The 141,729-nt window shown below is 47.5% G+C and overlaps 3 protein-coding genes across 4 annotated transcripts; 2 read left to right on the top strand and 1 right to left on the bottom strand.

Annotated features, from left to right (window-relative positions):
* The first annotated feature begins 6,669 nt into the window (after window positions 1-6,669).
* On the top strand, window positions 6,670-43,366 carry FAH (fumarylacetoacetate hydrolase). The gene is made up of 14 exons (XM_003921684.4): window positions 6,670-6,884; window positions 10,501-10,611; window positions 13,830-13,951; window positions 14,690-14,739; window positions 16,628-16,718; window positions 24,095-24,192; window positions 24,279-24,331; window positions 26,205-26,304; window positions 27,097-27,227; window positions 29,054-29,129; window positions 31,182-31,228; window positions 33,738-33,839; window positions 34,646-34,763; window positions 43,156-43,366. Exons 1-14 carry the CDS (start codon window positions 6,804-6,806, stop codon window positions 43,233-43,235), a joined length of 1,260 nt encoding a protein of 419 aa, XP_003921733.1. The 5' UTR covers window positions 6,670-6,803; the 3' UTR covers window positions 43,236-43,366.
* Window positions 43,367-55,071: 11,705 nt separating this feature from the next.
* Window positions 55,072-55,956, top strand: LOC120368075 (phosphatidylglycerophosphatase and protein-tyrosine phosphatase 1-like). Its single transcript, XM_039479915.2, has 2 exons — window positions 55,072-55,272; window positions 55,382-55,956. The coding sequence occupies exons 1-2, from the start codon at window positions 55,096-55,098 to the stop codon at window positions 55,805-55,807; spliced, it is 603 nt and encodes a 200-aa protein (XP_039335849.2). The 5' UTR covers window positions 55,072-55,095; the 3' UTR covers window positions 55,808-55,956.
* A 243-nt stretch (window positions 55,957-56,199) lies between these two features.
* CTXND1 (cortexin domain containing 1) lies at window positions 56,200-98,006 on the bottom strand. Of its 2 annotated transcripts, XM_074399925.1 has the most exons (4): window positions 97,733-98,006; window positions 61,527-61,610; window positions 61,205-61,356; window positions 56,200-59,699 (listed from the first exon to the last, which is right to left on the bottom strand). In XM_074399925.1, the coding sequence occupies exon 4, from the start codon at window positions 59,632-59,634 to the stop codon at window positions 59,455-59,457; it is 180 nt and encodes a 59-aa protein (XP_074256026.1). In that variant the 5' UTR covers window positions 59,635-59,699; window positions 61,205-61,356; window positions 61,527-61,610; window positions 97,733-98,006; the 3' UTR covers window positions 56,200-59,454. The 2 variants fall into 2 exon arrangements, with proteins under 2 accessions (XP_074256026.1, XP_039336039.1); XM_039480105.2 differs by lacking the exon at window positions 61,527-61,610.
* Between the last annotated feature and the right edge of the window lie 43,723 nt (window positions 98,007-141,729).

The raw sequence follows: 141,729 nt of genomic DNA on the forward strand, positions 1-141,729 counted from the left end.
AGCACTCATTATTTGCACATTGTTTTTATAGAAACATCATAAAATTACTAAACAGGGTTGTTAGGTAGCTAGATACAGTATTAGGTTTTAGAAGAGAGTTGGCTTTTCTTTACACCAGTTGCCTAGAAAACCAGAAAACAGTTTGACGATAATATCAGAATATTGATTACCCAGGAAATTGACAATACATGTTGATGGCCTCATCGAGAAAGAATTCTAAAACATGAAGGGATAGTAAATAAGACCTCAGTAAATGGATGTTCGTGGATAGGAAAACAGTATCATTAAAAATGCCTTTTGTCCTTCAGTAGACAGAGATTCAAAGTAATCCCAATCAGAATTCCACTAGGTTTTTTTTTCGTGGAGCTTGTTTAGTTGTTTCTAAAAGTAAAAGTTAAAAAGACCAAAAGGCTAGACCATTTCAGAAAAGAGCAGGGAGACTGACTTGTGCTGCTAAATGTCAGGACTCGCTGTGAAGCCTTGTTAATTAAAATAGCATGTTATTAGCTGATGGGGTCAGACAAGATACCACAGTTGAATAGATTGCCCAGAAAAAGACCTATGCAGGGACTGAACTTTGGTATAAGAGAGAAGTGGCACATTACATTGAGGAAAGGAGACTGTTCGATGATTAGAGCTAGAATAATTGGTTTTCTGTATGGAAAAAACCGTAACTTATGCCATGGAAAAAAGTTAAGGACTTCAATGTAAAACAAAACTTTAAAACAGAAAGATGGCTACCTGTTAGACCTTAGGATAGAGAGACTTCTTGGCCAGGCACAGTGGCTAATGCCTGTAATCTCATCAGTTTTGGAGGCCGAGGTGGGCGGATCAATAGTTCAAGACCAGCTGGCCAACATGAAGAAACCTTGTCTCTACCAAAAAATACAAAAATTAGCCAGGTTCCATGGCCCATGCCTGTAAATCCCTGCTACTCGGGAGGCTGAGGCAGGAGAATTGCTTGAATCTGGGAGGCGGAGGTTGCACTAAGCCAACATCTCGCCACTGCACTCCAGCCTGGGCAACAGAGCAAGACTCTCTCTGAAAAAAAAAGCTGCTTAAAACACAAAGCATTAACTATAAAGGCATTATTATTATTATTTTGGGACGTAGTCTTGCCCTTGTTGCCCAGACTGGACTGCAATGGCATGATCTTGGCTCACTGCAACCTCCACCTCCTGGGTTCAAGCAATTCTCCTGCCTCGGTCTTAGCCTCTCGAGTAGCTGGGATGAGGCACCCACCGCCACACCCAGCTAATTTTTGTATTTTTAGTAGACCACAGGGTTTAACCATGTTGGCCAGGCTGGTCTCGAACTCCTGACCTCCGGTGATCTGCCTGCCTCAGCCTCCCAAAGTGCTGGGATTACAGGCATGAGGCACCATGCCTGGCCTATAAAGGCATTATTAATGAATTTGTCTATTAAAAGGATATTTTATTCTCTGAAACACATTAAAATATCTTTCTTCAAAGAACGTGAAAAGACATTACAGCGTGGGAGAAATTACACTGCAAATGACTACAATGAGATAACCACTTTATACCTATTCATCAAAAATTTAAAAGTCTGAATTATCTCGTGTTGGCAGATTTCTGCGTGTTCTCATGCATTGCTGGTGTTAGTGGAAAATGGTTCATTCTTGGAGAAAGTTTGATAATACCTTTTAAAGTGGAACTTTTACACACCCAGTAATCCAGAAATTGCACTCTCAAGTGCATACCCAAGAAAAACTTGCATAGATAAATGGGGGACCAGTACAGGAAGTTTTTTAATACTGTTTATAAAAGCAAAAACCCGGAAACAGCTGAAGTCTTCAAATCCCCACTGAAGAAGAGTGGATGAATATAATGTGACATATTCACATACTGGAATAATACACAGTAACCAAAACTGATCCATAGTGACACAACAAAATGGAAGCATAGTATGCAAAATAGTCTTCAAGTATAGCTTTAGAAATACAGGAAGTAGGGCCAGGCGCGGTGGCTCACGCCTGTAATCCCAGCACTTTGGGAGGCCGAGGCGGGTGGATCACGAGGTCAAGAGATCGAGACCATCCTGGTCAACATGGTGAAACCCCATCTCTACTAAAAATACAAAAAATTAGCTGGGCATGGTGGCGCGTGCCTGTCATCCCAGCTACTCAGGAGGCTGAGGCAGGAGAATCGCCTGAACCCAGGAGGCGGAGGTTGCGGTGAGCCGAGATCGTGCCATTGCAATCCAGCCTGGGTAACAAGAGCGAAACTCCGTCTCAAAAAAAAAAAAAAGAAATGAAGATTTGATGATATACGGTAACCTAAACCCAAACTCAATATGAACGTTCTAGAGAGAGAATTCAAATGTTTCTTATTTGAAATCTTAACATATATATTCCTTTACTACATATAGTTTTCTTTTGTTCAACATCTAGGAAAGGGGTCGCAAGGAAAAATCATGCCTAACCAACCTTAGAGAGAAAGAGCGAGAGAGATTTTAGTGTGCATTTAGTATTGACAAACTAAACAATGTTTGCAGAGAGAAGCACCAAGAATGATCTATTCGGCTATGCCAAACAGGTTGGACACGGAGGTTGTAACCTACGTGTCAACATTCCTCTGCATTCCTGGAAGCAGGGTGGGATCCATACCTACAGTTCAAAAAGGCGCTAAACATTTGGCTGAGAAAAAAAGGAACAATTCAGATGGGAAAGCTATTAAATATGTATTTAGTTACAAGAAAATCAGAAGTGTTTTGTTGAAATCACCGTGAAGGGGAATCTGAAAAGCGGCTCCCGCTTTGATAACAGTTAACTGAGAACTCATTATATGGTACACGTAATTAAGTCAGATGTCAATGACATGTTTTTTATTTAAGGTGAGCTTATTATTTGGGAGTCTTTCAAATCCAGCTTAAATCCAAAATGGATTTGAGGTAGTATTCCATCAGAACTTAGATACAATAGTATCTGAAACAAAGCAGACTAAAGACAGAATTGAAGAGGGTGGGCAGAAGAAAATTTATGTTACAGAAACCCCGGCCCTGAGTTAGGACTTTATTCAGTCCTCTTCTACCCCGTTACAACATTGACTTGCAGTTGAATTACTTAACTTCACTTCCAAGATCCTCTAAACTTTCATCTCCTTTGACAGAACAGAATGTCACATATATTTGCACATCACATAGATCTTTGGTACTAAAATGTACTGGACACATGCCAAACCCATGATGTCCACTACACAATGTGTACCATAAACATGATTGAGCTCAGACATGAAAAAGAGGACATTTACTTGGCTAAAATGCTTGGTCTTTGACAAAGTTTCCTCTTTTCCTCCATGACCATGCAGCAGAGCTGAATGTTGCAGAAAAGGCCACCCCATCCTGCCTCCCAGGGCAGGCAGCGTTCACTTATCTGAATGGCAACTGTCAGCTTCTCAGAGCCCTTGCAAGACATCAGTGTCCTGGATCCAGAAAGTTCTCTCTCAGCTCTCTTTGTGAAGGGGCGAGGGGCCTGCTTTGCGTGAGTGAGACCAGCAGCGCAGTGTGCTTTTTAGTATCAGAGGGAGGCAGTAAATACGGTGCTACAGAGGCTCAAACCAGCCTTCATTGCTGGAGGTGCTGAAACTCTCTGCCCGTCCTGAGAGTGTTCATACCCTTTGACTGAGGAATCTACCCTTAGACAATTGTCAAGGAAAGAAAACATTCTGTGCGTGTACATCATCACCGAACCGTTATTATTACCATCTAAAACACTGCGACTTCCTTAGCCAATGGCAGTGACAATAATGAAGCTTATTGAGTCTCAAGGAAAAATATTCAAGAGACTAAGGTAGAGAAAGACTGAAAAATTGCATCCATGTAAATTTTTTTTTTTTTTTTTTTTTTTTTTAGTCGGAGTTTCACTCTTGTTACCCAGGCTGGAGTGCAATGGCACGATCTCGGCTCACCACAACCTCCGTCTCCTGGGGTTTAAGCAATTCTTTGCCTCAGCCTCCCTAGTAGCTGGGACTACAGGCGTGCGCCACCATGCCCAGCTAGTTTTTGCATTTTTAGTAGAGATGGGGTTTCACCATGTTGACCAGGATGGTCTCAATCTCTTGACCTCGTCATCCACCCGTCTCAGCCTCCGCGTGAGCCACCGCGACCGGCCAGTTTTTTTTTTTGAGATGGAGCCTCACTCTGCTGCCAGGCTGGAGTGCAGTGGCACAATGTCTGGCTCACTGCAACCTCCACTTCCTGGGTTCAAGTGATTCTCCTGCCTCAGCCTCCTGAGTAGCTGGAACTACAGGCACGTGCCACCATGCCCAGCTAAGTTTTGTATTTTTTAGTAGATACAGGGTTTTACCATGTTGGCCAGGCTGGTCTCCAAACTCCTGATCTCAGGTGATCCACCCACCTCGGCCTCCCAAAGTGCTGGGATTGCAGGCGTGAGCCACCGCGCCTGCCTATAAACTATGTAAAGTTTATAAGGATGGAAAAGTCATGTGTATTCAAATGGCATGGGGGAAAAAAAACATGAAAATGTGAAGACTACGTTGGTGGGATTATAGGCAATATGTTTCTTTTAAAATTATTTTTAAATAACTGTTGTGATGCACATGCCCAACACATTCATTTCCAAAAAATGAAAACGAAAAAATATAGTATACTTGCAGTTATTTCAAATGCTGTTTCCCAAACAGAGAACATCTTTGGCGTTTTCAGACACTATGTATAATTAGTGGGTTGGTTAAGTCTATTTTAAAACTATGAAATCTTACTCCATCTTCAGCCGTCTCATCCCCACACCCTTTACCACACATACATCTGCCTCACCTCCTTTCCCTAAAAGATGTTGGTTTTCTGTCTCCAAGAGTTTTATCATTTAGGCTTTTGTTAACTCGTGTGTATTCAGTAGAAGCTCCTGGCCTCACATCCCCCACACGACACATACTCCATAAAGAAGGAATTAAAGATGTGAGTTGCAGGCATTTCCCCACGGCCTGGCGTAGAGGACGGGCTTATTAGTTATTGCCTCATTTCCTTTTGGTCAACAGCTTTATATCAACGACTTATGTATTTATGGAGCACCTGTTTTGCGATGGGTGTTTTGCTCGGTGTTGACAGAGTTGCGCATGGAGTGAGAAAGCTCCTGCTTTTGGTGGGAAAGGGCAGGGCGACTACAGATCGTGGAAATAATTCAGTGCCTTGCAGTGGACGAGTAGCTTGAATTAGGCAGACGTCAAGTGCTGCCTGGAATGCCTCAGGGCAGGAGGTGACAGCCAGGAGGCTGTGCCCAGACCGAGCTCCTCACTGGGTGATCGCTGGTCACGCCTGGTGGACAGGCACCAGAGTGATCTCAGGGGCTAGGAAGGGGGCTCAACAGCGGGCCCCGCTTGCCTGCCATACCCACTCGTCTCAAGCCTTCTGGTTTCAGGCCCATTTAGCTCACATTATCCTGCCATTTTGCAGCCTCTTCTCCCCAAGCCCAACTGCACAGCAGCCCCCTAACGCCGTAGTCACTGTACCGTTCCTCAAGGATCTTCCGGGAACCCTTGTCCAGACTACCGTCTACTTTTCTAGCTTGCAGCCAGTGTCCTGGCTGTTTTAAAGTGTGGCTGACTCATTCACACCACCACCAACACAACACTCAGTCTGGCGTGTTCCCAGTGTCCTGGCTATGACATGGTCTCAAAAACTGCAGCTGACTGCACATGAGTGATTAGACAACGCCTTGAACCCACCCTAAGATAGTCTGCCTTTCCCTTCTTTCCTTCCTTCCTCCTTTTTTTCTCTCTTTTCCTGTTTTTCTTTTTTCTTTCCTTTCCTTTATCCCCCTCCCTTCCTTTCCTCTTCTTCCCTCCCTTCTCTCTCTCCACACACAGATGATCTCTGTATGCCAGGCGCTATTCTAAGTGCTCACAAACATTAATTCATTCCATTCTCATATCAACTTTGTGAAGTAGGAACTATTATCAACATTATACAGGGAAGGAAGCTGAGGTAGAGAGAGGTTAAGTACCTTGTCCAAGGTTGAGCAGCTTGTCAACGTCATTTGACCACTGGCATGTGAAACAGGTGAGTTATATTTTTTAGAATATTAGTTATCATTAATTGAAGCCTTCCTAATAGGCATAACTGTCCCCTTCTCTGACACACAAGCGGAAGTGTCATAGCTGGAAGGAGCAGCATGGTTTACGAAGGGAGAAAGGACCTGACTGGGTGGTGGTCCGAAGCCCAGGAAGCAGCTTCTGGGGAAACAGCAGCAGTGTCTGGGGTTCCAGGAAGCGCACGAGAGTCCTGCTGAGCTGAAAAGCAGGGAAGCAGCTGCGGGGAGCAAGGCTGGAGTCACGCAGGCCAGAGCCTTAAATGTCTCGGTAGGACCAGCTGCCCTGAGCGGGAGCTAGAACCGGATCTCCTCGAGGTGGGCTTGCGGACTGGACAGAGACCAGGGAGGCGGCGGGGCTCGGGGAGGGAGGAGAGACTATGGGTCACCCGGGGCTCACGGGGCCGGGCCAAGGAAGGGGCGGGGCTCGGGGAGGGAGGAGAGACTGTGAGTGACCTGGGGCTCGCGGGGCAGGGCCAAGGGAGGGGCGGGGTTCTGGAAGGCAGGGCGCGACTGTGGAGGACCCGGGGCTCGCGGGGCAGGGCTAGGGGAAGGGCAGGGTTCGGGGTTCGGGGTTCGGGGGCGGGGTGTTCACGGCGACACCAAAAGGCAGGCAGGGTCTCCGGGATCCCTGCTGTGTCCTCTGGAGAGGCCGCGGGGGCGGGCCGGGGGCGGGGCCGGCCGGCGGCGGCCAAGTTCAGTCCCGCTCTCCGCACGCCAGGGTCGGGTGCTCGCCAGCATGTCCTTCGTCCCGGTGGCCGCGGATTCCGACTTCCCCGTCCACAACCTGCCCTACGGCGTCTTCTCCACCGGAGGCGACGTGAGCAGAGGGGCTTCGGCTTCCGAGCGCGGGGAGGGAGTGGAGTGGAGTGGGGTGGGGGGCGGGGTGGAGGCGTGGGCCGTTTTTCTCCTAAGATCCGTTCCCCGAGCGTGCCTGTGGGCTCCAGTCCCGCCCCGTAACCTTCTAGCTGTGCACGTGATGTAACTTTTCAGCCTCAGTGTCCGCAGCTTTGCTGAGAATTAAATGCAAAATGAAATGAAGCGTGCCTCTCTCCCAGACGAGCAGAGCCAGCAGGATTCTGCCACCCGAAGCTGCCGCACAAAGGCGTGCAGCCTGCGCCAAGAGACCAGATCAGGGCCGGTGGTTCATCTCGCTGGGTAGCCTCTAACCCTAGAACGCGGGAAATGTTAACCGGTATGCGTAGCAGCCCAGAGGGGCGTGCGTATTTCCTGGCTTAGAGCTCTGAGATCTAAGATGGCAAGTGTCTTTGCCTTTAGCTGGAATTCTTTCACCTCCTGGTGAGGGCCCCCTGGCATTTCTCTACTGATCAGAAGAAACAGGGCAGGGAAACAAACTTTTTAAGTCAGTGTAGTCTGACTGGTAGAAAGAAGTATTTGAAAACTGGGGGTATCAGCAAATAGATAATAAGAGGGTCCCTAGGTTGGAAAAGCAGATTCCCTTGGCTTTGTTGATGGTATTTTGGGCTTAGATTTCTGCCCCCAGCTTTAAAGGTAAACTCCTGATTCAGCTCTGTAAGCCATAGAACCCTAGAAACAGGAAATGCTTGCTAAATCAGTGGTCTGGCAGCTGGCTTCTTCCTGGGAAGTGGGGTCCCTTCCCTCCCCCATGGCTTATCATTGGACGCAACTGGCTTGCCTTTGTGGGCCTGTCTGCGGGGAGTGCCTTGGTCTAGAAGAGTCAGTTTGTGGTTTCACAACTGGCTGGGCTGACCAGATGTTGCAAGGACACAGAAAGTGGACACTCAGTCCCCTGGAGGACACAATCTGAGGCATGTGATGGGTTGTTTACCCTTTCTGGAGACAGAGCCCTCCCTCTGCCCGCCTCGAACACCTTGCCCTCAGCAGATGTGTCCTCCCACACCTTTCCTGGGAGCACAAATCCATGAGACAGAAACATTTGTGAGAGGCAGGCACACCCCAGTAGGGAGCTCTGACTTGCTTTCTCAGATCGAATTAATGTCCCTTAGAGTGTGGCTCGGCCCTTTCAGACACCATGTCCTGCCATTTCAACATCAGAATGTGCAGGGCAGCTGCTACTGATGTCTGGGAGAGAGAGCCCCATCCCGCTCTCATCTCAGAGAGTGCTGGTGGGGGACAGTTGGCCCCTTTGGCATTCCAGCTGAACAGGCTTCATCTAGAGCTTTCTCTGCAGGCATGTGGATATTCCATCGGTGATGGCTGCCTTGCCCGGTTAGACTAGTTGCCAAGGCAAAACCTCCCTTCCCCCATGTCAGCAGCCAGCCCTTCCTAATTTGAGTGGAACAACAGTGAATCCAGCCATCACTTTTTCATTTTTTTATTCAGCGAATGCTTACGGACCCCAACTCTTGTCCAGACCTTGCCTGGGCTGGGAGTTGGGGATCAAAGACACAGAAGACATCTTCCCTCCATTTCTGGTTGCTCATTGACTCGTAAGATGTATAGGGGTGCTCTCTGTGAAGGCAGGGCTGGTGGCCTTCCCCTGGATTTTCTGAGGACGGGATTGTAGTAGAGTGGAGCTGCTCTGCTGAGTGCCTTGTTAAATAAAGTCCCTGGGGTCTGGCCCTGCCACTGCCTCCTGGCTGCCGCTCTCTTTAGCCTGGTACCGAGAAGATGCTCTGTAAATATTTGCGGCATGAATAGTGTTGATCCTGTGTCTGTTCTTGTGGGGAGAGATTCACAGATATTAATTGAATTCTCGCAATAAACCCACTGTGAAGTTATTATTCCCATTCTACAGATGAGGAAACGGAGGCCCAGACAGGCAAAGCATCATGCTCCAGAGCTCACAGCCAGTAGGAGGCAGATACGGGGTTGATCCCCACATCCGTCAGCCTCCCACTCCCATACTTCCCCCTGTATGTCAGGCTGAGAGTTGGGTAATGCTTTCCTTTGGACAACTTTATATCAGATATAACCAACTGTTATACAACAGAGGCAATACGCATTCATTCTCTGGAAGTCAGGCACATGGAGTCTCTCTCCTTAGTTTGTCGCCCTCAAGTTGCACATGGGAAACTGACACATAGAGAGGACCAGGGACTTGTCCAAGACCATAAGATGGTGAATGAGGGAGCAGACTTGGAGCCCGGGAATCCTGGATCTGACCCACGAGCCCCCTCTAGTTTCGTGCTGAAGAAAATAACTCCCAAGGTTGAAAGTAGAGGGAATCACTCTCTCAGACTTTTCCGGGGTCCTCAGGTCATAGTTTGAAGCACAAGGGCGGTAACTCACTACCCGGTGCTTCTGGGCTTGTTTGCATTTGAGGTAGCAGGCAGCCGCGCTTGTGACCCCATTTTGGAGGTTGCTCAGCGGAAGTGGCTCCTTCTTGCCTTCAGCTGGGTGCGGGGACCAGGGTCAGAGATGTGGCCCAAGTGTCTGTCCTGCACATTCCCTGAGTGGAAAGCCACTCGGATCCGGGTGGTTCAGCTCTTTGCCTACTGCAGATTTGCCATTTTCAGGAGGGGAGACTGAGGCCCAGGGAGCTGGCAGTGGGGCTGAGCATGGGTAGCTAAGCTCTCCAGGCAGCCCTCTCTAGGATAGGCTCTGCTGGGACCTCAGATGAGTGCGGCTCTGGTTTACCCCTCATCCCAAGAGCTGACATGCATGGAGGAATGGCCGTCTTTTCTCGGCCCATCCAAATAAGCAGCCAGTGGAGATAAGGCGAGCCAGTAATCCCACCACTAAGCTCACCGGCACTGAAATGGCCAAGCTGGTCGTTCGGGAGAGCTGGAAGCCTGGCTCAGGACAGAGCCCCAGGAAGCTTGCAGACATGCCCTCTGGTTGTTTGTTGACCAGCAAAGCTCAGGGTTGTGGGGACAAAGACCAGACCTTACAAATATTTAAGACATCTTTGCTGATGCTTGGATTTTACGGTGCAGAAAGGAACTTCCCCTGGATTTTCTGAGCAGTCTGGCTTCCTGCAGCTCCCTTTTTGACTTCTCCTCCATTTGAGCCACAACAGAGCTGATTAATCCAAGCCACTTGGCCCTCAGCACTGTGCGCTGGACACTCACTCTTCACTGCACAGCCGAATTACCCTGAGCCAAGGCCCAGGTTAAACCTGGAAAAGAATCCAACCTCCTGGTGAGGTGGTGAGCTCCTCATCACCGGAGGCATTTATGTAATGCCTGGGGAACTTTGCAGGGGACTTTGTCCAGCAGGGACCAGGCTGGCTGCTCTTCCTCAAGTCCAAGGGCTATTTGATTTATTTCCCATTCAGGGAACACAGATTCTTTTTCCTTTTGAGTCCTGGCAGCAGAGATGGCACAAGGGAGCTGGGACAGGTTGCTGAGGATGTGGTTCCTCCGTCCACTGTGCATACAGGGACATCTAAAGGGGGACCCTGGGGTCATCAATAGACAGGCTTTCGGAGTAAATGAACCAAGCCCCGCCAGGGGCTTTTTCTGATGCTGACTATGTCGTCATCCTCCCAGCCAAGACCGAGGATAGGCGTGGCTATTGGCGAGCAGATCCTGGACCTCAGCGTCATCAAGCACCTCTTCACTGGACCTGTCCTCTCCAAACACCAGGATGTCTTCAGTGAGGTAAGACATTGTGAAACAGGCCAGGCGTGGTGACTCACACCTGTACTCCCAGCACTTTGGAGGCCGAGGTGGGTCAGGAGTTCGACACCAGCCTGACCAATATTGTGAAACCCTGTCTCTACTAAAAATATAAAAGTTAGCCAGGCGTGGTGGCGGGTGCCTGTAATCTCAGCTACTCAGGAGGCTGAGTCAGGAGAATCACTTGAACCTGGGAGGCGGAGGTTGCAGGGAGCTGAGGTATCACGCCCCTGCAATCTAGCCTGGGTGACAGAGCGAGACTGCATCTCATTAAAAAATAAATAAATAGCCGGGCGCGGTGGCTCAAGCCTGTAATCCCAGCACTTTGGGAGGCCGAGGTGGGTGGATCACGAGGTCAAGAGATCGAGACCAACCTGGTCAACATGGTGAAACCCCGTCTCTACTAAAAATACAAAAAATTAGCTGGGCATGGTGGCGCGTGCCTGTAATCCCAGCTACTCAGGAGGCTGAGGCAGGAGAATTGCCTGAACCCAGGAGGCGGAGGTTGTGGTGAGCCGAGATCGCGCCATTGCACTCCAGCCTGGGTAACAAGAGCAAAACTCCGTCTCAAAATAAGTAAGTAAGTAAGTAAGCAAATAAATAAATAAATAAATAAAACAAAACAGCTTGTTCCCGACCTCAGTGGCACTTACTGTGGATGCCAACAGGAAAATGCTCCTTATATTCCATTTTCTTTTTTTCTTTTTTTTTTTTTTTGAGGCGGAGTTTCGCTCTTGTTACCCAGGCTGGAGTGCAATGGCGCGATCTCGGCTCAGCGCAACCTCCGCCTCCTGGGTTCAGGCAATTCTCCTGCCTCAGCCTCCTGAGTAGCTGGGATTACAGGCACGTGCCACCATGCCCAGCTAATTTTTTGTATTTTTAGTAGAGACGGGGTTTCACCATGTTGACCAGGATGGTCTCGATCTCTCGACCTCGTGATCCACCCGCCTCGGCCTCCCAAAGTGCTGGGATTACAGGCTTGAGCCACCGCGCCCGGCTTTATATTCCATTTTCAACAGAGGTCCTGCCATTGGAGGTCTCAGAGGTCTTGGATAAGGCTAAGGTTGTTTTGAGACAGACAAGCTAGTAGGAGGTGGCCCTGGGACAACTCAGGGCGGCTTCTCACCTCTGGGCGAGTTCCTAGATGAAAAAATTATTGGTGTCTGCAGTCCTGGATCGTTCCTACTTGTCTCTGAGATGAAGCTTTTCAGGCACTCTGGTTACTTTCCTTGCCAAGCTATTGGGGCCTCTGCCTGTCCAAGGCCTGTGAGGGTCCCCGAGGGAGGGAGCTGTGAACCCCGGCCTCCAGTTCTGCAGAAGCAGCCAGGGAGGAGTCAGCCCGGAAGGACATGTTCACAAGGGATGGGCACGAATTTGCTTCCCTGTAAATGGTCCGCTACTTTGACAGAGCGTCTTCTCATTGCATGGGTCAGGAAGGAGGGTGGGATTTATGGGTACCTCTGTGTGCCAGGAGCTTCATACACATCCTCTCCTTCAATCCTCCCAACCACCCTCTGGCATAGGAATTGGAATTCCTACAGAGACCTGAGCATCCAGATGGGGACCTGCACTTCCGGAATGAGACAGTTTCCCCAAGCAGCACAGCTAGAAGTTTCAGAGCTGAGGCTGGAACTCTGACTCTTAGAACCTACAAGCGCTTTTTCTGCTGTGCCTCACTGGCTACAAAACCTCTTCTTTTTTTAAATTAAAAAACCTCTCATACTCAGCTGGTCATCATCAGCGTCATCTGTGCCCTTGTCTAGTTTCTAGAGTAGGAAAGAGTTCCGGTTTTTTTTTTTTGAGACGAACCCTCTGTCTGTTGTCCAGGCTATAGTACAGTGGCATGATCAGAGCTCACTGTAGCTTCAGCCTCCCTAGGCTCAGGTGATCCTCCCCCGTCATCTTCCCGAGTAGCTGGGAGGCTGCATGGTGACATGCATCCCAGGGGCATGTCACCATGGCTAAGTTTTGCATTTTTAGTGGAGATATGGTTTTGCCGTGTTGCCCAGGCTGGTCTCAAGCTCCTGAGCCCAAGTGACCTCCAGGTCTCAGTCTCCCAAAGTGCTGGGATTAAAGGCATGAGCCACCACATCCAGCCTATTACAATAAAAATTTATAGAGGCTGGGCATGGCGGTTCACACCTGTAACCCCAGCACTTTGGGAGGCCGAGGCAGGCGGATCACTTGAGGTCAGGAGTTCGAGACCAGTCTGGCCAACATGGTGAAACCCCCTCTGTATTAAAAATACAAAAATTAACTGGGCATGGTGGCGCGTGCCTGTAATCCCAGCTACTCGGGAGGCTGAGGCAGTAGAATTGCTTGAACCCAGGAAGCAGAGGTTGCAGTGAGCTGAGATCACATCAGTGTACTCCAGCCTGGATGACAGAATGGGAAAATTTTTTTTTTTTTTTGAGACGGAATTTCGCTCTTGTTGCCCAGTCTGGAGTGCAATGGCGCGATCTCGGCTCACCGCAACCTCCACCTCCTGGGTTCAGGCGATTCTCCTGCCTCAGCCTCCTGAGTAGCTGGGATTACAGGCACACACCACCATGCCCAACTAATTTTTAGTATTTTTAGTAGAGACGGGGTTTCACCATGTTGACCAGGATGGTCTCGATCTCTTGACCTCGTGATCCACCCGCCTCAGCCTCCCAAAGTGCTGGGATTACAGGCTTGAGCCACCGCGCCCGGCTGGAAAATTTTTTTTAATAGAGATGAAGTCTTACTATATTGCTCAGGCTGGTCTTGAACTCCTGGCCTCAAGTAATCTTTCGCTTTGGCCTCCCAATGTGCTGGGATTCCAGACATGAGCCGCCATACCTGGTCCAAAACCTCTTAACTGATGTGAAACGAATTCGTTTGGACTGGATCACTCTGCAGGCGGGAGTGTGCCTCTCTTGGAAGGACATAGTCACCTTCCACTGTGGGCCGGGCCAAGCGTAGCCCAGTTGCTGAGCCTGGTAGCAGCTCCTGGGCTTGGACAATTGGTGCAGGTGCACGAGGGCACGAGGCAACATCAAGAGAGTATATGCTTTTCTCCAGCTTGATGAGCCGACTACAAAACTAAGAGCGGAGGTGCTGAGAGTTTGAGTCAGCGGGAGAGACGGGGTGGGGGCCGGCCGGCTCCTGGCCTCCCATCGGCAGGAGGGATCCTCTCCAAGCTTTCCTGGGTGTGATCTTTCTCCCTGTTTTGGTCTTAGCCTACGCTCAACAGCTTCATGGGCCTGGGGCAGGCTGCCTGGAAGGAGGCGAGAGTGTTCTTGCAGAACTTGCTGTCTGTGAGCCAACCCAGGCTCAGAGATGACACGGAGCTTCGGAAGCGGTAAGAAGCACGTGGTCATTGGCAGGGAGGAGGGGCTGCAGCAGGGGGGAGGATGAGGACTGTGTGCTGGTCAGTGCCATTCTGTGTCATGGCTTGGCAACCTTGGTGTGGTCAAGTCAGACCTGACCCCATCCAGCCCCTGCCTGGGCTGGATGTTGATGGGAGGGTGCAGGGAGCACTCAGACTGCCCCTGCCTGGGCTGGATATCGATGGGAGGGTGCAGGGAGCACTCAGACTGCTCCTGCCTGGGCTGGATATCGATGGGAGGGTGCAGGGAGCACTCAGACTGCCCCTGCCTGGGCTGGATATCGGTGGGAGTGCACAGGGAGCACCCAGATTGCCCCTGCCTGGGCTGGATATCGATGGGAGGGTTCAGGGAGCACTCGGATTGCCCCTGCCTGGGCTGGAGCTGCCCAAGCTAGGCCAGGCCAGGCCCATTGGCCCTCTCTCTTACTCAGCCAGCCGTCATCAGCGTCCTCTGGGCCCTCATCTGGTTGCTAGAGTAGGAAAGAGTTCCCACTTGTCTAGTCCCGTTTGTTAGGGTAGAATAAAGAAACAGCTTCAGGGGACGGATGCCCTCTCAGCTGTGAAAGGTTCAGCATAGTTCTGGCCCCAGGCCAGCCTGGAGGTGCCCACTGGAGATGGCTGATCATCTTGGGGATAGTTGGGACTGAGCCTGTGGGTGGGACTGCGCTTTGCTGCCTACTTGACTTTGAAGCCGCCGGTTCTGTGTTTCAGTGCATTCGTCTCCCAGGTGTCTGCCACGATGCACCTTCCAGCTGCCATAGGTGAGTGCAGTGTCTTCAGCAAGACGAGAACGGAGCAGCTTTGTGGGCCAAGAGGGTTGGCCAGGGGCTTCGGCGCTGGGTCTGCATGGAGGGTCCTTCCCGGGGGAGGAGGTGGAGGAGGGGCTCTGGGGCTGTGTCCCGCTTCCCATCACTGACCTTTCTCAGCACTCAGGCTGTATCTTGCCTCAGGTGGTGAGTTACAGGCTGTTCTAGTTCATGACGAGCTACATGGCTCCCTGCATGGCAAATGGCTGTCCTTCCCCCCAAAGGCTACAGGACAAGTTCTCCGAGCTCAGTCTGTGAGTCAGCAGTTTTAAGGAAAGAGGCCACAGGGCTGTGAAGGGCCCTGTTTTGAGCACGTGGCAGGATGTGTGGTTGGAGCGTCATTCAGGAAGCTGGAGCTGTTGAAACTCAGCCTGAAGCAGAGAGAGGCCGGCGCAGCCCAAAGCACCGCCTGCCTTGTGCACAGGCCTCCTCTGCTGGGTCACCTGGGTACCTGTGAGCTGAGGAAGGGGCCGGTTGACCCTCCCCTGGGGTATACTGCCTCTCTGGAAGAGTCCTCCGCTGCTGGGCTGCTTCGGCTGAATTGGCTGGAGGATGGGGTTGGGGACAGGAGCCCAGTCACCCGCCTCCTCCTAGCCCCTCTCATTCCCCCGTCTCATGCACTCATGGGACTCTGCCATGTTTTGGCAAACCGTCTGCTGCACAAAGCAGATGTCTTTCAGAGATTCCGCATCATGTCTGGTTGACCGATGATGCTTTTCTATTTTTTTGTGTGATGGATTTATTCTTTTGAAAAATCTCTCTGCTATTACTTCTGCGCATGGGGACGAAAGACGGGAAACAGCAGCGAAGGCTCCACCTGCCCCATGGATTTTTCTTCCTCTCCACATCCTTCACCACAACCATTGCTAGTCTAGGCTGTTGGTATTGGTAAATACCCAGCTGTTTTGTTTTGTTTTTTTTTAAGATGGGGTTTCACCATGATGGCCAGGCTGGTTTTGAACTCCTGACCTCAGGTGATCCGCCCACCTCGGCCTCCCAAAGTGGTAGGATTACAGGCGTGAGCCACAGCTCCCGGCCCTGTTTTTTGTTTTTTTTTTTTTGAGGAGAGATTTAGGAAGATAAAACAGGTAGACTGTCCCAGCTGGTTTTTCATGCAGATTTTTAATTCTCCGAATGGTAGATGATGCCTGCAGCTTGCTGGCCACCGCGTTCAGTTCATCATAATCGACAGGCACTGATTAGCGTCCACAGCATGCAAGTCCTTGTCCTTGGAACTGGGGCAGAGTCTAAGAAATGAGGACTGGGCTAGGGCTGTCCTGGAAGGGTCGCAGGCCAGCAAAGGTGTACACACACATAACCTGAGCACCCGTTGCGAAGCGAAGCCTGCCCCAGAAGGATTCAGGGGGGAGGTTTGGAGGGGGCAGAGATCCTGATAGAGAGAGCAGGGAGGGCTTCAGGGAGGAGGGGCCCTCAAAGAATTGCCAGGATTTGAATACCCAGGGCCAAGGGAGAAGTCGGTCAGCACAGGCATGGTGAGGGAGCCTGTAGGGACTTGGGAATGGCAGTTGTGTGCGGTGAAAGTCGGGAGCCTGAGAAGGGGGGTGGAGTCAGCCACTTGGTATTTACATTCCACTGTCAGTTTCAGAAGGTTTAGACTCCTGACTTCTTAATTGTTTCCCAGTTGAGGGCTCTAAAAACAAATCTTCAGTGAGGATATTGTATGTTGCATTTGGTGCTGTCACTGCTGAGTAGTGGATGCAGGCTGGGCTCCGGGCTGTGTAAACACTATTGTGTGCCCGCTCCTGGCTCCTGTGCTTGGAACAGTCCGTTCTTCTGAGGCTCCTGGGTTGCTGATGGGATCTCTTGGGTCTTTGCTCTGCAGGAGACTACACAGACTTCTATTCCTCTCGGCAGCACGCAACCAACGTCGGAGTCATGTTCAGAGGCAAGGAGAATGCGTTGATGCCAAATTGGTATGTCCCGAGGCAAATGTTTGCATAAGTTCAAAGTCTGCCTTTTCATTTCCAACAGCATGTTTACCTCAGGAGCTGCCAAGTTCTTCTTAAAGTAAACAGGGGAGGAAAAGCAGTTACAATGTTGCAACCTCTGGAAGCCTTGGTCTCCGCTTCTGGTCTCCTGCTCAGTTTGGCTCAGTACCTGCTGTGGGGTCGAAGGGCAAGTCCCTTAAGCTCCTTTGGACAGCAGGGGTTGGAATTGGATTCCCTGAATCACTACGCTGCTTCTAGAGTCTTTCATTTATAAGCTGTGTATATTGTATTGTGGGCAAGTCTTAGACTCTGGCATGTTCCAGACTTACATGTTCTGAGGAATGCGAAACCTCAAATGTGCCCAGTGCTGTATATTCCTCAACATGTGATCCATTTCGTTCATCTGTTCCATTCTTCTAGTAGTTCTGTGATGTCACAAGGCCATGATGGTAAGCCCCATTTTACGGACGGGGAAATGGGCTCAGAGAAAGATCAGCTTGCCTGAGCACGACAGGACCAAAGCCTGTCCCTCCGCCCCGGGATCCGGCCGTTGACCAAGCTGAGGTTGCAAAGCTGGGATCCTTTCCCTTTGTTCCATGTTGTGCCTTGGATGTGATCGTTCCTTGGAGCTGAAGAGCCTGGACACAGAGAAGGGCATACGCCCCAGGCCCGGTGCCGCCAGCCACACACAGGAGCTGGGGTAGGGACAGGGCTTTACTCTCTCTCTCTCGAGTGTTTCCAGGAGGCTATGCCATGACGGGAACAGTCTGTTAGAACGAAGATGAAGCAGAAGGAAAGGGAGAGAGAGCAGTTCCAAGCCAGAGATGTTGAGAAACAATGCCAAGGTTGCAGAACAAGGTGAATCTGAGGCCAGAACCCAGGCTCCACGTTCCAGGCTTCCACGTGAGACAGGCAAATATCAGAGACTCTTGCCTTGTACATGCTTCAGGCTATGATTTCCCCACCCAGCTTCAACCTGTCTATCTGTGTGTCCTTGGTGGTGATGACCCGGTGGACTGCCCAGCCCCAGAAGAGCTGGCTGTCACCCGTGTGCCACAATCCCAGTAGCCAGTGTGCAGGGGCACCAGGAAGGGAGAGGAGAGCTGGGACCTGGAAAATGAGTGTTGACTGTGGCTGAAACCGTGTGTGGGGTCCGCAGCCATCCCTGCCCCCGGTCCTTCTGCAGAGTAAGAGCAAACAGGCCTTCTCTAGCCATGTTTGATGCAAGATGACCTGCAGCTGTGACTTTTCACAGCCTTTAATAAAGGCTATGCAGCCTTTATTATAAAGGTAACATACATTTATTGGAATTAACCCAAACACTACAGAAAATGTGTAAAGTAAAACATTTACAATTTAAAATGTGTCTACTCTTTGACCAGCAATGCTCACTTTTCCTGCATGTATCCTGCAGAAATAAAAGCACCAGTGGGTTCTATCCAAGAGCAAGCATGTTAATTAGCAGAGTTTCTAGTGACCCAGAGCTGGCAGTCATCGGAATGTTTATTGGTGGAGGAATGGTTGAAAAATGGGTCTGTTCACAATATGAAATGTTTTGTAGCTACTGAAAGATTTAAATCAAGCGAGATGTGCATTGATCTATGTTAAGTGAAATAGGTAAACTATAGGCAGTTATGTAAAGTGTGTCTCACTTTTATGGAAGGACAAGGAATGTATATGCACATGCACACTGTATTAGTTTCCTGTTGCTGCTGTAACAAATCACCAAACATGTGGTGGCTTAAAACACAAATATATTGTCCTCTAGTTCTGGAGGCCGGAAGTCTGAAGTCAGTCTCACTGGCTAAAGTCAGGGTGTCTGCAGCGCTGTTTCCTTCCGGAGGTTCTAGGAGAGAATCCATTTCCTTGGTTTTTCAGCTTTAGAGGTTGCCTATATCCCTTGGCTTTTGGCCCCTTCCTCACGTCACTCCAACCACTTGCTTCCACTGTTAATCTCCTGCTTCCTCCTTTGACCTTGCTTCTGACTTATGAGGACCCTTGTGATGACATTTAGGGCTCACCCAAATAACCAGGGACAGTATCCCTATCTCAAGATTCCTAACTTAATCCGATCTGCAAAACCCTTTTTGGCCCGTAATAATATCCACAGGGTCCAGGGATTAGGATCTGGATCTCTTTTGGAGGGCCGTTTTTCAGCTTAGCACACCCACTCACACACACGGGCACACACTTGTACATACATTATTTCCATAGGCTGATATGAGCATAGAGAAAGGCAAAAAATATTAGACTCCAGATGAACATTGCTTTCCTCAGGGGAGTGGCTGGATGGGGAGAGAGTACTAACTCCTTTTTTCATCTGAATTGTTTAAATTATTACATGCCATGTCATTGCATGCAATTGAATTTTATAATTTAATCCAATAAGGGAACCACAGTGGGTGAAAAAGGGAGCTCTTCCTCAGCCACTCAGCAGAGGCAACGCCTGAGCAAGCTGGGCCGCCTGTACGTTGCTCCAGGATGCACGTGCCTGCCCACATGTATGCACACGTGCGTGTGATTTTATTTCCTTAGTTAACGAAACGAGACTCTGCTGAAATTTGCTTTTTTCTTTCTTTCTTTTTTTTTTTCTTTTTGAGACGGAGTTTCGCTCTTGTTACCCAGGCTGGAGTGCGATGGCGCGATCTCGGCTCACCGCAACCTCCGCCTCCTGGGTTCAGGCAATTCTTCTGCCTCAGCCTCCTGAGTAGCTGGGATTACAGGCACGCGCCACCATGCCCAGCTAGTTTCTTGTATTTTTAGTAGAGACGGGGTTTCACCATGTTGACCAGGATGGTCTCGATCTCTTGACCTCGTGATCCACCCGCCTCGGCCTCCCAAAGTGCTGGCATTACAGGTTTGAGCCACTGCGCCCAGCCCGAAATTTGCTTTTTTCACTTCATTATTGACATCACTGACATATCACCATGTAAATAAGTTTAAATCTGCCTCAGTCTTCTACAAAATAAATTTTTGGGGGTAGGTCATATAAGCCAAATACACAGCAAAATATCATTTTTATATAAAGATACAAAAATATGGCTGGGTGCGGTGGCTCACGCCTGTAATCCCAGCACTTTGGGAGGCCGAGGTGGGCAGATCATGAGGCCAAGAGATCGAGACCATCCTGGCCAACATGGCGAAACCCCGTCTCTACTAAAAATACAAAAAATAGCCGGGCGTGATGGTGTGCCCCTGTGGTCCCAGCTACTCGGGAGGCTGAGGCGGAAGAATCGCTTGAACCCAGGAGGTGGAGGTTGCGGTGAGCCGAGATCGCGCCACTGCACTCCAGCCTGGCAACAGAGCGAGACTCCGTCTCAAAAAAAAAAAAAAACCCACAAAAATATGGTACAGTAATGAAAGTACATATAGGGAATTGAGGACCGTGCGAGTTTCCTCGAGAGTGCGGGGCAGGAAAGGAAGGAAGGAGAGTGAGAGCAGGGAGGAGTCCCAAAGATGCGTCGCGCTGGATTAGCCAAGTGTTACTTCCTTAGCTCCTTGGTGGCACTGGTGTCATTACACGTTTTTGTATGTCATAAATATTGCAAAATAATTTATCAAACATTAACAAAAATTAAAAGCAACAAAAAGAGTTAATATATATAGATGGTTGAGAATAAAAGATACTTAAGGGTAAATAAACAGTGGGAAAAAACAGAATTCAACCACCTCTAGGCCACCATGCTGTTCCCTTCTCCAGAGGCAAAACTGTTTGGTAATCGGTGACATATATATATTTTCTTTTTCTTTTTCTTTTTCTGAGACAGAGTCTCGCCTGGCCACCCCGGCTGGAGTGCAGTGGCACGACATTGTTTCTCTGCAGCCTGGACCTCCCAGGTTGAAGCCATCCTCCCGCCTCGGTCCCCTGAGTAGCTGGGGCTAAAGGCACGCGCCACCACGCCTGGCTAATTTTTGTATTTTTTGTAGAGATGGGGTTCCGCCCTGTTGACCAGGCTGATCTCAAACTCGTGGACGCAAAGCGATCCGCCTGCCTTGGCCTCCTAGATTGCTGGGAGAACAGGTGTGAGCCGCCGTGCCTGGCCGCCTTACCTGTTTTTTCACAGATGTTTTTCCATACTCTGCCAGTTTAATCTCTGCAGTCACTTCTCTGTTATTAGTTTAAAAGAGTGTTTTATAAGCGATAGAAATTAACCCTTTGTTGCAACACCTTGCAGATATTTCCCCCCAGTTTGTTATCTTTTTTCTTTGCCAGTCTTTCTAGATACAGAGTTTTGCATTTTTGTGAAGTCAAACATGTCAATCATTTTCCTTAGCGCATTTACTTTTAAGCAATGTTTAGAAAGGCTTTCTCCACCCCAAGAATTTGGAAGTTTTTTGTGGGTTTTTTTTTTTCTTTCTAGTGCTTGTACTAGCCTTTCTTTGTACATTTAGATCTTTTTTTTTTTCTTTTCTTTTCTTTTGTTTTTGTTTTTGTTTTTTTTTTTTTTTTTGGAGACAGAGTCTCACTTTGTTGCAAGGCGCCAGGCTGGAGTGCAGTGACACAATCTCAGCTCACTGCAGCCTCCGCCTCCCGGGTTCAAGCAGTTATCCTGCCTCAACCTCCCGAGTAGCTGGGACCACAGGCGCACGCCACCATGCCCAGCTAATTTTTATATTTTCAGTAGAGACGGATTTCACCATGTTGGCCAGGATGGTCTCGATCTCTTGACCTCGTGATCCACCCGACTCGGCCTCCCAAAGTGCTGGGATTACAGGCTTGAGCCACTGTGCCCGGCCTATTTTTTCTTGGGTTTTTTTTTTTTTCTTCTTACATTTAGATCTTGAATCCATCTGGATTTCCTTTCACATGTGAGGTGTGGTGTGGGTCTGTATCCATTTCCTGGGGCGGCTGGAAGAAAATGCCACAACAGGAAATTATCCCCTCAGTTCTGGAGGCCATAAGTGTGCGATCATGGTGTCACCAGGGGCGTCTCTCCCTGAAGCTTCTAGATGACTGTCCCTGTCCTCACTGGCTCTGGCTTCCGGGGGCTGCAGGCGTGCCTCGTGGCCGCGCCACTCCAGCCTCCGCCTGTCCTCCATGTTCACGTGGCCTCCTCCTCCTCCTCTGCCTTCTCTTCTAGCTCTAATAAGGATATTTCTAATTGGATTTACGGCCCACCTGGATAATCCAGGATGATTGCGTCTCAAGATCCTTAACTTGATTTTATCTACCAAGACTCTTTCCATGTTTTCTGGGAGTTAGGACGTGGCCATATCTCCTTTTTTTTTTTTTTTTTTTTTTTAGACGGAGTCTTGCTCTGTCACCTAGGCTGGAGTGCAGTGGTGCAATCTCGGTTCACTGCAACCTCCGCCTCCCGGGTTCAAGCGATTCTCCTGCCTCAGCCTTCAGAGTAGCTGGGATTACAGGTGTGCGCCACCATACCCGGGTAATTTTCGTATTTTTAGTAGAGATGGGGTTTCACCATGTTGCCCAGGCTGTTCTTGAACTCTTGGCCTTATGTGATCGGCCCACTTTGGCCTCCCAAAATGCTGGGATTACAAGCAGGAGCCACTGCGCCCGGCGTCCATGGCCCTGTCTTTTGGGGAGCTACCCCTGATTCCATTGCAGGGTCTAACTTATCCCATCGTCCAAGACATTTACCAATCTTTATCACATGCAGCATTTTCACCTGTGTATGGTTTTCATGGGTTTAGTTGATGTTTTTGATGAGTGCTATACTATTTTGAGCTGCTTTTTCGTGCGTTTTGACACCTGGGAGTGCTTTTATTTCCTGTTCCATATTTATGTCTTAAGAATGGAGCTCTTGAATATTCCAGTTGCCTGGGATCACTCTTCCGTCCTGTGCTGTGTGACCTATTCTCGGGGTGCCATTGTATCAGGTGGGGAGTGGGTTACCGAGGAAGCAGCAGAACTTCATGGTCAGACCTGGGTTTGAATCCCAGCATCACCACTTTGCGTTGGTGGCCCGAGCCAAGCCAGGGGCAGTCTCAGAGCCAGAATTTGTTCCCCGCTGGCTGACGATGCCAGCCGGGCAGGGCTCTTGTGAAGAGTACACAAAAGGGGAAAATAGCACAAGAAGCACCTCTCGTGGCTCCTGGGCTGAGCTAAGTGCTGTGTACGTGATTATCTGTTATTATTAGCTGTTTTTCGAGTATTTCTATCAGTGCCAAATTGGTGCTAGGGGTGAGGATAGGAGACAATTGTACTTCACCCCGAAGTACCTTTCGATTTTGTAAAAATTGTAGAAAAAACACACGTAACCTAAAATTTCCATCCTAGCCATTTTTAAGTATCTAGTGGTGTTAAGTATGGTCACAGTGTTACACAGCTGTCCCCACTGTCCATCTCCAGAACCCTTTCCGTCTTGCAAAACTGAAGCTCTGTGCCCATCAAACCCCAATTCCCCATGCCCCATCTCCTCCCAGCCTCTGGCAACCACCAGTCTACTTTCTGTCTCTACGAATTTGACTGCTCTAGGTACCTCATATAAGAGGAATCATGCAGTATTCATCCTTTTCGTGACTGGCTTATTTCACTGTGCATCGTGTCCTCCAGCTTCATCCATGCTATAGTGTGAGTCAGAATTTCCTTTCTTTCTTTTTCTTTTTTTTTTTTTTTGAGATGGAGTTTCACTCTTGTTACCCAGGCTGGAGTGCAATGGCGCGATCTCGGCTCACCGCAACCTCCGCCTCCTGGGTTCAGGCAATTCTCCTGCCTCAGCCTCCCGAGTAGCTGGGATTACAGGCACGCGCCACCATGCCCAGCTAATTTTTTGTATATTTTAGTAGAGACGGGGTTTCGCCATGTTGACCAGGATGGTCTCGATCTCTTGATCTCGTGATCCACCTGCCTCGGCCTCCCAAAGTGCTGGGATTACTTCCTTTTTTTTTTTTTTTTTGAGATGGAGTCTCGCTCTGTTGCCCAAGCTGGAGTGCAGTAGTGTGATCTTGGCTCACTGCAATCTTTACCTCCTGGGTTTAAGTGATTCTCCTGCCTCAGTTTCCCGAATAGCTGGGATTACAGGTGCACGCCACCATGCCCGGCTAATTTTTGTATTTTTGTAGAGAAGGGGGTTTCACTATGTTGGTGAAGCTAGTCTTGAACTCCTAACATCAGGTGATCTGCCCACCTTGGCCTTCCAAAGTGCTGGGATTACAGGCGTGAGCCACTGTGCCTGGCTCAGAATTTCCTTCCTTTTTGAGGCTGAATAATATTCCACTGTATGTACAGGCCACTGTTTGTTTATGCATTCATCCGTGGATGAAAACTTGTAAGCACCTTTTAATTTTCGAGCCATCTGTATATTGCGACTCTTTGTTTCTAATTTTTGAAGTTTTAAGGTTAATTGACACCATGTAACACCTCTGATGCCCTGCATTCTCTTACCTTCCTTTCTCAGGCTGCATTTACCAGTGGGTTACCATGGCCGGGCCTCCTCTGTCGTGGTGTCCGGCACTCCAATCCGAAGGCCCATGGGACAGATGCAACCTGATGACTGTAAGTGACCCAGCGTCCAGGCCCTGTTCCCACGCGGTGAGTTCTGTGGCCTGCTCACAGCAGCCTCTTTTCTGGTGTCATTCCAGCGAAGCCTCCTGTATATGGTGCCTGCAAGCTCCTGGACATGGAGCTGGAAATGGTAAGTGAGCTTGGCGTTTTATTGCTACGGGATCCACAGACATCTGGCGGGAGAGCCCTCTGGGGTGGCTGCCTGCGCCGTGAGCCGCCCAGTCCTCTCCTCATCCGCGTCGGCAACCACTCTGTGTCCCCACCTGGCCATCACAAGGATGGTCAGTCTTCATGACTTGCAGATTCTGTATTTGAGAATTCACCTACTTGCTAACATTTATTTGTAAGTCCAAGATTCATTTCACAGAGCTTTTGTGGGCACGTGTGGACGTGCGCAGAGCAGTGAAAAATTCAGCCGCCTGATGGGCACCTTACGCCCAGTTGAGGCTGGAGGAGTTGTCACACAGCGTTCTTGTCTCAGCACACGCTGAAAACACGTGCCCTCTGTGGTCTATTTGGTGCCATGTTTTTGGCATATCTGTGCTTTTCTGGCAGTGTTGCTGTTTGTTTATAATGGCCCCAAGAGCAGTGCTAAGTGTTCAGCGTCCCTACCATAGGAAGACTCTGAGGCACCTCATGGAGAAAATGCGCGTGTTAATGAGCTTCGTTCAGCGTTACAGTGCCGCTGCCCGTGAGCTCAGTGTTCGTGAATTGACCGTATCAGCCTCATTGCTGGGCCCACACAACCTCAGAACTGTGGTCACTTTAGGGCTGCACACTTTTTTAAATTAAACTTTTTATTTGTTTATTTATATGTGTGTGTGTGTATATATATATATAATTATTATTATTATTATTATTATTATTTTTTTTTTTTTTGAGACGGAGTTTCGCTCTCCTTACCCAGGCTGGAATGCAATGGCGCCATCTCGGCTCACCGCAACCTCCGCCTCCTGGGTTCAGGCAATTCTCCTGCCTCAGCCTCCCGAGTAGCTGGGATTACAGGCACGTGCCACCATGCCCAGCTAATTTTTTGTATTTTTAGTAGAGACGGGGTTTCACCATGTTGACCAGGATGGTCTCGATCTCTTGACCTCGTGATCCACCCGCCTCGGCCTCCCAAAGTGCTGGGATTACAGGCGTGAGCCACCGCGCCCGGCCAGTTTCTTCTTTTGAATGGTGTCTGGCTAGTCTGTTCGTTCATGGGCATCGTGTTGGTGCTGTATTCCTGAGAGGCTGTGGGGTTACGGATTGGGGTTAGAGGCTGTGGGCTGTGCTCTGTCTGGCACTATTTGCTGCATTAAGGAGGCAGTCTTTTGGATTTTCATTTTTAAAATTTGTATTTTTTATTATTTTGTATTTTTTGAGACAGGGTCTCGCTCTGTCACCTAGGCTGGAGTGCAGCCATGACCTCCCTGGCAAGCAGTCCTCCCACGTAAGCCTCCCAAGTAGCTGGGACTGCAGCCAAGTGCCTGGCTAATTGTGTTTATTTTTTGTGGAGGTGGGGTCTCTCTGTGTTGCTCAGGCTGGTCTCGAACTCCTAGGCTCAAGTGATCCTCTCACATCAGCCTCCCAAAGTGCTGAGATTACAGACTTGAGCCACAGTGCCTGGCCTGGTTTTTCATGACACGAATACAAACTCTGATTGTTTCAGTTTCACCAGCCCCACGTAGCTCTCAGGTCTTCAAAGGCAAAGCCGGTAAGGGACGGAGAGGAAAGAGCAGAGTGGCCTGGGACACACTGAAGGAAGGAGGGGAGGCCGCTGTGGAGCTCAGGGACCTGGAGGGAGGGCCGGGGGTGGGACAGGGCACACCGCTGCACGCTGCTTTCCTGAGGTGGCCACCTGACCTCTGACTTAGAAACACAGTGGATTCACGCCAGGCCACTGTGGCCGTCCCGGTTCACGGCTGGAGTGTGGAAATACCTGACCTTTGCTCTCTAGGTGACATGTGACCTGGACGGCTGATCAGCTCCAGATTCTAATGAACTCTCCTCCATGTCAGGCTTTTTTTGTAGGCCCTGGAAACAGACTGGGAGAGCCGATCCCCATTTCCAAGGCCCACGAGCACATTTTTGGAATGGTCCTGATGAACGACTGGAGTGGTAATCACTGGCCCTCTGCTCCTGTGGAGACGGGCGGGAGGAGGCTGGGGATGTGGGACAGTTTCATAGCAGCCAAAGATGTGGCGCTGGTCCAACGTGGCAGGTGACGCGGTGACTGAGAGCGTGGGTTTGGGTATCAGGCAGACTTCCAGCTCTGAGAACTCAGGCCATTCACTTAACCCCTCCGAGCTCCAGTCTCCTCATGAGTGGAGAGGGACGTGGCCGACACCGTAACTAATATTTACTGAGCACTTACGGCTCAGGCCCTGTGCTTAACACCCGACATCTGTCCTCCTGCTGGTCCTACATGGTATGTGCCGTATTATCATTCTCATTTTACAGATGAGAAACTGAGGCACAGAGAGATTTGAATTAGTTCTTGAACTACGATTTGAAGCAAAACAGTCCAACGTCTCAGCCTGAGCTCTCAGCCCTTTGCCGCACGTCGAGGGAAGGTGGCACCGTAAGCTCCAGGAATTGTCTCTCTCATAGTCTGGAGATGAGTTTTCCCGCCACTTCCTGGGACTTATGGTGCCATCTTCCTCCCATGTGTTGCAAAGGATCGCCATTTGGTCATCCTTCTGTTTGCTGTAACCTGGCACAGTGTCCTCAAAGAACCTCTGTATTTGGTGTTGAATGATCTCGCCCCTTGGTCCGGGGGCAGCCTGGCTGGGCTGAGCTTTGTGGAGAGGGCTGTGCTGGGTGCTTCGCTCCTTGGTCAAGGGCAGGAGGAGGTCTTGGAAGAGGCCCTGATCAGCCTTTGTAAGTCCCGCGTCTGCCCTTCTTCTGCAGCACGAGACATTCAGAAGTGGGAGTATGTCCCTCTTGGGCCATTCCTTGGGAAGAGTTTTGGGACCACCATCTCTCCGTGGGTGGTGCCCATGGATGCTCTCATGCCCTTTGTTGTGCCTAACCCAGAGCAGGTAAGCACACTCTCTGAGGAAGCCCCCAAATCCAGCCCTGCTGCCTCTGAGGCTGCGTGCCCACTGAGTGGACATGCCAGGCATGCACACCTGCATCGGGAGGGAAGCTCTGTGCCCACGGCATGCCCACAGCAGAGTGCCGGGGAGTTCCCAGCCACAGTTACCTCCAGGCAGCCATGGCACCATTCTCCTTTATGGTTTCCCCGACCCTGGCACGGTTCTTGGAGGAAACACAGAATTTCGTAACCTCAAGAATCTTCCAACACCAGGGGAGCTGGCCCGCGGGTGGAGAAAGAGTCCTGGCAGGAACCAGCATTGCACAGCCTCCCAGGGCGCCATCAAATCGTGCTGTGTGCAAATGGCGCCGCCCGGAGCCCAACTCTTAGAATGCACTTTGGAGCCCGCAGCGAGGGCGTCCTGGCACCACTGGGCCCCGTCTCAATCCTCCCTTCTCAGCCTGTTGCAGTCTGCCCCACTCCATCTCTGGCAACACCTGGCCAGAGTCACCTGGGTCCCGATAGCCAGTGCCATGACCTTGTGTCCCCTTCAGCATGGACTTCCTGTGGCCCCTCTTGTTGACGTTCCCTCACCCCTTGGCTTCTGGCATGTGACCTGTCCTCGTCCTCCAGTGTCTCTGGGTCCCCACGATGCCCCTCTCCAATTCTGACCTCTTTGTGGGGATCCAGGCCGAGCTCCCCGCCATGTGCACGTCCTCCCTTGAGCGGCTCCGCACCCACGTGCTGGGGGCCTCTCCCACCACCTGGGACAGCGCCCGCACCCACGCTGCCCTCCCCTGCTCCTTGGCCTCTGGGGCCATCTCCTATTTGCTGAGCTACAAACAACCTGAGGTCTTCCCCTGCGAGCCGGTTCCAGCGGCGTCCTGCAGGGCTTTCATGCTCGCCCCTTACTCTCTCCTCACTTCAGCACCCCTGCCCCCCGCCGGGCGTTTTCAGCCCCCAGGACTTGATTTTCTCTGTAGCCAGCAGTGGTCTTTCTAGTCTCCCTGGGGCTGCAAGGCCACAGCCTCACCCTGCTTGTCCTCCAGTCATCTGCCCTCTTCGGGGTCTGGTCACCGGGCTTTGCCCTGGCTGTGATGTCTGGGCTCCCCTTCCTCCGTGGCCGTCTTCCCGAACACCATTTATGTCCAAGCATCACTACTGTTACCCCTTCTGAACTATTATTTACTTAACATTTTTCTTCAGAGTAGCTCCCAGCTTAACACTTAATCATATATTAAGAAGGAAGCTTTGAATTCCTACTGGCATCACTAGCTGCACCATTTCATAACAATTAAAATCACCAAAAACGATCTCATGTCCCACTGTGACTCATGTACCATGCTTTGGAAAACACTGCTTTTGGCCGACGGGCAGACGCTCTGGCCCAGCCATCCAAGCTGCCCACCTCCTAGCTGGCTCCAGCACCAGCCGGGGCTGCCCGCCTCTGCTGTGACCCCTCTGCCTTCCAGGGTCCCTACGATGCCCTTTCAGACCCCTGCCTTTCCTCACAGGCCGCGCTTCGTTCCCCATCTCGGTCCATCTGCTGCCCACCTTCCCTTAATCTGCCTTCGAGTGGCTTTTAGGGACATCTCTGGTTTGACTCCTGTGACCTTTGACCTGGTGATGCCCCTTCCATGGCTGCTTTTCCTGGAGCCCCACAGTGTGATCCACTCACTGCTGTTAAGGGACGCAGCGCTGGGTCCCTGGAGACGGAACGCTCCTGCTGTCTCAGACCCTCTGCCTGGGGGACCCGGCTGGTCTGGGGCCCAGCTTGGGTGAGCTCAGCCCACCTGCCAGTGACCTCTGTGCTGTGCTTTGCCCTCCCAGGACCCCAGGCCCTTGCCGTATCTCTGCCATGACCAGCCCTACACATTTGACATCAACCTCTCTGTTGCCCTGAAAGGTATGTCGTGGGAGGATTGATGTGACCAGGAGCTCTGAGGGCATGTGTGTCCGTGTGCCTTGACCTGAAGGCTCCTGAGCTTTGGCACGGGTTGGGGCACATGCTACAGCCCTGGAGACTGCATGGCTCTTCTAAAGGAAAGAGGAAGGGAGGGGATGCCCTTGTGCTCACTGGGTCCACAGGGCGTTGGCATCTCACTCGGCACTCAATGATAGGGCTGGAAGCGGGAGTGCACGACCTCCATCTTCCACATCAACCCCCTCTCCAGCCTCCCCAGGGGCTGCCTGGCCCCTGCTCACATACCCCCGCTGACCCTCACTCCTGTGAGGGTCAGTTTCAGTGAGTGCCTTTTTGAAAGCCTGTCCTTGTGGGTCTGCTCGCAGGAGGCTTGGCTGAGTCCCTGGGGCCACACAGAGCCCGCGCACAAGGCCTCAGATTCCCACCCTGGGCCAACCCAAGAGCCTTGCAGACAGGCCCCCGATCCCCTCCCTGGGCCAGCCCTGAGAGAGACAGGGCCCACCTCTCCCTGTGGCTATTCAGCCCAGCTCCTCGAACAGCCCCGCAGGGCATTGGTGATAAAGAGACTGGCTCTGCAGGCCGTGACTGCTGCTCAGCTGTGGGACTTTGGGCAAGTTGCCCAGCCTGTCTGTGTCCTCGTTTGTCATCTGTGAAATGGGATCGTAACGGCCTGGATGTCACGGTGCATCGTGAGGGCCAAACATGTCAATTCCTGTAAAGGTGTAGGGCAGGGTCTATACCTAGGAAGAGTCAGGTGTCACTTCCAGTCCCACGAGGGCCCTCAGGTAGGGAGGGTCCTAGCCACACTTGGCCACGCCTCCTTTCAGCTCCATTCCTTTCTTCCATCTGCACACTCCAGGCTCTGCCATGTCTGTGTCATTGCCAGTTCCAGGGTCTCAGCCCTTCATGAGGCAGTTCCTGGTAGGAGGCTCAGTACCCTGCCAGAGCACGGAGCTGTCGCCGTGGGAGCAGGATGCTCCACAGAGGGCTGCCAGGAAGAGCCTCCTGGCTGCCCAGGGCCCTCTGGGAAGCCGTGCTGAGCCTCTCTTTCACATTCCAGGTCGGGAAACTGAGGCTCAGAGAGGAAAAGGATTCACCTGAGCCACCTATCTGGCTGATGGCAGGGCTGGGACTCATCCCAGTGTCACGAGTTCTAGGCTAGCCTCCTGCCACCCATAGTGCGTGCTTGGAGTGTACTTTCTGTCTGGTTTCATTCTAGATATTTCTTTCTGGTTGCCTAGAGGTGAACCCACCTGGGGAGGGCACTGGTGGAGAAAGGACTAGATGAGACAGAAAGCGCGGTGTCCGGAGATGTAGTCACGTACAGTTCTGATGTCCTGAGATGGGATCTGGGCAGAAGGGTCTGGGGAGGAGCAGGCTTGGGGGACCCAGACCTTGCATGGCTGAAGAGCACACCTGTTCTGTGCCACCTCAGAGGGGAAGTTAGGATCCAGGGAAGAAGCCAGGTTTTGAGGAAGTGGAAGAGCTTTCTACTTCTTAGCGCTGTTCAGAAGTGGAACAGCGACAGCCCGGTACCTTGTGAGCGTGTAGTAGGTGTTTAGTAAACATCGTTTTGTACATTGTGAAGTGGCACGCTGCTCATCTCTGGAGGAGCATGGCGGGGGACAGATGGTCCAGCTATCCGGAGGGCTCCTGAGGGGACAGCAGATTATCCTCGATCAAAGATCACAAGTAGCCTCCAAATGGTACACTTGTCTCCAGTGGATCTGTGGGTGCTGGGATCATTGCGTTAAGAAGGATTATGAGGCTGCATCTGGACCCAGAGCAAATGTGTGCTGTGATCAGTTAATGCTGCCTGCTGTGGGCGTGGGAGGAGGAGGTGATACCTCCTTTCATGCATTGGCCAACCCTGGACATCCCGGTTCTGATGTCCTGGGAGCTGATTGTTTCACGGACTCTAAGTGAAATCACGTTGGACAATGGGAAGCTTCAGCCACAGAACCATTCTTTTTTTATTTTCCTCCCTGATGAATGGAATTAAGTCTTCATTGATATTGCTTCTCTTTCCATCAGGAGAAGGAATGAGCCAGGCGGCTACCATATGCAAGTCCAATTTTAAGGTGAGTTTTGACACTGATCAGACTGCTTCTTAGAATTGAGGGGAAGAGAGACTTTTCTTCCTGTCAGGAACAGGAGGAGAGCATTCCTTTTGGGATGTGATGATGGTTCAGCCTGTGGGCCTGGAGCTTCCACGGCCTGTCTCTTTCAGAGTTCTCTCAAGATAGAGGCTGCATAAATGTGGCCAGTGGTATTCTCGGGGGACAATAGGTGTTTCTGTATAGGTCTAGTCCCTGGTTTATCCTGTCCTGCCAGGGGCTGTATTCAGGAGAGTGACTTATTTATTTATTTATTTTTTGAGACAGTTTCGCTCTTGTTACCCAGGCTGGAGCACAATGGCGCGATCTTGGCTCACCGCAACTTCTGCCTCCTGGGTTCAGGCAATTCTCCTGTCTCAGCCTCCCGAGTAGCTGGGATTACAGGCACGTGCCACCATGCCCAGCTAATTTTTGTATTTTTAGTAAAGACGGGGTTTCACCATGTTGACCAGGATGGTCTCGATCTCTTGACCTCGTGATCCACCCGCCTCCGCCTCCCAAAGTGCTGGTGACTTATTTTTTAAGTGAACTTTTAACTGAAGCACAATACACATTGATAAAAAATGCACACATTACTGTACTCCCAGCACTTTGGGAAGCTGAGGTGGGAGGATCACTTAAGCCTAGGAGTTTGAGACCAGCCTGGGCACCATAATGAGACCTTGTCTCTGCAAAAAAATTAAAAAATCAGCCAGGTGTGGTAGCATGCACCTGTGGTCCCAGCTGCTTGGGAGACTGAGGCTGGAGGATTGCTTAAGCCCAGGAAGTCGAGGCTGCAATGAGCTGTGATCACGCCACTGAAATCCAGCATGTATGACCGAGCCAGACCCTATTTCAGAAAACAAACATTTAAAAAGTATATATTATACATGTACAGCTTGAGGGGTTTTCCTAAAATGAACGTGCCTGTGCAGCCAGCACCCAGCTCAGAAACAGGAAATTTCCAGCACCTCAGCAGCCCCCTGGGCCCCTCCAGGTCACTTTTCACTTCCTCCGGCAAAGGTCACTCCTCTCCTGACCTCTATTTCCATACATTAATTTTTTTTTTCTATTTTTCAGTTTTGTAGAAACGGAATCCTACAGTACCATGTATTCTTTTCTACTGGCTCGTTTGAGTGTTGTATTTCTGAGATTCGACCCTGTTGCCCTTTGCTGTGATAGCCCATTTTTCTCCTTGCCTTATAGTGTTGCACTGGATAAATATTCCGCAATTGACTTATTTTTTAAGTCACGTCAATTCCACAGTGGATGGACATTTGGCTGTCTCCATTTTTTTGGCCTATCATAGAGTTGCCGTGAATGTTTTAGTGCACACGTTTTTGTGCACATATATGCGCATTTCTGTTGAGTGTATGTCCAGCAGCAGACTAGCTGGTCATCGTGTACACGTGGATTCAGCCCAGTAGCGCTTCCAGACAGTTTTCTGAAGTGGTTCTACCAGTCTGTACTCCCGCTAGCAGCGTGTGAGCGTTTTGGCTGCTCCTCATCCTCGTCAGCTCTGGGGGTGTTTGCCTTTTCCTTCGAACCACGCCGGGGATAGTGACTTCGGTCTGCATTTCCCTCCTGACTCATGAGCTGGGCATGTTGGTCATCTGTTTATTATTCATTTGTTTCCTGATCTTTTGAATATCTCCCGAATCACTGTATTCCCAGTCCCCCTAGTTTCCCATCTACTGTAATATTATTCTGGGTTCCTCAGGCTAGTAAGAAGAAATAAAGGGGTCTCCTTACGGGAACTTGTGGACAAGAATCCATCTCTCGGGTTTCCTATGCCGAGATGTTGTGGCTGTAGGAATGTGGGTGTGAGAAGCTGTGGCCTGGGGCAGGCGTGGGCGTGCCTTGCCTCTGAGCATCTCTGTGGGCATCTCCTTGGTCTCCTCTGCCCACAGCCTGACCTCCGTAGTTCTCCCTCGATCCTCGGCCGGCCCTGATACCATGTTTGAATCATTCAGCTCCATTGCCCCATGTCCACGCCAAGGCCTGGAATGGGAGAGTGGGAGTGAGGCCTTTGCTCATGAGAAGCCCATGCGGGACTGGAGGGCGTTCCCAGGGCCAGTGCAGTGTTGGACACACGGGCATGCTGCGGGCTGAGGGACTGAGCAGCGAGGTCAGCCCTGAGGGGATGCTGCTTGGAGGAGGTGGTCGCGCAGGCTTGAGGTAGCGGAAGAGCTGGAGGTCGGAGCTGGTGATGGAGATGGCAGAGCTTGGGGGAGGCCTCTGGGCAGCTCTCCAGGACAGCGTGCCCTTGCTCTCAGGGACTGAAGAGACCTGGCTGGGGGAGCTGGGGACCAGGGAAAGGCCAAGGAAGGCTGTCGTGAGCAGGGCGGGCTGTGCCTAGCTGCCTCCGGGGTGCGGGGCTGAGCTGACTCCGGGGTGCGGGGCTGAGCTGCTCCAGGGTGCGGGGCTGAGCTGACTCCGGGGTGCGGGGCTGAGCCTGCAGCTGCTCATTCCACCTCGTATCCATCGCCCGCAGTACATGTACTGGACGATGCTGCAGCAGCTCACTCACCACTCTGTCAATGGCTGCAACCTGCGGCCGGGGGACCTCCTGGCTTCTGGGACCATCAGCGGGCCGGTGAGTACCCATCTGCACTGAGGGCTGCCCACGCAGAGCACGCCTGCTCCCCATGTAGCCCCGAGGGTCCTCAGCTCACCCTCAAGAAGGGGTTTCAGGCCTGAGGTGGGCGTGGCACACAACTCTGTCTTCCTCATAGCCTTCCTCTCTGGGTGCAGGAGGGGCTTCTCATCCAAATTCAAACCTAAAGAGATGGTGCGAGAGCGGCAGCCTGGGTCTGTGCCTCCATGGGGAGCATTGCAGTGACACCTGGGGAGGAGTCAGGAGATGGCCGTTGTGTCTTGGTTGTCACCATGTCACACTGTACCCTCCCAGGGTGAGGTGGCCATGCAGCTGTGCCCCTTCCCACCCACCCGTCCCCCTGTAAGTCTGCGGGAGTCGCAGAACCTTCAGAGATGTGCCCGTCACTGCCCAGGGGGCCTGGCTGAGCCCTGTTGCTCCCAAAGCTGTGGCTTCCTGACGGGAGGGTATTAAGGATCATGGGCTCTGGGCAAACTGCAGCCTCCACAGCGGGGGTGGGGTGGGCGCTGCAGGAGGCACTGGGCACTCTGATCGGGGATTCACTGATTCCTAAACAAGCGATGTCTCTAGTGAAGGAAGAACAGGCTGTCCCCGCAGGAAGAACGGGCAGAGTTCCAAGTCTCGAGGGCACCTCTGCAGTGACCCACCAAGGCCGAGGCAGGGTCTCTGAGGGGCATGCGGTCCCCCTGCCACTGCTGGGGACTCTCAGGTCTTGCTGAGCAGGGTCCATGCCAGAGCCAAGGCATACATTCATGTTACCCCTTCTTCCCTTTCCTGTGATGAAGGAGCCAGAAAGCTTCGGCTCCATGTTGGAACTGTCATGGAGGGGAACGAAGCCCATAGAGCTGGGGAACGGACAGACCAGGAAGTTTCTGCTGGACGGGGATGAAGTCATCATAACAGGTGAGGGCTGCCAAACCTCACGGCTCGGCTTCCTCTGCGCCCGCCGTGCACTGTTCTAGCCGTGGAGCGCTCCCACCTGGCCACAAAGCCATCTGTCCTAAAGCATCGTCACTCTGCCTCCCAGAGTCTCTGTCTGCTTGTTCTGTGCTTCCCCACAGCCATGGCGACCCGGGACGTCAAGAGTGAGTCTCCCCAGGCCAGAAATTCTGTAGACATTCTGCTTGGTCTCCCTGCTCTCTGAGCAAAGTTATAAAATACTGGCAGGTTCCTCAGGGTCTCGACTTTGCAGCAAACCCCCTGTGCAGAAACTCAGTGGCCTATGACTAGGATCAAGGAAGGTTCAGCTGAGTTAGTGACTGAGGCTTCTCAGCAGCCCATTCGAAGGAGGTGAGGGTGCCTTTTAAGTCTTCTGGGGATGGCGGGGCGGTGGGGTGGGCGGGGAGTGGAATTCTGCTTACCACATTTTCCTAATAGAGGGGAAGGGCACCATAATGGTTGGGAAAGAGTCAAGTTGAACTCCCAGGTGCCCCGCCAGCTGCGTGACCTTCATTAAGTTATTTAACCTTTCTGAGTCTCAGCTTTCCTCATCTTTAATTTTTTTTTTTCAAGATGGAGTCTTGCTCTGTCACACAGTCTGGAGTGCAGTGGCACCATCTTGGCTCACTGCAACCTCTGCTTCCCAGGTTCAAGCGATTCTCCGGCCTCAGCCTCCCAAGTGGCTGCGATGACAGGCCTGCTAATTGTGTATATGTCAGCTTCCCTGCTTAACTAAGAGCTTGTAATAGTTTCCTAGTACATCCGGCTAATTTTTGTGTTTTTAGTAGAGGTGGGGTTTCACCATGTTGGCCAGGCTGGTTTCGAACTCCTGACCTTGTGATCTGTCCACCTCGGCCTCCCAAAGTGCCGGGACTATAGATGTGAGCCACCACACCTGGCCTTCCTTATCTTTAAAATGGAGCAAATGCAATAGTTAACCTCACAGCATTGTTATAAAGATGAAATGAACTCGTTCGTTCCCTTAGTAGACATTTATTGAGTGCCTACACTGAGTCCCATCCTGGAGTTCTGGTGATGAAAAAGACAAATGAAGTCTGCTCTTCTGGGTTTATGTTCCAGTGTCGTCATGACTGTACCGTTTCACAGATGAGAAAGCGAAGGCATAGTGGGGTTAAATGACTTGCCCAGGATCTTGTAGCCAATAAATAATGACATCTGTTTCCCCTCCAGGCAGTTTATCTTCAGAACCTCCGTGTTTAACACCTTTGATAGTGTCTAAAGCACTTATCAGAGGGCTTGTTACCTTGTGAGTGCTTAAAAATGGTGATGATGGTCAGCTTTTCATAGTCATCTTTATTGCCATTGCTGTTTTTTCCAGAACCCAGTTTTTAGAAGGATGTGCCTCTTGACCCCTTCTTCTTCTTTTTTTTTTTTAGACAGAGTCTCACTCTGTCGCCCCGGCTGGAGTGCAGTGGGGGGATCTTGGCCCACTGCAACCTCCGCCTCCTGGGTTCAAGTGATTCTCCTGCCTCAGCCTCCCAAGTAGCTGAGACTACAGTCGCGTGCCACCACACCCAGCTAATTTTTGTATTTTTAGTAGAGATGGGGTTTCATCTTGTTGGCCAGGGTGGTCTCGATCTCGTGACCTTGTGATCTGCCCACCTCGGCATCTGAAAGAGTTGGGATTACAGGGGTGAGCCACTGCACCCAGCCTGGTCCCTTCTTAATGGGATCCCTACATGAAGGGCAGGAATCAGCGGCACCTGGTGGCCCACGGAGCAGCCCCCCAGGGCGAGGTGGTGCCTGGCTTCTGCACTCAACACTCCGTGTCCTGCTCTCCACCCGCTGACCACACATTTCCCTCGGGATGCCTGATGGTCACCCGTGCCCCTCCTTCCTTGACTGTCTTGGTACGGCTGACAATCTGTGGGCTGGAAACTGGCACCCATTTCATCAGCACTATCGGGCATTGTTGGAAAATGCCCTGCCGTCTCTGTGCCGCGGACCCACTCCACAGCACCACCCTTCCAGGCCTGGAATCCTGGAGGAGCTTTTGCACCAGGCCTCTACAATCCATCCTGCTCATGGTGCCTGAAGAATGAGGCTTCATGTTTGCTTTTCCCATTGCTCTTCTGCTCAAGGTCTTCTCACAGATCCTGTTTCATCAGGTCAATATCCTCCTCTCTGAATCTGCTCTACGCACTCAGTTCTGTTCTAATACGTAACCCTCTGTGATAAGGGAGCTGCTTTTCTCATTGCCTGCAAACCTTCGGATATATGCTGGCTCAGCCCAAATGTTGCCTTCTCTGCTTGCTCAGGTAGAATCAATCTCTCTGTCCTCTCTGCTAGCAATTCATGGAAGACACAGAATTCTGATTAATTGTGATTAAAACGTGTCAGTTTCCATGCTTAACTAAAAGCTTGTGTTAGTTTCCTGTGGCTGCAGTAACATAATACTGCAAACTTTGTGGCTTAAAACAACCAAAACGTATTCTCTCACAGCTCTGTAAGGTGTAAGTTCAAACCACACGTGCTGGCAGTGCCGCGCTCCTGGAAATTCTGGGAAGGGTCTGCTCCTTGCCTCTCCCAGCTTCTGGTGGAAGCCTCTATGGCTTGTGGTCACATCACACGGATCTCTGCCCCCATGGTCACATCTGCCTCATCTCCTTTGCCTCTCTCTTATAACACACACGTGACAGTATTTGGGACTCACCTAGAAGTCTCCTCATTTTAACATTCTAACTTAATCACATCTCCAAAAAATGTACCATATAAGGCAACATTCACAGGTCCTAGGGATTTAGGTTCTGATGTCTTTGGGGACTATACATTCGTCCACTGCAGAACCCTTGGAGAGCAAAGTTCAGTCCAAGTAGCAGCCACGTGGAGCATGCTCAGTGTGGCTGTTGGTTAGTTCATTGAATCAAGTGGATTTGGTAGAGAAGAGGCAGGAAGAGCTCAAAACAGCATATGATACCCATTATTAGGCAAAAACCCATTTTGCTCCCATTTCTGCAGCCTAATTATACCTCTCTAATTCGAATTTGACAATATTTACCGAATCTCTGCTAGGGGCCAGCCATATTGTAGGCATGTCCACCTTCCTTATTTCATTTTTTTTTTTTTTTTTGAGACAGAGTTTCGCTCTTGTTGCCCAGGCTGGAGTGCAATGGCGCGATCTTGGCTCACCGCAACCTCCGCCTCCTGGGTTCAGGCAATTCTCCTGCCTCAGCCTCCTGAGTAGCTGGGATTACAGGCACTTGCCACCATGCCCAGCTAATTTTTTTGTATTTTTAGTAGAGACGGGGTTTCACCGTGTTGACCAGGATGGTCTCGATCTCTTGACCTCGTGATCCACCCGCCTTGGCCTCCCAAAGTGCTGGGATTACAGGCTTGAGCCACCGTGCCTGGCCACGTGTTCTTGACATTTGAGTCAGAGAAGGCAGGAGAAAGAAGCCAAGACGCCCTGAGAGTCATTTCCACGTTTGTTTGTGTCCACAATGCCTTGCTCCGAAGGATTTTTGGAGGCCAGCAGAAGAATTCAGGGAAAGGCAGTTCCTTGGCTCTGAGGAAGCACATGTTGGCAAGTGGAGAGGGAAATGGGAACAGATGGGCGAAATCCCCTGGAACCAAGAAAGAAGAATTATAATTTGCTAAGAGGAGAGGCATACATTATGTATTCATACAAAGAAAAAAAAGAATTTCTCAAGTGAGTGCATATTGCTGAAATTTGGGCTGTGTGTTTACGGGGGAAGGGAGGGGACAAGCAGAGGAGCGGGTAGGTGGAGGCGGCGTGTTAGCTGTGTTACCTTGTGCAAAGGTTTCCTGAGAGCCGCCCGCGTTCCATGACCTCTCCGGGCGCATGGTCCTGCTGGGCTGCTTTCTTGCTTGAAAGCCACACGTCGTTTCTTCGGCTCTTCCTGGCTTTTCTTTTCCTTCTCCGACTGTACTAGCCTTATGGCTGCCTCTCATTTCCCTGCTTTCTCATCACGGATGTTCATTTCCCCTATCAATTTCTTTTTTTTGAGACGGAGTTTTGCTCTTGTTACCCAGGCTGGAGTGCAATGGCGCGATCTCGGCTCACCGCAACCTCCGCCTCCTGGGTTCAGGCGATTCTCCTGCCTCAGCCTCCTGAGTAGCTGGGATTACAGGCACGCGCCACCATGCCCAGCTAATTTTTTGTATCTTTAGTAGAGACGGGGTTTCACCATGTTGACCAGGATGGTCTCGATCTCTTGACCTCGTGATCCACCCGCCTCGGCCTCCCAAAGTGCTGGGATTACAGGCTTGAGCCACCGTGCCCGGCTCCCCTATCAATTTCTAACCACTGTAAACGCGATGGAACATTCAGAAGTGCTGCCCTAGCCAACACAGCAGCATTTGCCACAGACCAGATACCTGCGGTACATTTCCTCTCTTTTTTTTCGAGACAGAGTCTCACGCTGTCGTCAGGGCTGGAGTGCAGTGGCGCGATCTTGGCTCACTGCAACCTTCACTGAACTCTTGAGTTCAAGTGATTCTCCTGCCTCAGCCTCCCAAGTAGCTGGGATTACAGGCAAGCACCACCACGCCCAGCTAATTTTTGTATTTTTTTTGTAGAGATGGGGTTTTACCATGTTGGCCAGGTTGTTCTCGAACTCCTGACCTCAGGTGATCTGCCCACCTCAGCCTCCCAAAGTGCTGGGATTACAGGTGTGAGCCACCGTGCCCAGCAATACATTTTCTATTCCAAACAAGGCAGCTACTTTTATTATCTCTATTTTTCAGATGTGGAAACTGAGGCCCAGAAAGGTGCATACTTACCCAGGATCTCACAGGCGATAAAGGTTGGAGCCAGGGTTTGAACCCAGGCAGCTGGGCTCCAGGAGCTGTGCTCTGAACTCTTGTGTCCTCTTGCCTCTTTAAATGGCGCAATGAAATTCTGATTTCTGAGTCCAAAAAACCACAAAATGTTCAGCAAGGGAACAGGGGAAGTAAACAAACCAATCAACATCAGCAAAATCTCTGATGGTCGTGGTGTAACTCATCCATCTCCTAGTCTCGCTCACAAGCCCCATCTGGTGTTCAGTTTGCAACTTGCAAGAGTGAGTTCTTGCAGGCGCTTGCACTGGCGGCTCTGCACGGCTGCACACGTGCGCTTCTCACTCTCCTTCAGATCTTTGATGTGCTGATAGCTGTGGTTGGTTGTGGCTTCTTTCTTGGTATCTGCCATTATTGGGAAACAACATCTGAGCCAAAGTCTTCCGTTTCTTTCCCTGCGTCTCTCAGTGGTGTGTCGTCCCCCTGGGCTTCCTGGGTCTCTGTTTATTCCCGTTTCTCTACCCAGCGTTATCGCTTCCCTTGCCTGGTACGGAATTCCTGGGCAAGGCTGGCAGGGGTCCCAGGGTGTAGAAGTGATGACCCTTCTCCTTCAGGGCCATGGTCGGGAGAAGGCTCTTTAAAAATGCCGCAGTTCTGAGTTAGTTGTTTTGATGGATGTTTAATAAATTTCTGCCGGGAGCCAGTTTTACTTTAATAGGCTTTTTTTTTTTTTCCCCCACCAGTGGTGTGGCTGTTTCTGAGCATTGAGATGGAAAAGTGATTGACAGGAAAATAATGAAACTGAGCAACAGAATAGGCGGGGGTGTCGCTCTCAACAAAGGGTGTCCCTGTGGGTTGTCAGCATGTGGGTCTTGGGGTGCATCCAGCTGGGGAGGCTGGCTCGCCTGTGCTGGTACCAGGGAGGGGGAGAGGCCCCAGGACCAAAACTTCTGGGGATGCCACCGAAGTTTTCAAGCTGCTGCCTTTCCAGAGAAGGAGAGTGGTCAGAGCGGCCTGAGCTGGGAGGCCTGTTCAGAGGAGACAGGCTGGGTGAGCGGCTGCTGAGCAGGGACAGCCATGAGGACACCTCAGGGAAGCTGTACCCTTTTGGGCCGGGATGGCTCGTGGAAGATGTCGCTGACCCCATCGCATAGGTCCACCCTTGGTGTCTGGGTCCAGATGGCCATTAGCTTCTCCGCACTGTGCTCGGATTTCTTTCTCTTGGCTTCTGGGATCTTGTAATGCTTCATTGCTCCTCTTCACGTTGGGTAGCGGGAGGCACAGCTCCAGGTTTTGGGCTTGCTTCTAGCAGGTGAAGGGGTGCGTTTTTGTAACTCAGGGTCAGGGGCATCCTCAGAAGTGGCGTTTGCCTCCATCCTGGGCCTGGTGCCTTAGCGGTACCCTGGCACTGCCTTTTCTGGCTTTCACGTGGCCTGGGGCCCTTGAGAAGCAATTCAGTCCAGGTGTCAGAGGGCCTCTGTATAGATTTGATTCTGATAAGTGACAGTTGCTGAAAACTCCTCTGTGTCACCTCATTGCCTTTAGAATGACGTTCAAACCCCTTAGCATGGCTTCTCAGAGCCCTTGGTAACCTGACTTCTTAGGGAACCCCAAAGGACAGCCTCACTGTCCTTGGATGTGACAAATGTATCTCACGGCTGAACCTCCGGGCCTTTGAACATGCCCTTCCCTCTGTCTGGAATGCCTGTGTGTTTCCTAACGAACTCGTAGCTACCCGTCAAGGCCCAGCTCAGATGTCCCCCTTCCTGCCCCCTTTCCCTCCCTGCTCCTCATGCAGCACTTTGTAGGCTTTTCTCTGTATCTCTAATCCAGACCTGGCACTCCCTCTAAGTGGACGCCTCTCAAAGGAAGACACGGGCTTTTCTCTGCTTTTCCATCAGCCTTGTTAAAATGGAATTAAATGAATGCAGCTAATGTTTCTGAGATGTGCTGGGAATTCCACCCAAATATTTAGTCTAATCCTTACAGCCTTGAGAGATAAGCATTGCTTTTCTTGTTTGTAGATGAGGGAGCTGAGTTTTTTTTTTTTTTTGAGACAGAGTTGTTTCGCTCTTGTTACCCAGGCTGGAGTGCAATGGCGCCATCTCGGCTCACCGCAACCTCCGCCTCCTGGGTTCAGGCAATTCTCCTGCCTCAGCCTCCTGAGTAGCTGGGATTACAGGCACGCGCCACCACGCCAGCTAGTTTTTTGTATTTTTAGTAGAGACGGGGTTTCACCATGTTGACCAGGATGGTCTCGATCTCTCGACCTCGTGATCCACCTGCCTCGGCCTCCCAAAGTGCTGGGATTACAGGCTTGAGCCACCGCGCCCGGCAAGGGAGCCGAGTTCTGAAGTCAAACAGCTTGTCCCCTGCCACCCAGCTCATAATGATTACAATGGCTGACACTTACAGAGTATTATGGGCTGGACACTGTTCTCAGAGTTTCCTGTGCGTTTGCTTCCACCATCCTTGCAGCAGTACTGTGGGGTGGGCACTATCATTAGATCCATTGCACAGATGAAGAAACTGAGGTCTGGAGGGACCCATGGTCACAGAGCCAATACATGGAGGAGCCAGGCTTTGAATTCAGGCATCCTGGCTTCAGGCTAATGGGCAGAGCTAGGATTTGAACCCAGACCCATGTGGGAAGGGTTGACCACTGTATTAGTCTATTTTCACACTGCTGATAAAGACATACCCAAGGCTGGGTAATTTATAAAGAAAAAGAGGTTTAGCTGGGCGCGGTGGCTCACGCCTGTAATCCCATCACTTTGGGAGGCTGAGGCGGGTGGATCACGAGGTCAAGAGGTCGAGACCATCCTGGTCAACATGGTGAAACCCCGCCTCTATTAAAAATACAAGAATTAGCTGGGCATGGTGGCACGTGCCTGCAATCCCAGCTACTCGGGGGGCTGAGGCAGGAGAATTGCTTGAACCCAGGAAGCAGAGGTTGTGGTGAGCCGAGATCACGCCATTGCACTCCAGCCTGGGTAACAAGAGCGAAATTCCGTCTAAAAAAAAGAAAAAAAGAAAGAAAAAGAGGTTTAATGGACTCACATTGCACATGGCTGGGAGGCCTCACTGTCATGGTGGCATGGGAAAGGCACATCTTACATGGTGGCAGGCAAGAGACAATGAGAGCCAAGCGAAAAGCGGAAACCCCCTATAAAAACATCAGCTCTCATGAGACTTATTCGCTATCACGAGCCCAGCATGGGGGAAACTGTCCATGATTCAATCATCTCCCACCATGTCCTCCCACAACACATGGGAATTATGGGAGCTGTAATTCAAAATGAGGCTTGGTGGGGGACACAGCCAAACCGTGTCAGCCACAAGACAGCTGCTGAGCCTTGCAGTGCCTCTGAGGATCCCTGGCTGCGGGGTGGGCCCAGGTTTTAGTCCACGTGCCCCTGCCTGAGACTCTGCCCAGCTTCTGTGGAGGGTTATTCTTGTGTTTAAGATACGTGTGTGTGATTCTGATGGCACCTTCCTGCCTCGGGCCAGCTGTGTGCTGACGGGCACTGCCGCTGCCTAGGTGTTGATAAAGCCCAGCAACTTTGTGACTGATCCTTGTCCTCCTCTGTTCCAGGGCACTGCCAGGGGGACGGTTACCGCATCGGCTTTGGCCAGTGTGCCGGAAAAGTGCTGCCCGCTCTCTTGCCAGCATGAGATTTTTCTCTGCTCTTCTGGAAACAGGGCTCAAGCACCCCTCCCAGCCCTGTGACTGGAGTCCTTCCTCGGGCTGTAGGCCCGCACCTTCATTCAGTGACAAATAAAGCCATTGTGCTCGGAGGCCCATACAGCTGCAGGCTGATCTGCTTACAATCGTGATTTGATCCAGTGGGTCAAGGAGTGTACAGCTTCCCTGCCAGACATTCATTCATATGTTTTCTTACTCTTATTAGTGAGGTCTGGGGTCTCTGTGGGGTTTCTTATTGGACATCTCAGGCCTCCGGTTATCCCACAGAATACGGAAAGAGAGTGGGACCTGTAGTCATCAGGGTTCTCCGGAGAAATAGGCCGAGGAGAAAGAGAGTCATTGATGGATTGATTTTGAGCAAATTGGCTTAGGGGACTCTGGAGAGTGGCAAGTCTAAAACCTGCCGGGTGGGTTGCTGGCTGGAGACTCAAGGAAGAGCTGCAGTTTGAGGCTGAAGCAGTCAGCTGCCAGAATTCCCTCTTCCTCCGGGAAGTCAGTCATTGCTCGGTGAAGGCCTTTGACTTATTAGATGAGGCCCAGCTACACTGTGGCGGGTTGTCTGCCTTACTCCGCTGATTAAGTGTTAATTTCACCTAAAAAAAATACCTTCCCAGAAACGTGTAGAATAATATTTCAGCAAATAATATTTCTAGGCAAATGAATACATAAAATTGCCCATCACAGCAGCCTCCGTGTCCAGTATTACTTGGGGCTAACTGATGAGCTCATATGGGCTGCAGGCCTGGTTCCTGGGTCCTGTGGCTGTGTCTCCACACTGTAAGCTTTGGGAAGAGCCTCCGGGTCACAGGTGCACACTCGAACTGTGATGATGGCAGAAAAGGACCACGTTTTTCACCTTTTACAAGCCCACGAGAGTCAGGAGAGTGCCCTGTCTCTTCTGCCCCAGTCAATTGCACACAGGCAGCCCTGGTCCTGCCCTGGTCCCTGGGTGAGTACAGCAGGGGATATTGCCCAGTGACCTTCCCTGGGCCTGATGAGCCTTATACCAGGGGCTGGGAGGACGGATGAGGAGGCAGAGGACATCCATCAGATCATACCATTCATTCATTCATTCACTCAGCAAATCTGTTTTGGGCACCTTCTCTGTGTTCAGCACCATTCTAAGGACAAGAGGGATGACAATCAACAGAATAGCCCACGTGAAGCTTACGTTCAAGTGGAAAGAGACAGGCAATAAACAAGGAGAAGATATGACAGATGGTGACACGTTTTATGGACTGTTTGGGGATGTGGATGCTATTGCAAATGGGGTCAGAGAAGGCCTTAATCCCATAGTATTTTTCTGCTAGAGAGCTGAAGGGGTGAGGGGAGCAGGCTAGTTGGATATCTGGGGGCCGAGTCCTCCAGGCACAGGAATCAGCCAGTGCAAAGCTGGGAGAATGGAATATGCTTATCATTTCTAAAGAACATCAAGGAGGCTGGTATTTCTCTTTTACATAAAAACAATCTGGGGCGGGCGTGGTGGCTCACGCCTGTAATCCCAGCACTTTGGGGGATTACAGGTGGATCACGAGGTCAGGAGTTTGAGACCAGCCTAACCAACATGGTGAAACCTCGTCTCTACTAAAAATACAAAAATTAGCTGGGCGTGGTGGCACACGCCTGTAATCGCAGCTACGCAGGAGGCTGAGGCAGAATTGCCTGAACCTGGGAGGCAGAGGTTGCAGTGAGCCAAGATCGTGCCACTGCACTCCAGCCTGGGCAACAGAGCAACAGAGTGAGACTTTGTCTCCAAAAAAGCAATCTGGACAGTGTCATTAAAGATACCTCTGCTCTGCCATCCTCAGCCTGTGGTTTTCAGTCTCAGGGTTACTTCATGGTACTAAATGGCTGCTGGAGCTCCAACCAGTATACCTAAGTTCCAGGACAGCAGAAAGAGACAACAAAGAGGTGAGGACTGGGAGGATGAAAGGGCAGAAGAGCCCTCCTTCCTCCTGAGTTAGGCCACTTAAAGCAGCTTTCCTGGTAATCCCATACCACACATTCCTTACATTTCATCGGTGAGAATTTGGTCACAAGGCCACACCTCCTTACCAGAAAAGCTGGAAATATAGTCTTTCATCTAAACACATTGCTTGCCTTGTGAAAATTAGTTTGATGGCTCTAAAAGAAGTGGAGAATGGGTATGGGGTGGGGACAATTAATCTCTGCTACACGCAGGCTGGGAAGCATCACAGTCGGAGGCGGAACTGCTCTCAGTGGACTTTTCTTCCGAGAGCTCTGCTCCAGGGCCATGTTCCCCAGGGCTTTGCCAGTTTCAGTGGAAATGCTGTAAGGGGCAGATGTCAGCAGGATCTCCCAGATGCTACTCTCCAGATAAGAGTGATACGAACACTTCTTTGAATTTGGAAGACCAAAACCTTGCTCAGGATTTTTGTGAATTCCTGGGGCTTATGTTCCCCGGGCTACGTCTACTTCTGTTGACTCAGCTAAAACCCCCGCTCTCTAGGCTGTGTTCTGAGATTGTTCCTAAAGCTTTCTCTCTTGGCATCAACCTGCAGGAGTGACTCATCTTTTTCTCAAAGCCCTCCCCTGCACTTGGATAAAAGGCTCTCATGCTCCGCACAGTAGGGCTTTACTGGAGGTCTCTGGGTCATGGGCAAAGGCCACTTAAAATCATTAATCCACTTGTCCCTACTGGCACCAGAGAATGCCGACGTCATCTGTTGAGATCACAAGCCTATCCCCTTGTTGGGCATTTAATGCGCTTAAAGGGTTTGGTGATCTTGGGAGAACCCACCGGACTGTCCCAGAGTCTGAACCACACACAGGGCAGAAAAAACCAGAAGCGTTCTGGGCACCAGATTCACTTAAGAAACCAAACTGATGGGTGTTAGTGCCGGGTCCAGCCTGGGCTTTACATGGCAATTACTTTTGCTTCATCTTCGGCGACAAGCACCCCTGTTTGACTGTCTCCAGCTCCGGAAATGCTCACTGCCAGCGCCACGTGACAGGTGACTTTAATGGCCTTTAGTTTTGGAGATCTAATTTATTGAAACCTATCTGGGTGTAATAACGTGAAATAAAGAAACATGACTTTCAAGGCTGACTTTCCTTTTTGACAGTGGTATTTGAAGCACTTGAGGCTTGTTGACCAGGTGAATGGAGCTTGCAGATGGAATGATGGGTAATTAAGGCAGGCTGACCGTAGTTATGACTATGTCTTCCTTATTCATTCATATTCCATTTATTCTTCCTGTTTTTGACTAGTAGTGCATTCGAAATATACATGGATGACCGTAGAACTGAGAGGAGAATTCATCTGAAACTTTATCTGACCAGGAGGAACCAGCTCAGAGGCGTTTCTGGCAGGAGGGGCCCACCGCAGGGTGGCAGGGGAGCCAGGCTCAGAGGCACGCCACTGGGCTGGGCCAGGGCAGGCACTAGATTCCAGGGTCTGGGAGCCCCTGTCCCTGTTGCAGAGGGGAGTGGAGGAAGAGGAGCCCTGTTGCTCTCACTGTGGGACTTCTCTGTCCCGAGGCCTCTCACACATGCTGTACACACTGTACAAGAAATAAATACTTTTGACACACGACATTGAGAGCTCCCCTGGGGGTGAATGTAGACTTGAACCAAGACAATGTTTTTGGGGACAAGGGGACTGCAGGGATTTTTTCTGTTTTTGTTTTGTTTTGTTTTGTTTTTTATTTTTGAGAAAGGGTCTCACTCTGTCACCAGGCTGGCATGGAGTGGCACTATCTCTGCCCACTGCAGACTTGATGTCTCAGGCTCAGATGATCTTCCCACCTCAGCCTCCCAAGTACCTAGGACGGCAGGGGCACACCACTGTGCCCAGGTGATTTTTTGATTTTTTGTGGAGACGGGATCTCACAATATTGCACCAGGCTGGTCTTGAACTCCTGTGCTCCGTGATCCTCCCTCTTTGGCCTCCCAAAGTCCCGGGATTACAGGCATGAGGCACCATGCCTGGCAACTTTGGGATGTGAAGTATCATAATTAATATTATTTCAAAGATTCCTGACACCAAAATGGATCTCAAAAGTGGTTCTATTTTTACATTTTCTCCCTTTCTTTCTTTCTTTCTTTCTTTCTTTTTTTTTTTTTTTTTTTGAGACAGAGTTTCACTCTTGTTACCCAGGCTGGAGTGCAATGGCGCGATCTCGGCTCACTGCAACCTCCGCCTCCCAGGTTCAAGCAATTCTCCTGCCTCAGCCTCCTGACTAGCTGGGATTACAGGCACGCACCAACATGCCCAGCTAATTTTTTGTATTTTTATTAGAGACGGGGTTTCACCATGTTGACCAGGATGGTCTCGATCTCTTGACCTCGTGATCCACCCGCCTCGGCCTCCCAAAGTGCTGGGATTACAGGCTTGAGCCACCGTGCCCGGCCTCTCCCTTTCTTTAGTTGGGAAACATATTCCTTTTAGCAACCCTAGAAAAATGAATGTGGCAGGGTTGTATCCTGAAGCCCTGAGAAAAGCATCTTTTTGCATAAAATCTTTCAGTGACTTCACCTGGGGCAGGTGACTTCACCTGGGGCAGAGGAAGAATCCTTCCTCTCACACACACTGTTACTATCTTCAGGATTATAACTAGTTAGATCCTAGGATAACTAGTTACTATCTTCAAGATCATAACTAGTTAGATCCTAGTTTTGGCCAGAGGGAGAAGGGCAAGATAAACATGCAAACAGTTACAGAATCCTTCCAATTCGTATTATCCGGAGTCTAGTGAGCATGTACAGGAATAGATTCCAAGAGACTTAGACCAAGGAAGATGTAAGGTAGGAATTTATTGATGTTCCTATACTCGTGGAGGATTCTGGACTTAAGTTGGCTTGACCTGGGAGTGGGGTAAACTGTCTGCTGAGCTGATCTGCTTAGTTGGAATCTAAACTCAGCAAGTGTACTTCAGTCAGTGAGGTTGAGGTAACTGCAATTTCCCTGGAATCCTTCAGGGGAAGGAGCTTGGAGGCCCAGGGAGATGGGAATGTTGGAGTGGGTTCATTATGTTGCCCCAGAGCATACCTCTCTGGAGGGCCCGGAGGACAATCCCTGTAACAAAGCGTTAAGAAGTGTGTTGTTAAGGGGAGTCCTAGCATATATATATATATATATATTTTTTTTTTTTTTTTTTTTTTTGAGATGGAGTCTTGCTCTGTTGCAGGCTGGAGTGCAGTGGCGCAATCTCGGCTCACTGCAACCTCCGCCTCCTGGGTTCAAGCGATTCTTCTGCCTCAGCCTCCCGAGTAGCTGGGACCACAGGCACGCGCCACCACGCCCGGCTAATTTTGTTGTATTTTTAGTAGAGACGGGGTTTCACCATGTTGGCCAGGACGGTCTCGATCTCTTGACCTTGTGATCCACCCGCCTCGGCCTCCCAAAGTGCTGGGATTACAGGCGTGAGACCCCGCGCCCGGCCCTAGCATTCTTTTAAGAGCTATCCTCTGTAGGGTAGGGATAGCAATGGAAGTTGAGGCTGTAGTATTTGGTTCTCAGATTTGCATAGTTAACACGGAGTTCTGTGGACAGGGAGATGATTGGGTGGTGCTTAATCATAAGAGACAAGGTGAGTACAACTGCCATAAAAATCAGCGCAGACTGGCAGTCAGAATGTTCTGGACCACTGGGATCAGTGGTATGCGTGATTGACTCGTGGTAACTAGAAATGAAACAGATGCATCGCCTATACAGGCGGAAATAATTCTAGGTCTTATGGAACAAAATTTGACTTGGGTCGTGCTAGTGAGGACCATGACCATTTTTACACCCACACCTAACCCCATTCATAGACTTGGGTCCCTCAAGGGACAGAGAGCCTTTGAGGAAGACCTGTCTGCTCTGGGCATACGTTTATATTTTAAATCTTCCTCTAAGCATTTCCCAGAGGGACCCATGACCATTTGTCAGGGTGCTCACGCACTGAGAAAAAGGAAATACCAAGACTTTGCGGCAGTTTGAAAACAGTCAGATCTGAAGCTAATCTCTGAAGACCCCAAATGGCACCATGATCCACTGGTCAGCGTGGGTGTCTAAGGTTGCCCGAGAGCACCTCCTAGTGGGTCCGGCGGGATCACAGACCTATCCTAGGGCCTTGCCTGGTCCTGAACTGTGCAGTCAGCAAAGGTGTACTTAGTAACTGGTGAAGTCACCACGTTTGTCTTTGGACCCGTGGAGTGAGGGCTATTATTGTAGAAGGGGCCCCATGGAAGCCCTTGAAACTGCCAAAATAGTAAACCAAAAAACAATACTGCATCTTCGTAGCAATTGAATTGTGTCCCCGTCAAAGACTTGCGATGCAGGACAGGTGGTTCTAACCACATCTAATTGGGAACCAAGTCTCCTTCCTATAGCAGCATTAATATTTCAGTCACCTGTATGGCTTATGCAAAAGCCAGGTGGGTCCTAGAGAATGACTGTGGATTTTCATAAACAGTCAGGAATTGATACCGTTTCAGAAGTTGTTCTGGATGCGGTATCTTTATTAGGGAAGGTCCACTAGCCCCTGGCACCTGGTATTGTGCCAGGCGACTAGAACAGTAACTCTCAAAGGGCAGTCCCTGGATCAGCAGCGTCTGTGTCACCTTGGAATGTGTTTGATGCACAATTAATAGAGCTCCACTGAAGACCACCTCAATTAAAAATTCTAGGGGGCTCACCAGATGCGTTAGAACAAGCCGTCCAGGTGATTCTGATGCGTACCAAAGTTTGAGAACTATGGTATTACAAATAGTTTCTATTGCAACACAATCGATATGGATAATCAGAAGGAGTTCACCTTCACCTGTGGTGTACCCCAAATGCATGACCTCAGGGATCTACCAATCCTCTTTCTCTCTGTCATATTACATGAGACCCTTGTCATCTTGACAGCCCATGGAACTTTATGATCGTCTGCTATATTGATAACATTATGCTAATTGGATCTGGTGAATGAGAACTAGCAAGAGCCATACTGCCACGTGCTTGCCAGAGCAGGGAAAAAAACACGTGGAAATTCGGTGATCTGCCACATTGGGGAAATTTCTTGGGTTCTAGCAGTCTGAACTTGGAATATCCCCACTAAGATGAGAAATATGTCGCTTCAACTTGTGACTTGCACCATAAAGAAAGAGGCTCAACAGTTGATGGATCTCTGGACTTTTGAGGCAAAGTATAGAACGTTTATGTGTGTGTCTGATGCATTTACTGGGTACATCATAAGATTGCTGGTTTTGAATGGAGCCCAGAAAAATAAAGGGCTCTAGAAAAGGTATACCCGGCCGGGCGCGGTGGCTCAAGCCTGTAATCCCAGCACTATGGGAGGCCGAGGTGGGTGGATCATGAGGTCAAGAGATCGAGACCATCCTGGTCAACATGGTGAAACCCCGTCTCTACTAAAAATACAAAAAATTAGCTGGACCTGGTGGTGCGTGCCTGTAATCCCAGCTACTCAGGAGGCTGAGGCAGAGAATTGCCTGAACCCAGGAGGTGGAGGTTATGGTGAGCCGAGATCACGCCATTGCACTCCAGCCTGGGTAACAAGAGTGAAACTCCGTCTCAAAAAAAAGAAAAGAAAAGAAAAGATATACCCAGACTGTGATCTGTGATGAAAGCTACTCTGCCATTTGAACCTTAAGATCAGCAGATCCAATGGTACTGGAAGTGTCTGTTGTCAATGGGGGTGCTGTATGGAATTCCGAACCATCTCCAATAGGAGAATCACAGTATCCATCCAACTGAACAGGATGGGGAGAGAGGGTCCAGAAAAGACCTATTTGAAGGAGCCCTGGGTGTCAAGATATTCAAGGACCATCTAAATATCTACCAGAGGGTATCCACTGCAGAAAAGGCTCTTGGTCATCAGGTAGATAAGATGACTCAGCCTGTGTTTGTAAGCCTCTTCCTCTGTCTACTCTGGTGTTTGCTCAATGACATCGTGAACAAAGTGACCGTAGTGGAAGGGATAGAGGCTATCAACACTATGGGCTCTCCCTTGCTAAGGTCCACGGGTCTCCATAACTTCTGGATATGTAGCCTTCCAATGAAGGAGACCAATGCTAAGCCCCTGATATAGCTCCATTCCCGGGATGGGTGGTGGGAGAAAGAACAGCCACTTGGTAGCAGATTAATTTCATTAAGTCCTTTTCTTTACGGAGGGCAGTAGGAATAGACACATCCAGATACGGATTTGCCATCCCTGTCCCTCCCTGCCATTTGTGCTGTTTCATTCTGTTCATTTGGTGCTGCTAAAACAGAAGAGCACAGACTGGGTAATTTGTAACGAGTAGAAATTTATTTGGCTTATGACTATGAAGACTGCAAAATCCAAGATCAAGGAACCGGCATTTGGTGAGGGCCTTCGTGCTGCATCATAAACATGGAGGAAGGTATCACATGGGCAAGAGAAAAAGGGACCAAACTCCCCCTTTCATAACAAACCCACTCTCAAGATAACAGCATTAATCATTCATTTCGCCCTCATGGCCAAATCATCTCTCCTTGCGCCGCCCCCCCCCAATGCTATTGCATTGGGAATCAAGTTTCCAACATACGAATGTTAGGGGACACATTCAAATCGTAGCACACTCATCTCAGCATATCCCACAAACATGGCATTTAACCAAGAAACCTCAGCTTTTGTGGGTTTGGAACGCTCTAGTGAGCAAGAACTGCTTCCACCTGGGAATACGGTTAGGGGTTTGTTAAATCGGAAGATGGTCTTGTGCCCTCTGGGGCTCCTTATGTTGAAACAGTAGGCAGAGAGGGATCACCTTACTGTCAGGATGGTTTACCCCAATATCCAAGGGAAAGTGAGGTTTCTGCTATGCAATAGGGCCAAGGAGGACTAGCTTTGGAACCCAGGGATTCACTAGGGCTCTTGGTACTCACTGTATGTCTTGTCTTCATTCTGTAAGCCCGAGGTAGGGGCATGAAATTAGATTTCCTTTTTTTTTTTTTTTTTTTTTTTTTGAGACAGAGTTTCGCTCTTGTTACCCAGGCTGGAGTGCAATGGGGCGATCTCGGCTCACCGCAACCTCCGCCTCCTGGGTTCAGGCAATTCTCCTGCCTCAGCCTCCTGAGTAGCTGGGATTACAGGCACGCGCCACAATACCTAGCTAATTTTTTGTGTTTTTAGTAGAGACGGGGTTTCACTGTGTTGACCAGGACGGTCTCAATCTCTTGACCTTGTGATCCACCCGCCTCGGCCTCCCAAAGTGCTGGGATTACAGGCTTGAGCCACCGCGCCTGGCTCGAAATTAGATTTCTACCAAGCTCCCCAGAGACGCCAGTGCTGTCCATCCTTAAACTATAGTTGAAGTAGTGTTGTCTTAGAGCAGCTGTTATTCTTTCTGAGAGTTTTACAGTGCTTCCAGGTGAGATCTTCAAGGACTCTTCATGTTCTTGAGGAATCCGTGGCTACTGTGGCAACTCAATAAAGACAGGGCACTAAGAATTTGGATCCTCTGTGGATGCACATCTGCGCCATTCCACCATATAAAATTCTCTGACAGCTAAGGGACTGCCAGAAGGTAGAGGGGCTCTGGAATGAATGATGGGAGAACAGGACCACAGTCACCACTCTGCGCCCCATGAGTAGCCACAGAAAGGGGCACCAGCAGTGTGCTTTACAGGAAGTGTTCCGCGTGCCCAGGAGTGGCTACATGATGATTTAAGTTGCAGGTGGGAGTGGGTCTAAATTGCTATGACCCTCCCAAACAATATGGCAGCTGGTGAGGCTTTATGTTTTCCTTGCGTTGGGGACAAAATATTTTTCTCCCATCTAAGCAAAGTGGGTGAATGCCTGCTAAGTGGTAATAGGATGAATCGTGCTGGTTTTTCGTCTTTTGCTCCAGGGTGCTGCAGGTATAGACTGTATCACCCAGGGTCCCCTGACCTTTAGCTTTTGTTCTTTTTGGCCAGTGGAAGACCCAGACAGGAGATTGGAGGGCAGGAGGCAAGAGGTCAAGGCGTTTATGCCCCAGCTGTCTTCCTACTGAGCTGCAGTTTGCGCAGGAGTTTTGATCCTCCCCCTGTGGCCAGGGCTTTCATTGGCTTACTCCTTCTCCATTGCTATGGCTCTCCCTGGGTTCTAGACCCTTCTCCTTGTCTCTTCAGGCTGAGATGGTGATGGCTTGTGGCCTGCCTGTCCCTGGGTAGTTTGCTCTCATTTTTTAATTTTTAGAGACAGCATCTCTCTCTGTCACCCAGGCTGGAGTGCCGTACTGTGATCCCAGCACATTGTAACCTCAAACTTGTGGACTCAAGTGATCCTCCCACCTCAGACTCCTGAGTAGCTGGGACTATAGGCGTGCAACACCACACCCAGCTAATTTTTTAAAAAAGTTTTAATTTTTTGTAGATAAGCAGTGTCTTGCTTATGTTGCCCAGGCTGGTTTCAAACTCCTGGGCTCACGCGATCTGCCTGCCTTGGCTTCCCAAAGTGCTAGGATTACAGACATGAGCTACCTTGCCTGGCCATCCCTGGGTGTTTTACTGTTCCCTGTTGTTTTCCGTGCCCTTGCCTAACCTCCGTAAATATTTTCATTAAACTATCTTCAATCAGCGCTTTGTGTGTGCCATCTCTTTCTTGCCAAGACGCTGAAAGGCTCCAAGGAGAACCCTCCTAAAGGGAGAGAGTCTTTGCCGATGACCATCAAGCACGTAAGTGGGGGCTGGTGTAGCTGAGGCTATGTGTCCCTCTGGACACAGACAACCTGTCTTTGTGCTATGATTGACCAGAATAGCTGGGTACGTGGATGTGGACCCAGATAACTCCGTGTGGGCACCTCTCCACAGACTGGGCAACAGGGCATTGCAGGTGGGCATTGACCATGCATGGCAGAACCAGTCCTTAACAGCAAGACCTAGGGCTGGGAAACCACACTAGTGGACACACTAAGCTTTGCAATTCTCTTCATTTGGCGTTTGAAACCAGGACCAGCCCCTTTTGGATTGATTTAGCCTCCGAAGTTCTGAAAATCCAATGAGACAGGGAGACACTGGTCTTTTCAACTCGATAAGTACATGTCAACATTCAATCAACTAATTGGAAAAAGTGAAATAGCTATGATGGGAATGACATGCCAGGATGGTACAGCTAGGGTCCCACTATGCATATCCACCTCTCTGAGCATCCTTAGGGGCCATATTTCTTCTAAGGACCATCATTCTGAACTCCTGGTTCTGCATATTTCTGCCACCCCGCTTGTCTCTGGGGCTGCTGGCCCCTCCCAGATTGTATTTCCCCACATGACCTGCCACTGAGGTGCCTTCCATTGTCCCAAATACCACTGCTGCAGAGCGGATCGTATATCAGACTTTAGAGAGGGCTTGGGGTGACGTGAAGGGAGTGTGGCTGAGCACAGTACAAGCAGCAACTTAAAACTGGCCACTAGACACCATCGCCTGGAAAACCCACCACCCGTTCTCTGCTTTGGAGAGTTCCTCTCCAGACTGTGTTCTCTTTAAGTCCTGGGTTGTGGCCAACTCCATGGGCCTCCCATCCAACAACTGAGCATGAGATTCCCGTTGCTTTTTTCTCCTTAATACGGTCCAGTTCTTAGACGGTCTCCCTCCCCGACCTGCTCCATGTGTCTCTTAGATAGAGGGAGTGTACTGTAAATATCTACTCTCCCCTGTCCTAAGCAAGCTCCCAGGGTTATCATATCTATCTTGACCTTTCCTTTTTGGTTGGAACATGTATAACAGGGAAAATGAAAGAAATCCAAGTATTTAATAATAGGAGTCTACATAACTGTATATGTGCACTAAATGTGTTTTATGACCATTAAGATGACAAGTGTGAATGATGTGACAGCAACATGAAAGTATACTCGTGGCGGCGCCGGGCCGGGTGGGGCGGGATGGCGGCGGCCACCGCGCTGCTGCAGGCCGGCCTGGCGCGGGTGCTCTTCTACCCGACGCTGCTCTACACCCTGTTCCGGGGAAAGGTGCCGGGTCGGGCGCACAGGGACTGGTACCACCGCATCGACCCTACAGTGCTGCTGGGCGCGCTGCCGTTGCGGAACATGACGCGCCAGGTGAGCCGGGCTGGGGAGCCCGGGTCCCTGCCCAGTCCCCGCCGCGCCATCCCTATCGGGCCGCTGGGGCCTGCGCCATCCTTGTTGAGCCACCTCTTTGCCTCGGCAGCTGGTACAGGACGAGAACGTGCGCGGGGTGATCACCATGAACGAGGAATATGAGACAAGATTCCTGTGCAACTCTTCACAGGAGTGGAAGAGACTAGGAGTCGAGCAGCTGCGGCTCAGCACAGTAGACATGACTGGGATCCCCACTTTGGCCAACCTCCAGAAGGGAGTCCAATTTGCTCTCAAGTACCAGTCGCTGGGTCAATGTGTCTACGTACATTGTAAGGCTGGGCGTTCCAGGAGTGCCACTATGGTGGCAGCATACCTGATTCAGGTACAAAAGTTTTTTCTGGGCCAGGCATCATGGCAGGCGCCTATAATCCTAGCACTTTGGGAGGCTGAGGTGGGAGGATGGCTTGGGCCCAGGAGTTTGAGATCAGCCTGGGCAACTGGCAAAACTATCTCTACAAAAACTACAAAAAGGTAGCTGGACATGGTGGTGTGCATCTGTAATCCCAGCTACTTGGGAGGCTGAAATGGGAGGATCACTTGAGCCTGGTAGATAGAGGCTGCAGTGAGCTGTGCTTTGCGCCACTGCACTCCAGCATGGCCGACAGAGTGAAACCCTGTCTCAAAAAATAAAAAGGTCGGCCGGATGCAGTGGCTTAAGCCTGTAATCCCAGCACTTCGGGAGGCCGAGGCGGGTAGATCACAAGGTCAAGAGATCAAGACCATCCCGGTCAACATGGTGAAACCCCGTCTCTACTAAAAATACAAAAAATTAGCTGGGCATGGTGGCACGTGCCTATAATCCCAGCTACTCAGGAGGATGAGGCAGGAGAATTGCCTGAACCCAGAAGGTGGAGGTTGCGGTGAGCCGAGATTGTGCCATTGCACTCCAGCCTGGACAACAAGAGTGAAACTCCATCTCAAAAAAAAATAAATAAAAATAAAAAGGTAAAAAAAAAAAAAAAAAAAAAAGAAAGTATACTCGTGATGTAATGTTTGGAGAAACAGTATGATAGAAAGTTATATAACAGATGGCTTTTATGAAAAAAAATCTTGCTTGAGGACTGATTAGAAGGGAATATATGGACACAAAATGAAAACTGCTGTTTTTTGGAGGCTTGGGATGATGGGAGTGCTTTTCATATTCCCACCTTTCCTGAAATGTTACTATTTCTGTTGCCATCAAATGAATCAAGAGATAAGGTGAAAAGTATTAGCAAATCTGAGTGTAGAAAAGAATTAATAAGGAGCAAGGAATTCTCAGGCAGTGCCTATTAATCTTTAATGTGCGTATGAACCACCAAGGGAATCTTGTTAATGTACATTCTGTACGTAGGCCTGGAGGGGGCCGTGAGTTTGGATTTCTAACAAGCTCCTCAAATATTGCAGAGGCTGTTTGTCCTTCAACCACGGTTTGAGTAGCACTGCCCTGGAACACCCTCTTTTTCACCGCTGAGGGTTCTAAAGTGTGCCCAGGGGAGGTCTGCAAGACCTTTTCTTTTTCCTGAGGTCTGTTATTAGCTGACTGGGAGTTGGTTCTAGTTTACGTTGGAAATACATGCTGATGAGCTTTTCACAGAAGCGCCTGGCACCTCAAAGGTAGGCTTCAGAGTGAGGGCTGCTGCGGCTGAACCCCAGGCAATGCACAAGAGTTTTGCTTTAGATCCTCTCTCTTCTGTGGGGCCTGCATCTCGGTTCACTGCCTTTGCCAGCTGTCCCTTTGTACATCTCACAATAGTGGGGGTGGGGAGTAGGAGAGGGATGACAACTGGATAGCCCCTGAAATGTGGCCTGAACAGCTGTGGCCTTGTCCACATTCAGGGGGTCACCTCGTAGTGACAGTGCTTTGGAAACCTGTTTTCCAGGTAGTCTGGGCTGTGCTGGGGACTAATGGCTGGGACGAAGACCATGAGAAAGATGGCTTGAGCTTCTTCACAGCTGCAGGTCTCTTGGATGGGGATGGAAGGCCACACCTTGGAGGGATAAAATAAATGCACTCAGGCCGGGCGCGGTGGCTCAAGCCTGTAATCCCAGCACTTTGGGAGGCCGAGGCGGGTGGATCACGAGATCGAGAGATCGAGACCATCCTGGTCAACATGGTGAAACCCTGTCTCTACTAAAAATACAAAAAATCAGCTGGGCATGGTGGCGCGTGCCTGTAATCCCAGCTACTCAGGAGGCTGAGGCAGGAGAATCGCCTGAACCCAGGAGGCGGAGGTTGCGGTGAGCCGAGATCGCGCCATTGCACTCCAGCCTGGGTAACAAGAGCGAAACTCCGTCTCAAAAATAAATAAATAAATAAATAAATAAATAAATAAATAAATGCACTCAGAGGAACGGGAGCACAGGTGCTCCAGTTTAACTTCGTATCATGTTATGGGAAAACTGATGACAATGAGAATTATGTAAATTAGTAGACACCATATCCCTGGAAGTCAGGGGCTGGGGAAGGCTGCTGTGAGTATTCCTCTGACCACGTGATTCTGGCTGGGAGATTTGGCCTGTAGGAAGCATCCCTCAGAAGTTGAGGAAAGCTGAGGGTTCCAGGCTCTGTAGGGGCTGGGAGCACCTGGAACCTCTGCTCCTCCCAGCTCAGAACCCTGGCTTCTCCTGGGGTGGTGAATTCAAGAACACTCATGTTTGCTTGTGTTCTCTCATTTCATCCTCACAACAACCTTGTGAGGTAGATATTATTCCCTCACTTTACAGATGAGGAAATTGGGGCTCAGAGAGGCTGAGTGAGTTATTTGGGGTCCTATAACAAGGAAGCAGAGGAATTGGGACTTGGGACCAGCTTTGTAGGCTCTGCTCCAATAATCTTGCTGCAAGGTCACAGATGTAGGTGATGGACTTCGAGTCGGGGAGAGGGCAGAAAGAGGTGGGAGGAGGGAGGGCTTGAGAAGTCATCGTCGTCAACTTCTTCCTTGTCCCCCAACCCCCACTATGGCACATTTATAGCACATTCACTCTCATTTCCTCCCTTTTGTTCACATGAGGTATAGGCAAAAAATAAAACTTTAAAGATGACAAGGCTTTTCCTATCTTACAATGAGGAAACAGAGGCACGGAGAGGTGAAGTGACTTGCTCAAGGTCACGCAGTAACCTGACTGGTAAACACAGGACCAGAACCCAGGTCTCCCCGTTCAATATCCATCCAACTTTTTGAAGACTGTGCACCCTCAAAAAGTTTACTGGGTGCAATAATTTTGTGCGAAGAAAAATTGGCAAAAAAAAATTCAATGTCCAACCAAAGGAGGTGATTGTTTAACCATGACTTACCCAGCCGATGGGCTACGCTTCAGTCACGAAAACTTGCAGCTAAGAAAAGCGTTTGATGTAATGGAGAAGCATTCATGCTATCATATGAGGTGGCACAACGTCATGCATAGAGTATGAATTTGACTAAAAAATACAAGTAAAAAGGTTGGAAGAAAATATATCAAAATGGTGGTTTCTGGGAAGTGGGATTATAAGTGTGATTTCCCCTCTTTCTTCCTATTTATCTGCATTTTTCCAAGTTTCTAAAATGTGCATTTTATTTATAACAGGAAAAATATATCCCTCTATAGTTTAAAAAAATACTGCTTGGAAGCAGCCCATATCCTGTGCCTTTTGTGAGTTTTCAGGTGAGACTCCCTCAACCTGCTTTTCCCCTCACTGCCGCTCCATTGCTAGTCCATAGCCCCGGGGAGGGGCTGGGGTTCATGTGGGACCTCTTGGCTGGCAGCCTCCATGTGCTACTTTGCATTTTAAGGACAGAGAGTCTCCTCAAGATGAGACTACTGTTGTGCGATGGGCCGGGGGGTGGGGCATCTGTTCTGGATCCGGTTCCCAAAGGTGCCCAGGAGTCTGGGCCGGTGACTCCCCCCACTGGAACCCCAGCATCCTGGGCCCTGGTCCAGGGCCTTTATTCCCTGGCTGCTCCGTGGTTGCAACCCCCATGGTACCCGGGCATTCCACGCTGGCGCTCCAGGGAGGGCGGGCAAGGCTAAGCTGCACCTTCTCCTGCCCTGGGTGGTCAGATTCATTCCTTCCTCTGTGGGATGGCAGGCTGGCAAGGGACTCAGAGGTGCACCCTGGGGCACTGCCACCCAGAGAGCGCCAGGTCCATCACCCGCCTAGCCTCAGTCATCCAGGTGCTGCTCCTCCCAGGTGGATGTGGGGATGGCGCTGTAAGGGTCCATGATGACCTTGGCACAGCGGATGATCATGACCACAAGGAAGAGGCAGAGGAAGACGAAGCAGGCCAAGGTCAGCCCTTTGTCCACGTCGACATAGACGGGCTCGGGCGTGGGCTCCTCCATCTCGTGGCAGCGGCTGTGGGCTGCTCCTCCTCCGCCTCGGGCTTGACCCGTACCATTTTCCACCCCTGCAGAGAGAGCCACGGCAGTGGGGAAGGGAGGGCATGGTCACGTGCCTGGGGTGGTTGCAGGGCGCCAACCTCTGCTCCCTCTCATCTGCTACCCTGCACCCAGAGCTTGCTGCCCAAACCCGCCCTGCAGGAGGGTAGGGGGATGGGCACATATGGACTCACATGGTCACAGCCTGAAGCCTTGTAGGTAACCAGAGTCTCTAGCAGGGCGAGCCAGTGCCTCCCCAGGCTGGGGCGGGAGAGGTGACAGATGAGTCCCAGCAGGCATAGGACTAGGGTGGGGCTGAGGGCTGGGTGGGGATGGAGGCCCCTTCAGGAAGGCAGTTAGAATAATGCTTTCCATTTAGCCAAGCCGCTATCTGAGGGTGATCGGAAAGCATTTCAGAAACTGGGTAATTATTATAGATATGCATATATGTTACACACAGGGTCTCACTCCGTTGCTCAGGCTAGAGTGGAGTGGCACAATCACAACTCCCTGCAGCCTCAAACGCCTGGCTCAAGCAATCCTCCTACCTCGGCCTCTCAAAGCGCTGGGATTACAGGCATGAACCACTGTGCCTGGTCTATTATGTTTTTTAAAGCATAAGAACCTAAAGATTTTAAATAAAACCTGTTATGGAAAACCACAGAGGAACAGACTGAGGAGGGGCTGCTGTCACAGAACAGAGTGAGAGCCTGAAGGGACTATATCCCCTCCCTGCTGCAGGGACTCACAGGGACTCTCCAGAGACTTCTGCTGATGCCCAGCACCGGGCCTGGAAACTCTAAGTGTGATGGGAAGACCAGCTCACACGGAAGAATCCCAGCTCTAACCATCGCTAGGACTCTAGCTAGCGCTAGTGCCTACACTGACACATCGTTCATTCATTTTGAGATGATTTGCCAGCTTCTCTGGGTCCTGATTTCCTTCCCGCTGAGGACAGGTGACTATACCTCCTTCACAGGGATGTGAGGACCAAATGCAGTCCTTGGCTCCAGTGGACGGCCGGTACATCCTTTGAATGAACTGGGAGTTGGAGGAGCTGGCTGGGAGGGGGCAGGCAGCTCCCCAAGTTCAGCTGCCAGGGACAGCTTTAGGCGGAGGGACGTCTGCTGCTCCCTCTCCCCACACATAGCATTCACCTCCATCCTTATCCCTGAACTAGTGGAGTGCTTGAGCTCTACACTGGCTTCATGTTCTGTTTGTTATTTAAAGCTCATGAGAGCCCTGGAAGCAAGTTACCCAGGCATCAATAAACCCATTTGATAAATGTGGAAACTGAGGCACGGAGCAGGGAAATGATGTACCCAAGGTCCCACGTCCCACACCCTAGGTCTCTAGATGTCTCTACCTCCTCTAGGGTGGCTCCATCTTTCTTACCCAGCCTGGAGCTTCAGGAAGATACCTGTCTGTGCAAGCTTAGAGCCCGCTAGCTGGGGAATTTCTGGAACCACAGTCAACCACGGCTTCCCCTCTCTTAGACCTTGTCTCAGCCCTCACCACGCTCGGGGACACTGACCTGCTGACTGGAGTGGTCACCACTTCATAAGGACCCTGGCTGTTCCAGGAGGCACGGGGAGCGGTCAGGCATTGTGGGGGTCGCCCAAGGACAGCAGTGGCCTTTCACTGAGAGCAGGCTCTGTGCTGGCTGGCGGGGGCACTGGAGTGTGACTGGAATAGAAAGGGACAAAGAAGACTAGTTATTTCCTGAGGTGCCCAGCTCCAGACTGGATCCGGACTGGACTAGGCAGCTCCTCCCTGGGCATGGAGGTGGGAGCTGCCACACTCTGTCGTTTGATGCTGATTTCTTCTCTCTTTTTAAAATACAACAACTTTCATACCTGTAATCCCAGAGCTTTGAGAGGCTGAGGTGGGAGGACTGTTTGAGCTCAGGAGTTTGAGACCAGCATGGCAAAATCCCGTCTCTACAAAAAATACAAAAAAATTTAGCCAGGCATGGTGGTGCATGCCTGTAATCTCAGCTGTTCAGGAGGCTGAGGCAGGAGAATCGCTTGAATCCAGGAGGTGGAGGTTGCGGTGAGCCAAGATCGCGCCATTGCACTCCAGCCTGGGTGACAGAGTGAGACTTTGTCTCCCGCCCAAAAAAAAGAAAAAAAGAAAAATACACACACTCACACAACACACACATATAAGCTTTAAAAAAAATGTGGCTGCATACACATAACACATAACATAAAATCTACTGTTTTGACCTTTTTTTTTTTTTTTGAGAAGTCTTTCTCTGTAGCCAGGCTGGAGTGCAGTGGTGTAATCTCGGCTCACTGTAACCTCCACCTCCCGAGTTCAAGAGATTCTCCTCAGCCTCCTGAGTAGCTGGGACTACAGGCGCATGCCACCACCCCCAAGTAATTTTTTTGTATTTTTAGTAGAGATGGGGTTTCACCGTGTTAGCCAGGATGGTCTCAATCTCCTGACCTCGTGATCCACCTGCCTCAGCCTCCCAAAGTGCTGGGATTACGGGCATGAGCCACCATACCTGGCCCACAATCTTGAAAACAGAGCTATCCTTTATTTTTGCCAATTTGAAAAAATTTGTTATCTAGAAGCATTTTTTTCTTAACATCTTAAAACAAACATTTTCAAACACACAGAGAAGTTGAAAGAATTATACAGTAAACACATATATACCCACCACCTAGATTCTATAGTTGTTAACATTTTGCTGCATTTAAAAAATTTCGAATTTATGTACCTATCCATCCTTTTTATTTTTTGAATTCATTTCAAAGTAAGATGCAAACATGAGTACACTTCACTGCAAACCACTTCAGCATGTGTATTATGAACTAGAATTCAATATTTGTTTATAGATTTCTTAAAAGGCAAAATTTACATGCAGTGAAAGGTACAAATATTAAATTCATCATTTTTGAGATTTTATGAATGCATACACCCTTGCCGCTCTCAGAGTAATTTTCATTTATCTTAATGAAGTTAAGCATCTTTGCATGTGTTTAAGATTCATTTGTTCAGCCGGGCGCCGTGGCTCAAGCCTGTAATCCCAGCACTTTGGGAGGCCGAGGCGGGTGGATCACGAGGTCAAAAGATCGAGACCATCCTGGTCAACATGGTGAAACCCCGTCTCTACTAAAAAATACAAAAAATTAGCTGGGCATAGTGGTGCGTGCCTGTAATCCCAGCTACTCAGGAGGCTGAGGCAGGAGAATTGCCTGAACCCAGGAGGCGGAGGTTGTGGTGAGCCGAGATCACGCCATTGCACTCCAGCCTGGGTAACAAGAGTGAAACTCTGTCTCAAAACAACAGCAACAACAACAACAACAACAACAACAACAACAACAAACAAGATTCATTTGTTCTTCCTTTTTTGTGAACTCTCTGTTAATATTTTTTATCTATTTTTCTATTGAGTTTTTGGTATCTCTCTTTTTTGGCCTTGGAAGCAGAGTGTTGTGATTAATATACTCATTTTATTTACTTTTATTTTTATTTTCTTTATTTCTTTTTTGTTTTTGAGACAGAGTCTCAATCTGTCGCCCTGGCTGGAGTGCAGTGATGCGATCTCGGCTCACTGCAACCTCCGCTTCCAGGGTTTTAGTGATTCTTCTGCCTCAGCTTCCTAAGGAGCTGGGACCACAGGCATGTGCCACCATGCCCAGCTAATTTTTTCTGTTTTTAGGAGAGAAAAGATTTCACCCTGTTAGCCAGGATGGTCTTGATCTCCTGACCTCATGATTTGCTGGCCTCAGCCTCCCAAATTGCTGGGATTACAGGCATTTTATTACTGTCTTTCCTATATCCCTGATTCCTACCCTTATTTCTTATTTCCTCTTCTGCTAATTTTAGTCACTGGTATTAGCTTTCTAGTTATTTCCCTTTGTTCTTTTAAATGTACATTAGTTTCTGTAATTTGAATTGTCGACTTTAGATGCATTTTTATTCCCAGCTGTAAGACATTAAGAAATTAGGGAGCTTATTCTAATTTCCACCTCCTTTTCCCATTCTCTTCCCATTGTCAGTTTGTTCCATTATTTCTACATGGTTAGGATATGTAACATTTATGTGTTATTTTTTGCTTTTATGTCTACCTTAGTTTTCATTCTCAGTTTTATGATGACATCTATTTAAGGCTCTCCACCAGTCCTTTGCCTGAAGTTTTCCTATCACCTCTTGTTTGACTGTAGACTGTTGTCTAACATGTGCTTCAGGAAGATGTCATGTGAATAATATTCCCTAAGGTCTTGTCTTCTTTGAAGGAAATGTGCATTTTTCTCTGCCTGCTTTAAATATTTTCTCTTTGTCTTTGGTTTTCAGCAGTTTTGCTGTGCATGTACCTAAATGTGGTTTTCTCTATATTTTCTAACTTAGTGTTTGTATTTCTTCTTGAATGTTACTCAATGTCAGCTTTTGAAAATTCTGGGCTCTTTCCTCTTTAAATATTCACGTGTACCATTTTATCTCTCTTCCCTTTCTGGTGCTCCAGGTACACTTAGACCTTTTCACTGTATCACAGTTTCATTTGTTATGCTTTCTTCCTTTTTTTTTTTTTTCTCTTTTTATGCTGTAGTCTGAATATTTTCTATGGAGCTAACTGCAGGTTCATTAACCTTGCCTTTTACTATGTCCCAACAGCTGTTAAATCTACCATTTGATTTTTTTTTTTTTTTTTTTTTTTTTTTTTTTTTTTGAGACGGAGTTTTGCTCTTGTTGCCCAGGCTGGAGTGCAATGGCACGATCTTGGCTCACCGCAACCTCTGCCTCCTGGGTTCAGGCAATTCTCCTGCCTCAGCCTCCCGAGTAGCTGGGATTACAGGCACACGCCACCATGCCCAGCTAATTTTTTGTATTTTTAGTAGAGATGGGATTTCACTATGTTGACCAAGATGGTCTCGATCTCTTGACCTCGTGATCCACCCGCCTCGGCCTCCCAAAGTGCTGGGATTACAGGCTTGAGCCACCGCGCCCGGCTTCCATTTGATGTTTTAAAAAAATTTTCAGCTCTCCAGTGCTATTTTCTACCTTGCCACTGATATAATTTTTTAAGTCCATATTTGATAACTCCAATATCTAGGTCATCTGTGGGTCTGTTTCTATTGTTTATTTTTTCTTTTGGTTCAGTTTCTTGATATACCTGAACAACATTTCAGTGAGTTACTGAGCACTGATATAAAACATTGTAGCAGCTCAGGGTGATGTTATTTTGCTGCAGAGAGGATTCACCACTTTCTCTGGTAAACAGCTATCATGCAAGTAGATCACCTCCGTTCAATAAGGGGCTGAACCCACTTGAGGTGGAGTTCACTCATGGTAAACAAGACTGTGTCTATCTTTGGATTGACAATACTCCTGGGGTGTTGCACTCCAGGGTTCCAAGCTGAGATCCTGGGATGTTTACTTGGGCTGTTCCTTTCTTGGCATAGCTTAGATTCTAGTTTTTCTCCTTAAGTGCCTTGAGACAGCTGATAATTGCCTGGGGGAAATTATTCAGGATTATCCAGCAACCGGTTTTTGATTCTGTGTTGTGGAATGCAAGTGTGTGAAACTTAAGAACATTGGCCATTTGCTAATAGTCACTCATGACTATGATGCCAGGCCTGGGGATGAGGAAATCGGTGTCTGGTCAACGTTCTGCAGTTCCTTTGCCCTGGGATGTTGAAAGATGTTCACTGGAGTATCGTAACAGTGAAAAACAGGGAACAAAATGAATTTCTGTCAATAATGGAATGGTTAAAACAGCGATGGTATATCTGTGTCATGAAATACTTTTTTTTTTTTTTGACATGGAGTCTCACTCTGTCTCCAGGCTGGAGTACAGTGGCACAATCTCATCTCACTGCAGCCTCCACATCCCGGGTTCAAGTGATTCTCCTGCCTCAGCCTCCCAGCCTCTCCTTCCTGGAGTGTGCCACCATGCCCAGCTAATTTTTGTATTTTTAGTAGAGACAGGGTTTTACCATATTGGCCAGGATGGTCTTGATCTCTTGACTTCCTGATTTGCCTGCCTTGGCCTCCCAAAGTGCTGGGATTATCGGCATGAGCCACAGCGCTCAGCTGAAATATTCTTAGTTCATTGGAAACACATATGTGCACACACACATATGCACATACACACAATAGAGGGCAAGAACTTCTGTTAAGTAAAAAAGTAAGTTGACAAGCGATATCACAAATAGGATATCATTTATGCAAAATAAAGAAATTATTACTTTTATATGTAAAATATGCACGTACTGGGGGTGGGAGGTCAGTGTTCTATACTCGCTACTAGGTCAAGACCTGCTCCTGCTTTAATTGCTTTTTTGTTTGAGAAATTTAAGACCTGGAAAAATACAAACAATACAATAAGTACTTAACGTTTCCATGGTGCAGAATTTGCAATTATTACGTCATCGTTTTTGCATTGCCTTTTGCTTTTTAAAAAATAAATCCTGGTATTGTAACTCCTAACGTATAGAAGCATTCCTCACACCCTCTCCAGCAGCATCACCCTCATGAGTGTGGTGTGCGCTTTCTCCTTCAGGCATCCACAGAACCTCTAGGGTTCCTTGGACCATACTTTGAAAACATGGATCTAATCCACCTCCCTCTATTTCACAGATGAAGAGACTGGAGTGTAGGGAGAGGCAGGGTTTTGCTCAGAGTCTCAGAGCAATAGCACAGCAGAATTTGGAGAAGCCCATGTTTCTGACTCACGCCTGTGCCCTGGGCCCTGCAGCATGGATTCCACACAGTCATTTAGTGACTGCTAGGGAAAGATGAATGTGTAAGGGAGTCCTGCTCCCATGTTTCATAGTAGGACTCAGCCTAGCCTCTCAAACCCTGATTCTGAAATCCCAGGCACTGCCTTTGTAGCAGGAGCGGCTGCGAGAAACAGACCTCTCAAACACGGAGCTGAGAAGGAAGGGGTGATTTATTCGGCCGCAAGCAAGGTGGCGGAGTTGCCTAACAGCCGAGCTCATCTAATGAAGGAAGCCTCTGCCTTTATATAGGCTTACAACTCTAGATATTACACGTGAAAGGGTCTTAGGTTTACAGTTTTAGAAATGACATGTGACAGGATCTTGTTCTTATACCTCTAGAATTTACATGTGAAAGGGTCTTGGGTTTAGGAATAGGCGTGGGGTATAGTGGGTTTGATCGTGTCTAAGTAAAAACAATGCCTTCTGGAAAGATTCCTCCACACCACACCTGCAATCTATAAGAGAGCGATGAAGGTTGGTCTGGTCTGTCAGCCTTTACTTCTATTGAAATGCAGTGTGGAAGTCAAGACGCGGATGGTCTTAGGGGTTTAAGGGTGATTAAGGGTCTCCTCCCACCTTACGTTAATATCAGATAACTGCATACAGATTGCAGGGATCAGATCTCACAGGGATCACCTTGTGATCCTCCCCTATTTTGTCTGGAAACGGGACTGGATCCTATAACCTGGCGACGTATCCCAGGAGAGGATTCTCACTGTCTCTCAGATCCTTCTGGTTGGGGTGAATGCCAAGAATGTGGGCTCGAAAACCAGATTTGCTTTTCTGCCTTGCAGATGGAATGTGCTCATTAACCTTAATTACCAGGCGGGCATAAGTCCTATCCAGCTCTGCTTCGAAGCAAGGACACAACATCCAGGAGAGAAGGCAACACTGAACTCAGCTGCAGTTCCCTGAGAGCTCAGCTGCTGGCCTTTCCGCTGGCCAGCTCAGTGGGCCCCAGCATAACTGCATCGTCCTTCAGCATGAGCCTGTACGAGCCAAGAGCTCCATCTGCCCTGTTCTTGCGGCAGCGGGAGGTGGATTTGCTTCAGAGTTAGGGACTCTGACTTGGGCAAATGAGTGCGCCTCAAGGAAAGTGGTCTCTGGGCTGACCCAGTGTATCTGTCAAAGCGTGGAGGTTTAAGGTTGGGTTGTAGCAGATCCAAATGGAAAAGCATCCTGCCAACCGCTGTGAGAAAGCCACGGGACACAGTGAAGAATCCAAACAGAGACCTGGAATCAAGCATCCGAATCAGGATTTTAGGAAAAAAAAACAAAAAAAACTAGCAGCAAGGCAATCACCATGCAAAGGGGGCACAAATAGGGGATCTGTGTACAAATTGGTGTATTACCCCAGGGCTGGGCGTGAGGTGCTCAGGGAAGACGCATATATCTGAATAATCTCACCCCATCCTCTATCTTTTACAACTATCCCTTAGGTAAACCTAAGCCAGACTCACTTGTAGCTTTGGTGATTTACTAAAATGCCAATGAGGGCAATTTTTCATTTGAAAAATATGACACCTTATTTGTACTTTTAAAGCACATATGTTTGGGAGGCCGAGGCGGGTGGATCACGCGGTCAAGAGATCGAGACCATCCTGGTCAACATAGTGAAACTCTGTACTAAAAATACAAAAAATTAGCTGGGCATGGTGGCGCGTGCCTGTAATCCCAGCTACTCAGGAGGCTGAGGCAGGAGAATTGCCCGAACTCAGGAGGCGGAGGTTGCGGTGAGCCAAGATCACGCCATTGCACTCCAGCCTGGGTAACAAGAGCGAAACTCCATCTCAAAAAAAAAAAAAAAAAAAGCATACATGTAACTATTAATCTAAATCAAACTTAAACTCAATTTCAAAAAGTTACAGAAGATTACAAATGTGCTCAATGCAGATAAGAAAAAGATGTCCTCAGCATTTGGGCTATGTTTAAGGAATTTTGCCCCGATCATCTGCTAATGGAAATGCAGGCCTGGCCAGGCAGGCCTTTTCTTCCACCGGCCTCTGGATCTCCCCAGATCCATCTGTTCTCCTTAATCATCTGCCCTTCTTAATGTTTTCTTCTTTATTCTCTGGGGGCACGATGGGCCAGGCTTGTTCTAACCAGTCCACTGAAGTTTAGTATTAAACATAGATACTAAATTAAATATTAATACTAGTAAGTATTAGTACTCATTAAGTATTTTCCCCAAAGCGTGAGTAAGACTCTTTCCACCTTAGTCTGCTTTATTCAAACCACAGTGAGCCAGAAGCTGTTCCTCCCTTTTGTGGCTTTCTCTTCCCTCTGGCACTGGAGAACTTGGCATGGGTAGGAGGAGAGGGACTTGCCTGTTCTGTCCCACGTCTTGACTCGGCTTCTGTTGTGTCACCTTGCTCCCTCAGACATGTATTTAATGAAATGGTGAGACAGTACATGCTACATGGTGTATGGAGCTTTGTTATTTGAAGATCTGTGAAAGGCACCAGTTCAAGGCCATCCCTTGCCTGAACAGTTCAGAATCAGCAGCTCACTTTCTATGCTGATGTATTTCCTTATTTCTGTATGTGTGTGTCTTAGTCTGCTCAGGCTACTGTAGCAAAATGCCATAGACTGGGCGGATTAAACAGCAGAAATTTATTTCCTCGCCTATCTGGAGGCTGGAATTCCCAGGTCAGGGTCTGGCAGGGCTGCCCGTTCCTGAGGGCTCTCCTGGCCTGCAGGCAGCCGTCTTCTTACTGTGTGCACAAGGCCTTTCCTAGGTGTGTGGCTTCTTGTAAAGCCACCAAATTGATTGGATTGGGCCCCACCCTATGACTCATGGAACCTTAATCACCTCCTAACAGGCTTATCTTCAAACACACTCACATTGGGGGTTTGCGGATGATGAGTTTGGAGGAGGAGGGAGCAAAATTCGGTCCATAGTAATGAGATCCTTGAGGGCAGAGTCTGAGTCTGCTGAGGGGCACTGCCTCCCTGGAGCCGGGCCAGGCCCGCACCTGTCAGGCCGGCTCACAGTAAGTGTCAGAAGGTGAAATCCAGTGCCTGGCGGGTGCCCACCAGCCCCGACAGTAGGAAGAGGAAGGGTCTGAGAAAGCACACCGCTTCTCGCTGTGGGGATAAACAGCACGCTGCAGTGACATTATGAATTCACTCGGGGTAAGAAGAACCCGAGCTGACCACGTGCAATCATCAGCTGGGTCTATAAATAGAAGTGCAGCTATTATGAAAGGTGACCTGTCAGAATCACTTCCCCAAACTGACAGATGGGTTAAGTGGATGGCATTTGCTCAGGACGGAGGAGATGTTTGGTGTCATAGCCCCCTACCAACCACGTTGTTCTGTGGGACTGCGATTGGTGGCCTCACTCCTCTACCAGAACAATTAACAGACCTGTCGGGGGAGGTGATGAGTATACGTTAACAGATAATTAAAACCATGACAATCAGCAGGGCGGAAAAGACGCTTGGAGAGGATGGGCTTATTGGAACACTGTGTTTAAGACTTGTTATCTTCTGATATTTAAATACCCCATCCTCTAAGAAACCTCCCAGAGAACGGAGGCAGTATGAGCTAGCACCGTTTTAGATGAAAGGAAGAAAAGAAGGTATTTCTGCCAAGAGAATGCATTGTCATTGTATCGTAGTTCTATGAACCACCATACCAATTCTGCTGTGTCATTTTATGATCATGCTGTCGCTGTGGGTCTTACGCAGATCTCCTTGGATTCCCTTTGCCATTTGGTACGCGCAGCACTCAGACTCTGAATGTTCTTTATTCTTTTTCTTATAGCAGGTCACACTTACAACTCCAGAGAAGACTATCCTTAGGCTACTAGAGTTGCTTCACCCATGTATGTAGAGAGCTGGACGTGCTTGGGAGTTATGTCACCCTAGGGTGGCCCGTAGCTAATGGCTAGCTCGTGCAGGAGTTAGCTCAGTGGGCTAGTGAAAGTCTAGCTCCCTGGTCTCGAGGCAGGAAGAATTCTGTTGTGTAATTTACGCTACAGAGGATATAGCCAAAGGTGATATTAACAGCATCAAGAAACAGCGTCAAGAAACTCCAGAAGATCAGATTAGTATAGGTAAACGTGGAAATTAGTAATTCACAAAACACAAAACCAACACAGTTAAAAATCAACCCTAGAGCAAAGTTCTTTAAAATATTTGAACCTGGACAAACTTCTGGCAAGTTTAATCTGGTTAAAAAGAGAACAAATACACACCATTAGGAATGAGAAACAGGATATAACCACAGATATGATACAAAGGAGATGAAAAATAGAAAGAGACCTTCCTATGAAAACTCTGCCATTACACTGGAAGACTTGAATGATACGGATGTTTTCCAGAAAAATTTAAATAGTCAAAATTGGATCAATGAAATGGGAAACCCAAATTAAACAATCTCGATGGGGTGTTTGTCAAGAGTGTTAACTTAGCCCCAGCTGGGCCCCAGTATACCCGCCAGACCATGAAGTCACCCAGTGTTCTAGTACATCATGACCTACACACGAAATGCCTGCAGACTGGGGGTATCATTTCTTGTTCTGAGAGCTGGGGGAATCCTGATGGCCACGATTAGAGTTCCTCCTTGCCCCTTTGGGGTGCAAACACATTTCCTGTGAGTACTTCCACTGAACAGCTCAAGCTCCAATATTGACTATTTTGATTATGTTTATGATGAAGGAAGTCCCCAAAGTGCTTATCTATGAACAGAGAGCCAGTTTATTCATGCCTTCCAGATGGAGCGCTCCTCTCCTTGAGGACAAAGGATGTCACATCACCAAGAGAAGGAGATTAGGAAGTCTATTCCAGTCCCTGCCACAGTGGCTCTGCATGGGTGGTCCTTCAAGGTGTGGGAAGGGGGCTTTCTGATCTTCTTCACCTCTTTTAAGTTATAAAATCATGCTTCAGTGAACATTCCTATACAGGTACACTTGGGTGAGGATTTTTCTGGGTTATGTTAATTGGCATGAAATTTCTGAGTTGTAGCCTAGGCATATCTCTAACTTTAGTAGACACTGCCAATGATCCCCCCAAGTGGTTATTCCTAATCTCACAGTCACCAGCAGTCCTTGGAAGCTCCTGCCACATCACAGCCTTGGCATAAGCTGCTATTACCAGATGTGAACGTCTCCCATCATGGTGCGTGTGAATGGTATGTCAGTACGGATTTAATTTGCATTTCTCTGCTTTCTAATGACGTGGTGCATCTTTTTACAATTTTGGGGGGCATTTAGTTTTCCCCTTTATAAATTACTATGTTAATTTTCTTTTTCTTGTTTGCCTTTTAGGCTTTATCTTTATTCTAAATATCATTTCTCCACTGGTTTTGCGCTTTGCTATTCTACGCCCAACCCCCCATAATCTGTGGCTTGCTTTTCAAACTTGTTCTTAGAATCTTATTTGTTCTTGTTCAGATGTTTCAATTTTTTTTTTTTTTTTTTTGAGACGGAGTTTCACTCTTGTTGCTCAGGCTGGAGTGCAATGGCGTGACCTTGGCTCACCGCAACCTCCGCCTCCTGGGTTCAGGTGATTCTCCTGCCTCAGCCTCCCGAGTTGCTGGGGATTATAGGCGCGAGCCACCACACCTGGCTAATTTTGTATTTTTAGTAGAGAGAGGGTTTGGCCATGTTTGTCAAGTTGGTCTCGAATTCCTGACCTCAGGTGATCCACTCGCCTGGGCCTCCCAAAGTGCTGGGAGTTACAGGCGTGAGCCATCAATGTTTCAAATGTTAATGTTGTAAGCCACATTAATCTTTTCTTTTATAATTTATGCTTTTTGTGACTTCTTAAATCCTTTTCTGTCCGACGTCAAATGTACAGTCATCTATCTGCCTATCTATCTAAGAATTCTACAACTTTGTTTTTCACATTTAGGTTTATAATCCATCTGAGATAGATTTTCCTGTGTGGGGTTTATATTTATGTCTTCCCCATGGATAGACAATTGTCTCATCCCCATTTATCGACTAATCTGTCTTTCCCAGAACAAATGCTCTGCCTCATTTAGGAGACAGTCCACTCCTGAGGCCCTGTGGCAAGTAGAAAGCCTTTCCTATGAAAAGAACACTCTCAGAGTGAATTCTCCCATTTCTCCAGCTCCCTGAGAGCTGAGTGATCCAGGGTTCCTCTGGCCTGACACTCTGACCCAGGAGGCCTTCTGCTGCTCTGCCAGGGACAATCATCCACTCCTTTCCTGACAAGGATCAACCTTTGACTTGAGAGTCAAGCCTTCAGCCATCGATTGTCAATCTGACACCATCTGCTTTCAATCTTCCCGAAATTCCTATACCTGTCTGCTGCATTGAGAACACCCTGACTTGCTTTCCATGACTGCTATAGACTTTTCATCTATTTTGTATTTCTTTGGTAACTTCAGTGGGATGTAAAGAGAGAAGAGAAGGAAAAGAATAATGAATTCACCATCCTGGAATCCTGCCACATGAGCAGGATTCTTTCCCCATCTCTTTGCTCTCTGCCTTTCAACTAGTCTTTTCTTCGTATCTTATTCATAGGGATCATGGTTTATTGAGTTTTATTGAGCGTACATAGCAGATGCTGTTTAAAATTTACTTCTGTTTTGTGAAATACATCATTTTCTACAAGTTTCCTCTGGCTCTCGAATTCTAGCATTCTTTAAAATGCTACAAAGGAAAGCAAATCAAACAAACAACTGGTACACAAGTAGTGTGATCACGGTACCTTTGACATGAAAGAAAATTGCACCCCTGTTTCCTGTAACAGATTGAATATCCTTTATAGGCACCTGCCTCACTGCGTAATGAAGGTAACTTACTCATATCACAATCTTCCACACTTAAAAGTCTCTTTTCAGTTTAAATAGTCATCCAGTTTTCTCACCAGGGGTGATTTCAATGATAAACATGATTTATTTAGGTAAACATGCAGGCTTTCAGAATTCTGCCTATTCTTTCTCTTCCTCAAGTAGACATCTGAATATAAAAGGGCTTATTACAGGGTCAAACATTGGAGATACTGTGGGTTCTATTCTAGACTACCACAATTAAGTGACTATTACAATAAAGCGAGTCACAGGAAGTTTTTGGTTTCATAGTGCATGTCAAAGTTATGTGTAAACTATATTGTAGTATATTAAGCACATAATAGCATTACATCTGAAAAATGTACATAACTTAATTTAAAAATACTGGCTGGGCGAGGTGGCTCACACCTGTAACCCCACGTGTATACCTATGTAACAAACCTGCGTGTTCTGCACGAGTACCCCAGAACTTCAAGTACAATTTTTAAAAAGTTAAATATAAAGAAATAAAGGTTGGTGAGTTACTTCCTAGATACTTTTATAGACAGTCCCCGAATTGATTAACTAATTGCTAGGATGACTTTCTATAATTCTGAAGTTGGTAGGATTGCGTCGGGTAGAAAATCAGTTCTGTTTCCAGATCCACAGCAGTGTAATCATCCATTTAATCTTGCTGGGCTGGCAAGTGTGATGACATGTGTCTAAAAGCCTCTTGGAAGGTGGGGGTGGTGTCTCCATTGATAAGAAGGAGTACTTTTAATTCCTATTACTTAAGTATTCACAACCTCCCACAAACATAAGCACACGCTCACACACTTCTGAGCGGGCATTATAAACGTCAGCCCAACACCCTACCGTGATACCCTGTTTGATTCCGGGTATTGTTAATATTCTTTCTCATTTGCTTCACCAGTTTACCAATCTTATTAAACTTTTTTTTTTTTTTTAAGACGGAGTTTCGCTCTTGTTACCCAGGCTGGAGTGCAATGGCACGATCTTGGCTCACCGCAGCCTCCGCCTCCTGGGTTCAGGCAATTATCCTGCCTCAGCCTCCTGAGTAACTGGGATTACAGGCACACGCCACCACGCCCAGCTAATTTTTTGTGTTTTTAGTAGAGACAGGGTTTCACCATGTTGACCAGGATGGTCTTGATCTCTTGACCTCATGATCCACCCGCCTTGGCCTCCCAAAGTGCTGGGATTACAGGCTTGAGCCACCGCGCCTGGCCTTTTTTTAACCTTATTAAGCTGGAAGCTTACATCACTAATTTTAGAACTTTCTTCTTTTCCAACATATACATCTGGAGCTATAAATGTGTCCCCAAGTAGTGTTTTGGCTGTAACCCACAAGCTCAAAGTATTTTCTAATTGATGCTGTGATTTATTCTTTGACTCATGGGTATTTAAAAGTGTGTTGTTTAATTCGGCTGGGTGCAGTGGCTCATGCCTGTAATCTCAGCACTCTGGGAGGCTGAGGTGGGAGGATCACCTGAAGTCAGGAGTTTGAGACCATCCCGGCCAACATGGTGAAACCCGTCTCTACTAAAAATACAAAAATTAGTTGGGCATGGTGGCGCACACCTGTAGTCCCAGGTACTCTGGAGGCTGAGGCAGGAGAATTGCTTGAACTCTAGAGGCGGAGGTGTCAGTGAGCCGAGATCTTGCCGCTGCACTCCAGCCTGGACCACAGAGCAAGACTCCATCCCAAAAAAGAAAAAAAAAAATGTGTGTTGCCTAATTTCCAAACATTTAGAGATGTGTGTGTGCGCACACGCGCGCATGTGTGTGTCTGTGTGTATGTCTTTTTGTTATTGCTGTCTAGTTTAATTCTGCTCTGGAGTCTGATCACCACTTCTCTGTGCCCACGTCTCTGCAGGTTCACATGCGCAGTCTTTAAGATGGCTGAGTCCCACGTGGTCAAGCCCTCAATACTCCCTCAACTTATCCCATGCACCTTGCTCCATCCAAATCTGAGCTAGAAGAGAAACTGAACAACAGTGCCTTGCTACCTTCTCTCTCTCTCTCTTTTACCATCATCTCTGTCATTTCTATCCTTCATTAAAAAAAAAAAAAAAAAAAAAAAAAAAACTTCCCCTGTGTCAACTTCTTCTTCCTGAACTCAGCTAATAGCTCATGAACACCACAAACACCACTCTAAACCATGGGAGAAATTTATGAGCCAACTCCTCTAAATTGGTCCATGATATGCTAAATAAAGAAGGAAATAAGGAAGTGAGGAAAATTTCTTCTCGAGAAAATAGCTGGCTTGCAAGGCTATTATTCTGCTGCATAATCGTATTTTTGATTGTCAGGAACTGACTATTCCTGTGGCCCTTTTCTGCATGCCTCCCGCAACAGTCTAATCTCCTTCCAGGCAGAGTGTTGCCCAGGAGGAACGGGGCTGGCAGTCACATACCCAGGAATGAGAAAGAGAAAAGCATATTAACTTTTATTAAAAAATTTTCCGCCAGGCACGGTGGCTCAAGCCTGTAATCCCAGCACTTTGGGAGCCGAGGCGGGTGGATCATGAGGTCAAGAGATTGAGACCATCCTGGTCAACACGGTGAAACCCCGTCTCTACTAAAAATACAAAAAAATTAGCTGGGCATGGTGGCACGTGCCTGTAATCCCAGCTACTCAGGAGGCTGAGGCAGGAGAATCGCCTGAACCCAGGAGGCGGAGGTTGCGGTGAGCCGAGATCGCGCCATTGCACTCCAGCCTGGGTAACAAGAGTGAAACTCCGTCTCAAAAAAAAAAAAAAAAAAAAAAAAATTTCCATCTCACAACAAGAGAAAGGCCTGTCCACGCAGAGAACAGCAGCTGCTGTTTGTGCATAATTTATATTTTGGAAGAGGTGTTTCCATTCACAGTGTTGTTTAAGCATTAGCAATTGGGCTGTTACGGTTATCCGGCTAACCCGGTTCACAATGGTCCCAGTCTCAGGCACTTGGATGGCCTGGAGCTTCTGGAGCCACAGTGGGACTTGGCCATGGGGATCAGTAATGGTTCTGGTTGTGGCTGGAGAGAAAGACTGGGGATGGGCATAAGGGGAGTGAGTCTAGATGATGTGTGGCGGGGTATCTGACTGTGACACCCCCGGAATGCTGGCAACATGCAATTGATCAACGGAGAGAGGAGGAGAGTTGTGGGCCAGGCAGTGAGGATGCGCCACGTGGGACATTATCCCAGACCAAAAGAGATAACATCTGGCTTCTGCATACCTCCCTGCCACCGATCCTTTTCAGTCACAGAGGAATCGCTTACAGAGTCTCATGTATCGAGAGCTATCCGACTATCTCAGATCAGACCGGTGGCCAAAGGAGTGTTCAAGAAATCGAGCTTATGTTTCTAATCTGATTGTAATTTCATCAGTGGCCCCTGTGTGATTATTTCCCTTTTGCTTTACTTAACACTAACAAAGAGCCTTTAATGAATTTTTTTGTTCGTTTTTAATGGAAAGAATCAACCTTTCTTCTTCAAATAATGAAGCTGAGTGGAACGCCACGCCTGAGCAGGAGACTCGTCCTGACTCTTGCTCAAAGCGCCTTTTCATTCAAGCCCTTTAAAGCCCCAACAGCAGCCTCGGGCCCAGGCCTCCCTGAACCTGTGCTGCTCTGTGCCCTGCAGCCCCCCAATAAAACGCTCCATCTCCCCAAAGCGTCAGCAGGTTCACGAGACAGTCAGGTAGCCTCAGGTGTGTATGCCTTTGCAAGGGTTTCCCATCACCATAGTTACAATCCCAAAGCCTTTCCAAGTGAAAAACAGAAGCCAGACCCTTGCAGAACATTTCCTTTTCAGCAGGAGACGCTTGGAAATTCAGGTCCTGGGCATAATGTCCAGGGTCAGGTTTGGGCTCCCTAACTACCGGCAGTGTGATGTTAGATGAACAATGCAACTTCTTTCAGTCTCTGTTTCCTTCTTTTTAAAACGGAGAAAAAACATGCCAGTGAATTTCACTGCATCTCTGGAAAGAATAAATGAGCATATACTTCTAAAGTGCTTAGCATAGTTACTTAGCATGATAACACATTCACTCAGTTAAAGTATTAGCTGTTGTTTCTACTTTTGTTCTCACAGTTTGCTCTCTAGGTGCCCAAGGCTCCAATCTGCCTGCAGGAGTGCAAGATGCTCCTGTCCTTCAGGCTGCAAACTGCCTGGCTCCGGGTGGCTTCCACAGAACGCAGCCCCTGGTTTCCTCCAGCAATGAGACATCACTCAATGACCAAGTCTCCCAAGGATTCTTCCTTCCTGCCCAAAGTGAGCTCAGAGGGCTGGGGGCTGTGCCATGCCGGGCTGATTCTGCTCTACAAAGAGACTGGGGGAGCTAGACAAGCCCACTTCTCCCACAGCGACTCAGACAAAGGCAACGTGCAAGCGACTGACTTGGCTGTCTCGCAGAGTAATTAATCTCCCTGAAATTAATGGCCCCTCAAAGGCAGGCAGCTGCAGTGGCTGTGCACATCTGAATCGCAGGATTCATCTGCATCCGTGGACATTTATCAGGACAGACGACACCCTGTGGGTGCCCATGGCCCTCAGGAACCCATACCACTTGCCCACGGGTTCCGTAAGCACTCAGGAATGGGGTCACTATCATGGTGCCCCCCGCCTACCTCCTCCATTGCCATTACAGAGGTAAAAAAGCTGTCCCTCAGAAGAGAAGCTAGGTGACCTTGAGCAAGTGAGTGAGCCTGGGTCCTCTCCAGCAAAACCGGCACATTGCTTTGGAGGATTAGGTCCTTTGTGCACAGAGCTTCATGCAGAAATAAGAAAACAAAGAAAACCCAGCCATCTTCCTTCAACGCATGTACAGACTTCTTGGGGGAAGGCTTTGGGAATAGAGATTGATTATGGAAACCTGACATTTTAGAGGCTGTTCGTCTGAGACCAGGGGACGTTTAGATGAAATTTAGAAAACGAATTATTAAATATGTTTTATTTTTATCCAAGCGATGGGCTAAATCAGTACGGTGATTACGGTCAGGGATGGGTGGGAATCAGGGCAGAGGCTGGGTCAGGGATAGGTTGAGATGGAGCTGTGTATTACACAGAACATCCAGAAATAACATATATGATTCCACAATTTGAACATGCTTTTTTTCTTTCTTTTTTTTTTTTTTTTTTTGAGACGGAGTCTCGCTCTGTTGCCCTGGCTGGAGTGCAGTGGTATGATCTCAGCTCACTGCAACCTCTGCCTCCCGTGTTCAAGTGATTCTCCTGCTTCAGCCTCCCAGGTAGCTGGGAATACAGGTGCGTGCCACTGTGCCTGGCAAATTTTTGTATTTCTGGCAGAGATGGGGTTTCACCATGTTGACCAGGCTTGGTCTCGAACTCCTCAGGTGATCTCCCAGCCTTGGCGTCTCAAAGGGCTGGGATTACAAGCGTGAGCCACTGCTTCTGGCCTGAACATGCTCTTTTGATGGCGCTGTGTTCCATCGCCTGTGTCAAAACGTTCCCTTTCTCTAAACAGCTGCACAGTGGACAATCACTCAGGCCAGTTGGGGACAGAAACCTGCCGTGTTTTGTTTCCTGCGTTTGGGGCATGGCCTTCTTCAATGAAGCAGAGACAGCAAGATGCAGCCGCAGCTGAGGTTCAGGCCTGGGTCTGGGTTATGACTCTGCCCCTGGTGGCTGTGTGACCTTGAGCGGGCTGCAAGACTTCGCCGTGTCCAGCAAGCAGGGCTCTTCCTCCGCCTCTCAGCTGCTCTTCCCTGGAGGGTTGTGGGGGAGGCAAGGACAGGGGTCCTTGCACAGTTTCAGCCACAGAGCTCCGGCAGCTCTCCCAGCCTGGCAGAGCAGAGGGAGAACTGGCCTCCTGTGTTCCTCTGTCTCGGGTATCCTATGGCGTCGACTGTCAGGGGCTGGCAGGACCTAAGAGCCCGAGCCCCAGAAGCTGAGGGAGCAAGTTTCTCTCTCCAGACACCCAAAGTACATCATAAGGCCAGCTACGGAAGGGACGGAGGGCAGGCGCCCTCCCAATCCAAGGGCTGCAGTGCACGTGTGCCCTGGCGGAGCGCTGAGGACGACTGGCGTCTTGGCTTAGCATCTCTGAAAGAGCTCGCCCTAAATTGTGCTCATTTGCATAACCTAGTTGTGGGCTTGGTTGACAGGGACAGCAAGCATGCGGGGAGTGGCATAACCAGATTGTGGAAGGCTGCAGGGGAAATCAAGCCCCAGTTACCGTTTTCAGCCTTAACTCTCTCCGGAGGGCCAATCTTGCCAGTAGGACATCTTCACCAGGATGGCCTGGGTTTTTGCTTTCGGCTCCATAAACTCGTCATCATGTAGTTCTGTAGTTATCACCTGGAACCACCTCCCCGCTACCCACCTGCCTCCATCACCCTGTCATCCCTTCTTCTCCTCAACAGGCATGAATGTGGCTCTGTCCCTCACGGATCGGGTAACCTGACACAAATCATTCATCCCTTTGAACCTCACCTTGCTCATCTGCAAAATGGGGATACTAAGTAACCACCTCATGGGATGATGATGAGAACTTAGAGGAATTAATATATAAAAAGCACTTAGAAGAATGTCGGGTTTCTAGAAAGCACTACATAAATATCCCTCAGCCAGCTTTCCGTCTGGACTTACCTTGTGCTGGGAACCGTACTAGATTCTGAAAATTGGAACTCTTAGCACGACACTTCCCAGAACGCACTTGATGGAACAGGGTGGAGAACACCCCAGGGATGCTCAGCCTGGTGGGACCTATGTCATGGTCCCCTCTGGGATATTCTCACTGCGTTTGAAAAAGGACCACCTTCATTTTTCTTCCTTTAGAGGTCGGCCAGCTGCTTGTTTTTGTACAGACCATAAATAAGAATGGTTTCTATTTTTTCAATGGTAGGAAACAGATTAAAACCATGACATATGAGAATCAGGTGATATTCGGGCTTCAGTGAATGTACAGGTTCATGGGAACACAGTGTGCCTGTTCATTTACACGCCGTCTATGGCTGCATTTGCACCGCGACAGGCAGAATTGAGTAGTAGGGACAGAAACTACGTAGCCCTCAAAGCCCAGAATAGTTTCTCTCTGGGACTTGACAGAAAAAGCGTGCTAATTTCTGGGTGAAAGGTTCTGAGACATCCAGTTTAGCTATTTTACAGCCAGTGTTTCCTAGATTTTGTGATGTTTGCATCAACCACGGTGGTCCGGTAAGGTTATAATGGAGCTGAGCTGGGTGTGGTGGCTCACACCTGTAATCCCAGCACTTTGGGAGGCTGAGGCAGGTGGATCACCTGAGGTCATGAGTTCGAGACCAACCTGGGTAACATGGTGAAACTGAAATCCCGTCTCTACTAAATATACAAATTGGCCTGGCATGGTGATGTGCACCTGTAATCCCAGCTACTTGGGAGGCTGAGACAGGAGAATTGCTTGAACCCGGGAGGTGGAGGTTGCAGTGAGCTGATATCATGCCACCGCACTCCAGCCTGGGTGACACAGTGGGACTCTGTCTCAAAATAAAAAAAAAAGATGATAATGGAGGTGAAAAATTCCTATCACTTAGTGGCAAGGTAATCCTCTTAACATCATAATGCAATGCATTACTCACATGTTTGTGGCAATGCTGGTGTAAACAAACCCACACCACTGTCAGTCTATAAAAGCATCACACTTACAATTCTGTCTAGTACATATGCAAACATGTTACTGGTTTATGTATTTGCTATACTATTTACTCTCATTTAAGAGGATACTCCTGCTTATTAAGAAAACAGTTAATGATACAACAGCCTCAGGCAGGTCCTTCAGGAAGTATTCCAGAAGCAAGCATTGTTATCTCAGGAGATGACAGTTCCATGTGTGTGACTGCCCTGAACACCTTCCAGTGGGACGGGGCAGCGAAAGAGACGCTGACGCTCCCGACCCTGAAGGCTCAGGCTCATGTGTGTGTGTGTCTTAGTTTTTTAACAAAAAAATTTAAAGATTATAAAATAAAAATAGAATAAAATAAAAACATTTGAAGTAGAAAAAGGCTTAGAGAATAAGACTATAAGAAACAAAATATTTTTGTAAAATATTATGTATGCTATGCTTGGGTTTCAAGCTAATTTTATCACAAAACAGTCAAGAAGTTAAAACAGGCTGGGCACTGTGGCTCATGCCTGTAATCTCAGCACTTTGGGAGGCTGAGGCAGGCCGAAGTTAGAGACCAGCCTGGCTAACATGGCAAAACCCTGTCTTGTTGTTGTTGTTGTTGCTTTAAAGACGGGGTTTCACCATGTTGGTCAGGCTGGTCTTGAACTCCCGACCTTAGGTGATCCACCCGCCTTGGCCTCCAAAGTGCTTGAATTATAGGTGTGAGCCACTACGCCCGGCCAACCCTGTCTTTATTAAGCATACAAAAATTAGCTGGGTGTGAGGGCCTGTGCCTGTAATCCCAGCTACTTTGGAGGCTGAGGTAGGAAAATCACTTGAACGTGGGAGGTGGAGGTTGCAGTGAGCTGAGATTGTGTCACGGCACTCTAGCCTGGACGACAGAGTGAGACTCCATCTCAAAAAAGAAAAAAAAAAAAAAAAGAAAAGTTAAAACAATTTAAGTTTATCAAGCAAAACGTGATAGTAAGCTGTTAATTTATTATGAAAGAAATAAACATTTTGAAATAAATTCATGTAGCCTAAGTATACGGTATTTATAAAGCCTGTAGTACAATAATGCCCTAGGCCAAATTCACTCCTCACTCATTCAGTGACTTGCCCAGAGCAACTTCCAGCTCATGGAAAGTGTGCTGTACCACTTTTGATCTGTTATACCATATTTTTACTATACCCTTTCTACGTTTAGATATGTTCAGACATAGAACTACTTCACATTGTGTTACAATTGTGTCACATGATTTTTTTTTTTTTTTTTTTGAGACGGAGTTTCGCTCTTGTTACCCAGGCTGGAGTGCAATGGTGCGATCTCGGCTCACCACAACCTCCGCCTCCAGGGTTCAGGCAATTCTCCTGCCTCAGCCTCCTGAGTAGCTGGGATTACAGGCACGCGCCACCATGCCCAGATGATTTTTTTTTGTATTTTTAGTAGAGACGGGGTTTTACCATGTTGACCAGGATGGTCTTGATCTCTTGACCTCGTGATCCACCCGCCTCGGCCTCCCGAAGTGCTGGGATTACAGGCGTTAGCCGCCGCGCCCGGCAAAACCATTCTTCTTTCACAGGCTGTCCAATGACAAGCAGCAGTCCAACCACGTGAAACACTGAACAGGTCTGACAACTGCTTACAGTCGTCAGTACAGTCACGCGCTGCACGGGTCTGTAGCCCAGGAGCGATTGGCTACCCCGTACAGCCGATCACCAACTCTCTACGGGTCCCCATCGTCCAGAAGCCAGTCCTTCCAGTCAAGCATTCAAGGATCACTGTGCCCTGGCTCCACCCAAGCCTCTCTCCTTGTGATGTCTATGATATTTTTATCTTGTTTGACAGGGTGTGTGGTGGGCTCTGGTGTCTACGGCTGTGTAAGCACAGGCTGTGACGTTCACATAGCAGCGACATCCCCCAAGGACACGTTTCTCAGGATGGACTCCGCTGTTAAGCACCACACGACAGAACTGAACTGTATCTTCTGATTTCTTTCATGTCAGACCTGTTGACATCTGAGCAATCAGTGTCAGAGCCCTCCTTGACCCCTCCCTTTCGCCCACACCCACACCCATGCCAGGCCTGGAGGTTCTGCCATCTGAAGCCCTTCCCACCAGCTCTGGCTTTCCAGGCCCTCCCTGAGCCCCACAGTCCTCTGGGCCCGGGTCCCTCGTACCGTCTCTCGCTCTCCACCTCGCCACCCTACTCCCTCTGGCGGTGACCACCTACCCTTAATGGCTGCATGAATCACTGTGATGGTTAATACTGAGTGTCAACTTGATTGGATGGAAGGATACAAAGTATTGATCTGGTGTGTCTGTGAGGGTGTTGCCAAAAGAGATAAACATTTGAGTCAGTGGGCTGGGGAAGGCAGACCCACCCTTAACCTGGCGGGTACAATCTAATCAGCTGCCAGCAAATATAAAGCAGGCAGAAAAACGTGACAAGGCGAGATGGGTCTGGTCTCTGGGCCTACATCTTCCTCCCACGCTGGATGCTTCCTGACCCTGAACATCTGACTCCAAGTCCTTCAGTTTTGGGACTCGGACTGGCTCTCCCTGCTTCTCAGCTTGCAGACAGCCTATTGTGGGACCCTGTGACTGTGTAAGTCAATACTTAATAAGCTCCCCTTTATATACATGTACAAGTATATCCTATTAGTTCTGCCCTTCTAAGAGAACCATGACTGACAGAATCACCCACTCACTACGGGTCCCCATCGTCCACAGAGGCCAGTCCTTCCAGCCGAGCATTCAAGGATCACTGTGCCCTGGCTCCACCCAAGCCTCTCTCCTTGTGATGTCTATGATATTTTTATCTTATTTGACAGTTAAAAAAATTAAATCCTAGGGCTGGGCGTGGTGGCTCACACCTGTAATCCCAGCACTTTGGGAGGCCAAGGTGGGTGGATCACGAGGTCAAGAGATCGAGACCATCCTGGTCAACATGGTGAAATCCCGTCTCTACTAAAAATACAAAAAATCAGCTGGGCATGGAGGCGCATGCCTGTGGTCCCAGCTACTCGGGAGGCTGAGGCAGGAGAGTTGCCTGAACCCAGGAGGCGGAGGTTGCAGTGAGCCGAGATCGCGCCATTGCACTCCAGCCTGGGTAACAAGAGCAAAACTCCGTCTCAAAAAAAAAAAAAAAAAAATTAAATCCTTTTTATTATTGATAATTTGCTGTTATTTTCTTATCCCAAAATTCACTTTTGTGCTTACTTTTGTTTTCATAATTTTGGATTACTTTATTAAAGAGGGCTCCCCAAATCGCATAAACTTTATTGCTCATAAAACGTGAATTTGCCCCTGTCCCCCATCTCCAACTAGGGCCAAGGTCTCCCTCTCTCTACCACTCTGTTTTCCTGTTCTGCCAGGAGTCCCAGATGGGAACATGGCGTAGGTCCCTTAACCAATCCACAAGCCTGCACTATTTGCTAAATTGAAATTGCATGCTTGACTTACTGCTGTGTGCCTGCCAACACCCCTCACCACCCACCAAATAAAAAGCTCTTAGCAATGGAATCAGTTCCTAATCACTGTGCAGTGAAAAGTCTCTCCCGGAGACTCTTCTGGAAGTTCTGAGAACTTTCCAGACATCTGTTAAAAGGAACAGGATTTTGGAAGCTAATTTGTTTAACTGATTCATTGATAAGAGCTCTTGAAAATGCATCTGTTTATTGGAGACACTTTGTACAAGATATAAAAATCAGTGGCCAATGTCACATTCAAGGGAAGATAAATCCAGTGAATACAGATTTCAGTAGCTGCTAATGAGGGATGTTACTTCCTCGTAACCAGGCAGCCATCTGAACCTCAATCAAAGCACCCGGACATCCTGGTACCCAGAGAATCCCCAGGACAAAGCTGGCTTCCTTTGCCTTTTCATCCTGCTCTGTGCCAGGCTACGAAGGGAACCCTCTAGGGAGACAAGTTTGACAGAGACAAGTTTACTGCAGAAAAAGTGCAGACATGCTGCTGCTCATGGAATCCTTAAATTGGCGCGTGATACACATTTTGTGGATGCCTCTCGCATCCTTACCTTCCCTTGTGAGGGGAGTCTGCTATCCCTGTGTTATAAACAAAGAGATGGGGACACTTACCAGCCAACGAGGGCCAAGAGATGGAAGCAGGAGCTGTGCACGTATCTGCGGGCAGCAAAGTCCCGTGTGTGACTCCCCAGACCACTCGCCAGGGTCAGGATTCAGGAGCTCAGGGAAGAAAGGCTCTGCAGCACCATTGTCTGAGAAGGATTCTCTTCCTTTCCTGCCTCCTATTCCTTCGTTTCTTAGAAATTATTCTCCAAACACCTGGTTTCTCAAACGAAATCGGAACTTTTCCCATTTTCATGCCTTTGTTCAACAGACCGTTCTCTGTAGAGAGCCCATGGTCCCTAGGAAATTGTTCAAGGCCACGTTCAAGTACCACCTGCTCTGATCTGAATTGAGGACCCCCTTTTGGGTTTCTGACGCCCCTTTGCTCGACAGGCTAAGACACATAAAGGCTTCAGCTGCCAGGAGGGCAGGCACCCCCATTCACCTTTGCTTCTCTGCTCTGCAGGGCAGGGTTGGCCATGCCCAGGGAGGACAGCAAGCCTGGCTCTGTGTCCTACCCTCTCCCCCAGAGCTTGGAGGATGGAATAGGCCCTCATGCCCGTAGAGACCCCAGGTGCCACGGAGGTCACTGGCCCTTGGGGGAGACAGCTGCTCATTGGCCCACCCTCCCTTCCACCCACAGCACCCCATTTCCTGGAAGCCTGCCTGGTACAGATTGAAGAAGGGGAAGCAGATATACCGAACTCAAATTCTCCCCATCCCACCCACAGAAAAACCCACATACGCAAAACGGTTAAGTCCTTTTCCCTGCCTAGCTTCAAAACGCTTTCATGTCCGTTATCCCACTTTTTCATTCCAATAGTGCTCTTGTGAAGTAGTCAGAGCTGTGAGCGTTCCTGCTTTACAGATGAGGAAACCGAGACTCAGAGAGGCCGCCTGCTCTGGACAGGACATTCCCGTATCGTAGGTGGGAAACTGAGTCTCTTCATTTTAGGCTACGTAGGTTGAGAAGACTTGGGGAAAGTCTCTACCCTGAAAGAGACAGAGTGGCTGCACTTTGACCTGCCTCGTGGTCATTCTGAGTGGCTGTCCCCTCTGCTGAAAGGCAGGAAGGAGAGGGGAGGTCCTAAAATGGGTTCCCGCACCCCAGGTGTCCACGCTGTGCTTTGAAAACTTGAAGGCAAGTTAGAAGTCTTGGAAATCTGCAGAAACTCTCCTGGTCCGCAAGGGGATTCCTGTGAGCCTGGGTAAGAAGCTGCACCATGTGGAAGCCTTACCACGGAGATCTCAGGGTTTAGACACTCTGGGCAGGAGGCAGAGGCAGAGATACGGCCCCACCTGGCTCCCCCTCGCCAGAACAGCTCTGAGTTGTCTGTTTTCTACATTAGGGCATCACAGGGGGCTGTATTTGAAACAAGTTCCACCTCCCTTGGAGTGTGTGAATCTGCATGAACACCTCACTCACCAAGGCCAAGGGAAAGGTGTGTAAATCTCAGGTCCTAACGCGGTTGGCCCTCTGTTAGATCTGGGCAAAGCTGTGCTATGTTTGGGCTGCAGACTGGCTTTAGATTTAATTTTATTTCATCTTAAAAGAGTTGGCCCTTGGAGGAGTTCACATAAAATTCAGGACTTCTGCTTTTGAAAGGTTGTCTGGCATCCCTGGGGCTGCCTTTCTGACCCACAACGTGCAGCTGGAGCTGAGCCACCAGAGCCCCTTTTACAGTGCTCACGGGGTTGGTTTTTCAAGGGCCTCACCCCTCCCTATGGCTCAGATCCAGCCAGCATTGGTCACTTATGCCATCTGCCCAGCCTCTGTAGGCATCCGATTTGACCATCTCATGCATGTGTGGCTTTAAGGAAGCAGGATGTGAGTGAGAACTTGCAATCTTCGTTTCACGTGGAGCTCAGGAGCCTTGGACTCGTAACAGACTTGATCAGTGATCACATGAGCGGCAGCTCCGTCTGCCAACCCTCTGATTCCTTTGAACCACCTCCTCCTCACTCAGGAAGGAAACCGTGCCAAGGGCATCTGGCTGTTTCCCTTGACCTGCCACCCAGAACAGATGCCAGTCAGTGCTGCCAGCCAGGCCCAGCTTTGGGAGTCTCAGGGTCTCCTACGTGGCCTAGCTGTTAAGGGCTGTGTTAAGCCATCCCAGGCCGGTGAACACAAAGTTACGTTCCCAAGGTATACCTACCAAGCCTGGGACATGGTGTAAGCTGTGCAGTAGGTAGAGGCTACTCCAATGGGTACTAAGACACTTTCCTGCACAAGGAACTCCCTTGAGTTCTGAGTCAGGCCCTAAGAGCCCTAAAAGGGAAGGCATGATGGCTACTCGTGGGGTGAGTGGTGAGAGGTGGGGGCAGGCAGAACCCTGCAATGGCAGAGTCTTCACAGGGTGGTGCCCCAGGGTAATAGCAGATGCCTTGGACAAGAGGTCAGAGTTATTTTCTAGGGCTGGGCAGGTGGTAGTTCACTAAGAGAATCCAGACTATTCACTATCATCATCTTCCCTCCTTTCTTCCTGCAAAAGTCAGCTACGAAGGCGTCTTTCTCCTCACACCCCAGGGGTAAATGATGCCTTTCAACTGAGAGCCAGAGAGACAAGGCAGACTGAGTGAGCAGATGAGGTGGTCTCACACGGGCCTCAGTCCATCAGTCACCAGCGAGGCGAGTCCCTTCAGTCTCTGAGTCTCTATGCCCTTTTCATGATAACGGAGCAATGACACCCTTCTTTTGGGGCTGCTGGCTTAGATGGTATAGTCAACAGGGACGAGCATTTTGCGTAAGTGGAAAGAGCTGTGTCAACAGCTCCTGGGAGGAGAGCGGTGGGTGTTGGAGGAGTCTGATGCTCTGGGCCATCTGGAAGGCAACAAGCAGTCAGGCTCTGCTGAAGTCCACCGCGGCGCCCAGGGCTCAGCCGCCCTGCCTCCTCCATCTCCTGCCTGTCTGCATCTGTGGGGGGAAGACTGACTTTTCCCATCCTGCTCACCAAGGAGGTGGGAAATGGGATCAGTCCAGCCATTGTTATTAATTACCTTTCTCTCTTTAGAGTGCTTGAAAGTGTCTGCTTGTTTTCTGCTGAACATAAGTAATCCTACTCACGCTCTGCTAATGCCTTCTTTCCTCTGAGCCTAGCAAGTGAGATTTAAATGAACAGATGAGCTCTGAAAATTTATGTGCAAAGCCCACGTCCAGGACAGTGAGCGATATGCTGTCAAAGGATGTATAAAAGTCAGCTGAAGCTATAATGATCCTTAGATTATTCTTGAAAAATTGAACCATGAGGAGGCAGAGTCCAACACAAGGTTGGCCGAGGGAGGCTGGGCTGGGAACCACCTGCTCTCAGGCTGAGTCACTGGCTGGACCCCGTTCTTCCAGGGGGATGTGCAGCATGTGATGAGGTCTCTAGTTCGGAAAAAGTAAAAGAGCACCCTAACTGAAGAACAGGCCGACTCTCCTTTGAGTCTGTGCAGAAGGCCTCACACCAGAGTGGTACAGGGTGAACCAGTCAGCAGGGACTTGGGTGGCTTTGATCAGCTCCGGCTGCAAGGAGGAGTAAATCAGCCCCAGACACTGCCCTCTGTGGTTGGGGCAAAGGTGACACAAATCACTCGGAATTGTGTTTCTTTTCTTTTTTTTTTTTTTTTTTGAGACGAGTTTCGCTCTTGTTGCCCAGGCTGGAGTGCAATGGCGCGATCTCGGCTTACCGCAACCTCCGCCTCCTGGGTTCAGGCAATTCTCCTGCCTCACCCTCCTGAGTAGCTGGGATTACAGGCACGCACCACCATGCCCAGATAATTTTTTTGCATTTTTAGTAGAGACGGGGTTTCACTATGTTGACCAGGATGGTCTCGATCTCTTGACCTCGTGATCCACCCGCCTCGGCCTCCCAAAGTGCTGGGACTACAGGCTTGAGCCACCGCGCCCTGCTCGGAATTGTGTTTCTAGTAAGTTTCCTGGGGATGCTGATGCTGACCCTGTGGGCTAGACCTTTCCTGCAGAGAAGGGCAAGTTCAGCCCCTAACACTGTCAGGCACCTTAAACCACACAAAGCACCTTCCGGTACACAGGCTCATCATCTCGTCTGCATTCTACCAGCCTCCACTGAGCTGGAACCGAGTGTAAGGATTGAGAGCCGGGCCTGGAGCTGGTCCTTGGGTTTTGAATCCCAGCCCAAATCCCGTTTATCAGCAATATGACTTGGGTGAATTTATTCACCTCTGTGTGCCTCGGACTTCTCCTGGGTAAAATGGGGGTGAAGATGAGGGTACCGGCCTCACAGAGTCAGTGTGAGGATCAGAGGCATGACTTTACGGAAAGCCCAGAGAACAGAACCTACGGGGAGGGATGGTAAGAGTAACACCAGCGGCTACCACGATCATGCAATCCCTCCACAAGCAATAGCTCATAGCTGAACAGTTTGGGGCCGCGGATACCTCTCAGTGTGCAGGCATCAAGACCTCTAGGCTCTGCCCCGACCAGCCTCACCGGGCACCTTGCCAGTAGCAAGCTTGTAAGATGTAAACACCGTTCCCGAAGAGACAATTCTGGTTCTTTATTCGTAAATCGTTACGGTCGTTTATTTCGCTTACGATTCTAGAGGGTGGCTGGATTCAGCTGGGCAGTTTCCGCATGGAGCTCTGTTGTATAGCTACTTTCAGATCCTGGTTGGGACAGCTGGCTCCTGACGTGGCAGCTCCAGGCTCCAAGAGCACGTGTCTCAGGAGAGCCTGGCAGAAGCCATGTGGCCTTTTCTGCCCCAGCCCTGAAGTCATGCAGTATCACTTCCACCTCATTTTATACATCGAGGTGGCCACAGAAGCCCACCCAGGTTCAAGGTCAGGGGGCGTGGACTCCACCTCTTGGTGGATTGATGGTCAAGGAACTGTGGACATATTTTAAAACCACTCTGAGGCTCTCACCCTTCCCACCCTTCTCTGCTTCCACCCTCTCCCGGTGAAATGCCAGCTGCCTACCTCTGCTGCCCACATCTGTCCCTTGTTCAAAACCTCATCAAACTCCACTTTCTCCAAGATCTTCCCTGGCCACCCCCGAAGCTATTGATGGACAACCCCCCCCCCCGCCCGCAAGCCTCATGAACATAATTTATTGGGGGTCATTCTCACAGATTCCAATGTTGTCATGAAAATCAAATAAACAACCACAACACCAGAAAAGCACCAGGGGGGCAGGCTGGAGGTGACATTAGCATGGCCATTATGTGTCTGAGATCACACACAGGTAGTTGTCATTTTCTTCTTTTAAAAATTTCAGTATTCCAAAAACTTCCACATAGCACATCTAGAACTTATAATCTACAATCAGAAAAACATTTTTTTCCCAAAAAGTAAGCTTAAAAAAAAATGGTAAACATTTCTTGCTCTGAATTAAAAGGATTCAGCTGTTAAGCTATTAAAATCTTTGTCCTCCAAAGGAGCAAATTTTCTGAAATTCCAAAGTTCAATTCATATAAAGGTGGAAAAAATACTATAGGAGATCAGATAGGAACAGAGAGAAACTTCCTAGTGCGTAGATTGAAATTGGAGTAATTATGGACTTTTGTTGTGGAAGAATCATGGTTAAAAGATACCCTGGCATCAGATCTGGGCTTAGCTGTTTGTCCTTTTGTGATTTTCCACGGCTGGTACCATGAAGATCGGAGCCACATGAGCCTGGACAGGGAAGCTTTGGCTACAGGCAATGTACAGCAGACCACGTCGTGACGTTGGTGGAAGCAGGAAATTATGAAGTGCCCTTGTGTGAAACCCACTGTGGGAGTTAATGTGTCTCTCTACATTTAGAAGGAGAAAGAGGGCATCCATTTCTCTGCCCAGGCAGAACGAGCTGTGGACTTTGGGAGATTTGGAGTTTGAGTCAAGCAGCTACGCAAACTGTGCTAATTTGTCCAAGCTGGGTCAGTGATTCTCAGACATTAGAGTCTAATGTTTATCATGCCTAATAATCTCTCACGGAGTTTGTTTAAAAAGGTCCATTACCAGCTCTGCGCCAGGAAATTCTGACTCAGGGACCTGAGGTTGGGCCCCTGAATCTGCATTTGGCAATGACCTTATGGTTGATCCTTTGGGCGTTTCTCTGCTGCCCACTTACGCGGAAAGGTTTGTTCTCACAGTTAGATTCAGATGTCACATCCATTGTCTCAGGCCTGCTGTGTGACAGGCACGGTGCTGGTTAATTTCATAGATTCTCCTCTGCCAGCCTTTCTTAAGACTTAGGAGGCCAGTCTTCCTCTTTCCATTTCACCCATGAGAAACTTGAGGCTCAAAGCAGAGGGGAGATGTGTCTGTGGTCTCACAGCTGGAAGTGGCAGAGTTAAGATTTGAAGCCAGGTCAGGTGAATTTGATAACCCGGAGGTTCCCATGCTCCCCTAGGAGAATATCTCCAAGCTTCCACAATTTGTGAGTCCAACTGCTAAGGAATTGATGGCTAGATCTCTCTCTTCCCCATCCTTCCAACGTCTCAGCAACATTCCACATTAAGGAGGTGCCTTAAATTTTCCCTCATCTCCCCCACCTATGCTTCTGGGGTGCCTCTAAGAGGGGAGCCTTTTGTCTTGTGTGAACAGACAAAGGGTTAAAGTAAAAGGCTTTGTTGCTGATCTCCAGCGGAGGCAGACGTCTCCTCCTTGGAATCAGAGGTGAAGAATCTCTCTTCCGAATTGCAGGGGTTGGGTGGTCCTGGGGAGGGTAGGGAGTGGGAGTGGTAATGGAGGAATTCAATTGTAGGTTGCGATCTGACCCTCAGAACACTCCAAGCCACCCTCCCCACACTATCATAGAAACCCACTATCTTTCTGAGGAGTATCATCAGAAACCAGAGACACCGCTGAACAAGAACACAAATTTTAGGAGAGTTAGATTTCACTGGGCATGCATATTGATTAGCAATAATTTCTTTGTTCACATGGAAATGTGGCCACTAGGGAGAAGCAGGATTTTTGCAGTTCAGTTTCTTAAAGGTAGCAACTTCCCTCTATTCTTCCGCAGACACTGAGAATGAATATATTAACATTTTAACTGGGGCCCAGGGAACGAGAACATGCTTTGACTATCACCTAACAGTTCTGCTGTGTTGTTGACGCTGACGGAACCCAGGTCACTTCTTGGGAGCTGAATCTAGAATGGCAATTTGTCAAGTCAATGGATCTAGTGAAAAAGTCCAAAACATCAGCTATTGTAGAGGGTTCCAGGCTTATCTTCCCAGAGGAGGGTCATCTTGGGAGCTCAATAGCCTACTCACGATGGAGAGGATGCCCTCCCATGCCCTCCAGGGACCTGAGGCTGGTGGCTGTTCTCAAGCTCACTGCTGTACCAGCTGAGACTATGCCCTCTCACATACAATGAACCAACTCTAAAGTCTCATTGTCTCTGGTGTCCTGGTCTGCAAGTCATACCTGATTGGATGCAGGCAGCCCAACCTGGGCACAGCCATGTTCTCTCAGGCCTAGTAGGATGCATCCAGATAGCCTGCTTCTGATGTGGTGAATCCTGGGGCATGTTTGCCTGCACAGGGGTCAGTTCTATAGATGTTCTTATGGCTTACCAGAGAGGCAGGGGAAATGGTAAGGAGAGAAAGAAAGGTACATTAGGGAAACACTTTCAGGAGTTTTGCCACCATGTTACCCTTCTGGCTTAAAACTCCTCAATGTCTTCCCATTATCTACAGTCACCCAACTGGACCATTTCCCAGGCCAGCCCCAGAAGTTATAGAAGAGGATTCTGAAGCCTCGTTCTGGCTCCGTGGGAAGGAGTTTCGTGATTGATTAGCAATGTCTGCTCTGGGCAAGAGAGGGAGGCGGGGCACATGCATGCCACTTCTTTGCAGTTTTCTAGAACACAGGGAGCTCCGCCTGAGCCAAGAAGTCAGGGTAGCTGGAGGGAACTGGATATGATGGTAAAGGCCACTTGTCAGCTATTAATGTCAGCCTCTAAATAACAAACAGATGTCAGTATACCTGCCACCTCTGGTCAACTCGTGGTAGCCACATGGGCATGGAGATTCATGTCTATGGAAAGGACATGGTATTTCAGTCACCCATGTCTGCTGCCAGCCCGGGTTACAGGAGTGGCAGCACAATTCCCAGTCTTTTTTTGAATTTTTTTTTTTTTGTAGAGACAGGGTCTTTTTTATTTATTATTATTATTTATTATTTTTTTAAATTGCATTTTAGGTTTTGGGGCACATGTGAAGAACATGCAAGATTGTTGCATAGGTACACACGTGGCAGTGTGATTTGCTGCCTTCCTCCCCTTCACCTATATCTGGCATTTCTCCCCATGCTATCTCTCCCCACCTCCCCACCCCACACTGTCCCTCCCCTATTTCCCCCCAACAGACCCCAGTGTGTGATGCTCCCCTGCCTGTGTCCATGTGTTCTCATTGTTCAACATCCACCCGTGAGTGAGAACATGCAGTGTTTGATTTTCTGCTCTTGTGTCAGTTTGCTGAGAATGATGGTTTCCAGGTTCATCCATGTCCCTACAAAGGACATGAACTCATCGTTTTTGATGGCTGCATAATATTCCATGGTGTATATGTGCCACATTTTCCCGAGACAGGATCTTACTATCTTGCCCAGGCTGGAGTGCAATGGCGCAATCACAGTTCACTGCAGCCTTGAACTCCTGGGCTCAAGTGATCCTCCTGTCTCAGTTTCCCAAGTAGCTGAGACTACAGGCATGCACCACCATGCCTGGCTAATTTTCTAAACAATGTTTTGTGGAGATAAGGTCTCACTATGTTGCCCAGACTGGTCTCAAACTCCTGGCTTCAAACCATTCTCCTGCCTTGGCCTCCCAAAGTGCTGAGCCACTGTGCCCAGCCTTGACTCCTTGTCTTTCTGACCCTGCTCCAATCTCAGGGGAACTCGGCTCTTTTTCATCATGCCAACCTAAGGCCAGGGATAGAATGCCATTTTGGAGTCTGTGGGATTCTATAGGGCAAGGTCACCAAGAGTCGGATCTTTTAGACAAAGGATACAAAATTCCCGTAAAGACAGAGCATAAACTCTGTAGTGAATATGAAATCTATGCCTTGAGGCCATTTACTGAGACCCCAGGGTCACACCTTCTGTCAGTGGGAAATCTGAGAGCTCGAGTTTAAATGAGAAAGGTTCCTTTCTTTTTATTCCCCTGTCTGGGCCTGAGGGCCAGGGTGATGATGTGGCCATGAGGAGAGAGCCAGGGAGGTGCCTGCTCAGCTTTCAGACTAGACTTTGAGTGAGGGCTAAAAGCAGAACTGGGCCAGCAAGCAGGCAGGGCACCAGCAAAGGGGCTTGAAGCCACAGCCACAGAAACACCAGAGGATGCTCATGTGCGTGGAAGCTTCTGTGCTGCAGGGGCCTGTTAGAACCTGCAGCTCTAGGGGTGAGTGATGGGCTGGGGATTCTTGGGTTATGTATCCCAACTTAATCCTTCCCATCCATGATACTGTTTTCTTTTTTCCCTCTGAATGTGTTTTTCCAGGGGCTTCCACCTGGGGAGACCTGAAGCATCACAGTCACTGGGACACAGCAGGGACCCTTCTTGGAATGCCCAGACCTAGAGACACGTGTTGGAGAACACACAGCGGAAATCTACAGAGCACTGAGGCCCATAAAGAAGCGGAAGGAACGGACTCTGGAAGGGAATGGTTTACAAGGGCGGTTTGTGAAACACCTATTAAGTGCCAGGCGCTCACACACATCAGCTATGAGTCCCACAGCAACCCAGCAAGGAAGGTGATGCTGGCCTAAGTGAAAAACGTGGAAGCTGAGTCTCAGAGGCACTGAGGAGCATCCAGGAGGTAACTAACACAGCCGTGGGGCTTACAGAGGGGCCAACACATGGATCATCTCCCTCCGTGGAACTGCTCATCACAAATTAATCGTAGCTACATTTTGTTTTAATGCTACATTTTTTTTCTGGCCACATATAAGGGCCAGAAATTTGCTATAATTTTCCACATTTATTTGGGTTAGAGACATACTATGCTCTATGCATTCATTACTTGTGTGCTGTTCAAAAATCATAAATAGTATTACTGGGAAAACTGATTGGGAAAAAATCCTCTGGAACAAGAATATATGAATGCAACCATCACACAGAATAAATAAACAGCTTACCCACAATTTCTCTTTTGGATAAATGTAAAGTCATTAGTTTCAGAACAGTTTTCCCAAGGAGGTAAGATTTTTCTTTTTCTCCCTAATGCCTCCCCAAAGCTGGTACATATCTTATGCTGAGCCATCCCTGAAAAGGACTTTATATCAAAGACATTTTTCCCTGTGCAACCCCATACAATAGGGACACATAGTTGAGAAGAACATAGGCTTCAAAACCAGGCGACCCCTGCTCAGAATCCTAATTTTCCTATCTCAGTTAATCTTGGGTCATCCAAGTTGCTTCTCTGATCATTAATTTCCTCATCAGGAAAATGGGGTTAATAATCCTGAGAATTAAATGATGGAATGCATAAAATGCTTAGTATGGACTAACTGCTTAATAAATGGAACTGATTTTTAGGTATTGATGGTTCCGGGGTTTTACAAATAAGAGGACTGAAGATCAAAAAGGTGGCTTGCTTAAGGTCATCTGACTAGTGGCAGAGCCGGGACTAAATGCTGATCTGTCCCCCACAAATGCCAGCGTTCCTTCTCCACTGATGTTCACAAGGCCACTGATATTCACAGTGCTGATCTTGAGTTGTCAAGAAACACACAAATTCCCCATCACTGATTCCCAGCAGCCGATTGTAGGAAGCATGTAATGTGCTTTAGAAATACTTCCATCCAACACAGTTCTAAATGTTGTCACCTTTAATAGCAAATGCAAGTTATCTAAAAAGTGCCCTGACATGGACCAGTTCCAGAGCCTTCAATGCCCAAATTCAGAGTCACTATGATCTTCTTCTGCATCAGAACTTGTTAGCAACATTAACCTCGGTCTTGGAACCATGTCAGTTTTATAAACATTGTTCTTTCTATTGTGGAAAGACAGGATAGTTTAAGGACATTTTCCTTGATATCATTTCATATTCTATTTAAGTCATGAAAATAGGATTGAATTTGTGTAATATTACACACAAACTACCTTAGGGTTGTGGATTTTTAGTCTCTGCTATAATAGTGTGTCCTGATAGTGTAAATATTTGTTGGAGAAAGATTAACCAGCAAGGCAGTATATTCAGAATGGCTGCCTCTTTCATTAACCCTGTAAGGAAAGAAACTGGAAAGATACGCAATTCTGTAAATCACAATTTATAAGCAATTAAACGTCTAGTTGAGCTAGTTTCTTTTTTCAGGTCCATTAAAGTTTACATTATTTTTAAATAACTCCTTTTCTGCCATAACATTATTTTAAATCTGCATCTTAAACATGTAAAGGCCAGAAATTTGCTGTAAGTTTCCACATTTATTTGGGTTAGAGACACATTATACTCTATGCATTCATTACTTGTGTGCTGTTCAAAAATCATAAATAGTATTACTGGGAAAACTGATTGGGAAATGAATCCTTTGGAACAAGAATATATGAATGCAATGATTACACAGAATAAATAAACAGCTTACCCACAATTTCTCTTCTGGATAAATATAAAGTCATTAGTTTCAGAACAGTTTTCCCAAGGAGGTAAGATTTTGCTTTTTTTCCCTCATGCCTCCTCAAAGCTGGTACATATCTTATGCTGAGCCATCCCTGAAAAGGTAGCTTTAATCAAAACCCGATCTATAAATCACCTTTAAAGCCTTGGATGTTTGGCTTTATGAGGTCTTAAACACACTTTGCAGGTCCACAAAGATCGTAAATCAGATTAGTGCAGTTCCTCTCGAGAGGTGGCTTAATGAGGGAGAGGGAAGTACAGAAGACTCCAACTCCAGAGCCGGGGACTACACCCCCTAGTTCACAGATATATATTTTATGGAAAAGGGTAAGATTATATCACAGTGTCAAGCCAGAAACGCAAATCCTCTGATCAGAATCAGGGTAGGACTGAGAAGAACCTGCTGGCCACGCACCAGTGGGTTAGAATGGAACTTCTCCCCGACGAAGGCAGCACGGGCTTCGATGGGGTATTTTTCCTGGCTCCCGAACCACGTCTGACAGGCCACTGCGGCCCTATTGCACCGCCAGTGTGGACTTTCTAACAGTTTCCTTTCCAGAACTTTCCCTGCGGGCATGGAGAAGCTTACCAAATTCGGCTCCATAATACTTGTCCCAAAATTAGAACCCAGGATCATTCTCCACGCCTCCACTGATAGGGAAAAATACACGAAAGCGTGGATTAGAGCCTTTGCCACGGATGAGAACAAAATCCAACGGAGACTTGACGTTTCTTTAGAAAGGCTGCCACCGACTGAACTTTTCCCAGAAGTTACATCAGTGCTGACCTTCATCAGTTACATTGAGAAAAAATCTGTTCTATGTGACCGTCGGCCACAGGAGACAGAATTTTAGGCACCGAACTTGACGAGAAGGACTTTCTAACTTTGATTCAGTTTCAACTCACACTCCCCCAGCCCCTCCGTGGCAGAGAGGCCTGGCCCCCCGAATGGGGAGGTGAGGCTCGGAGCAGAGGGGGGTGCCCGGGCGCAGCGCACACTCTGGCGTCTGAGCCCCGAGCCCCGAGCCCCGCAGTGGACTTCCGTGCGGCGCGCACCGAGGCTGCCGTCACCTGCCGCGCGGTCCGGCCCTCCCCGCCGACCCAGGCGCACCCCGGGCGCAGCGCCGCCGAAGAGGGCACCGGCCCGGGTGTCCACGCGGGTCCCATCGCGGCCGCGGCGGGGCTCGGCCCGGCTTCAGCGAGCAGATCCTCCACCCGCGGCCGGTGACCCGCGCGACGCCCCGGCGGCACCGACGATGCTGCGCCCCGGCCCCGCAGGCGCGGCGGCTGCGGGTCCCAGGAAGCTCCCGCGCTCCTTACCTGGCGAGGCCCGTCCGGGGCGCTCCCAGGGTCCTGGCTGGGCCGGCGCCGAGCCCAGGGCGACCGCCGATCGCTGGCTGCGGCGTTTCCCGTCTCCGGGGCGCGGGCGCGCGGGAGCGGCTGGGCTGCGGCTGAGTCAGCGCCCCGGCGGCGCGGGCGAGCCCGGGCCAGCAGCCGAGGGGGGCTCTGAGCGGAGCCGCGGCCGCCCTGGCATTTTAAAGGCGAGGCAGCTGGACGCTGTTCAAGCGGAAACGCAGAGAGAAACTTCAGCCCCCGGGGCAGAGCGTTGGCAGCGCGGGGAGGGGGCCCGCGAGCTCCTGGCAGGCGCGCAGACCAATCTGGGCTCTTCTAATACGCTCTGCAAATGCATTTTTTTCAGAGATTCCCTTTACAGTTTAAAAAAAAAAAAAATCCCCTAAACAACAACGACAACCAAACCCTCTCAAAGCCTCCTCCTGCAGTAGGCTTAGAGCAAGCCGAGCGTTTCCGTGAAAGTTAGGGGAAGAGAAGGGCGGGTTTGGGAAGTCTGGTCAATGCAATTAGACAAGAGAAGGAAATAAGGTGTAAAAATACTGGAGTTGTGCCTTTGTTAAAAATAAATATATTATACGTGTGTGTGTATATGTATCTATATAATATGTATGTGAGGCGGGAGAAAAATGATTATTAGTATTTGCAGCGGATGTGACCGTGTTGTTGGAAAGTGCTAACTGAAGACTGGGTGAAATAATAGCCTTTCCAAATAATTGGCAGGCTACAAAATAAACATACCAAATTTACAGTGTTCTTGGGCACTTACTAACCAGTTTGAAAGGCAAATAAAAATGCCATTCTCACTAATAGCCAAACCGCAGTAGCTAGGAAAATAAACTTATCATGAAATGTGGAGGAAAAAAAAAAAAACCCTTCTCTACTGGGGGACTGGAGAAGACTTGAATCTAATATGACACACGCCTTATTCTTGGACAAGAAGAAGTAAATATTGTAATCCTATCATGTCCTCTTTATCTGTCAATTCAGTGCCATCTCTATCAAGTTCCAAGTAGAATTTTCTTTTTAACGTGACATGATTCTTGGCGTCATAAGGAAGAATAAAGAGTACAGGCAACAAAATATTGACAAGGAAGAGCATAAGGGAAGCTAACCCTGCTGGATAGTAAAAAGAAGAAATGCTTGCACGCATAAATGAATAAATACATAAATAAAATACACTGAGTGCTCACTATTTAAGGACGTGCTCTACATGGATTAATGCATTTTCTTCATCACAGCAACCCCGAGATGCAGGTACTGATGCTGCTGCCATTTTCAGATAGCAAATGGAAGCCCAATAGGGTATCACGCCCAGGGTCACACAGGTAGGCATGGGGGATCAGGGGCTTGATGCAGGCCTTCTGCCTGCAGAAACTATGCATCTATGTGCTTAAACTCTATCACATGACACCTCCTGTGTCACAAAGCAAAAATCAGCACGTTACTGGTCCAGACATGACTGTTCAATGGAATGGGATGAAGAGCCCAGAATTAGAATTACATGAGAAACCGTGGTGTTTAAGGGGCACTTCATGTTAATCAGATAAACTTTTTTTTTTTTTTTTTTTTTTTTTTAGACAGAGTTTCACTCTTGTTGCCCAGGTTGGAGTGCAATGATATGATCTCTGCTCACTGCAACATCTGCCTTCCAGGTTCAAGTGATTCTCCTGCCTCAGCCTCCTGAGTACCTGGGATTACAGGCATGCGCCACCATACCTGGCTAGTTTTTGTATTTTAGTAGAGATGGGGTTTCACCCTGTTGGCCAGGCTGGTCTCAAACTCCTGACCTCAGGTGATTCACCCATGTCAGCCTCCCGGAGTGCTGCGATTACAAACATGAGTCACCACGCCTGGCCCAGATAGATAGATTTTTAAATAAATGATATTGGAATAACTAGAGAGTCATTAGTGAAAGTGTGGGCAGCTCATTTTCTGCTTAATTCCCCAGACCAAAACAAATTCCAGATCCATCATAAATTGAACATAAAAAAAACTGAAGCCAAAAAATAATTAGATGAATATATATATAAAGTCATAAACCTGGAATTCCAAAAGTCTTTGAAAATATAGCATAAAACCATAAAGGAAGAGACTGATATGTATGATTACAAAAGATCCAAATAAATGTCTTTATGGAAAAAGATACCATAAACAGAATTCAAAAATAAACAACAAACCAGAAAAATATTTGCTATACATATGAGATGGGGGTTGCTAAGTTTAACAAATAGAAATATAAACTCAGTTGAATTTGAATTCAGATAGACTATGAATAATTGTTCAGTATGGTTATGTCCCATTCGTCGTTCGACTGAAAGTCAAATTTAACTTGATGTCCTGCATTTTATCTGGCAGGCTTAATATATCAGCAACATGTTAATGTAGATATCTTACAATGAACTCTCATAATCATTTTTTAAAAGGTGGTCACCCCAATAGAACAAAGAATAAGAGAGATGAGCAGGCAGTTCACACAGAAAATATATATATATAAATGTCCCAAACAAGAGAAAACAACCATCCACTCTAGCACTGAAATAAATGCAAATTAAAAAGTTCAGAGAATTGTACTTTTTACCTACTAGCTGGCACATTTTAAAATATTGTACAAATTCAGTGCCACTGAAGGGTTTGGACAAATGCGCATTCTCTCTCATTGTTTATGAAAATGTGATTTAGTACAATATTTCTAGAAAGCAGTTTGAGGACAAATATCAAATTGAATACTTTATGTACAGGCAAAACCATATTCAATCCATTAGCCAAAGACATGAGCTGACAAGCAGATAAAATATGTATAGCAGATGTTTGTTGCTTTGCAGAAATAATTTATAATAGTAAAAAATTGGAAACAACTCAAATATCTCTCAATAGGGGATTAGTTATTGAAATATAATTAAATCATAATAGTATGCAATGAGACCTACTGTGATGTTTGATGCAGGCATTATTCTTTTTTTCTTTGTTTTTGAGACAGGGTCTCCCTCTATCACCCAGGCTGGAGTGCAATGGTGTGATCTCAGCTCACTGCAGCTTGCATTTCTTGGACTTAAACGATCCTTCCACTTCGACTTTCCAAGTAGCTCGGACTACAGGTGCACACCACCATGTCTGGCTGATTTTTGCTTTGTTTTGCTTTGTTTGCTTGTGTTTGGTAGAGACAGGGTTTTGCCATGTTGCCTGGGCTGGTCTCAAACTCTTGAGCTCAAGTGATCCTCCCACCTCAGGCTCCCAAAGTGCTGGGATTACTGGCATGAGTCACAGAGCTGGGCTGATGCAGGAATTATTCTAAGCACTTCCTGTGTGTTAACTTGTTTAAACAACAGAAAAAAAAAAAAAAACTAAATAAAACAGAAACACTGTAACAAGGTACTACTAGCATCACCATTTCACAGAAGACAAAACACACAGAAAACTAAGCAACTTTCTCAAGGTCTTACAGCTGGAATATTGAAGACTAGGATTTAAATCAAGGTGGTGTTGTTCCAGAGACCACACACTCAGCTGTCATGCAATGTCGTGTACTGAATGGAATCTCATGATAGCATGTCAGAATAAATGCGCCCATAGGGTGGAATACCACATAGGTGTTAAAAATGACAATGTAACCCTGTACTTACTGACACAGAAGATATTTATGACATACTGTTAAGTAAAAAAGAAAATGTCAAAACCACATACATGTATGATTCCATTTCCGTAATGTGGAATCTATGTATATGTGGTTACGTGTGTGTATAGACAGAAATGTCTGGATGAATAATCACTGGCATATTAAACAGCCTTTCTTTCTGAGTGATGGGATTTCAGGTGAGTTTTTGTTTTCTTCACTGTACTTTTCTAAATGACTTAGGTTTTGATATTATGAATATACGTTTTTTAAATATTGAGGAAAACAAAATCCTGGTTGGGGGGGAATTCCTATTTTAGGATACCATGCTCTAGTGGCTTTATATTCGAGGTTTTCTGCAAGCTTGTTACCTCTCCCTTCAAATTCTGACAGCTGAGATAAATACCTAGTTAGGACTCAGCCTGGAGGATCATGGGGGTTCTTAGCAGCAGGTAAATCCCAAGCATCCCCATGTACCTCCTGCTGCCTTTGGCTGAATGAGGAAGATCATGCACTGGACTATGTAAGTGAATCTTGCTGTTCTCAACAAGGGTGCTGAGGACACGGGCAGGTCCCACCCATTCTCTGTGACTAGTGTCTTATCTGTCAAGTTAGATGTGTAAGTTAGGGATCTAACTGCAAAATACAGAAATTATTTAATACAACTTATACTGGTTTAACAAATAAGGCATATTCTCTGGAAGGTTTAGAGAATCCAGAGAGCAAGACAACCGAGGTGCAGTCAGAACCAAGCTGCAATTTACTCTGAGGAACTGCTGTCATCATCACCTCTAATGCTTCTCCCTCTGCTCCCTGTTTCTGCTTCTGTCTGGCATCAGTTTCATCTGTTTAATTCTACACTGGTTTTCTCTCCTTCTCAATCCCTGAAAATATGGCAGTCCCCTGAGTTTTGTGTAACATCTTCAGTCACCCAAAGAAATTAATTTTCCTGGTCCTAAGTTTAAAATTTTCAGACCAGGGCTTCATCAACCCAGCTTAGGGGAGGAATAGCTATTCACTGGGGCATCAGTCAGAACAGGCTGGGTTACGCTGTAGTAACAAACAGCTCCTAAATCGCAGCGCCTTACAGCAACTGAGTTTACCTCTTGCACGTGCTCTGTGTTCATTGTGGGCTGGCGGTGGCTTGTCTCCATGTTACAAAATTTACCTGGGAAGAAGTAATTTACAATTGGAGCATTTTGGTCTCATGGCAGAGGAAAAGAGAAGACACAGGAAACCATGGGCTAGCTCTTAAAACTGATGCCAGAGTAAGTCATGTGGCCAAGTCTAATACCAGTGGGACAGTCTACAGCTCTGCCAGAGTGACCATACAGCCAACAATATAGCCTCACACACCAGTAAGCCGGTCAAGGGGATGGGATCCTAACAGAATATGACATTGATCACCACCAGCACTGGATGGAACAGATAGGGTTGCCATGATCTGATATAACTCTGCAGAAAAAGGGAGTAGGAACACTGAGGAGACAATGACATCAATCTTGACCAGAGTGATCATTCGGTTAGGACTCTGTGAAACTGCAAGGAGGCTAAACAGTTCCTGGGATCAGTTGGGATACCCTGGAAAGAAAGCTGGACTTGGAGTCAGACAGCCCTGGGTTCGAGTTCTGGCTCTGCAACTCACTACGTGTATAATCACAGCCAAGTCGTGGTATAGACCGAGTGCCCCTCATCCAAAATGCTTGAGACCAGAAGTGCTTTGGATTTCAGATGTTTTAGCATTTTGGAATATTTGCATATACATAATAAGATAACTTGGAGATGTGACTCAAGTGTAAACATGAAATTCATTTATGTTTCATATATACCTTATGTACAAAGGCTGAAGGTAATGTTATATAAATCTTAACACAATTTTTTGGATTAAACAAAGATTCGACTGTGTTTTGACTGAGACCCATCACATGAGATCTAGTGTGGAATTTTGATGCTCAAAACGTTTCAGATTTTGTATAATTTTGGATTTCAGATGTTTATTGTGTTGTTTTGTTTATTTTGGGACAGAGTCTCACTCTGTCACACAGGCTGGAGTGCAATGGTGGGATCTCCCCTCATGGCACCCTCAGCCTCCCGGGTTTAAGCAATTCTCCTGCCTCAGCCTCCTGAGTAGCTGGAACTACAAGCATGTGCCACTACGCCAGGCTAATATTTGTATTTTTGTAGAGACAGGGTTTTGTCATGTTGACGAGGCTGGTCTCAAACTCCTGATCTCAAGTGGTCCGCCTGCCTCGGCCTCCTAAAGTGCTGGGATTACAGGCATGAGCTACTGTGCCTGGCCAGATTTCAGATTAGACTGGGGTGCTCAACCCATATTTAATGCCTTCTCAGCCAAGAAACAGGGATAGCAATATTTGCAGGATTGTTGTAGAGATCAAATGCAACTTTGCGGGTAAGGCATCTAGAATGGTGTCATGGGTGAGCTCAGCCCTCATTATTAACCTTTAAAAAGAGATAACGTTTCCTATCTGTTCCTATTTAGTGTCCACAGGAGTTAATCAGTGTAATCCCTCCAATTTATGTCTGAGTTATTAACTATGGCACTTCCTCTTTCACTCCCAAAGTTCAAAACATGTCACCTTCAACAACGTTAGTTAAGTCCCACTCTCTTGCACCTGGTTTCTGTGGGTATTTGAGCTCCCGAGCCAGCTTATGTGGAAGCCCACCTTCTTTATGGTAAGGACAAAAAGCCCTAGAATGGCACCAACTGTACTTTTCAGACCAATCTGAAAAGTACATGGAGGTGTCGCCTCTGTCATGAACTTGTACCCAGAGATACCATCAAAATCCCAGAGTCTGTATCTGTGTGAACCTGATACATTCATAGGTATCAGCATCTTCCTTTTTTGAGATGGAGTCTCACTCTGTCACCCAGGCTAGAGCTCAAAGGCCTGAACCTGGCTAACTGCAACTCTGCCTCCTGGGTTCAAGCGATTCTTTTGCTTCAGCCTCCTGAGGAGCTGGGACTACAGGCACGTGCCACCACGCTTGGCTAATTTTTGTATTTTTAGTAGAGACAGGGTTTCATCATGTTGGTCAGGCTGGTCTTGAACTCCAGACCTTGTGATCCACCTGCCTTGGCCTCCCAAAGTGCTGGGATTACAGGTGTGAGCCACTGCACCTGGCCGGGATCAGCACCTTGCATGCAGCAGACAACCTGCATCTGTGACCATCATGTCACAATGTAGGCATGTCCTTCTAACCTCTTCATGCCTAATTCCTGCCAAAGACCCAGGGGTTTCTTTATTCAATGGTGAAATTCACAAGAAGCCAGTTGTTAAAAAAAAAAAATTTCCCGGAAGCCCTTGGCCCTAACCCAGGCTGGGACGGATGGTGACTGACAGCAGTCGGTTTTCTGTATGAGGAGATACGTAGCAAGAGGGTGGAGGGCACTGGTGCCCTGTGGCCAGCTGGCACCGGCTTGTAGAATGAGGTTGTTATCAGGAATTTCCCCGGGTGGTTTTTAAGCCATTGGTAGCTTGAAATCAGCCATAGTGGGAGTATTTACACCACAGAAATCGGTAAGTGCTACAGGTCAGCGTCCCCCAGCCCTACCCCAAACCAGCTGTTAAACATTCCCCAGCACAGCCTTGGGCATGGCCACTCTCCGGAGGGCTGCCGAGGGACTTCAGCTCTGGTACTGGGTGGGGAATGTTGTACCAGCAGGTCTCTGAGATTTCTTCCACGCTGGGGCTCCTGCCTGCCCTGGAGAAAGGAGGCTTGTTGCCTGTGGCTGGCGGGCTCATGGTTCTGGCCAACTGGGGTCCTCGCTTGAGTCCCACCAGGGGATCACATCCAGAGATACCTTGCCACGTGTAAGGAGGCTCGGGCAGCAAATTCCTGCCTCGAATCTACGTTTTGATGCTCTTTCTCTTACTGCCACTTAGGATTACTAATTAGATTGGCTCTATCTATAAAATACATTCGGAATGCCACTATTCTTCCAAACAGCAGCCAGAGTCACCCTTTAAAATGTAAGTCAGAAAATACCACTGCCTTGCACAGAAAACAAACAAACAACAATTTTTCCTTTCCGCTTGAAATCAGAAGTCTTTCAATATGACTTATTACCCCGAAAAGATCACCCCTTTCTTCTCTGACCTCCTCTGGCTCCCTTGTTCATGTTTCTTCAGCCAGGACAGCCAGTGAGTGATTCTCCTGGCACCCCGGCTTCATTCTGATGCCGGCTTCGCATGTACTGCTGCTTCTGGTCACACCGTTCTTTCTCCAGAGATCTGCAAGGACAGCCCTCCTCCTGCTTTCTGGGCTCCCCGTCAAGTAACTTCCATGATCACTCTGTACAAGACAATAACTCTCTCCTTTTCATTCTGTCTCATTGTCCTTGCTTTCCCTGTTTATGGCATTTAGAGCCTCTCCCCTCCCCTGCCATGTATCGTACTTACGTGTAGAATCATTCGTGGTCTGTTTCTACCCACCAGATTGCATAATCATGAGGGCAGGGACTTTCTTATCCTGGATTCTGTGTTACCGGTGGTTGGCCCGAGTTGGGGCATGGATGCTCAGATGGGGTGCCTGGCACAGCTGCCTCCTGAGGATGGATGGGCCCCTGCCTCGGCATGCTGGGTGCTGGGTGCTAGGTGCTGGCTCCTAGGAGAGGGTCTCTCCATGAAAGCCCAACTTTAGGCTCCTGCCCTGTATGGCCAGTTCCTAACCTAATCCCAGCCTGAGAGCCTCACAGACCAGGGAAAAAAGACCTGAAGATTCTCAGAAAAGATCTCAGAGGCTATTCAGGAGAGAGCTTGGAAAGGGCACAGCGGACAGAGTTCTGGAGGTGACTTTGAGCTAGCCCCTCGATCCCCCCTCCTCTCTCTGGCCTCCTTTTCTCCACTGGGCCAGAGCATGGGGAGCCTTGAGCTTTCTCTCTGCTTTGACATTCCCTATTCCATCCCTAGATGGGCTGAGGAGGCAGCTTTTGAGGGAAAGCTTTGGAAAATTCCCAGCTGTTGACCGTTGCTTACATCTAAGGTGCTGTTTATGCTTCTGCTCTGGGCTCCCTGCCTCTGCCGATGACACAGCAGGGCCACTGTGGGGTCAGCTCCTCCTCCCACCCCTTGGCCTGCACTTCAGGGCCAGAGCCTGCAGGCTGATTCACGCCCTCAGGAGGCCAGAAAGGCAGCGGGGAAGCAGGCATCGGTGACAGCCGGTCCCTCCTCTTCGCATTCCGGGGAGGGCTGATGGATGACCCCATCCTAAATGAAGATACTCAAGGGAAGGAGATGATTCCTGCCAGCTGGACCAGCCTCAGGGTGTGCAAAGCCCTTCCTCATCCATCGTCTGTATTTCCAACCACTGCTTTATAGGCAGAGCAGAGCAGGCAGTGCCTTGTACCTGTTTGGCAGATGGGGAAACCGAGGACAAAACCAGCTGAGTAGCTGGTCCAAAGTCTCGAGACTTCAGCACCAAATCCCGGAACTAGCACCCAAGTCTCTGGAGTCTTCGGTGCAGTTCCTGCCACATCCCACTGCTTCACATGGCACATTGTCACACTGAACACCTGACACTGGAGTTGTTACTCTGTGGCTGAGTAGCATCAGACCCTCTGCTCTAATGCCTGATATAGTTTGGATGAGTGTCCCCCGCAAATGTGATCTCCAGTGTTGGAAGTGGCTTCCTTCAGGAACAACTTGGCACCCTCGTGAATACCTTGACATCCTCCCTACAGCAATGAGTTCACCGGAAATCTGGTTTTTTAAGAGACTCTGGCACCTCCCTTCTCTTTCTTGATTCCCCTCTCACCATCTGACACACTTTGCCTTCTGCCATGATTGAAAGCTACCTGAGGCCTCACCTGAAGCAAATACTAACACCATACTTCCTGTACAGTCTGCAGAACAGTGAGCCAAAATAAACCTCTTTTCTTTATAAATTACCCGGCTTCAAGTATTCCTTCATAGCAATGCAAAAACGAGCTGACGCAGTGCCTCCCTGGGTTCTGCCATGCCAAAGGCTTAGGAAATTTGCTAGAAAGGAAAACGCAAGTTGCCTCTGCTCTGGGTCCCCGAGGCAGGTTTCATCTTAGCCCAGGAATATCCTCCCTCATAACTACAGTCACCTGCAATCACCTGCAAAGGGATGGGCTGCTCTTCTCTGCCCTGTTTCCAGATGTCATGGGTGTACCGCAAGGAAAAACACAAAGTGTGAGCGAAAAGACATGGCTGAAAACATACCCTTTTAGCTTATGAACGTGTGCACTGCCCTCTGGCACCTTCGAAAGGGGAAGGACTCTTAGCTGGCCTGCAGCCTGCATTTGTGTGATCACATCACGCTGAGTGGAGCATGGACAGGAGAGCTGGAGAGCCAAGACGGGGACGAGTCGTTCTGCTGAAGGAAGGAGATAGTCAGCAGAAACTCTCTGGGGGAGGAATGGGAAGCAGAGGAGAAGCTTGTCCTGGGGCTGGTGGTACTGAAGGAGGTTTGGGAGCTGAGGCTGGAGCATGGCAACAAGGGGGACTCTGGAGGGAGGCAGTGGGGAGAGGGAGGCAGGGAGGGGGTAAAAGGGCTGAGGGAGGAAGCTAGGTGGGAGAGAGGGAATTTTAAGCAGGTGTGTGTGTGTGCGTGTGTGTGTGTGTGTGTGTGACATTTTGTAAGAGAGAAAGATACCATTTTGTGAAGAGAGAAAGACAATTAAAACCCACTTTTAGGAAGTCCTGCTGAGCAGTATACAATGTCACCCTCTCTTGTTTAGCCTCACAACCTTCAGTGGATAGCCACATTACCTCGGGTGCTTTGGGAGGCTGTTCTGGGGAGGGTCGTCCTGTGCCAGTGAGTGGGGGTCATGCAGGTGCCAGGAAGGACAAGCGGTCTGGGAGGCATGAGGCCCCGAGATGGGCTTCTGAAAGCAATGACCACAACCCTGGCCACTGTCATTAGTTCAAATTCTGCCTCCTCTGTGGATCATCTAGGAAGGTTTGGGCTTGAATTATTCACCATCTCCGAGTCCCATCGTCCTCGATTGTGAATGGGGACACCATGGCGTCTGATTTCAGGGATGCTGTGAGGGAAAGCTTCAGCGCTGAGCCTGGGGTTCAGCGAGCACCCAGTGCTAACAGCGAGGGAGCTGTCAAATGTGAAAGGCGGACCCACAAACTGAAAGAGTTGATCATCACTGGAGAATGCTATCGGAGATCACAGAGCACTGTGGAAAAACGTTTGGTTTATATTATTGGGTAACACGTTAAAAATACTTTTTGTAAAATTATTTACACAGGTGGATAGAGCATGGAAAAGAAACAACGGAAAGAGGCTGATGTTTTAGAGCGGTGGGATTGTGGCGGGCTTCCCATTTTTATTCCTTGTATTGCTATAATATTTTTGTAAGGTAAAGATGCAGGAAGAAATGAGTAGTCTCAGAAGGGGAGGAAGGCTTGCCCATAGCAGGAACGGTGGCAGAATCTTCAAGCACTCGGCCACAGCCAGCTCTCCCCCTTTTTTGGGACCATCACGTTTGACTATTTCTGATTAATAGGTTGTGAGAGGAAAGGAGTGTGTCCCTTCCACGCTGCAGCACTTGACTGCAGTGAAAAGCCTCCGCATCCCCTTCTCGCCCTGCCAGGTCACCATGATCCTGCCACGGATCCCAGATGGTGCAGCTGTGCTGTGGTAGAACCTCCATCAGCCTCCATCAGGGTCCTTGAAGGATGTGTGGAGAAGAGCCCCCTGCTGACCCCATACTGGTCATCTAAGACTTGAGCAAGAGGTGGATTTTGTAGTATTCAGCCACCGACACGTGTTGGTTAAATTTTGCACTGTACAACCCGGCCTATCCCACGTTCAAACCTCTGCTTGCTGTATCAGTGTGTGCTGAGTTTTCCTTAGATGGATGCAGGCGGCAGACACCTGAGTCTCCTGGTCCTTCATTTTCCCTGGAACAGCCTCTCAATGATGCTCACAGAAGTTTTGAAATCTGGTTTCTAGTTTCAGCTCAATGTCTGAAGAAACCCCCACACCCCATGCTCAGGATTTAGCTGAAATGGTGCAAAACAGCAAGGGTGTGACTCAGGCTACAGCTAAGCAGGAGAGCCCACTGTGTCATCCGAGCCTTGCCCGGAGGCTCAGACATCACAGTGGGGTTCTGAGGAAGTCAGAGTCTTCCTGGGATCTGAGAATTCAGAGTTCCGGTGCGAATATTTGCTGTTGGCTCTGATGAGGGTCCAGTTACTTCTTGCTGCCCACAGTGTACTTCCCCTTAGCCTTGTCATCTGAGCGCCTTGTCCTCTGAACCCTTCAACCCCCACTGGCTAGTCTGAGCCAGAGGCACACTCTCCTTCCTAGAAGTGAGATGACCTTGGTTAAAGAGAGATGTTAAGAATCAGCCCCAAGCAGGCTTTCTCTTATTAGGAGAGAATGAGGAGGCTGCTGTCCAAAGTTTTGGGTGCTGAAACCAAATATGCCTAGATCTTGGAAACCAGATATTTCTGAATCTCTCATCTTATACATTAGAGATTGTTTTTTTGAGATGGAGTCTCACTCTGTTGACCAGGCTGGAGTGCAGTGACACAGTCTCAGCTCACTGCAACCTCCGCCTCCCAGGTTCAAGCAATTCTTATGCCTCAGCCTCCTGAGCAGTTGGGATTGTGGGTGCATGCCACCATGCCTGGCTAATTTTGTATTTTTGTAGAGACAGGACTTCACCATGTTGGCCACACTGGTCTCAAACTCCTAATCTGGCCACCTCGGCCTCCCAAAGTGCAGGGATTACAATCGTGAGCCACTGTGCCTGGCAGAGATTCTTTCTAAAGTATAATTTACTTCAAGTTATATAAGTTATTATTTTACTTCACGTCCAGAGGGATAAGACAGGAAATAAATAGCATGTTTCCAGGAACCCTAGAACCATTACTGTAGTATGTTCAAAGAACATCCCATGGTTTAGAATGAATAAAACAAACTAAATTTATAAAAATTGCTTTCAATTATTTATTTTTTGACAATGAATTTTTTAAAAGAGGTATATTTTTGAAGAACTCAGTGATTCTGATGACTAGTGCAGCATTATCAATTGTATTAAGTGAAATGTTATGGCATTTATTCAGCAAGTCACGGCTCTTTCATATCAGATAAAGAAACCAAGACACAGGGGAACAAGTGACAACACCAGATTATAGCAGTAACAGATGCGGAATCTCATCCAAGATCCAGGCTCTCCAGCAGTGGGGTGGCATTGAAGGGAGTAGCCCTGACTGGACTGGAAGCTCCCTGAGGCCAGGGGCCCTGTTCTGTTGCTGGAGCAGTGGCCACTACAGTGCTTGACATATAGAGGTAAATGCTGACTGAATGAATGAAGTAGGATGTGGTCCCTTGCGGGCTTCAGCGACTCAGTTAAGTCAGTGATTCCGTGCCCCCAGTGGGGGCGGGATGAGGGTGAAGGGAAGTCAGTGTTGTCTGCTGAGTCCGCTCCAGGCTGCAGTGTCACTGATGCTAGTGACCATCTGGCCATCCTCCTACTGACGCCACACACCAGGCGGCACTGGTCCCCTCACTGTGCTGATCTTGGTCAGCAGGGGGAAGCCTGCTGTTTGTAAGGTAGGTTCGCTTTCAGTTTTATAGGCTCAAGAGAAGGAGATTTGCTTTCTCCTTCTGTATGATATGAGCTGTGTTACATGGGATGGAGGCAATCATTCTTCCTTCTGAAATGCTGTAGGAGTAGGAGCTACTGAGCCAAATTAAATGAAGGCAAGGCTCTCATTCTGAGCCACTTCCCTTAAAGTGTCTGTCCTTTCCTGTGTGATTGCTCCTCAGTAAGTCCTGGATTCAAGCTTAGCCATCCTGAATGGGATCTGGACAGAAGATGTAAGCAGATACTTAAAATATGTTTTTATCGAGGTAAAATACACACAACATAAAATCACTACTTTAAGTATTTCACAGTGTACGATGCAGTGGCATTTAGTAAACTCATAATGATGTGTAATCATCACCATTATCTAATTCAGAATATTTTCATCACCCCCCTCCAAAAAAAACCCCATAACCATTCAACGATCACACTCTATTCCTTCCTCACCAAGCCCTGGCCTCTGGAAATTACAACTCTGCATTTTGCCTCTATGGATTTGCATGTTCTGGACATTTCATATAAACAGAATCATACAATATGTCTGAATTTTTTCACTTAGCACAATGTTTTCAAGGTTGATGCATATGATAGCAGCTATCATTTCTTTTTACGGATGAATAAGATTTCATTGTATGGATATGCCACATTTTGTTTATCCACGCATCCCTTGGTAGACATTTGAGTTATTTTCCCTTTTTGACTATTATGAACAAAGCTGCTGTAAACACTGGTGCACTAGTGTTTGTGTGGATGCCTGTTCTCCATTCCCTTGGATCTGTACCTATGCGTAGAATTTCTGGGTCATATTGTAACTGTATGTTTAAATTTTGAGGAACAGAAGGTTCTTAGGGAGCATAAAGGTGCTTCTGGCTGGTGGAGCTTCAGGGGCTATGTAGAGCCTTCCAGAGAAAGGAACTTTATCTCCATCCAACCTTCTCGTTCATTCCTGCTGTCAATATCTTTGTTAAGGCCCCTTCCCAGATGTCGTATGTCAGTTTCCGTGACTCCTTTCTGTTCTGGAATCTCCCAGGACTGCTCCCACAGTGATCTTTCTATAGTCTGATCTAAAAGTCTTGGAGAACACAGAGTGTGGGTCCTGAGACCTCAGCATCAGCTTCAGCATCACCTGGGAATTTTCATTGTTGTTTGCAATGCCCGTTCATGAGCTGCATTCCAGACCTGCTGAATCAGAATCTCCGGGAAGGCTGGGCTTGGGCCATCCTTGTTCTAACACAATCTCAGGGGATTTGCATGCACCATGAAGTCTGAGAAGCTCGGCTCTGAGGAGTCTGTGCTCTCTGGGATCTGTACCACTTGAGACAGTGAAAGCCCAGATCACTGGGCTCTCATTTTCCCCTTCAGCCCAGAATAGGTGACCACCTTAGCGTGTGTGTGTGTGTGTGTGTGTGTGTGTGTGTGTGTGTGTGTGTGCAGGGCATGAGGGGACTGTGTGGAGAGGTGGCACTGAGTTGCACCTGCTCCCAGGAGAGGTGATGCAGGTTGCTGACGCCACAGAAGCCCCGGTGCGGCAGAGCTCTAGTCTACTGCGAACTCTCCTTCCTGCTGGAGTCTGCAGTTACTCTCCTTCCCTGGGGGCTCAGTCTCACCACAACACTGGCACTTAGGGTTTCTCTTGGAGTGGGAGGTCCCTGGCTTCCCTCCTGCATTGTCTCCAGAGACAAACATGCTGGCTATTTGCTGTAAGGAGCTTCCTTAGATCTGGGCAGTGACAAATGGCAGGGGGCGGAAGGAGTGGTAGCTTCCAGATCTCATGGAGTCCTTGCAGTTCAAGTCCTGGGACTGTGGTTCCTGACTGTCCTCCTTGTGTGTGGGTCAGGATCGATGTTTCTGCCTGCCTGGAGCCCTGTGGTGTGTAGTGCGCTGGAAAGCCCTGAGGGACCCCACTCTGAGAAGGACCCTTTTCCTATTCGCTCCTCATCCATCCTCCTGATTGTCTCGTGCAGCTCCAAGCACTGCTTGGCATCTCCCCAAATCTTCTAACTCCAGGCTCTAGACCTCAGCTTTTTCTACCTGATGGGATGCACTTCCAATCCAAACAAGCTGTGTCCCATGAAGGAAAGACCAGATAGAAGAGAGGAAGAACTGGGAGATAAGACTTATAAAAAGCTTTGAACCTGAGACGGGGGCTGAAATGGAATCTCAGGCCACTCCATCTCTGTCTGTGATCTATCCCTGTCTTCTCCCCTAAGGTGAATGAATGTCATTGAAAAGGGTTAACCAGGCAGTGGCAGGGTGAGTGTCCCAGGTATTCTTCATAGGTGAGTCCCACTGGCACTGCTGATGTCCTCGGGATGACCTGCCCCAGGAGCCTGGCTTTCCAGACTGCAGGATAACACTCTGTCATCTCCAGCCAGGGAAGAGGGCAGGGCCCCCATTAGTGTGCATCTGTTATTTCCTGTCACCATGCCCAGTAACACTGTATTCCCTACAAGCCTACAAAGGGATGGTAACAATTTTCCTCACTCTCATATTCTCCTTTTATCTTCCCTAACCACACACACATATACCTGTCCCCCCAGCTCCCATTCAATGAGCATCTATCGAGTTTCCATTGCACATTTGGCAAATAAAGAAGGCACTGTCCCTGCTTTCATGGAACTTCCAACCCATGGGGTTAGAGTGATGTTCAAGAAATGTTTACATGTTATCTGGTTACAACTGCATTAAGTGGGTGGTGGAAAAGAACAGGGTGCTGGGGAGGATGTGTTAGGAGACCTGACCAGATCTCGACATTCAGGGAAGCCTCCTGGAGGAAGCAACCTTCATGCTGAGACTTGCCGCGTGAGCAGGAGCCAGGACAGCAAGGGAGAAAGGCCCCGAAGTAATGAGGAGCTGGGGTAAAGGAAGAGCTGGAAGAGGGCTAGGCCAGGGTGAGGATGGCAGGAAATACAGCCAGAGTGATGAGCAGGAGTCTAATGCCAATCACCATGGAGGCCTCAAATCCTGAATGTGGAGGAGAGAGGAGGTCCTGAAAGCTGAGGGGTTCCTGCTTCTCTTCTGGTCTGAGGGTCTGGCAGGAGACTGTGCCCGAACATCTTCCACGCTGACATACAGGCCTCCTCCTGCCTCTCCATCACAAGGGAAGTTTGCCCCAGCACCGGCACGGCAGGAATTTCACAGGCCAGTGTGCCAGATGCAAACATGGATGACGGGATCCCCTTTTGGGGCGGGGGGTCTGCTGTCCACCTCGGGAACATGGCTGCTGCTGTTGGCCCCTTGGGGACTGCCTCAGCCTCAGTCTCAGAGACCCACCTCACCAAGGGTACAAAGACCCAGCCATGTCAGCCTGACACTGGGTGACTCTGCTGATACTTCTCACTCCGCAGTGAGCAACTCCGTTGGCGGGGACTGTGCTGGGCCCACGATGACTTCCCTCTGCCTGTGCCTGCAGCCCAATCCTTTCTCAGCTGTGACCCCTCTTCAGCATCATGCGACCCCAGCTCCATTTCCCATCTGCTTCTGGAGAACTCACTGGTGGCATCAGTGTAGGCACGTGGTGTATGTGCACAGATGCCTGAGCACAGAATGTCTGCCACACACCGGGCGTGAGCTGTTACTGGAGCTGATGTGGACCAAGAAAGGGGACAAAATGACGACTCTTGTTCTTCTAGCCCGGCACAGCATTCCCTCTGCTCAGGCTGCCAAGACCTCCGACCTCAGTGTCTGGCAGGAGGGGGGCACAGGAGGGAGATCTGCCAGGTTGCGATTCACTCACCAGGCTCTGTTATAAGATGAATGGTGATTGCTTAAAGGGACGTCAATGTCACTGGCATCACCCAGCCAGGGGAGGCTCATAAGGAAGATTAAATCATAGAGTGTGAAGAGATAGATGTTCTTTGCACATCTGAGAGATCCCGACACATATTCAACCATGTAAACTCATACTGTGGACCATTTTTTAAATGAGATTTTAAATAATTTTATCTAGTGTAAAGTACACTCGTGCTGCGGGCATCTCTGGAATATTTTTCCTCCTGTTTCTCTAGGGGATATGCAAATAGATAAAAATGTCAGGCTTCACGTGCCTTTCCCACACTGGAGGCCTAGGGCCTCTCAGAGAAGCCATCGACAGTATTTCTGTTGACTCATTCCATTACTTTGCTTTCAGAGACGGAGGGAGAGAGAGAGATTGAGAGACAGAGATTGAGAGAGAGGAAGGAGGAGTAAGGTTACTCTCTAATGACATAAAGACTTGGATGCAACCCAGGAAAAGGGACATGGAAGGAGGTTTCCAAGGCCAGCCCCGGCAGGCTCAATGCCCATTTTATGGTGAACCTGCATATTTATCTTTTTTTTTTTCAGATCTCCTAAGGCTAGGTCCCCTGGGAGGAAGGGCCATGGACCCATCATGACAAAGCGTGATGGTGCTGGAGGTGGCCTCTCTGCCATCCTTCTTGGGCACACATTTACACCTGTCTGGTGGAGTCTTTGCAGGAGACTGACCGGCCCTGTCCCTCGCATCTCACTCTCAGGAAGGGCGTCCCCTTCTGCACCAAAAATCAATATCTGCAGGGAGCTGCCATGACCCACAGTGGACTTGCTGTAGATGCGGCGGGAGAAAGGCAAAGTGAGGCTGCTCACGGCGGTGGGCGGAGAAAGAATTTGGCCGAAGGCTGAGTTTGACCTCAATAAAACCAGCTCTGTGGTGTGCGGGGAATTACAATTCATGAGGAAGGAGCCAAATTACAATTCTTGATGAAAAAGCCTACCAGGAGTCAGTAGTGCACTTCGTCACGTGGCTGGGGCTTGAAAGGCAAGCCTTCCCTTTTCCAAGCCCAGGGACGGTGTAGCCCAAAGTGACACAGGAGGGAGGAAACAAGTTGAGGGTGGGGAGTTATTCTTGGTCTTCTCATGGCTGATCTGGTAAGAGGTTTAGCTGGAGGATTTGTAGCCACATTGTACAATGTAAGTAACAGATCCTGAAATGTAGGGGAGGATGGATGTCAGGACCAGGGTCCCCAAGGACCCCACAGAGGACCTTGGACGCTGTCTCCAAATGAGGCGTATATAGAGTTGTGTTGTGTTTGTGTGTCCATCGCGTTTAAAGTGTCGTTTTGGTAAATGTAAACATTTAAGATGTATTATGATTTTCCTAAACTCATTCTGCAACTTTTTTACTTTCTTCTATATATAGGTTAAGAAAAAAAAGGGCAGTTGATTCAAACCCTTCTCGACAATGAGACATCCTGGCAAATTATATTATTCTATTAATCAGCCATCAAGTATTCAAATATTCATATAACCACCCACTGGGTGAAAATGTGAACAGGAAACATAGATTATGCAAATTAGACATTTGAGTCCTTTTAAAATAATTTCCTACCCATATGGGTCCTGTTGTTTTAAGTTTCAGCCAAATGATATAACTTGTCATTGGTCCACTGTGCTGTTTCCCTTCTCTGTGAGTTGCAGCTGCCCAGGAGCTGGTTAAAGTCCAAAGAAGCGTCAGGGTCTCCATGTGGAGGTGGCAGCTCTGATCAGGTGGGAGCCACCTGGTCCAGCCTAGACCCCCGGCACCCGTTCATGACATTCAAGCAGGGCCAGGCAATCTCTCTTCTTAGGTAGCGAGAGAAGGGGGTTGATAGAGAGATCATTTTGCCTAATCTCATCCTTTGAGGGGCATGTTCAAGTGTCATCTGATGATGGATTTAGTGGCAAGAAAGGGACTCGAACTCCGGTTTCCTAATTCCTGTTCCTGTGTACTTTCCAGGAAACATCGTGTAGATTCGTGCAGCTCTTATGAACGTTCTCAGCCAAGAAAGTATGTGCTCCCCGCTGACTTCAGTTCTCTGAGCAGCAGAGCCCAAGTCATTTGTTAATGGTGTGCCCAAGGTGTTGCCACTCTAGAGGAAACACGTCCTTCCCTGGATGGAAATTATCTTCCAATTCTGAGAGCCTCCTCACCTTCCAACCACCACCCCTGCGGGCTTGCCTGCCCTGTTCCCACACGCTCTGCTCTCTTTCCTGCATTATCATTCTTCCCCTCGTCATGGACAGCTACTGCCAGCATCAAGCTGCCATGATGCTTCCCAAGGGTGACACCATGGGAGTGTGCATGGAAATGCTGCCGTGGGTTTCACGGGGAGAGGCCGAGGCAGTCCGAGAGTCCAGGGAGCAGACGTTTCTGTGTGTGGCAGCCGAGTCTGCATAGAGTCTCTTCTGTGTGCCCAGTCCGTCCATGTGCCCGCCACCCATGGAGTCAGCTGGTGTTTGTCTTGTGCTCGTGATGTGCCAGGCTCTGTTTTAGGGGCTGGGGATACAGCAGTGGGCAGAAGCAATCATCATCCTACTATCTTGGAACGTAGAGTTTATCAGGGGATAGAGGGCCGGCTATGGGCAAATGAATAAATAAAGGATGATGGTGAAGTGACATGTGATTTGAGGATACACAGGGCAAGGGGGCTGGAGATTGACGGAACAAAGGGGTGAGGGCGGGGCTGCTGTTTGTATGGACTCATCAGGGAAGGTCCGTGTCAGGGTCTCTTCCCAGATGCTGCCTCATCGTTAGATCTCAGCTCTGATATCTCCTTTCCCGGGAAGCTTTTGTGGACTTACCTGACCAGGTCACCACGCTGCTGCCCTCATCGTAAGCTCTCACAGCGCTGAGTTTCCTCTTCTTAAAATGTATCAACTATCAGGTTGACATTTAGTTAAGTGGTTGTTTGACTGCAAGGCAGGTGAGCTGATTTCACACACTAAGCGTCCCTACTGCCTAGAAGTGGTGTCAGCGGTGGTTCGGCGAATGAATGGGCAGGTGGCACCTCTCCCCGAGACATGCCCTTCCAGTTGGGTTTGTTAACTTGGTACATGGTGCCACTTACCTGGGGCTCACTCCAAAGTCTTTCTTTTTCTCAGCCTTGGCCTCACAACACATTACTAGTCCTACTTCCCCTTCCTCCCTTGTGAGACAAAAGTAGCAAAGGAGAGAAGCCGCACCTGCTCGTTTCTGCTGGCTGGCATCACTCCACAAAGCCCTCGACTCTGTGACATGCAGCTCTCGGGAAAGATGCTTTGAGGACAAAGCAGACCAGAGCACGTGGTCCTCCAGGCCTCTTGCCTCAAGCTCTGTTCTCCCTACAAGGTAAATGACCCCGGTCGCTGCGTTTCCCTACATATAAGACGACGTACGATGGGGTTAGTGACGATGCCCCTGCCTTCTCTAACCAGATGCGCTCTCACGCCCAAACATGGATGTGATTCTGCTTCAGCGTCACATCTCAGCAAGTCTGGTGTGATTCTGCAGGTACCGACCCCCCACCTGCATTTAACACTGAAACTCTGTTCTGGGATCTGATAGGACCTCTCTGAAGGGTGTCCCCAGGCAGTGGCCTCCCTCTGCAGTCCTCAGGAAGGCCTCTGAAGAAAACAAACATAAATTCTTTAAAAGCTGGATTATTTTTCCTTTCGTCAGCACCTTCTGGCTTTGTCTGAGTTCAAACCCTCATTTTTGTTCAGAACCCACTTCTCTATTTATCTTTTCCTGATATGTATTTTGGCTCTTCCTCTACGTGGAGTCACCGGGGCTTTTGACTTCTAGGTGTGTCTCTTGTTAACATGAGAATCGGATTTGTGGTTGTCTGTTGGTTGTCATGCATAACTTGCTTAGAGTGTCTTCTAATAGGAGAGGAGACGCAATTCAGACTTAATGTGATCATTGATAAGCTGTATGTTTTTTACAGAGGGACATAAAAATCTATTTGAATAATTCAAGATATATACACAGGCAATGGAACAGTTATTGCCAAGATACCAATTCTCCCAAAACTAATTTACACATTGAATGTGATTCTAATGAAAACACAATATTATGTTTTGAACTTGTGAAATAGACCCTAAGTTTATCTGAAAGAATAAGTGTCCAAAGAGAGCCATTTTTGAGGAAACAGAAATAATAATACCAGGACTTGCGTTGCAACCACTGATTCAAAGCTACAGTAATCTGGTTTTGGTTCAGAAATAGGCAGACAAACTGGAAAGAAACTAAATATTTTAAAGAAATTAGTATATGATAAAGGTGGCATTTCACAGCAGTAAGTAAAATAAGGTGAATTTAAAAAAATCATAAAGAAAAAGCTAGCACATCAGACATACATGTTAATATGAATTCCAGGTGGAGGGAATATTTATATGTTAAAGTAACTAAAAATGTTAAAAAAGAAAACCACAGAAGCACTAGGAGGAAACGCTGCTTTCTGTAAGAGTGACATGGTCACAGGAATGAAGCTTTCGTGGTTTCCTGCTCCGCCTGGTTAGCAGCAACAATACAGTATCTACTTTTCCAGGAATAAATGAATCAACTTCAGTACATATACTTCTAAAGCTTTTCCTGCTTTTGAAACAAATTTTTTTACATGAAACATTTAAGTCTCCACTGGAAAAGATATTTGCAGCATATACAATAAAGAAATAATATCATTAGTTTATGAAGAATGCTTTCAAATCAACAAGGGAATGATAATCCTCCCCCAGTTAAAATGAGCAATCCATAAAGGAAGTATTAAAATGGTCGATAATAGGAGAGTATGCTCAGCCTTCTTGAATATTCAAATTTAAACCACAAGACGCCAGTGGGAAGACAGTGAGGGTTGGTAAAGTCATAGGAGCACAGGGCGTCTCAAATGCCAGGAGACTCATTTTCTGGGAGGTAATCTGGTATTTTGTGAAGCATCACTGAAGTCTCTGTATGTGCACATCATTTGACTCAGCATTTCTTCTTTCAGGAATTTTATCTATCCTCAGAGATGTGCTGAAAGATTAAACTACAAGCATATTCATGGGAATAAGCCACCTAAATGTCCAGCAGTGAAATATTGACCATATACACGATGGCAGATCCATTTAAGGAAAGAACAGGCCATCGTTAAAAATGGTGCTGCAAAAGAAAACTTCATGTTCTAGAAAAAATGGTTGAGATAAATCTCTAAGTATAACAAGGAACTCAGCGTACATGCTGAACTTATCCCATTACTGTAAAAATTGCATTTATAGATACACAGTATAGTGAAATAGGCTGAATGGTTACGTGCCTTATCTATGAGTAGTGGGATTATAGATGATTTTAAATTTTTTCTTTTTGCTCCTCTGTAAATTTCTAAGTTTTCTATGATTTGTGCAATGAAGTGTATGTAATTAGGGAAAAAAATTATGTGGCCAAAGGAGCTCCCCATGTAAGGGGAAGCAGACCATGAAGAGACACCAGTGACATCTGGGAACAAGGCTGCCAGAGAGGTCAAGTGTCCAGCACCCAGTGCCCCGGTGCCCTCTTTAGCCCAGCTCCCTTACTGGTCCTTGCCTCTGAGGCCTATTCACAAGACATCCTAGGACCTGACCAGGATAGTTTTCCAGAACTTTCCTAGTCCACTGGCACAACATTCTCCTGCCCAAGGACTTCCGGCCACCTGAGAGTTTTTTTTTTGTTTGTTTGTTTTTTTTTGAGACAGAGTCTTGCTCTGTTGCCCAGATTGGAGTGCAGTGGTGTGATCTCGGCTAACTGCAAACTCTGCCTCGTGGGCTCAAGCAATCCTTGTGCCTCAGCCTCCCCAGTATCTAAGATTACAGGCGTGTGCCACCACGCCCAGATAATTTTTGTATTTTTAGTAGGGATGGGGTTTCACCATGTTGGCCAGGCTGGTCTTGAACTCCTGACCTCAAGTAATCCACCCACTTCAGCCTCCCAAAGTGCTGGGATTACAGGTGTGAGCTACTGCACGTGGCCCACCTGAGACTATTGAACCTTATGCCAAGCTGAAGGTATTCTGTCATTTCCTACTTTTAAAATGAGAACAGATTTGTCATTTAACAAAGGAATTAAAGAATGTACCATATGCCATATATTCTCCTCTCATTGCAGATTTAGGTATGTCTCTTTAAGTAATTATTCATTTCCAATAGAATACCCCAAAATGTATTTCTGCCTTTGATAGTATTTGTCTCTAATAAACTTTATTTTTATTTATTTATTTATTTTTTATTTTTTTTTGAGACAGAGTTTCGCTCTTGTTACCCAGGCTGGAGTGCAATGGCACGATCTCGGCTCACCGCAACCTCCGCCTCCTGGGTTCAGGCAATTCTCTTGCCTCAGCCTCCTGAGTAGCTGGGATTACAGGCACGTGCCACCATGCCCAGCTAATTTTTTGTATTTTTTTTTTTTAGTAGAGACGGGGTTTCACTATGTTGACCAGGATGGTCTTGATCTCTTGACCTCGTGATCCACCCGCCTCGGCCTCCCAAAGTGCTGGGATTACAGGCTTGAGCCACCGCGCCCGGCCTCTGATAAACTTTATTAATGCTCATTTCTTTCACTTATTCATTCTTTTTTTTAAACAATGGGAATGAGATTTCCAATATGATAGAGATCCGTGCACCTTGAGTGTTGCAGGAAGGGATCTGAAAGGCATGTGGTTCAAATTCCATTATTGGCACTGGACATTGAAGCCCAGACACTTCGGTTAATTTCTTCTTGCCCCTGTCAGTTGGCAGCTGAATCAGAGTGACCCCCGGCTAGATTTTGCCTGTGTTTTCTCCGAAGTAGGTGCTGTTTCTGTGCTCCTGTCCCTCTCTCCCTGACTTTCCACCTTAAGTTGCAGAGATGCTCAGGTCCTGTGCCTGGGAGGGCAGTTGCCCCACCACTCAGAATGGGCGGGGCTCCTGCTGGTCCTGGTTCCTGCCTGCTCTGTAGAGCGAGAGGCTCAGGTCTGCAGCCAGAGATCAAGCTGTTGCAGCTACACCCTGGAGGGCAGATCCTGCCTGCTACCAGCCTCCTCCAAGAGCACAGGGAGGCTGGGACTCACAGCCACAGTCTGGGCGTCTGTAGCCCGGCCCAGGAGAGTGGGGCTCTCACCAGCTACAAGGAGTGTGCAGCCCCAGTTACCCTCTCTGCTGCAGTTGGTGTGATGGCAGCAGCCACTGATGTCATATGGAGGCAGAGGAGAGATGGAGAGAGGGAGAGGGGAGAGGGGAAGAGAGGGGGAGAAGGGAAGAGAGGGGAGAGAGGGATGAGAAATGATTTAATAGAGGAATTGGCTCACTCAGTTGTGGAGGCTGAGAAGTCCATACAAGATGGAGAACCAGGAAAGCTGGTAGCTTGGCTCAGTTCAAGTCTGAAGGCCGTGAACCAGGGAAATGTATGGGGTGTAACTGTCAGACTGAGGCAGCAGGCCTGAGAGCCCAGAGGGCTGCTGGTGGAAGCCCCAGAGTGCAAGAGCCAGAGAAGCTGGAGTTCTGATGTCCAAGGCAGGAGAGGAAGGGCACCCAATACCCATTCCTCCACCTTTTTGTTTCCTCTGGACCCCCAGTTGACTGGATGATGCCTGCCCACATTGTGAGTGGATCTTCCTCACTCAGTCCGCCAACTCACCTGCCAATCTTTTCTGCAAATATTCTCACAGACACACTGGGGCAGCCCAGTCATTTCAATGAAATGCCCAACCACCCGTGTTTCCTTTCAGCAGAGGAGGCACGGGCTCAGTACTTACTGAAGTATTGAGAATAAATAATGCTTTACCAGCTATCTGAGTATCCCTTAATTCAGTCAAGTTGACACCCAAATCAACCATCACACCTCCTATTTCACTGATCTTTCATTTTATTTTTTACTATTAATGACAATATCCTATAATTTCTAAAAACAAAAGAAAAATACTGCTTCTATGTTTCTTTAAATAATTATTTATTATAATTCTCAATGGAGTTACATATTTTGGAAAGTATTTGAATGTGTGCCATATCAGAAAAGGTATTTCTTTGCATTCTTGCTGAATCCTTTTAATGTGCTATCAATTTGATCTAATTCCAATGTGTTATTTGTCTTTGTATTAAGAGTTTTTTTATATGCTCTAAATGTAAGTCCCTTATTAGATAAATTATTTGCAAATATGTTCTCCTGTTCTATGGGTTACCTTTGCACTTTGTAGATGGTATCTTTCAAGCATAAAGTTTTTAAATTTTATGAAGTCTGATTTATCTTTTTTTTTGCTGCCTGTTATTTTAGTGTCACATCTAAGAAATCACCTTATCCAAGTCACAAAGATTAATGCATATATTATCTTGTAAATGTGCTGTTTATGTTTAGGTCTTTGATTCATTTTGAGTTATTTTTTGTATATGATAGAAGGCAGGGGTCCAACTGCATTCTTTTGGGTTTTTTTTATGTCTATAATTTAAAAAGATACTTTAATTTTGGGTTCAGGGGTACATGTGCAGTTCTGTTACATGGGTAAACTCCTGACTCAGGGGTTTGTTGTACAGATTATTTCATCACTCAGGTACTAAGCATACTGCTGAACACTTTTTCTGAACCTCTTCCTCCCCCAGCCTTCAAGTGGGCCCCATTGTCTGTGGTTCTCCTCTTTCTGACCAGGTATTCTCATTAGTTACCTCCCACTTACAAGTGAGAACATGCGGTATTTGGTTTTCTGTTCCTGCATTAGTTTGCTACTGTTAATAGCCTCCAGTTTCCTCCATGTTCCCGCAAAGGACACGCTGTTGTTCTTTTTTATGCTGCATAGTATTCCATGGTGTTTATGTGTCCCATTTTCTCTATCCACTCTGTCAGTGATGGATATTTAATGTTAATTTCTGTATACGGTGTAAGGAAGGGGTCCAGTTTCAATCTTCTGCATACGGCTACACCATTTGTTGAATAGAAAGTCCTTTCCCTAGTGCTTTTCTCAGCTTCGTCAAAGATCAGATGGTTGTAGGTGGGCAGCTTTATTTCTGGGCTTTCTATTCTGTTTCATTGGTCTACGTGTCTGTTTTGTACCAGTACTGTGCTTGTGGTACAGTTTGAAATCAGGTAGTGTGATTTCTCCAGTTTGTTCTTTTTGCTTAGGATTGCCTTGGCTATTTGGGCTCTTTTTTTTTTTTTTTTTTTTTTTTTTTTTTTTTTTTAGTTCTGTGAAGAATGTCATTGGTAGTTTGATCGGAATTGCATTGAATCGGCAAATTGCTTTGGACACTATGACCATTTTAATGATATTGATTCTTCCTATGAGCATGAACTCTTTTTCCATTTGTGTCATCTCTGATTTCTTTGAGCAGTGTTTCATAATTCTTATTGTAGAGATCTTTTACCTCCCTGGTTAATGGTATTCTTGGGTGTTTTATTCCTGGGTATTCTTTATTCTCCTGACAGTTGTGAATGGGAATGTATTCCTGATTTGGCTATAAGCTTGGTGCTGTTAGTGTACAGGAATGTTATTGATTGTTGTATATTGATTTTGTATCCTGAAACTTTGTCGAAGTTGCTTATCAGCTTCAAGGAGCTTTTGGGCAGATACGATGGGGTTTTGTAGATATAGAATCATATCATTTATAAACAGGGACATTTTGACTTCCTGTCTTCCTATTTGGATGCCTTTTAATTATTTCTCTTGCCTGATTGCTCTGGCCAGGTCTTCCAATATGTGTTGAATAGGAGTGGTGAAAACAGGCATCCCTGTCTTGTTCCAATCTTTAAGGAAAATGCTTTCAGCTTTTGCCTGTTCAGTATGATGTTGCCTGTGGGTTTGTCATAGGTAGCTCTTATATTTTGAATTATGTTCCTTCAGTGCCTAGTTTATTGTGGGTTTTCAACATGAAGGGAAATTGAATTTTATTTAAAGTCTTTTTGGCATCTATTGAGACAGTGACATGGTTTTTTCCTTAATTCTGTTTATGTGATGAATCATATTTATTGATTTGCATATATTGAACCAACCTTGCATCCCAGGATGAAGCCTACTTGATCGTGGTGAATTAGCTTTTTGATGTGTTGCTGAATTCTGTTTGCTAGTATTTTGTTGAGAATTTCTGTGTCTATGTTATTCAAAGATACTGACCTGAAGTTTTCTTTTATTTTTGTGTCTCTGCCAGGTTTTGGTATCAGGATGATACTGGCCTCATAGAATGACTTGGGGGATGAGTCCCTGCTCCTGAATTTTTTGGAATAGCTTCAGTAGAAATGGTATCAACTCTTCTTTGTACATCTGGCAGAATCTGACTGTGAAGCCATCTAGTTGTGGGTTTTTTGCTTGGTAGGCCATTTATTACTGATTCCATTTCAGAGCTCATCACTGGCCTGTTCAAGGATTCAGTTTCTTCCTGGTTCAGTCTTGGGGGGATGTACACGTCCAGGAATTTGTCCATTTCTTCTAGATTTTTTAGTTTGTGTGCGTACAGCTGTTCACAGTAGTCTCTGATGGTGGTTTGTATTTCTGCGGTAACATCCACTTCACCATTTCCAATTGTGTGATTTGTATGTTCTCCATTTTCTTCTTTATTAGTCTATCTAGGGGTGTGTGTGTGTGTGTGTGTGTGTGTGTGTGTGTGTGTGTCCGTCCTTCACTTCAGCTCTCATTTGGTTATTTCTTGTTTCCTGCCAACTTCATTTTTTCCCAACGCGAAAACACAGTTGTCTCAACACTGTTTGCTGAAAGACTATCCTTTCTCCATTGAATTGCCTTGTCCAAAATTAATTGACCATAAATGTAAGGGTTTATTTATGGACTTCTTTCAAGTAACATAATGTAAATGCTAAGTGAATGGATCAGTTATATTCCATTGATCTCTATGTCGGTTTTTATGCCGGTACCACACTCTCTTCATTACTATTGTTTTGTATTAATTTTTGAAATCACGAAGTCTGAGTCTTCCAACTTTATTCTTCTTTTTCAAGGTTGTTTTGCCTATTCTGGATCCCTTGTAATTCCATATGAATTTTAAGATCAGCTTGTTCATTTCTGCAGATAAGATAGCTAGCATTTTGGTAGGCATTTTATTGAAACTGTGGATGAATTTAGGGTGCATTGCCATCTTAACAATATTAAGCCTTCCAATCATGAACACAGATTGCATTTTCATTTATTCCTGCCTTCTTTAATTTATTTCAACAATGTTTCAGAGTTTTAAGAGTATGTTTTACCCTTCTTTTGTCAAGTTTATTCCAAGTATTTCATTCTTTTTAATGTTGTTGTCAATGGAATTGTTTTCTCAATTTCGTTTCAGGGTGTTCATTCCAAGTGTATAGAAATGCAACTAAATTTTGTGTACTGCTATTGTATTGTGTAACTCTGCTGAACTTGTTTATTACTTCTTGTAATACTTTTTTAAATTTATGTTTCCTGGTTTACTTCATCTCCTATTATGAAAGCCTCTCTTCTATTCCCCTAATGTTTCTCTAAGAAATGTATTATGTTGCAGCCAAATTCACCTCTTCTTTAACAGAAGATAAAGTCAAATGAGCAGGCCAAATATTTCATTTCCTCTTGCAAATGAAACTAAAGGGGACTAGAGCATTGAGATCTTCACAGAGATAGAAATAGCTCAAATTGCAGTTACTTACTGGTACAGTAAAGATTGTGGTTGCTTTAAAAATCCCTAAAATCAAACTTATTTTTAATCAACGATATTTGAAGGAAATACAGAAATAAGAGCTGCACTGCTTTTTTAGCTAACGAAAATGTTTATTTCCCTGAAAAACATGCAGTTAGAACAAAATAGTGGACACTATTGGAAACTGTTGCTTATTTTCATCCAAGATTTTTTTTGACTTTCAGTGCCTGCCCTAATGGTGAGACTTTGCAGGATTCTATAACAAATTAGCAATCTTCTGAAGTCATCCTCTCTAAAGGGCCCTCTCTGTCCTCTAGGCAAACGTGCAATGGTGACCAATGTTAGATTTACTTTCAGTCATATGTGAACATAGACAAACATGTGAGTTAATAGGATTTGACCCTTTTTTAGCGTCTGCTACTCCCATTGGCCTTACTTCTCTTTTCGACAGCATCTGAAGTCCATGCCAAGCCTCATCCTGCTCATATAGATGTACAGATAAAATGCAATTAGCCTCAGCCAGCTGGAATAGCTGAGGACAACAATGGAAAATCTTTCTGTATAATGCAATGAATTATCAATAATGGATGATTACATGTCCCATGGGTCTGAAGGGAATACTGATTCTGCTGTATCATGAGAAGCAATTTCTGGTGTCAAATGAGGTGGAGAATGTGAGCTTTCAACTATAGTTTATAGTTTTGTACTGAGCCCATCAGTATTGATTTACGGGAAGTCATAGGGACATTTCCAAGTTTATGGAAGGAGGGCTAAATTCATTTGTCAGAAAGACAAACCAAATGGGTTCCTAATTAAAAACACAAACTCAAAAGATAAAAAGATATGCCTACTATTTATCTGTACCATGTATTCAGTATGGCAAAGCAATCCTGTGATGAAAGTTGTTTAAAATTTATGTTTCCAGCCAGGCGCGGTGGCTCACGCCTGTAATCCCAGCACTTTGGGAGGCCGAGGTGGGTGGATCACGAGGTCAAGAGATCGAGACCATCCTGGTCAACATGGTGAAACCCCCGTCTCTACTAAAAATACAAAAAATTAGCTGGGCATGGTGGTGCGTCCCTGTAATCCCAGGTACTCAGGAGGCTGAGGCAGGAGAATCGCCTGAACCCAGGAGGCGGAGGTTGCGGTGAGCTGAGATAGCGCCATTGCACTCCAGCCTGGGTAACAAGAGTGAAACTCCGTCTCAAAAAAAAAAAAAAAAAAAAAAAAAAAAGAATTGTTTCCTGGTTTACTTCATCTGCCATTATGAAAGCCTCTCTTCTATTCCCCCACTGTTTCTCTAAGAAATGTATTATGTTATGTATGCTGAAAGTTGTTAAACTACTAACATACAGGTTGTTCCTTTGATTTAGTAGGATTTGTGATGTTTTGCAAAGAGAAAGCCTGAGATGCAAGTTGTTTAAGTGATTTATGTCAAGAAGACCTGAAGATACGAATCTTTCTTGCTAGGCTGGGGAAGTTGTCCTGGATGATATCCTGAAGTATGTTTTCCAATTTGGTTCCATTGCCCCTGTCTCTTCCAGGTGCCACGATCAGTTGTAGGTTTGGTCTTTCTACGTAATCCCATAGTTCTCGGAGGTTTCGTTTATTCCTTTTCATTCTTTTTTCTCTAATCTTGTCTGCCTATCTTATGTCAGTAAGATAGTCTTCAAGCTCTGAGCTTCTCTCCTCTGTTTGGACGAGTCGTCTATCGATACTTGTGTTACATTGTGAAGTTCTCGTGTTGTGCTTTTCGGCTCCATCAAGTCGTTTATGTTCTTCTCTAACCTGGTTATTCTGGTTAACAGCTCCTGTAATGTTTTATCATGGTTCTTAGCTTTTTTGCATTGGGTTAGAACATACTCTAGTTCAGCGAAGTCCATTATCACCCACCTTCTGTCAGTCCGTCCATCTCAGCCTCAGCCCAGTTCTGGGCCCTCGTTGGAGAGGCGTTGCAATCATTTGGAGAACAGACACCCTAGCTTTTTGAATGTGCGGTGGTTCTGCATTGACTTTTTTTTTTTTTTCTCATCTTGGTGGGTTTATGTATCTTCGATCTTTGAGGCTGCTCACCTTTGGATGGGGTTTTGGTGGGGTCATTTTACTGATGTTGTTGTTGCCTTCTGTTTGCTTGTTTTTTAACAGTCAGGTCCCTCTTCCGTCGGGCTGCTGCTGTTTGCTGGGGGTCCACTGCAGAGTCTATTCACCTGGGTCCTTCCGGCACGTGGAAGTATCACCAGTGGAGGCTGCAGAACGCAAAGATGGCTGCCTGCTTCTTCCTCTGGGAGCTCTGTCCAGAGGGGCACCGACCTGACGCCAGCCAGAACCCTCCTGTATGAGGTGTCTGGTCACCCCTGTTGGGAGGTCTTACGCAGTCAAGAGGCACGAGATCAGGGACCTGTTTGAAGAGGTAGTCTGGCTACCCCTTTGCTGAGGGAATCTCCTCATCCCGACTGCTCGGCCTCTTCAGAGCCAGCAGGAGGAAAGCTAGGTCAGCTGAACTGCAGAGACAGCGGCCACCCCGTCCCCCAGGGCTCTGTCCCAGGGAGATCAGAGTTCTGTCTGCAAACCCCTGGCTGGAGTTGCTGAAGTTCCCTGTCTGGTGAGGAGGGATGAATGCGGGTCCCACTTAAAGAAACAGTCTGGCCACGACCTGCCACAGCCAGTGCGTTGTGCTATGGGAAATTCCCCCCAGACCAAACGGCCTGGGCACCTGCAGGGGAAGTGGCCCACTGGGGCCACGGTGATGGTGGCCACCCCTCTCACTGGGAACATGGTCATCTTAGGCAGTTGCCAGCATGCTCCACTGGCCTCCCTAGTGGCCACCAAGAGTCCTCACCATTCTGTGCTTGGGACCCAAGGCCCCGGTGGCGTGGGCTCACAAGGGAATCTCCTGATCTGTGGGTTCCACAGATCAGTGGCAAGGGGGTGGTTTCCCTGGCAGCGTACCACAATCACTCACTGCCTCCCTTGGCTGGAGGTGGGAGTTCCCCTTACCCCGTGCAGCTCCCAGCTGGGTTATCGCTCCACCCTGCTTTTCGTCACTCTCTGTGGGTCAAGCCAACCTCTTGGTCAGTCCCAGCGAGAGAACCTGGACCCCTTGGCTGGAGGTGCAGGATTCCGTCACTGTTTTCACTTTTCTTGGTGGGAACTGCAGACCAGAACTGGTTCTAATCGGCCATCTTGGCCCCTTGTCTCTGTTGATCTTTCAAGGACAAGGCTAGGGGGCTTCCTTTAGGAACCTCCAAGTTTGAGTAAAATCGCTAGAGCTTCAAAACAAAGACCAAGGGCTGAGTTTCCCTCATTCTCGTCGTCGCGCCATCCCCCCTTTTCCTCTCTCTTTCTCCCCTGTTTCAGACATGGAGCTGAGCATCAGCGCTGCTTGTCACAACTCCAGCCTAGGGGTCCTGCTTTAATCCTTCGGAGACACCCGGAGCAGGTTTGAAGTAAATAGCTTTGCACAGACGTGAAGATATCTCATACATCTCTTCGGATATTTCTTTCTTTTTGAGTATCTATCTCTCTTTCTATGATCCATCTATCACTTCATTCTTTCATCCATCCATTACTATTTCTATTTCCTCATCTCCACCTCCACTGCCACTAACGTCCTACAAATCTCTCCAGAGTGCAGATAAAAACAAACAGAAATGTAAGTTCATATTTTTCTTTCTTTTATATAACAGATAGCTGATTAGTCACCTTATTTTGCATGATTTTGTTGTTTTTAACTCTAATTCAGCAAGATTTATTTTCGTCCTTCAGAGGCAGAGTATTCCATCATATGGATACAGCATATTTTCCGTGTTTTATTTTTCAGAAAAAAACTGTGTTTGATGGACATTGGGGTCGTTCCCAACCTTTTTGTGTTACAGACTTAATGCTACAGGGAATAACTTGATGTACATGTTATTTTGTGCATGTGGATCTGTCGTATGACATCTCAGAAGTGAACTGCTGGACGTAAGAGTGAATACATTTATAAGTTGGGTAGATAATGCCACATTCTTTTCTGGAGGAGGATTTTACGGGTGTTTACTCCCTCCTGGCAGCATACGGAGGGCAGGGAGATAGAGGAAGCCTGCCCCCTGGCGCAGGTAACAAGGGATGCATTGTTGATGCAAAACTTAAAAACCAATAACAAACCCAACTGAAAATTGATGTGCTTGTTCTTGATATCATTAATGGGAAACTCCACAGCCGATGATGATAAAATATTTCTTACCAACCCCCAAAATATTTGATTGGTCTAAATTCTAGCTAATTGCTGCAGTCACTGTTGGGTTGCAATAATTACATGTAATAATTACATGAAAGTTAATCGGGAGAACCCATGGTCATACAGTTGGCCCCTGCAGACTTGGGTACATTTTTGTGTTGCGGAGTAAGAGCAAGAAGGCTCTGGAATCAGAGCAGACAGGTGCCTGGGGGCTCACTTCGAGTGTAGTTCGTGTTTTCATGTAACCGGCTCAAATCCAGTTGTGCACCGCTCACAAGCCGAAAACAGGAGAAACAAGGTGTGATGAAACAAAAGCAGCTTTATTTGAATGCTAGCAGTGGGGGAAGGGCCAGGCTTATGCCTTTCACAGACTGTGTTAGTCCATTCTCACGCTGCCGTAAGGCCATACCTGAGACTGGGTAATTTACAAAGGAAAGAGATTTCACGGACTCCCAGTTCCGCATGGCTGAGGAGGCCTTCAGGAAACTTAAAATCACAGCAGAAGGGGAAGCAAACACACGCCTTCTTCACAGAGCAGCAGAGAGAAGAGCGAGCGCCCAGTGAAAGCCTTCTATAAATCCATCAGATCTTGCGAGAGCTAACTCACTATCACAAGAACAGCATGTGGGAAACAGCCTCCATGATTCAATGATCTCCACATGGTCCTTCCCACAACATGTGGGGATTATGGAAACTATTAATAAAATTCAAGATGAGATTTCGCTGGGGACATAGCCAAATCAGATCACAGACCATCCCTACTTTTCTGGGCCAAGTGAAGGGGTCTAAGAAGGAAGAAGGTGTGAGAAAAATGTGGTGCAGGAGGGTGCAGCCCTAGCTATCTTGAGTAATCACCTGTCTGGAGGCTGATCATCCTGACTCTGCCCGCTAGTGGTGGGCTGACTTCATGATTCCCCTGGATAAGGAGGATTCAGCAGTTGGGTCTCTGCTTGGTTTGTTTCAATATTGGCCCCTGGAATTTCTAAGCCAGCTCATAATTAGGTAAGAGGGCACCCTGAACAAAAGTGGCTGGTGGAAGAGGGAGGAACAAAGGATTTCAAAGGAGGTTTCAAGTTTGAAAGCAAGAAAGGAAAGAAAACATTTTGAAATGCACTTTGAGGCTGAGCTATTCAGTTACATTAGCAACTGCTTCAACTCTTGACTGATACTGAATTTTGAGTCCACCTAAACCCCTTAAGCCCTTTGAATGGTGGCATTGGTTGGCTATGACATCCACATTTTGCCACATGAAAAATTAGATTTTTGTACTCCTTGAAGAGTATATTGTTTCACGTGTACTTTTTGTTTTACTAGATTTCTGCCATCATTCCAGCTCCTTGAGATTATTTTGGCTTTTGTTTCTGGCAGCTGTAGTGGCCTCCAAGGCTTTCAGCATCATATTAACAGCAAATTTGGGTAGTCAGAATCATCTATTTTCATTCTGATCACTGAAAAAAGAAACTTGAATGCCAAGGCCAGAGCCCTGGGGCAGATCAGGAGATATTTTCCAACACCTGGCATTATCCCATTAGTAAGCACTCTATTGGAATGGCCCTTAACATACTTTTTAGTGCTTTACCATTATTTGGGAAGAAATACATGCTCATTATAGAAAATTTAGAAGATATAGCAAAATATGAAAGAGAAGATAAAATCCTCCCTTCAGAAAAGACACGGTTAACATTTTCCTTTTTTTTTTTTTTTTAGACCCTGTCTCAAAAAAAAAAAAAAAAGCGGGGGCCCAATCTCAGCTGAATGCAACCTGTACCTCCCAGGTTTAAGTAATTCTTATACTTCAGCCTTTCGAGCAACTGGAACTACAGGCGCACAGAACCATATGTGGCTAATTTTTCGTATTTTTACTAGACGTGGGGTTTCACCATGTTGGCCGGGCTGGTCTCGAACTCCTGACCTAAAGTGATCTGCTTGCCTCGGCCTCCCAAAGTGCTGGGATTACAGGCATGAGCTACTGCGCCTGGGTGACACTGTTATCACTTTGGTGTCTACTCCATAATATGTATCAGTGCTGTCTAATACACTAGCAGCCACGTGTGGTTATTAAGCTCTTGAAAACATGGCTTGTCAAAATGGAGAAGTGCTGTAAATCCAAAATACACACCGGAGTTTGAAGATTTAGTATGAACAAATGTAAAATATCTCAAAAGTATTGTATTGATTCCATGTTGAAATAATAACAAATTCTATTATTAAAATTAACTCGAGTTGTTTCTTTTTACTTTTTAAATGTGGCTGTTAGAAAAATTAAAATTACCCATGTGGCTCATATTATTTTTCCTTTGGACGCACACTCATTCTGTGCTGTCTGTACATTAGACCATTAGACCTTCAGGGTTTGACTGTATCTCAGTGATCCTGAAGGTCCTTGATACGGATGGGAGCATCTTTGCGGTTATTTAGGTACGTGTCTGTGCCAGAGGGGGCAATGTAAAAAAAAAGTTCAAAACCCACCAAGGAAGAACCTCCCCACCATCGTAGTCTGTGTGACTCTGGTAGAGCTGAGTTCACACTTGGCTCACAAGTCATCCACGCCTGGCCAACTGGCACAGTCCACTCTCCAATCAGCACTGGGTATGTGACCAATGCGGTAATCACAGCGGGTTCTTGGGCTTCGCCAACTGCTGGAGAAGAGACACGTGTTTTCTATTGTGGTAGCCTACAGGATAAAAATCTGCATCTGCTGCCAACCTTTGCTACCCCACGCATGGAGAGTGGCTGCCTGAGAAAGAAGCCGACAGAGAGGGGAGCAGTGCAAGAGGTGAAAGGGGACAGGCCACCTTGTCTGGGCACCTGGAGGCAGCTTTGCCTGCGGCTGGAAGTCTCTGGGTTTTTCAGTTACAAGAATCAACATACTCTACTTTCTGCCATTTTTCCACCCGTCATTTCATTCCTGTCATTTGCAACGGGAAGAGTCCTGGCTAGTACACACACTGTGAGGTGTTTGTGTGAGACCGAATGTTTCAGCTGGTAAGACAGCATGGCAATGGCCCAGCATCTGTAGCTCACTGACATTGACACTCTTTATTCATTTTGCCTGTGCTGCTAACCGCTCGGAAGTAATAAAGAGGTTACTTCCTGGGAATTGTTCCCTCCCCATACACCTGACCCAAACCAACTGTTACACTGATAATACGAGTGAGGAAAAAGTAAAGTGTTTTTAACATTGTAGTATATCTTTATGCAGTTATTGAATATTATCAGCAGAGACAGAAGCTGCTGAAGATAACAGGCCGTGTCCCTCAACCAAGGCAAGGGTCCTCTTTACCATGACTTGCTTCTATTTTTACCCATATCCATATTATATCCATATCACCCATATCTAGACCTATTTGAAGCATGTGGTCAGTAAAGGATATTTATAAATTTTTAATTCCCAGTTGTAGTATGAACGTTTTTCCCATATCAAAAACATTTGAAAATGTAATTCATAATGACTGATGAAATTGAATTATGCTAACCTAGTAACGTTTCTTCTCTTTCATCCAGTACATTTTGGAAGACTATCCCTTAATATCCAGTTGAATTTTTAATTGTGCGTTTTATAGTTTCATCGCATCAAAGAGTGTTAAATGTGGCTCCTTTGATTCCTACTTTTTGGATCTTAAAGTTTAAGATGAATTTTTACAAGTGATTGATTGCGACTCGAAAATATGGATGTTATCCTACAAAATATAGAGTTTGATACGTATATTTGTATACTGGCACACACACATACAGTTCTGTTGATTCAAATAGTTATTTCAACTCCTTAAAGTCTCTTATTGAGTGACTGTATCTGTAATGCGTTGAGAGTGCTTCATTAAAAGCTCACAGTATTAAGGGCAATGCCAATGGGTAGCTTTGGGAAGGGTTTCTATTACTTTCTATGCTCTATCAGCCATGAACTTCTGAAATTCCAAGGAAACATACAACCTATATAGAAAACCTGCTTTGCTGTACACATACTGCTTCAAGATACGACCCCCAGGCTCTTCTTCCAACTAGAATGCTACTATCAAAACCCTTCTGCATGGGTAATCTGAAGCCCACTGCACTTGTGATTCTGCAAATTGTTTAAAAATCATTGGAGAAATAGCTATTGTACGCCTACTATATTTTAGGCAATGTGCAAGATTTAATTCTTCTTTATTTGCCAATAAATTTAGCTTTATATATTTTCTATTGTTTTGCATAGAGTTTCATGACTATGTCCTTTGTGGTTCATTATACCTCTCAATTTAAATGACTTTCCACCATATTACGCAGCCGTCAAAAACGATGAGTTCGTGTCCTTTGTAGGGACATGGATGAACCTGGAAACCATCATTCTCAGCAAACTGACACGAGAGCAGAAAATCAAACACCGCATGTTCTCACTCATAGGCGGGTGTTGAACAAAGAGAACACATGGACACAGGGAGGGGAGCACTACACACTGGGGTCTGTTGGGGGGAAATGGGGGAGGGACGGGGTGGTGGGAATGTGGGAAGAGATAGCATGGGGAGAAATGACAGATACAGGTGAGGGGAAGGAAGGCAGCAAACCACACTGCCATGTGTGTACCTATGCAACAATCTTGCATATTCTTCACATGTACCCCAAAACCTAAAATGCAATAAAAAATAAATAAATGAATAATGACTTTCCACCGCCCCAATTAATTGTACCAGTTATCTATATTATTGATATTATTATTAAATATAAAATATTAGTTTTTTTCCTCTGAACTCCCAATATATTCTTCATCATTCTGCTTTATGTTAGGGGACAGACCCTGTAAACATTGTGGGTAATATGTATTTGATGCTGCTGTTTTAGTGAAAAACTTCTCTGTCTTTGTAATTTAAACATTCTTACTCATACTCTGCAATTTTCCTTTCATCAGCACGGTCAGTAGGATCTGATTCCATCCAATGCCCTTGCTGTCACTATAATACCTTTGGTGATATAGGAGCCTTCTATGGAATAAGTAACCAACAAATATTTATTGGGGTCCTTACACATGCATAGCACTATTTGAGGGAAGCTAGGGAAATGAAGGAAATTCATGGATTCTCAAGGATTTACTATCTGCCAGCCTCTAACCTTGGTATCCTGGATACCAAGGTGAAGACGGGCATGCAACCTCGAGGATCTGAGGGAAGGGCGAAGACAGGAACTAAACGCCCCACAGGCTTTCTTGTCACCAGGAGAACAAAGAATGATGGGGACAGAAAGGGAAAAGGGAAGGCTTTCCTGTGGCAGGGAGCTTCTCAGCCTGCCTGTGGCCTTCCAGGGTGGGGATGGCTCCTCATCTCTGGGGTCTTGGTGGCCAGCACAGAGCTCGGCAGAAAGCAGGTCCTTGGTATTGTTATTGTATCAGGTCAGAAATGAAAGTATCACATGGTGAACCAAATGCCTCTTGCCGGGTGAGTGGGGCTTGGACCCTTTTAAGAAGAGTACAAGGGACATCCGGGTGGGACACACCCCAGTGCATCCCCAGAGAGTACACTGCTCCCCAGAGGGCACACCGCTCTGTGCCGTTCTCGGGAACCTGACTGACTGAGCCTGTGATCAAACAGGCCGACTTGACAGGCATATGAAGACAGACGATGACAGGTCAAAGGCAGTGGAATAATTTGGATTTTACAGCCTTTTATTCCTTTAGATCAGTGATTTCAAAATCAGAGAGTCATAACTTGAAAAGCGATTGAGATAGAAAATGGAAAATGTACAAGAGATGATTTGTGCCTGCAAGAGAGTGATTCATGGGCTGCTATTTAGTTTTTAATTTCTAGCAGGCTCGCCTAATCTCACTTCCTCTGCCATCGACTGAAATATTAGGTGTAATTTCATCACATTTATTCCTAGTGATATTAAATAAAATGGAGCGCGCAACAGCACATTAATATGCACTCAGAGTGTGGTCTGCAGTTTAATAAGCCTAATTTAAAAGTACTCAGGCCATGGCATTTATTTTTTAATTAAGTAAAAGAAGAACTTGGATGTATTCTCTTGAACAAATGCGCGTCCTTCTTCAAATAAACCTGTATGGTCCACTCCAGCTGTATACTATTAAAAATGTGTACCTCCTAACATGTTATACTTTAATTTCTAATTCTGTAATCAATGATATACAAAAATAAGGCTGAGACACTGTCTAGATGGGAAATCACAAGATCCCTAAATGTCAGAGCTGGAAGGGGCTGAGATGTCATTTCATTTCCTCCCAATACCCCACCCCGTTTCACAGATGAAGGGTTGGACCTGGATGTGAGAAGCAGCTGACCCAAAGTGGACAGAACCCAGCTCTGCAAGGCTCGTGCAAAACGAGAGAAGAAAAAAAGGGATCTGGAGAGCAACAGAACTCTCAGTTCAAACCAAAGCAGGAGCAAAACAGGGCTTCTAATTCCAACCCTGAAATGTTTTGCTGATGATTAGTTGTCAGAGCAACCCAAGAATTTCCCTTTGGAAATCATTGATTTCATCTGAGACCGTTGTCTTCCTTCTTTAATACTCTCAAGCATGAATTTAATATCTTTCCTCTAAAACAAATAGCCCCAGACAGGCTCAAAGGACAAGGAGATATTGCAATCCACTGAGTCCAGTAAGATCATTAATTATTTTGCTGACCGTTAAGCAGTGGTCCTCTGAGTTGATTGAAAAATTACAGGCTGCAGAACATACTCTTCAGTAGGGCCTGTGTTGGAGGAATCTGTTACCCATCCGCTGAGTGGATTGCCGGTCTCTATAGACCCTACACCCACCTGTTTCTCAGTGTCATTTCTGAGCACTGTTTGAAACTTTTGTCTTTCCATTGGCTTGTCCAGGTGCTCAGACTTCAGGGTTTGTTAATGTTTCCTGGGCTCTGGATGTTTCTCCCCGGTCTTCACTTGGGTCCTAGTTCCTGGCCTGACATTCACTTCTGACTGTCCACACAACCCCACCAGCCAAGGCTTCGGAAGAACTTTTCCTTAGAACTCTGTGAGTATCTAGAAGAGAAATTCTGACCCTCCAAGCTCTGTGCCTGCCCTCCTCCGCCCCAGCTCTGTTCCCAAATGACTATTGCAGACATATGTAGATGGCCACAGTGAACTAGCGGGTGGGGAGTTGGAGGGGGAGCATTCTTGTGAACTGGCTCTTATTTTCTGTTTTTCCACAGTACAGCTATTACAGCCACACCCCAGAATGCCTGATTACCTTAGAACAGCCTACAGAGAGTGGCGCCGACACTGAAAACTTTGCAACAAGCCCCCAATCTTAAAGAAGCTGAGGGACTTTTTAGAGATAAATAAGACGGAATCAGAGAAGAAAGATTGTCTAAGTAATCACAGGGATTCTTCCAGGAAGCACTCAGACCCAGACACACAATTCCCTTTTCTAAACCAGATGAGAGAAATGCCTTGTCTCGAAGCTTCTGTGGGACAGAATTCTGGCTGTTATTTAGTTGAGTCTCGATTGTGGGTGTCTCACAGCACTGCAATGACGCTGTTGGCTGGGGCTCTAGTCATCTCCTGACTTGATTGGGGAAGGATCTCCTTCCAAGCTCATGTGGTTGTTAAGATGATTTATTTCCTGGCTGGCTGCTGGCCACATGACACCCCCACCCAGGCCACCCCTACATGGGCCTCTCCATAGGGCAGCTCAGTACAAGCAAGCAGAAGAGTGAGAGAGAACGCTAGCCAAGAGGGACATCACAGTCATGGTCTTCTATAGCTGAATCTTGGAGGTGACATCAATCACTTTTGCTACACTCTATTTACTGGAAGCAAGTCCCCAGGTCCAGCCCACACTGGGAGCAGACCACATAGTTTGTGAACGCTAGGAGGGAGGGCCCATTGGTGGGTGTCTTAGAAACCTGTCGGCTGGAGACAGAGAATTACATCAGTGTATGTGCTTCTATTTTTAGAGGAAGATAATTTTGTTCTAAATTAGTTGTTCATGTTTGGTTTCTTGTTTGTTTGTAGACCTCTAGACTTTAAATGGAGTCCCTTTAAAAAAATATATTTATTTTTAGAGACAGGGTCTTGCTCTGCCACCCAGGTTGGAGTGCAGTGGCGAAATCACAGCTCACTGCAGCCTTGAACATCTGGGCTCAAGAGATTCTCCTGCTTCCGCCTCCCAAGTAGCTGGGGCTACAGTCACATGCCACCACTCCCAGCTAATTTTTTAGCTTTTTTTAAAAAAAATTGCATTTTCGGTTTTGGGGTACATGTGAAGAACGTGCAAGATTGTTGCATAGGTACACACATGGCAGTGTGGTTTGCTGCCTTCCTCCCCATCACCTACATCTGGCATTTCTCCCCATGCTATCTCTCCCCAACTCCCCACCCACCGCTGTCCCTCCCCTATTTCCCCCCGACAGACCTCAGTGTGTAGTGCTCCCCTCCCTGTATCCATGTGTTCTCATTGTTCAACACCCGCCTATGAGTGAGAACATGCGGTGTTTGATTTTCTGCTCTTGTGTCAGTTTGCTGAGAATGATGGTTTCCAGGTTCATCCATGTCCCTACAAAGGAAATGAACTCATCGTTTTTTATGGCTGCATAGTATTCCATGGTGTGTATGTGCCACATTTTCCCTGTCCAGTCTATCATCGATGGGCATTTGGGTTGGTTCCAAGTCTTTATTTTTTAGCTTTTTAGTAGAGATGGGGTCTTGCTATATTGCCCAGGCTGGTCTCAAACTCCCAGCCTCAAATGATCTTTCTGCCTTGTTAGGATTATTGCTGAGAGCCACCATGCTTGGTCTCTATTTTTATGAAAAATTATTGCACTTTTTTTTCTATCTATAATGCTAGATGTATCTTCAGGGACCAACATTAATCCAAAGGCTGACCTTGAGAACCACTGGACTAGAAGTTTCTTTCTGGTTTTCGAACTCTGCAGCACTTTTCCAACCAGAAACGAACTTTCAGATGCAGCAGGGCCCAGCAAAGTGCCTTCATCAGTTACAAACGCGTCTTTATCATCTAATAAAGCTGCTTAGGATTTAGTGAACAGAAAACCCATAACTGTGCTTTATTCCCCCATTCATTACACAGATGCTGCCTGATGTGCTTTTTGAAGCTGATTCACTGACTTTACATTTTCATTTCAAAAAAAAGAGGCTTTAGTCTTGTGCAAACTACATCAAAATAAAAACTCAGCTTAGCAATAGGCGCAGAAACGTGAGACTTAAACTTCAATGAAATCAAAGATTGCACTTAACACAGATATTTTCTTGGGAATTAAATGTTTACTCAAAGCACAAAATTAACATGGAAGGGCGTTATTATGTATTTATAATTGTACTTACATGCATATTTTAGTCTCTGTTTTACTTGATGAAAATACAAATAACCAGTATAAAATGTTATTTGGAAGCTACCTGGAGTACCCTGAAGAGAAAAGAGAATTTCTTTTTATGGGAGAAGAAAACAAGCAGATTTAGGATGGTTTATGCTCTACTGGAAGGGGGGAAAAAAAAAAAGATTCATGAAACATATGGTGGGAAATGTTTTATCGTGAAAAGCAGTCTTTGTTCATTGAAATCAATGATGCTACTTTAAATCATTTCTAGAATATACCATTTGCATAATTAAGCGAGTAGCATAGACATCAGATAAACACAGAGGTGAGAGATGTGTTTCAGAATTAATCAGAAGCCAAAAAGGCATGTTAGAAATTTTCATAAATGTGTGTTTCCTTGATACTCACAAAATACCTGACCAATGAATGCTGTCCAACGTATTTTTCAACATTCATTCTTATTTAAAATTACAGCTTTATTGAGCAGTAACTGACATACCACAAATTGTACATTCTGAAGTATACAATTAGATGAAGTATACACACACAAAGCCAATAGCACAATAAAAATAATATACTTTTATATCAACCCCCAACTTTTTTTGTGCCCTTTGTATTTATCCTCTTTCAATTACCCTGGTCCTTCACCCGCTCTGTCTCCAGACAGCCCCTGATCTGCTTTCTGACATCATAGATTGGTTTGCGTTTTCCAGAATTCTGTAGGAATTATTCCATACGTATTACTTTTAGTGACAAAACCTGCAATTACTTCTGTACCAACCTAATATTTCGTTGTTGTTGTCTGGCTTATTTCACCAGCAGAATTATTTTGAGATACAGCCGTGCTATTGTGTATATTAGTAACTTTGTTCCTACTTTATTGCTGAGTCTATAGTAAGAATATTTCAAAATGTATTTAAGTATTTGCCTACTGAACATTTGGGTTGTTTCCAGCTTTCGACTAGAAATAAATAGAACTACCAATAACAGTTATGTACAAATTTTTGGTGGACGTACGCTTTCATTTCTCTCTGGTAAATATTTAGCAGTGGGATAGGTGAATTGTATGGTGGGAACAGGTTTAGCTTTTTACTAAACTGTCAAACTCCATTTTCTAAAGTGTTTGCAGCATTTGACATCCCTACCAGCGATGTACAAAAGTTCGTTTCTCCATATCCCTGCCAACATTTGTGGAATAAATTTCAGAAATGTGTATTTCTTGGTATATATAGAATACCTTACCAAGTAATGTTGGCAAATACACACAGTTCCCTTTTATTTTTAATTCAGCGAGACTCAAAAGAGTCCTGTTTTAATTTGAAGAGTTTTTATTTTTATTTTTTTCCAGACCAGCACCATAGATTTAAAGAGTGTGAGTGTGGGAGACACATTAAGAATGTGGGCTTTGAAATCGGATTGCCTGTCTAAATTCAAGTTCTGTTACTAATAACTGTGTCACCTCACTTTCCTCCGCTTTAAAATACATTTATTAACAATGTCTATCTTACGGGGTCGGGAAGAAGATAATTTTTTGTTTTTGACGGAGTCTCACCCAGGCTGGAGTGGTGCAGTGTTGTGATCTCTTCTCACTGCCATTTTCGCCTCTGGGTTCAAGCAATTCTCAGCTTCCCGAGTAGCTGGGACTACAGGCACGTGCCACTAGGCCTGGCTAATTTTTTTGTGTTTTTTTTTTTTTTTTTTAGTAGAGACGGGGTTTCACTGTGTTAGCCAGGATGGTCTCGATTTCCTGACCTCGTGGTCTGCCTGCCTTGGCTTCCCAAAGTGCTAGGATTACAGGTGAGAGCCACCACGCCTGGCCTGGAGAAAAATATTTTAAGGCATGTAAACCACTGGGCACATGGCACTTAGTAAATGTTACATAGATTGCAAATGAACTATATATAGCCCTTTGAAGTCATTACAAAAAAATATAGTTCTTGAGCTC

This window comes from Saimiri boliviensis, chromosome 5, assembly GCF_048565385.1.
Source record: "Saimiri boliviensis isolate mSaiBol1 chromosome 5, mSaiBol1.pri, whole genome shotgun sequence".
NCBI lineage: Eukaryota > Metazoa > Chordata > Mammalia > Primates > Cebidae > Saimiri > Saimiri boliviensis.

Excerpts from the sequence above, each read along its gene's own strand:
- FAH (XM_003921684.4), top strand. The coding sequence starts at position 6,804 with ATGTCCTTCGTCCCGGTGGCCGCGGATTCCGACTTCCCCGTCCACAAC. Across the intron at positions 24,332-26,204 it reads TGGACATGGAGCTGGAAATG|GCTTTTTTTGTAGGCCCTGG; the intron begins GTAAGTGAGCTT and ends CCTCCATGTCAG. Across the intron at positions 29,130-31,181 it reads CCTCTCTGTTGCCCTGAAAG|GAGAAGGAATGAGCCAGGCG; the intron begins GTATGTCGTGGG and ends TCTTTCCATCAG.
- CTXND1 (XM_039480105.2), bottom strand. The coding sequence starts at position 59,634 with ATGGAGGAGCCCACGCCCGAGCCCGTCTATGTCGACGTGGACAAAGGG.
- LOC120368075 (XM_039479915.2), top strand. The coding sequence starts at position 55,096 with ATGGCGGCGGCCACCGCGCTGCTGCAGGCCGGCCTGGCGCGGGTGCTC. Across the intron at positions 55,273-55,381 it reads TGCGGAACATGACGCGCCAG|CTGGTACAGGACGAGAACGT; the intron begins GTGAGCCGGGCT and ends TTGCCTCGGCAG.